This window comes from Sorex araneus, chromosome 1 (genome assembly GCF_027595985.1).
Source record: "Sorex araneus isolate mSorAra2 chromosome 1, mSorAra2.pri, whole genome shotgun sequence".
Classification (NCBI taxonomy): Eukaryota; Metazoa; Chordata; class Mammalia; order Eulipotyphla; family Soricidae; genus Sorex; species Sorex araneus.
In genome coordinates, this window is record NC_073302.1 from 420,347,549 (window position 1) to 420,491,727 (window position 144,179).

A 144,179-nucleotide genomic window follows, 5' to 3' on the forward strand; every position below is an offset into this window, starting at 1 on the left:
AACATCCAGAGACTATAAACCAAGCTCCCGTAAATGATATCTTATAGCCTAGATCTCCCTCTTGGAAAACATGACAAGCTACCAAGAATTTTCCTGCCCACATGGGAGAGACTGGCAATTCCCCATGGCATATTCATATTCCAAATACAGTAACAATGATGGGTCTCATTCTCCTGACCCTGAAGAGCCTCCAATGCGGCACTATTGGGAAGGAAGAGTAAAGAGAGGCTGCTAAAATCTCAGGGCTAAGATGAATGAATGAGATGTTACTGGGATCAACGGGATGATAGTGATAGAACGATAATCATCAAAATTATGTTCTTTATTTCATCCTTTATCTCTTATTATTTTCAATTCTTATCTACACATCACTTTATTGTCTAATCCTCACACTTTTTTGGGGGGTCACATCTGGTGATTCACAGGGGTTACTCCTGGCTCATGCACTCAGGAATTACTACAGTGCTCAGGGGACCATATGGGATGCTGGGAATCAAACCTGGGTCGGCCCCGTACAAGGCGAACACCCTACCTGCTGTGCTATTGCTCCAGCCCCATACACTACTTCTTATTCTCCTTGCTTAGTTGTTAAGCATCTTTATTGCACATAATTTGTAATCCGGTCATTGTGGGAGTAAAGTACTTTTATATCTAGTTGAGTGGTTTTCACCCAGGGACTACATATTTCCCGAAGGTGATCTGGCAATGGTAGGACACTTTCGACTATGGAAAACACTGTGTTATCCATTGACTAAAAGCCTCAAATAGAGCATTTCCCAGTGTGCAGGACAATCCCCTTTACAATCATACTGCTCAAGAAGGCGACAATACCCAGGTGAGGAGACCCAGGTCTTCGAGCATTACCACAAGGTTAGCTTAGCAGGATCGTTGCAAATTTGTCTTATCGCAACACTGCACTCAACATTCCCTTACATTTAAAAGGAAAAAAAAACTTGAACCATACTTAAGATTCTTCCATAACACCAATTCCTCTAAGTGTCGTTTGGGGAGCAAACTAAATGAACATTTTTGAAGTGCGTTAATGCTCTTTGACTTTCCACAAGAATTGTGCAGTTTATTCTCCTACTTGCAAGGTATTAGAGTCCTGTGTCTGCCCTTGGGTTCAGCCTCTTCTCAGGTATGTTCCTCAAAGCAGCATGTCTGAAATGGCATCCCCTTCTCCCCAGAGAGTCGTTCACAGTATTTCTCTGCGATTATCAAAATAGATGTAAGCTGCCTCAGGTACCAGCGGAAAGTCAGCCTCTCTCCCGAGACCCTCATCCCCTAAACATCTTGTCTCCTTATCCACATTTCCTCCATGGCATCTGTCTCTGGATGTCTTATACCTGCTTGTTGTTTTCTCCTCTTTTGGTGCATAAACTTTGTGTGGAGAGGGAATTTGACTCTTGTTAACTTCTGTATTTCCACACCTGAAAATATCTGGCACATTGAAGACATTCAATACCTTTTAGGTGAATAAATGAATGATATAATAATAAATAAATGAATTTTAACTCAGGATAGAAATACTCCTTAGTAGGAACGCTGGCCCTCTAGGTAATGTTCCTCCAAATAAATATTAAGTTTGACAAAATCAGTCTATTCTATTTAAATTTATTCTTTTGCACATTTGTAATTTTTTAAAAAATTTCATTAGCGAATCACTGTGATGTACAGTTACAAACTTATGAATTTTTGTGTTTGCATTTCACCCATACAGTGATCATTTACCCATCCCACCACCAGTGCCCATTCACCTTCACCAATGATCACAGTATCCCTCCCACCCTATCCCCCACCACCCCACCCTGCCTCTTCAGCAGGGCATTTTCTTTTGTTCTCTCTCCTTTTGGGTATTGTAGTTTGCAAAAGAGGTATTGAGTGGCCTTCATGTTTGATCTATAGCACATTTGTAAATTTTGCCCAGTTAAAAGAATGTTCTAGGAAATATTTAGCTCATTATAAGTCATATAAAGATTTTAGAATTTTTTTTGTTTTTTCTGGTTTCATCATTCACAGTGATGCTCAGAGACTATTTGCAGCTCATTTTCCAGAGGTTGCTCCAGGTGGTACTCAGGGAACCATGAAATGCCAGGGATAAAACCTGGGCTTCCTGCAGGCAAATCCTATCGTTCAGCCCTCAGAGCAAGCTATCTGGCTTCAGTTTTACAATTTCAAGAGGATACTGAGGATAAACATAATCCCCTTTTTAGTTAAATTCACCAAAACTAAAAACCTATCATATTTCCAGTTTGATGATCCTTAATTCCCATCAGTTGATGCTTAATATAAAATAACCATAAATTTCCAATGCATGCATTCTATACAAAAACATTTCATTTTCATACCTGTTTGTTGAAGCTGCATTATTTGTCTACATGTAAGCACTTTTCTATTTAAAACTCAGTGGGGGGAGACTTCTTTATAAGCAAATTACTGAAATTTTTGCAATAATTCGACTTAAAAATAAAACAATCAGAAATATTAACATTTAGTGAAGTCAATTTAACATGGAGAAGAGTGAAAAATATATTTCAAAATAAACAAAATGTACTTTCATTATAAGCCATGATTGAGTGTCATCTCTTTACTTGCTAATTGCAAAAAATATTCTAACACATTACAAGTCTCCTCATTAGCACAATATTATATATATATTGGATAGGTGGCATTCAATGCTAAGGCATATAAATAAAACACACTATATCAGTTTAAGAATCTAGATGTCCTTGGCATTAAATTATAGTTAACACCATTTTTGGTAATCATTTAAAGAAAAAATTTGGAAGTGGGAATAAGAGAAAGTGTGGGTGTCAGATTGAAACATCTCATTACATACACAACAATAACCTCCCAATTCCCTATCCACTGTGACACATTCTAAGCAGACCACAAGAGAGACAGCCTGACCTTTGTAAAACTTCCAGAATACGCTAATTTGCAATTCTTTCCCTTACAGCTTTAGATCATTCACCACATGGCTCAGTTGCCTATTATCCCGCTCCATTCTGAATTAGATACACAAAAATGAACTGGAAGTCATTTTTCCTTGCTGCTGACCTGTTTAATGAAGCTATGTATTCAATGTATAGTGTTACAGTTTCTAATAAAAATATTCTTTGGTAACATCTGCATTAAAAATTGCATTTCTTAAACTTTTTCAAAGAGCAAATGAAAAGTATTCCACCTTTTCTTTCTATAATAGATCCAACTCTACAAATAGAGGGATTAAAAAAAATAGGGGCCAGAGTGAGAGTACAGTGGGTAGGGCATTTACCTTGCACATAGCTGACCTAGGTTTGATCCCCAACACCGTGTTTGATGTCCTGAGCACCACCAGGAGTGATCTCAAAACCAAGAGCCAGGAGTAAACCCTGAGCACATCTAGCTGTGACCCAGTTGTTTATTTTTTTAATTCAAAGAACCATCTAGAGAAAGATCTAATGAATGAGATCTAATCAATAAGAGATAATAGCCAGTCATTTCTGTGCATTCACAGACTGCCACCAGTATATTACTCTTTTTCTAGGGTAACTTCCTGGAACAGACACTCTTTTTATTGAAAGAGACAAAAACAACCATTTCATCCTGCATGTGATTGAACTCATTCTATAGTCAAGAGGACTTCTCCAGTGGTTTTCTTCTCTTGGCTTGGCTTGTGTTTGGAACGTCCATAAAATTGATGCCATGTGGATTTTGCTGCTGCTGTTGTTTCAGGACCATAGCCAGCTGTGCTTTTTCTGACTTACTCCTGGCTCTCCTAGAGGAGTTTAGGACCATCTGTGATGGCAAGGATCAAACCTTAGTAGGCCACATGCAAGGAAGTGCCTTATCACTATACTAGTACTCTGGCCCGTACATGTGCCTTTGAGGCTGTCATGAAAGGCAATACAGTGTCTGCCTGACTCTCTTGGGATGTTCACACTGAAAATAGCACCACACCATTGCCATGGGGCGGGGGTGGGGGGTGGGACAAATCAAACATACTTTGAGGCATGGGCGAGTGGCCCCACTGAGCTTCCAGCTGACAGCTAGAACCAACCTGCCAAGCATGGGAAGCAGCCCTCCCGAAGTGGATTCCCTGGCTTGCATACCCTCAGAATACCCCAGGTGACATTGTGTGGAGCAGAAACAAGCTGTTCTCTGGCAGCCATGCCAGGACTACATATGCATGAACAAAATAAACACCTGTTGGCTTAATCCAGAATATTTGGGGATGATTTGCTTTCCAACAACAGAAACAAGAGTTCTTATATTCAAAAGTTTAAAAAATTGCAGGGTCAGGAAGGTAGCTCATGGGGTACATTTTGCATGTGAAATGATATGGGGGTGGGCAGAGCAATAGTATACACACACACACACACACACACACACACTTATGAAATACGCAGGTAGGGTATTTGCCTTGCACTTGGGAGATCTAGGTCCGATCTCCAGCATACCATATAGTCCACTGAGCACTGCTAAGAATAATTCCTGGGTACAGATTCGGAAGTGAGCCCTGAACACTGTCAGGTGTGAACCCAAATCAAAACAACCCCCTCCCCACAAAGAATCTAGGCATTCCAACTTTCATGAAACACTGGCTCAAGAGAGAGGAAGGGAGATCCTTATCTCTGGCACTTGTGAGTGACTGTGATCATGGGAAGAGGAGCATGCTGAGAAACGAGGAGCATGTTGGGCAGGAGGAGAAAAGGAAGGGAGCATGTTGCAAGAGAAAGCACTCAGGCGGGAGGTAGAAAAACAAGGTGAGGCCAGGAGGATGTGAATGGAGCAGGTATGCGACACAGCCCCGGACATCATGGACTGTTCCTCTCAGAGGTTCACTGACTCTTACCAGGTAATCCCTTTCTGGTGACAGCTACAAAGTTCCATACCTTTTCAAAATCCCAGTCAGGGAGCCCACAGAGGGTTTGTATCATGGAGAGAGGGGGGTGCTGGGGGCAGAGTAGAGATTCCTGATTCTTCTAGAAATAAGTAACCCAGATTGGGAATTTCCTGAAGAATTTTTTTTGTTAGCTTCAACCTGAGTGATGGCAAGAGGATAATCAGGTACATGTCCAGGAAGACAAAAGTGTAAGGAAAACAAAAACAGCATCAGAAAAAAAAAGACATTTCTGCAGGGTCCTAGAGTTTCCACTAAGGGGTGTGAGCTTAATCTTGGAAGAAATAGGAAGACTCCAGAAAGATTTTAAGGAGGAAAATAAAGTCACATAATTCTGCAGACAGGTAGGCCAAGTAAATGGATATTGTAGGGCCAGACATATAGTTAATGGATTGCAGTGATTCTCTTGCAGAGGATCAGCTCTGGTTCGATTCCCAGTACTGCATATGGTCTCCCAAGGCCCAAAAGGAATGATCTCTAAGCACAAAGTGAGGAATAAGCCCTCAGTACAAATACCTATTCCCTCTCCCCATACCCCTGTCACTGTCACTCTCATCCCATTGCTCATCGATTGATGAGTGGGCACCAGTAACATCTCTCAATGTGAGACTTGTTATTACTGTTTTTGGCATATCTAATACGCCACGGGTAACTTGCCAGGCTCTATGTGCAGGCGCGATACTTTTGGTAGCTTGCTGGGCTCTCTGAGAGGGGTGGAGGAATCGAACATGGGTTGGCCGCGTGAAAGGTGAACGCCCTACCACTGTGCTATCACTCCAGCCCCCCACGCCCCTAAAAAAGGGAAATTGTAATTGGGCCAGAAAGAGAACAGGATGGGCTGAGTTTGTACTCTGCATGCAGGCAGCAGGATTTGATCCCCACACTACAAGACCCCCTAAGTATTGTGAGGAATCAGCACCACTCCCCATACAGAGATGGGAGCCCCGAACACTCCAGGTGTCCTTGGAAAAAAAGAACAGGATGCTGGAATGATCTATGTAAAAGTTGAGAATAGCCGAAACAAGCTAATTGTAGACCTAGGTTGAGCAATTAGACTGGAGTTAGGGGAATTAGTAGAGAAGCAAAAGAAATCTCGTTGAAATTTGGTTGAAAATGTGAGTGGCAGAAGGGAAGCTCTCAACTGTATCCTGAGTAGCAAGGAAGTAAGTAGGTGCCATTTCCCAAGAAGTACTCTGAGAAGAAATAACTGACTTGGAGTGAAATTCCTAACCTAGCCTCAGAATCACCAGTTAAATAACTCTAAAATCCACTTCATCTACAAATGCTGGGAGATTTTTTAAAAGAGATTAAGTAGATGTGTGCATGCATATTCTGAAGCTCACATGATAAAGTTGGGAATTCCCTAAAGATTGAAAGGTCAACACCATCAAAACCATAAGGCCACGTGTACCCAGAGGAAAAGCATATAGAGAAAGGATACAGAGGCCAGAAAGATCTCTAAAGAACAGTATCATTTAAGCTATGGGCAGAAGACTGAGAAGCTGAAAAGGACCTCTTACCTTTATGAATTATGTCATATACAAAACTACTTACATAGTTCCAACCAATATAAAATTTAAGCTATGAAAAATTGAATATGAATGTTACGTGAATCAAACTGCTTAAAGCATTTTAACAAGTTATCCCTTTGAGAGTTGATATTTCCTCATCTTTTCTCTTGTCCTTTTGTATGTACTATTGCACTGATTCCAGTTTCTCTTCTCTACCAACTATTTGATTTCTACCTCTTTCTAAATATTTCTTTCAACTTAGGGAAAAGTCCTTTTATCAATAGTTTTCTAATAAGGCAAGCATCTTTCTCTTTATTGGAGTCATCAGGTTTGCTGATCAAATACAGGAGCTTGTTTCACCCTGTGCCAACTTCACCAAGAACCTGGCTCAGAAGAAATGAACTCAGATTATTGAAGTCAAGTGCTGGCTACTGCTTTGCTCGTGCCTGGCAAGAGTCCAGAATCATCTTCAATCAAACAAAGATGAGAGCCGTACAATTCAATCTCATCAGGCTTTTGGGTTAGTTGTGGGATTCCCAGGGTTTATGAATTTGTTGTCCAATGATGTGGTATATATGGTCAACAAACACAAAACTGGAAGACACATCAAATCTATTTTATGATATCAATATCTCAAACTAGAGGGATAGAACTTTGATGAACTTACAAAGTAGACTTCAATGCTATAATCCTTGCTAGTGGACCAAAATTAGGAATGAGTTTTAGGACTGAAGCAAAATTGCAAAACAGACGCCATCTGATTAGTTGTGAGTGACTATTGTGGGGGAGTCAGACAGCTTTTCTGGTTGACACTTGGAATGGAGTTCAGGTCAGGTAAACATCGTTCCATGGTGAACATCAACACATATAAGCCATTGTAAAGGAAACTAATTTCTAAAACGTCCACAGAAAAGATTAGCTACTTCACTGACCATGGGATGTGTATACTTCTCTAAAGGGGAGCTACTCACATAGAAACAATGGACTTAAGTTGATTACTTGAAATTTGAACATTTATCTTAAACATTTTTCATCAGGGAGTGGAGTATAATGTTCTAATGAATTATATGCTTTATAGCAACTTTTAGAAAGATAAGTGTGTTAAGTGTGTTACTTCTCCCAGATTCTCAAAAACACATTATATTAGCTAGTGATGGTCATGATAATGTACTTTAAGAGAGGTTTTATAAATCAGAGTTCTTACCAAATCGTATCAAGTATTTCCACACTTCATATATTGAATCTTATAATCTGAAAGTACAAGTCATCTAACTTGTCAGATTCATTTTTTTTCTGTAAAATCAGAACTTACCAAATGATTTATCTGGTCTTTCCCGCAGTTCAATCTCTTCAAAAATCTCATTATGGGATCAAAGGGATAGTATAGTGGTTATGGAGCATGCCATGCATGTGGCCAATGATGATTTAATCTTCAGCCCCTGGGATTTGCCCAGAAACAACTCGGTATGGCCCTAGAGATCCCCAAGCACAGTTGGGATGGCCTGGCTGGTCCCCACAACCACAGGACCTAATGACTTCTCCTTCCTTGGGCCCTAGTATTGAATTGCTGTCCCATTTGGCTAACAATTGCCAAGAATGACCCAGAAACATCACGTGGGTAGTCCAACAAGTAAAATTATCAAAGACAAAATATATTCTAGACTTTTTAAAGCAGTGTAGATCTCTGAGGAGTTTTCCAAAAGTATTCAAAATTTAATCTTTAAAAACTCAAGCTATAGTCTCCTTAACTTTAGTATGAACTTCAGGAGAACTGTTATTGCCAGGGAGAAAAGAATCTTAACTTTTCAAAATGTTTATTAAATGTGAGGCTTTTCTCTTACATTTTCTCATTAACCATGTAGCAGTTCTGTGAATTACTGATACTCTCATTCTGTAGAGAGAAAAAAATTAGCAATGTGCATAATCAAACACTATGTCTCAGAGGAGAAACTTCTAGTGTATAATAAGTCTGACCAAGAAAAAGCTAGACAGCACAAATAATGGCGTTATCTGGAGAAGTCAAGGGATATTGAAAGACCTGGATGACATTGAAGTCTTGTCATACACATGCCACAAAATACTTGCTTATTTCAAGGACAGAATTAGTTTTGTGTGGTAGGCAGCATTCCAAAATCAATTATTTATTCGTTTTATATCTCTAAAGGAAAAAATGCATTTTTCCTATATTTCTCAGGAGCGAAAATAAAACATGTATTTATTTGTAATTTTTCAGTTTTACAAGTTGAAATATAATTCACATCTTATACAATTCATAGATTCAAAGTATTCAATTCAGTGATGTTTAACATGTTCACAGTTGTAATACCATAATCACAACGAATTCCACAGCATTTACACTGCCCCCCCCCAAAGAAATTTAAAATCATTTATAGTTCCTCACAAATACTAGTATACTTTCTATATAGACTTTCCTATTCTGAGTATTTCATATAAATGAAATAACACAATACATGGTCTTTTGTGTCTGGCTTCTTCCATTTAATACAACTTTTTCAAGGCTCATCCACGTTGCAGCATTCATCAGTCCTTTGCTTCCTTTATGTTTTCAAATAATAATCCATTGTGTGAAAGGAAACATTCCACTTATTCAATTATTAGTTGACAAGCATTTTAATTATTCTAACTTTTAGCTATGTGAATGATGCTTGCTATAAACATTCAATGAACAGACTTTTATAGGAACATGTGTTTCATTTCTCTCAGTTAGATGCCTAATAATAAATTGCTGAGTCATGTTTAACCTTTTAAGGAACTGTTCGTCTTCTCAAGCAGCTTGACCATTTTACAGTCCACCCAACTGTTGATGATAAATGCAGTTTCTTCACACTGCCAGCAATTCTTGTCAACATTGGGGGCAGAGGAGAGGATGGATTTGGGGGAGAGGGGCATACCTGGTTTAGTGCCATGCACTGTAGCCATGCACTGCTAGGAATTGAACCCAGGCCTCCTGTATGCAAAGCATACACTCAGTCCTTTAAGTTACCTCTCCTGCCCTTGCGATTAACTTTTTTATTTCAACTATCCTGAAGGGTAGGGAGTAGCATCACATTATGGATTTCATCTGCAATTCCCTGATAATGATGATAAACGTCTTTTTGTGTGCTGATTGACTTTACATATCTTTGAAAAACTGTTAACTCAGTTTCCCTTGATTCGTTTTTAAATTGGGTTTCTCTTTTTCTCTGTTTTGTTCCAATTGTATATGTGCTGCCGAAGTGAGTACTGGATTTATCATTTTATTGAGTTAAACTCATTTTATATCATCTAAATACAAATTCCTCCCTTATCAACACATATTATTTACAAAAATTTGTCTCCACCATCTGTTATCTTTCAACTTATTTTTAAATGCTGTCCTTAGAAGTACAACAATTTTAAATCTTGATGATGCTAATTTATATTTTTCCCTTTGTTTATGTGCTTGATCCAAAATCATAAAATTTCATTTTATTGAATGTTTTTATGTTTTGTACCCCCTCTCTCTTTTTATTAGGCACCATGATTTAAAATACTGTTTCATGCGTGCATCATTCCAATACCAGCAGGCCATAAAATTTTATGCTTACATTTTCTTCTAAAACTTGTACATAGTATGACATTTAGGACTTTGGTCCATTCTTGAGTTAATTAATATGTGGTCTGAGGTAGGGATGCAACTTTGTCCACTTGCATGTGTATATTTAGTTGTTCCATCATTGTTCAGTGGAAGACTATTTTGCCCTGTTGAATCTTCTTAGCACCTTTTCCAAAAATCAGTTGACCTTAAATCTGAAGACGATTTTTGACTGCTCAATTTTATTCCTATTTTATTATTTTTTCATGCTATTGTAAATTTAACTATTTTTTTCAAATCACTGTTTCATTTACTGGTATATATAAATAATACACTTCTATATATTTTTCTGTATTCGATAATTTTTCTGAATTCAACTATTCTAGTATTTTAAAGCATTTCTTTGGATTTTCTACAAATAGATTATACTATTTTTAATGCCCTGAAGAGGGCCTCCCCAATACAATTTGAACAGAACTGAAAAGAGAAGGCATCCTTGCCTTGTTTCTAATCTTGGGGAGAAATATTTCAGTAATTCATCATCACATATGATGCCAGTTATGGGATTTTCATATAGTTCTTTATCATACTGACAAAGTTCCCCATTACTACTACTCTTTTGGGTTTTTATTATGGAAAAAAAAATGGATTTGTTTAGTGCTTTAGCTATGCCTAATGAACTTATCACCTATATTGTGATTTAGTCTTACTTACTCTATACAACCATAGAAATACATTTATCAAACAGATCACAATTTTACCAAAAGAGCTTAAAATGTATCACAGCAAAGGTTTGCAGGCAAATATCTAAAAGCATCTAAAGAAATCAATTTTAAAATTACAAAAATATAGCTGCATGAAGAAAATTTTTGTAAGTAAAAATTTTAAATTTCATCTGATCATAGGAAAATACATTCTTATATGAAAATTTGCATAATAAATTAACAAATAGCAAAATCAGCATGATTTTTATGTATATGAAAATATATGGTAGAATTATTATTATAAAAGTTCTTTGACAATTACGGGCATCTCTGTTTCAAACATTTTTCATATTAAAATAGATACTCAGAACCATCATTGTACTTATTTAATCAAAATGTATCATGATTCATACACTTAAACAGAACTTAATAAGTATGCTATGACACAAGTATTCAGAATTGTTGTTTGGGAAGATAAAAATGAAATGTAAATCTTAATTATTGCTTGATTGTACTGTATGTGTTATATATAATGCCTTCTGCTTTAATTCTCTCCAATATTGGTCCATAGATCTCCTTTGCAAAGGGCCCTATCAGGCCTTTAGCTTGAATTTCACCTAGAAGAAAGTAAATTGGTAATCTATTTTTAAATTACAGTTAAAGTTTAATTTTCTCAGAAAGATTCTATCTAACAATAAACACAGAATAAATGAATTGCTGAGGGTCTAGGTATTTTTCAAATTGCTTAACTACCCCCTACTCTTTCTTAATATAAACTTCAGGGGAAAAAAAGGCTTAAATTTGTTTGGAAACATGACTGGACTTAGGGATTGTGTCAGAATGCATCCTCTTATTTGCATTAACTACTGTCAAAACAATCAGAGGATAATAGGCAGTATGAAAAAGAAAACTAAACCTTGTTGTTCTGTCTTATTTGTTCATCACACTTTTTATTAAAGAGAGAGAGAGAGAGAGAGAGAGAGAGAGAGAGAAAGACCCAACAGAAACAGAATGGTTTAAAATCAGTCCTGCTCAAGAGATATCGGAAAGGGCTAAATACATGTATTTGTATGTGGAAGACCAAGGATCCATCCCTGCTACCATAAGTTCCCTGAAGTTCCACTGGGGTATCTCCCAAGCACAAAACTGGAAGTAGCTCCTAAATTTAGGCCCCTCAATTTAGGCCTCCAAACCAAAAATAAATACATAGAAAAGTAAATTCCGTTATTTGGGCATAGGCAAAATAGGCTTATAATTTGAAATGAAAATTGGAATACTTTCTTAAAAGACCATCATTTTCTCAGAAACTAAAGAGCTGGTATTATTCCCTTTTACTTGGCTTTATGGGTAGATATATTTTGTAGGTTTATTTTCTAACTATTTCACATTTCTATGTTCTTATATTTTATCCTCTGTGGTATTAATACCCCAGGGCCAAACGGAGTATTATATTTAGAGCTTATCCTATCAAAGGTATAGCTCATTTTAAGAAGAAAGTGGTAAAGGGGCTGGAGTGATAGCACAGTGGGTAGGGCATTTGCCTTGCATGCAGCCAACCCAGGTTCAATTCCCAGCATCCCATATCATCCCCTGAGCACTGCCAAAAGTTAATTTTTGAGTGCATGATCCAGGAGTAACCCCTGTGCATCACCGGGTGTGACCCAAAAAGCAAAAAATAATAATAATAATAAAGTGGTAAAAAAAAGATAATAGAGTGTAGCTAATTTAGTTCAAAATATTTATTGAATATGATAATAGCATAAATATGATTCATAAAACATATTCTGTTTTTTAATGTTTGGAAATTAATTTCTCTTCTATTTCACTTTTACCAACACCAGTAGGAACAAAACACTAAAGAAGGAATCTATTCCCTGAGAGTCCTTTTATATGATTGTTTGATTGTTTCGGGACAACACAACACACAGTGGTACTCAGGGATTACTCCTGGCTCTGTGTTAAGGGGTCACCCCTGGTGTTGCTTTGGTGATGGCATGTGGCGCTGGGGAGAAACCAGTGCTGGCCACATGCAAATTAAGTGAAGGTGATTAGCAACCCCTGCTTTACAGGGGAACTGTAAAGGGGAACTATAACTTTTAGGTACTGAGTTAAGCTTCACTCGATCCTGTGGTTCAGTGATCCTGTGACTGAACTGGACAGAGATCGGGTCTAAGTGTAAAGCCCATGGTGATCTCCTTGTCAAGCAGGGCTTGAATCTCCTGATAGATCACTTTTAGTGAATACTCAAGAGTGCTAACTCAATCGAAATCTCTGTTGCCTCCAAACTGACTGATTTAAGAGATAATATAGAGACAAATGTAGAGACAATCCTCCAAGGGAAAACTTACCATCCAGTAGCATCTTGGCTGCCATGGCCGTGGGTAGCCCCACAGTTTTAGCCATGGCTGAGAAGCCTCTGACATCTCCGTAAACCACAAGATCAATAATTTTATTTTCTAAATGCCCGGAAGGATGTCTGATACCAAAGCTGTCTCTCATCACAATCATATCTTTCTCTCCAGGGCCTTGAAGTAAACAGACATTTTCAATGTCAGAAATTATTTCCACTCCAGGACGGTGTCTCAGGTGCCTGGCCCTCTTTGCTGTCCCATTAAAGATGGACATGATAAGCGATTATTTATATCTGCCCTTAGCCCAGGACTACATGAAAAAACTCATGGAAATTATAATACTGATTACATTTCTCCATCTGACATTTTCAGAGGGCATTAAAAATAAAAGTAAAATCAATAATTTTCCTTTTTTTAATACTATTCAACTTCATTCTCATATTTAATAGTTATATTGGTATTTCCTCTGGAAAAATAGCTCAACTGCTTTTTTAATTTTCGTATTTCCCCACCCTCATTCTTGTTTCCAGCCCCCCCCAATACAATTAGCTAGTTGTGCTGACTTTATCTTCTGATTCTTCTCAAGGGATATTTAGTCAATAGCCCGTGACCTACCATAGGAAAGCTTTGTGGCCAAATACTTGGAGAGTGCATCCACAATGGACTCTGCCTGAGGGACTTGTTCATCCCCAAGTAAACCCAATCTGAGAAACACAAGAGATAGATGCATTAGTACAAATCTTATGTCTACTCAGAAAAAGAACACTCTTTAGATTTTAGCTTGGAAGGGTAGAACCATGGGACAACAATTCCACATTATGGGGACCTCATCAGCTTTAAACTAGCAATAATAATAATAATTTTTTAAAACCTTTAGAACTATCCCCATAGTCCTCCAAACAGTGCTGGAGCACAACTGACACGCCAGAGATTATTTTTATGAGATTAATTTACAGGTTATCATTTTTGTAAGTAAGAATATCAACAGATGGGCTGGAGCGATAGCACAGTGGGTAGGGCATTTGCCTTGCACTCGGCCAACCCTGGTTCTATTCCCAGCATCCCATATGGTCCCCTGTGCATCGCCGGGTGTGACCCACAAAGAAAAAAAAAAGAATATCAACAGAACATACAATAACTATGGGAATTAATTATTTTTTAACCATTGAAGGAAAACTGTGAGAATTTCCTATGGGGAAACAAAAACTGAGTCTTCTTAGGAACTGAGTAGTATGTCTCAAAATAAATATTTCCCAAGTTCTTTGTCATTTAATTCCTACTTTATTTACATTTTTGTCGCACCATGGGCATAATACACAGTAAATTCTCCACAGCAAAGCAATACCAGAGCAGCAAATAATGAAAGAGAAAGTCAAATGTGTAGATCTAGCTTGGGCACCTGACTAAAGTCCATTATTGGCTCTGAATTGAATGGGAACTACTTACTGTTCCGTTGCCTCCAGCTGGGTATTATCACCCCCTAACTTCTTCAGGACAGCCTCTTTAAGCACTTCATACTTGGAGGAAGGGGAAATCCCAACTAAGTCGCATAGCAGTTCTTTCTGGTTAGAAAAATAAAGGTAAAAGTCTAAGCTCCCGGTGCAATAGAAAATAAATTGGGAAATCATCCTATTTAGACATGGGGCTCCAAATACATCTCAAATATTAAATTCTAAATTATTATGACACTAAGTTGTAAGACATGCATATACATATTTACAGGAAGTACACAGTATTCCAGAATGATGTTGCAACAATAAAAATGGATCATAACAATAATTCAATATCAAACCAATGATATATTTACTATCACATTTCCTGCCTTTGGGCATCTCCTCCAGTACTTTTTCACCCATTTCCCTCACCCTCCAGCACTCCATTTTGTCAGGATAAAGTGAAAGGGGCTCATTGCCTGGTTGCTAGTAGCAACCGGAGTTCTTTTGTAGGTTTAAGATTGAGAAATACCTTGCGGAAAATAAAGTCTCACAGGCAGAACACTTAAACATCGGTCATAGATTTTTCTACTTTCTAAAGAATTTTTTCCCCCAAGATCCCAGGGGAAAACTTGCAGTCTATATTAGGAAACAACAAGCTGATTACAGGCCAAATTCACCTCATCATCTGGTTTTTAAATTTTTGTTGGAACTCAGCTATGCTTGTTTGTTTATGTATCACTCAGGGCAGAGCCAAGCAGCTCTGATAGAGGCCATGTGGCCCTCATAGCATAATATATTTATAATCCTTACAATATATTTTTATGTTAAAAAAACAAAGAATGGACCAGAGTATTAGCTCAATGGATTGGGCACATTCTTTGCAGGTGAGAGGCCTGAATTTCAATTCCTGGCCATGATCTCTCAAGCATCCCCAAGAGTGTCCCCAATAAATACCACGTCCAAAAATGTCTGCAAGAAATCTTCCGTCCACATGCTCTAACCTTAAAAAATTCTATACGTCTTTATTCGCCCTGAATAAAAATAAAATTGCATGAGGTAAAACGAAACACTCAGATACAAAAGACTGGATGTAAAGTACTTGGCTAGCAAAAATACTAATGAATCTTTGAGAGAGTTATCAGGTTTCACAATATAGATTCCATTCTCCTTGTGACAAATTCCTGGTATTTCTATTGGAATGTGAACACATTAGTTTAAGTTGGATGATCAAGTAGTAACAAGTTAACTCCTGGCTGTGGAAGCATTAATTTCTTTTCAGTTCCAAGCCTCCAAAGTCCCTTCCAATTTGAGACTCTTAGAATTTTAACACAACAGAGGTTTGAGCATAAACTGGACACTCAAATCTGTCAAGATTACAAAAGTCCAAATAAAGGAGCTGATGGGATCTGGAGAAAAGGGATCCAGAAACATGACTGGGTTATCAGTTTCATACAGTCTAAGCTGAACTTCTACTCTTGAGTTAGGCAGGAGGAACTCAAGAGTTCCTTGGAGTGGGGGGACTGGAGTGATAGCACAGTGGGTAGGGTGTTTGCCTTGCACTCGGCCGACCCGGGTACAAATCCCAGCATCCCATATGGTCCCCTGCGCACCGCCAGGGGTGATTCCTGAGTGCATGAGCCAGGAGTGACCCCTGTGCATTGGTGGGTGTGACCCAAAAAGCAAAAAAAAGCAAAAAAAAGAGTTCCTTGGAGCAACACATTCATCTCTGCCCAAGGTTCAAGGAGTGATCTGGTGGTAGAAGTGAAAGCACAAAATAAGCCACGAAATAGATTCTTTAGCTTCCCCAGCCAAAGTTCACACCTGGCTACACTATTTAATAAAAACAGCAGACAGCATAAAGTCACTTACCCAGCTAAGCTGTTTGGCCCCAGGATGGAGGGCAGGAAATGCATCTCTGTTTATAAGACCCAGTTTTATAAGTCCATTCAAAACTTTAGCATATCCCTGCAACAAAAATTATTAAATTCGTAAAATTTTTCTGGACAAAGGGAACATAGTAGATGGTCTTTTGAAGTACTGTCTTCAAAATTTTTTTAGGCTAAAGACTACTTGTACACAAGTATAAAGGGAAGTTAGTCCGAAGATCGTAACTACCTTGGAGTTTAGACCAAAATCAAGTATGTGACAATTCTGCTGGTTTAGGAAATCTGGTAAGATTTGAATATTCTATTTCTCAGTAGCATGAGAGTAGTCTTTTCTGGCAGACCAGGAGAAAATTTCCTCTGTGCCTCCAGCTGAGCAGAATAATATTCTATAGAAAAGATTGTTCTATGTTACAAAATGGAAGGAATTTACAAGAATACTGCTCAACGCAGATAATCCATCTTACTGTTTAAACAGCACTTTTTTGATGTATATCAGGAACAAGAAAAGACAAAGGAATCAAAGAGATTATTTTTAATGTTTCAATTACTAACCTAGTTTCTGAAATGATGGTGATAGAGTTGTGGAATTTTCTTTCTTTTTCTTTTCTTCTTCTTTCTTTCTTTTTTTTTATTGAATCACCGTGAGATACAGTTACAAGCTTTCATGTTTGAGTTACAATCATACAATGTTCAAACAACCATCCCTTCACCAGTGCACATTCCCCACCACCAATCTCCCCAGTATACCCGCCTTTCCCCACACTCCCCCTGCCTCCATGGCAGACAATTTCTCCCATACTCTCTCTACTTTTGGGCATTATGGTTTTGCAGCACAGATATTGAGAGGCCACCTTTATCTACTTTCAGCACACATCTTCTATCCCGACTGATCCCTCCAACCATCATTTCCTTAGTGATCCCTTTCTATATCAGCTGCCTTCTCCCAACCCCCCAGCCTCTCTCACCCCACCTCCACTCATGAGGCAAGCTTCCAACTATGGAGCAATATTTCTGGCCCTTGTGTCTACTGTCCTTGGGTTTCAGTCTCATGTTATGTTATTTTATACTCCACAGATGAGTGCAAGTTGTGGAAGTTTTCACAACGAAATGCTCTTGAATGTGCCATCACCACAAACTAACTCAAAATTAAGTGCATAGTAAATCCAAAGGGTTTTGGGCAACACTCACCTGTATCATGTTTTTGGATGAAAAGAAATTACCCAAGTGAAAAATGTTTAAGAAGGCCTCATATATGAGACAAGTCTGAAGTCCCTAACATATCAAATCCAATCCAATGGAATATGACCTTCAACCTGATCTATTAGTCACCTACCCACCACCCCCATTCCCCAAAGTTCTTCTGAAAACCAGGACCATGTGCATACACTGATCCTGTACCTAGAATATGGTGGCTCCTCTTTATCACCTGTGAAATGTTTACTCTCCCCATAACGCAACTCTGCAAACCTACTGAGTTCCCTTGGTGATTGGGCACTCCCTTCTCGTCTGCATTCTTGCCGAACTCTGCAAAGATATCTATTGTAAATCTTAGCAAAATTTTTAATTGCAATTCAACTACTAGACTATAAATATAAAAGGGTGCGCTGTGTGTGTTCATGTGTGTGTATGTGTGTGTGTGTGTGTATGTGTGTTTTTATCTCCATGCAGTCACTCATTCATTATCAGCATTTCAATAGACTGGAGGAACCATAATGATATTACCTATGAGAACAGGAGAGCAATGAAGCTGGGGGGGGCGGAGGCGGGGATGGAAAGGTTAAAATTGGGGTCTTTGTGATAATTAATAGTAAGGAACTATCTCTAAAATAAACTGCTGCGATTGAAACTCCAAAGAGAGGAATGCAGGAAAAGAGAAGGAAGAAAAGAGGAAGTAAGAGAGGTGAGAAAGAAGAAGAGTAGAAGGAAGAAAAAAGAAGAAATAGGAGGGAGAAATATTACAGGGGTTAGGCACTTGTCTTTCATGCAACTGACCTCAGTTCAATCCCTGGCACCATAGATGATCTCTGCCAGGAGTAATCCCTGAGTACACAATCAGGAGTAGCACCTAAGCACTACCAGGTATGGCCCAAAAATTTAAAAAAGAAAGAAAGAAAAGTAGAAATGTAGGCACATTTTAAGGAAGCAAGAAGCAATAATTATTAAAGATAAAATTAGGCCCAGATAAATTCGGAGCTGCTGAGAGTGAAATGGACCCTCTGCGCCTAAAGATTTTGACTCCAGAAATCTAACACATTCGGCCATCCAGCACAGCTTCTAATAGCAATGCACTGGGACTGCGAACTGGGCTGCAACTCTGTGCTGCCCGGGAGTGGGTCTTTCCTCCCCACCCTGTCTTCCTGTACAGAAAATGGTGGCGGCGGCGGCAGAATCCACATGGCAGGAGCCATCTTCTAAGTCTTCTAACCCAGAGGTATTCGATTTTTACAGTTGGGACTCCTAGGGACTCATGGGAAGTGGGTGTAACCGGCACACCCTTGGCCCAGATAAATTCGGAGCTGCTGAGAGTGAAACGGACCCTCTGCGCCTAAAGATTCCAGAGGCTTCTTACAGCAATTCACTAGGACTGTGAGCTGGGCTATGCAATTTCTGGCAGAATTTTCCCTGGACTTTATACAGAAATCCAAAACCGCGCAGGCGCAGCAGTGTCCGCACAACTTAACATCTTTAATTGTCAGCAATGTGAAACGGTTCCTTTTGAACAGGTCTGACTTGGGGGGGAAACTCTAAATAATAACAATGAGTTTTTGTTGAAATATTGAAGGTTATTAATGTAGCAGCCACTTCTCTGGACTGTGAACTAAGCAACAGCCCCATGCCGGACGAGAAGAGGAAATATCCCTCTTTCCCGGTTGTTTCCCATTTTCAGGGAGAAACTCGGCGTGGCGTACACCATACTATGAGGCGCAGGAAGGGGGGTGAGGGGGAAAAAAAAAGGAGAAGGAAAGAGGAAAAAAAAGAGTTATGTACTTGGAGCAGTGGGGCTACATATCTCTCCATTCTCAGCAATGGAAAACTAATTATCAAATGCTTCCTTGGTAGTAGGGCTGTCTTTCTTGGGTGGAAACTCCAACAACAATAGTGAATTTTGTGTTGACATATGGAACGTAATCAAGGTAAAGAGAAAATGAAGCGAAATTCATCAGTTATACAGTTGGGGGTGGGGGGTGGGGGCGGGGGGGTATACTGGGGTTTTGGGTGGTGGAATATGGGCACTGGTGAAGGGATGAGTGTTTGAATACTGTATAACTGAGACATAAACCTGAGAACTTTGTAACTTTCCACATGGTGATTCAATAAAAATTTAATAAAAAAATAAATAAATAAAGATAAAATTAGTACTTTAGAGTTCCTATGGCTGCTGGATATTTCATCCTTCGATATGTGGTCGGCTAGAAATTTCACATTTCTGAAAGACTTTATTCAGATTGTCCAATGTTTAATAACTACAGAGTTACACTTAATTGCTCTATCCAAATGTAAATATACTTCAAAAAGGATAAATTTTTAAAAATCACCCTTAGCTTAGTCCTAGGATCTGGTCAATGCCAGAGATTTGTTCATCCAATGTTTAAAATACCGAGACATTTCTGAGTGATTTCTTAGTTTATAACTTTATTTTTGCGTTGTTGTCTAGAAATGCACTTACTGTATTATTCATTATTATTTGTTATCCATCAGCATGTAGATAACAGTAGTCATATGTTAGACTCATAACAGGGCCTACGGCCACAGAGATAAAAATGCCATCCTTACCAATGAAGAAACTGCTGCCCTTTTGAAGGGTCAGATAAGCCAAACAAATAAATAGTGCCTAAATAAATAAATAAATGGTGCCTGGAACATAGTGAGCAGAATGACACAATTCCTGATGATTACATAGCAGTGGGGTGTTATATGTAGCATGAAAAAAAACAAACAGAACTGTGGGAGCACAAAAGAAGTGGAATTCACATTGACAGCAGGGAGAGCGGCCAAGGGAAAGAAGTTAGGAAGGATCCCGGGGGAAGCTGAATCTGGAAGGACAAGCAGGTGACAGAGGGTAGCCAAGGCCTCCATATCATCCTTGGATGATGGTCTCGTCTCTAATACTGAATGGAATATTCAGGTTACTAAGGGTATGGGCATTACCCATGATAGAGGCATCAAGGACAGGAGTCGATCCCATCTGATACCTCTGTAATCTGTGAAAACCACTCTCAAAACAACACGAAACATTATTCAACTTCTTAAATCTCTGGAAACCTTTTTTATCTTAAATGTGTTTAGTTGGGAAGAAACTATATTAAAAGCTATTTAAAAATACCCTAATTCCATTTCAAGAACCTGGCCCCCCAAAAAAAGACTTTAGCATTTACATTCTTAGAATAAAGTGAAGAAAACAGGATCAAGAAACATGCCAGGAAGAGCTAGATAATGTTACAGTTCACCGATGCCCAATGTCTGCTTCAAGAAAGAAAGGGGTAGGTAGTGTCCCATTGGAGAGTTGTGATTATAAATAATATATGAAGGAGTTAGTACAGTGGTTAGGGCACCCTGTGAGCCAACTCAGCATCACTGCGATTGGCCTGAAGGTTCCCTACACCATAGTAAGTGACCAGAATCCCCAGTACCAGGGGCAAAGCAGCTTGACATCCTTAGGCCCCTACATTGAACTACTAGCCATGGCTGAGAGTTATCAGTGGCCCCAGGACCTCCTGAGTGCCACCTGGGTGGTTCCCCCTCAAAAAATGTAGTTAATTAATAAATATAAAAATAAATAATATATGCAATGCTTGTTAAGCTCAAAGGCCTGGTGAGGCTAAAAGGACCAAAACATTCTATGATGCAGATCTTATTTTTTTTTCTTAAAAATTGAATCACTGTGGGATACAATTACAAAACTTTCATGTTCGAGTTTCAGACAAACAATGATCGCATATCCATTCCTCCACCGGTACACATTTTCCACCACCAATGTCCCCAGGACTACCCCACCCCTTTCCAACCCAATGCCACTGAGCTTAAGAAGCAATGACATCAAAATGGTATCGTTAGCTCAATGTAAGATGATTTTTATTTCATGTCTGTTAGATTTGAGCCAGAGCCTCAATAGGGCTGCTGCCCCACAGCTTCCCTGAGTAGGACCTGACACTAGAACAAGTGCGTGAAGGAAGAGCTGGAGGGTGAAAAGAAATCAAGTTCCAGTGAGGTCACTTGAAGCCAAAAGTCACTTGACCCCAGATTTTACCACACCTGAAGATGAACTTGCCCCTGCCCCCTACTCTTGGTGAATCAAAAACTCTCTTTCTGGGACTGCACTCATTTGTGGAGTGTAGGGTAGCATCACATGAAGCTGACACCCAAGGACAGTAGATACAAGGGCCAGAGGGATAGCCCCATAGCTGGAAGACTGCTTTACGAGTGGAGGGGAGAAGGCAGAATGAATAGAGAAGGGATCACTAAGAAAATGATGGCTGGAGGAACCAGTTGGGATGGGAGATGTGTGCCAAAAGTAGATAATGGACCAAAAATAATGACGTCTCAGTGTCTGTGTTGCAAGCTATAATGCCCAAAAGTAGAGAGAGTATGGGGAATATTGTCTGCCATGGAGGCAGGGGGAGGGTGGGAAAGGGGGGTGTACCCGGGATATTGGTGGTAGGGAATGTGCACGGGTGGAGGGATGGGTGTTTGATCATTGTGAGATTGTAACCCAAACATGAAAGCTTGTAACTATCTCATGGTGATTCGACAAAATTAAAAAAAAAAACTCTCTTTCTGCTTGGGCCATTTAAAAATTCCTAAAGTATTCCATCAAGAGTATCCTAGCAAACAGATTCCAACCTGGCTTATCATCTGAGTTATTGTGATCTCTGAGAAAGCGGATATGAGCACATCACCTCTCTGAAATGGGCACGTTTTCAACGGCTTACCTGGTATCTCAGTGTCCCGCGCAGCAAAGTGTGAGCAGACTGAATGCCATAAATATCTGCATATTTGGTACTGTCCCTGTTCGGATAGCCTTCCAGATTTAGCCCTGGGAAATAATCCATGGGGGTGACGGAATTCAGAAAGGCAACGCCCCCTTCGGCATTCACAATCTGAGGAACATTGACATAGCACATGAACATTTACAATTTGTTCCCTTTGGGTTTCACTGTATTATGCGCAGAGTTAAGAAACAGGAAAATAATAGAGGAAAATAATAAAGGATTAAATTAACCAAAATTAATTGAGGATAACAACACTCCTATACACAATATCTCATATTTAAGCTATTTTACTCATATCCTAATTCACAGGGCCATTGTTCTGCCCCCACCCCTGCCTTTTTCCTTTTTTGTTTCTTCTTTCTTGTTTTGGCTGTTGAGTCTTGCCTGATAGTGCTCAGGGCACCATCTGTGCTTGGAGGTGGTTCCAGCAGTGCTCAGGAGACCATGCAGTGCTGGGCAGGTGTCAAGCTCGAGTTTTCTACCTGCAAGATGTGTGCTCAGCCCGCTGACCTTTCACCGATCCTCATCTCCGACTTTTAAAATTCAGCTCAAACTATTCACAATAGCTAAAAAACAGAAACAACCCAAGTGCCCTAAAACACATGACTGGCTAAAGAAACTTTTGGTACATCTACACAATGGAATACTATGCAGCTGTTAGAAAAGATGATGTCATGAAATTTGCTTATAAATGGATAGACATGGAGAGTATCATGCTAAGTGAAATGAATCAGAAAGAGAGGGACAGACATAGAGGGACTGCACTCATTTCTGGAGTGTAGGGTAGCATCACATGAGGCTGACACCCAAGGACCGTAGATACAAGGGCCAGGGGGATTGCTCCATAGCTGGAAGACTGCTTCATGAGCAGAGGGGAGAAGGCAGATGGAATAGAGAAGGGATCACTAAGAAAATGATGGCTGGAGGAATCATTTGGGATGGGACATGCGTGCCGAAAGAAGATAATGGACCAAACATGATGACTCTCAGTGTCTGTGTTGCAAACCATAATGACCAAAAGTAGAAAGAGAGTATGGGGAATATTGTCTGCCATGGAGGCAGGGGGAGGGTGGGAAAGGCGGGGTATACCCGGGATATTGGTGGTGGGGAATGTGCACTGGTGGAGGGATGGGTGTTTGATTATTTTGAGATTGTAACCCAAACATGAAACCTTGTAACTATCTCACGGTGATTCAATAAAATTTTAAAAATTAAAAAAAAAATCAGCTCAAACCATTTCATTAGTTTGCTAGTTTTGTTGTTGTTGTTGTTCTTGTTTCTTTTGTTGTTGTTTTTTTTTCAAAGAATCTGACTTGGTTTGTTTTGGTTTGGTTTTTCCTCACTCTTAGATTCTGGCACTGGGTTATGTCCTGCTACAATTCTGTTTGGTTGCTTGTTGTCCTGGTACTGAAGTGGTGGTGAGGAGGGCCACGCCTGCCAGTGCTCAGGTAACAACACGGTGTTGGAGGGCAAACATGGGGCCCCACACGTATGTGGTATGAGCTTTGCAAGTAGAGCTATAACTCTCCCACGACTGTGTTTGGTTTATAAATAAAGAATCTGCATAGCAACAGCTCCTTATTTAAACAGTTTCTAAGCTCTATGGTGATATTCTCACCCTCCTCTGTCCTTACTCCCTTGTTCCTTTTCAAACACCAGATCAGATACCAGTCACGTTTCATTCCTCTGGCAAGCATGTACTGAAGTATAGCATTTGCATGCTATGCATGTTCAAGGTCATAGTCAGTGTGGAGGGAGTATGGAATAAATGATTGCTGTCTCCATTCGATCCTATAAGCACTGAATGGACAACTGTTTAATGTCTACCACGTGCTAGACAGGACTGGTGAGACTATGCCTAAATACGGGAGACAGGAGAGAGAAGGCCCCTCTTGGAACAAAGACAAGCCAATGAACTTACAGTAAGAAGCTAAAAAGGGCTCTCTGCCCTTATTGCTGCCGAGCTGAATCCCTAATTCCCAAGCTCTTTTGATTTCTCATTACTATGCTTATCCACATTGCTCTCATTACACATACTCAAAATGCAGTAAAGCACAAGTTTCTTCTTATCGCAATCAAAGGACTGTTTATTTCCTTTTGGAAGGTATATGGTCATCCTTGAGAGAATGGAAAGCATCCTGGAGTGATAATACCAGACTGAGAATCCTGCTGGGAGACACGGGTGCAACTGGATTTTGTCCTGTTTGCACGACTGCAAACAACTGACAGTGTGTCTGAAGCTGCAAGAAGCAGCACTGTCCAAGGGAACTGCCAGAGCGTCTGAGGGACCTGGAGCAATCTACCCCAAGGAAATTTCAGTCGAGATGAAGGATTTCCAACTAGGATCCATGCGATCCATCCATCAAGAGAGAAAATGGAACTGTATTCATATAGAGCTTGGAGTCCAGCAAGAAATTGACTGTGCTGACTGTATGGTCAGCCCGGACCCAGTCTCCGTGTGAAAGGGCTCACTGTGCAGGGCCACAGAGATAGTTCTAAGGGCTGGAGCGCATGCTTTGCATGCTGGAGGCCAAGGCTCAATCACTGGTACCACATAATCCCTCCCCTGAGCACTGTACCAGGAGCAATCCCTGAGCAATGCTGGTTGTGCCCCTCCCCCACAAAAAGTCTCATGTTGCACAGTACCACAAACCATAAAATTCCAAAAATACTGCCAAGAGTGGGCCTCCTCATCACCCCCACCCCCTGCAATAATAATAATTAATAATAATAATAATAATAAATTCAAAGGTGAAGGAAGTGAGGAAGCTTTTCACTGAATTTTCTTGTAAAACTCTCTGGACTGCACACTAAATGTTTCCATGGGGGCCATTTGTACACTCTGCCCGATCGTTTTCTTACACTTTTATATGTATCACACCCAAAGCACATACCCAGCTTCAAGCATGCTACGCGCATTCTTTGCCTATAGAGCAATCTCCCAGCTAACTCTACAATGGCCCTCATTTTTTAGTGTGTATCTCTGATTTTGTTCTTGGGCCACACTCAGCAGTGCTGACGGGTTATTCCTGGCGCTGTGCTCAGGAACACTAATGGTCGTGCTGAGTGGGCCATAGATCAATCTGCAGTTGGCCATGTGCAAGACAAGTGCCTTACCCAGAGTGCTGCCTCTCCAGGCTCTGTAATAATCCTATAAACACAAACTTCTTCTTTGCCTTTTCCTGAAGTCACCCACATCCTGGGGTTCATGATTTCTCTTCCTTGACTTTATGATTTTCTCTCTCTTATTTCCTTATTTCCTAACTAAAACTACTGCTGGAGGGATATTGACACTGGTGGTGGGATTGGTGTTGGAATATTTATGCCAAAGCTTTATTATGAAAAATCCATGGTGTCTTAATAGAAAATAATTTTTTAAAATCTTCTACATGATTCTGATTTTTAAAAAAATCTTGCTTTGTTTTGAGGCCACATCTCATGGCACTCAGAGATTACTCCCAGCTCTGAGGTCATTTGATTTGCCAACCCCATGGAACGCAGGCTTCCTGAATGCAAAGCATTTTGTCTGGTCCTTGGACGGTCCCTCCTTTTCCCCCTTCTTCAATATAATAAGAAGGCAAATGTTGACCTTTATGCAATTTCTATACATTCTTACTTCTATCCTGACAATTGTAAGTTTTGTTTATTTGCTTGAAAGTCAAGACCTTAATTTTTGTAACAAAAATTATTCAAGATGACTACATTTCAACATTTCATTGATCAGAAAAGTCTATTGGATCATTAGCTTATTGTAAGATTCCTGTGAGAAAAGAGAGAAATGTAAACTGAACAATAATTATTAATCTATGGAAACTGATAGCCATTTTAGCCACCTGACCAAAATTCCTCGGTAATAACTATCATTTGATATCAACTCAGCATTGAAATTCTATTGGCATATCTTAGATTTCATTAACAAGCCCTATTCTGTCTAATATTCTATTAATGAATTGAATGAAGATAGAAAGACATTCCTCTATTTGGCAGAGAAAATTTTTCTGGCTCAATAATGCTCAGAATCAAAGACACATAGAGTAGAAACAGTAGCTTATTACTTACTATTGCAGGCTGTTTTGTGTTCAACTCTAATCTTTAATTCCCTATACACACACACACACACACACACACACACACTCCACCACCACCAACAACAACCACCACCACCAACCACCACCACATCATACCACACCACAACTTCAATGAGAATCACTGATAATAAGCTTTATTTCTAAAAATAAACAACACAGGAACTATGCAACCACTTACACAATGTACACTGTGTACTCGGTGCCTTATATGCATACATTTCCCTTTAGCCCATATAGTTACCTGTTTTCAGAGGAGGAAACTGAGGCTGAAAGAACCATCCAGCAGCAGATTTGAACCCATAATTTTGCTTCTAATATCTATGCTCTTTCTCATTTACCTTATTGCCTTTCTGGAAGGAAGTGTGGGTAGGCAGGGAGTCGGGGAGGGAGTGTTGGACCACACTTGGCTGTGCTCAGGAGTTATTACTGGCCCTGTGCTCAGGGGAGGCTCCTGGCAGTACTCAGGGACTGTATATGCAGTGTTAAGAATTGAACTGGGATCAGCCTCAATCAAGACAAGTGCTTTACCCTTTGTGTTATCTCTCCAGCCCCCACCTCCTGAAGGAGTACTAAGGAGTTGATCAATTTATCAGCAGCTATCAGTTTCTATAAATGAGTAATTATTGTTCAGCTTATATTTCTCTCTTTTCTTCACAAGCATCTCACAACAGGCTAATGATCCAGGGAACTTATTTCTGATCAGTAAAATGCTGGAATGTAATCATCTTGAATAAATTTTCTTACAAAAAATAAGGTCTTGACATTCAAGATCAGTATTTCTCATCAGTATTTTTGAGAGAAATTCTGAAAGACCAGCTACAGCACTGCAGATCCCATCAACAGGAATGTACATAAGTCTTGCATTAAGCAAGGTTGCCAGCAAAAACAGCAGCGCCTGATATCCTATAAAGAAGGGGTTGCCTGGACAAAGCAATCACAACTTTCAGACATACTTAAGAACTAGAAAACCTATCTTCGTGCTGTGTTTTTTAGAGGAACCTAAGCAGGCCCTGGCTCAGAGTATTTGTTTAGCTGGTTCAAAGCTTGGGAGAGAAGCTGGTGACATCTACTCCATGCAAATGACCTCTGACTTTGGGGAGCCCCTCACCCCTTCAGTTTCATCACGGAGCTAATATTTGCTAGTAGGTTGAGACATGCTGCCTGGCAATCGATTGTCAGGCAGAGTACAATCGACATGACCTCACTGAGTGTGACTGCAAGTGCACCCCAGCTCAGAGATGAAATGATGGTTGTAGTGCCGCCAGTCAGAACGGCTGAACCGAATGAAGTACAAAGGTCTGTCCCTCGTGCTTTCTGTACTATGGTGGCTCTACTGACCCTTTCCTTCTAATAATCCTTAGCATTCATATGCCCTTCTGAAAGCAGGCCTACTGTCTTTGGAAGTAAGATTTCTTTCCCTACAATCTTATGTCAGTTTATACCAAACTCGGGCCAGTCTTTTCTCCACAGCTATAGAAGGCGGAAGGGGCTGTTGGAATGCCAGGTAGAAAGAGCGGTGTGGTCCAAACCATGGACCTCCAGTTCTTCTGGAGGATTGTAGACTCCAGTCAGGAAAGTGAGGCCCAAATGACCTTCCCAGCCGCTTAGCCTTTGGGGATACTCTGAGGAAAGTCATCCCTTGGACTAGAAATAACAGAGCCTGTTTCAAATCCAGAAATATTCAAGTTTATCTTTCCAGCACCAAAATCAAGTTTCCCTATGGCTACACAGCATTTAAGCGCATCTCTGGTCCTCTGGCACTAACTCATTCTCCAACTCAGGGACACATTCAAATCACAAAGAAACTCTTAAAAGATTCTTAAACCCATGTGATTTTGAATCTCTGAGGATGAGGCACAGATTTCGGTGCTTTTTTTGTAAATTGACCTGAGAAGTTGGCCTGAGCCCAGGCTGTGAGCCTGGCTCCTTATTATAGATACAAAATACAAAGTCTGACCCTAACATCCACTTTCTTTCTAAAGAAATTATGTTCCCTGACTCCTTTATACAGATGTTATGATTATATTTACAGATATAAATATTTGATCATGTATAGCAATGCTGCAGGAATAATCTTTCTCTATTTGGGGAGGTGAGAGAGATTCATAAATGGTGCTTAGGGGACAGAGAATCAAATGAGATGTGGTTCCATGTGGGAAATTAGGATGTGGTGCAGCTCCACCCCTGTGGTGCTGAGAACAATCCATGCCACCCCAGTGGTGCTGGGGACCTCAAAATCTGCACCTGGCAATGCTCAGCAGGACCACGTGATATCTGGAATTGCGTCAAGGACCACCACATGTAAAGCATGTACCTTACTCCCTGAAATGTCTGTTTGCCCCCTGAGTGATTTTTCTATTTTGTTTTGCTTTGGGGGTTTTACTTGGAGGGAAGGCGCCACTCACAAGTCAATGTCCAAGTCTTACTTCTGATAAGTCAGCCAGGAGTAATGCCAGGTGTAGCCCACAAACAAACAAGGTTTTGTGTGTGTGTGTGTGTGTGTGTGCATGCGTACACTAAAAGGCATCCAAAGCTGATGAACATTTATATATGTAGAAGTGGATACATGAGCTTCCAAACTGCAAAAGCAACACACAAAAGGGCAAAGGAAGAGGAAAACATGAACACAAGCTTCGCTGGGAATGGGAGGAAGCCAAATACTTAGAAAATACAGAAGGAAGAGAGAATGGAAGACAAGCAATGAACCCTCTGGAAGCTCTTGGTATCAGAGAGAGTTTTGAATTACTGCAGCTTACTATCTCTAAAACTCTGCGACATTCTTTTACCTTCCCATTGAGCAAATATGTGGCAGACTGCATTATGTTCATCAAAACTCCCACTGGACTCCAGCTAAACTTGTATCTCAGAGGATTGTCTGAATGTTCAGGGGCTGGAAGTCCACCACAGTAGGAAATATATGATTCAATCTGCAAATTAAAGAAGTGATACATTAAGGAGAAGTAAAAAATTAGAGAAAGCAATGAATCTGTCATCAAGTGCAACAAGGTATGTAAGGTAAGCTGGTTACAGTTTTTTTTTCTAAGTTACTAAAGCTTTTATCAACATTCTTAAAGCTACATGCCCTTTGATTAAGTCAGTTACATTAAATATGTACATAAACAAAAATGTATGCTTAAACTCCTGGGGTATAACATATTTTGCATAGTCAAAAATATAAGCATTAATGCAATTCTGCTTCATTAGTTGTGTCTCACTTTTGCATCAAGTGTATATATTTTATACATATATTGTATACCTATACAAATATAATGTACACACATATATATGTGTACACAGGTATATGTATTTACATATATCTGCATATATATAACAGGCATGTATATATGTTCTGAAACATTTCATCCTACTCATAACACTTTTATACCTAATAGGTCCTATATAAAAGGTAATGCAGTGACAATATTAAAAAATCTTTTCCAAGTTTAAAACATTAAGTCTTGGGGGCTGGAGCAATAGCACAGCAGATAGGGCGCTTGCTTTGCACTCGGCCAACCTGGGTTCGATTCCCAGCATCCCATATGGTCCCCTGAGCAATACCAGGGGTAATTCCTGAATGCATCACCAGGTGTGACCCAAAAAGAAAAAAAAAGTATTATTTACCTCCAGGATATTATAAATTATTTATTTGATGAACTTCAAAATATAATAATAGCATCTGTATACCTAAAAAATCAAGTGCTAAAGACTTGGACTTTTATTTTTTACCATATATTTCTAGTTATGAGTTTTTATTTATTTCTGGTTTGGGAACCACACATGGTAGTGCTTATGAGCTACTCTCAACTCATTGCTAAGGAGTCACTCCTGGTGTTCAGAAGACCAATCCAGAGCCAAGACCGAACTCGAATCTTATATGTAAAGCATATGAACTCTAATCCATTAAGTTGTCATTCCAATCCCTAGAGTTACAAATTTATAATTAAAATTTGTAGTCAACATGGAAATTAGCAGATAGTATCCTTGGGCTGGATTGATAGCACAGCGGGTAGGGCATTTGCCTTGTGCGCAGTCGACCTGGGTTCAATTCCCAGCATCCCATATGGTTCCCTGAGCACGGCCAGGGGTAATTCCTGAGTGCAGAGCCAGGAGTGACCCCTGAGCATTGCTGGGTGTGACCCAAAAAGCAAAAAAAAAAAGATAGTATCCTTAATAGAAATTACAAAAAGTATATATTATTTTTGTACACAAAAATCTGGATCTTTGGAGGTTTTACACATAGATTTTTGGACATGAGATATGCTTACTGTGGCTCCAACTTCTTTAGCTTTATCTATTGTCTCCATTGCCAGCATATGGTCAAGACCAGGATCCAATCCCAATTCACCAATGACTGTGATGCCGGCATCTTGCACGCTACATTGAGTGGGAAAAAATTAAAAAGTTGGGTCTAAAATTTTAAAACTTCTCTGTTGTTAATAATTTTTCACCCTGGGGCTGGAGCGATAGCACAGCGGGTAGGGCGTTTGCCTTGCACGCAGCCAACCCGGGTTCGATTCCCAGCATCCTATATGGTCCCCTGAGCACCGCCAGGAGTAATTTCTGAGTGCAGAGCCAGGAGTAACCCCTGTGCATGGCCGGGTGTGACCCAAAAAGCAAAAAAAAGAAAAAAATTCACGCTTACCTCTTTTCTAATTCTTTGAGTGGTGGTGTGATGTAGCTTGCAGTGACCATGTTCACTTTGTTTGCAATGCAAGCCTTGGCCACAATAGGATGTAGTACATAAGGCAACAAGCTTTAAAAAAAGAGAGAAATTTATCAGATTCTTTCCTTTCAGTTCCACTTCACAGTTTACTGTGATCTGGACTAAAGTTTAATTCCAAAGCATGACTCTCAGAGATGATCTGTTTCCTCCTTCCATTTCCTTCCATTTGTATAGGACAACAAAAAGAGTCACTGCAATTTCTGGCTCACAAGCTTTTATTTATCCAGCTCTGAAACTTAACTCTCAAAGTGCCTTCTATTTGGGGTCTCCCTCCAACCAAACCGCATCGGGATTATATCTCCTTTAAGAAATATCTGAGGTTCTGAAGCTATAGCAAAGCAGGCATTTTCCTTGCAGGAGGCCTAGCCAGGTTCAATTCCTGCATTGCGTGAGTATGGTCCCTCTACTCTCCCACCCCACCCTCGCCCCGGGGTGACTCCCTAGCACAGAGCCAGGACTGAGCCCTAAGCACCACCATGTGTGAGTCTGCCCACCCCCGCAAAAAGAAAAAAAGAACAAGAGAAATGTCTGAAACAGCGTCTCCCCCAAGAAGCTCTCTAAGATTCCCCAAAAGCCAAATCTCCGTCTTCTACCTAAGTCTAGCAATTTCTTTATAACATTTTTAGGAATTTAGTCTATTTATCTCTATACCGCTCTGATTTTCTGTCTCTGGACCCCTACTAAAAGATAAGGCACTACTCTTTATATGAGAGAGACGATAAGCGTCAGTGCCATTGATTGGTAAAAAGTTTATCAAAATGAATAAAGTCTATATGGTAAGGAAAAAGGGAAGCCACACTCAAATCTCAACTTTGGCTTTTCTAAAATCTGAACTTGATGTTTGAATTTGGGGTGGGGTCTGCATAATCATAAAAATGAGTTTTTATTAATGTTATTACAAATTAGAACGTTTATGCTACAGGCAAGGAAAAAAATATTGTTAACTGAATAGCCACACTTAAATTCTATAGACTCATTGCCAATTTGATCATCTATATAGCACCAATGAAAATATATTTTAAACTTATGAACATTATCACATTACCTATTTATTTAACAAATATGTCCTTTATAATTATTTTCATTCTGTTTTACTAGCTTCCAGGAACTTACTATTCCTCAAAATAATTAGCTCATTATCAAGTGAAATGAAACTGTGTACATATCTCACCAATATCAATATTTTATCCTTCTTAACTCAAACATTGAACCATTGACCCAGTTGGCCAAGTATCATTAAGAGGTCTTCTGAGCACCAGCTGGAAACTTCCTCCAATAAAAATAAAACCAGGTTTAATTACAGACTGATCCTCATGTAGTTTTATATCTAGAAGATCCACATTTTTTATTAAATAACAGTAAGTACTATATTTCAAAATCTATTCCTATAATCAAATTGAAAATGATGAGAAAGCTAGAAAAACTATTTAATTTATCAAAGTTTATAAATCCAAAGGAATAAAAATCTAGTAAAGTGCAGTAAGCATGAAACCTCAAACTAGCAATTCTATTTCAATGCGATCAACAGAAATGGGTGTAATTTGATAACCAAGGGACAAAAACTAAAGTGTTCATAGCAGTCAATTCATAATAGGCAAATTCAGGAAACAACCTATACATCCCTCAATAATCAAAAGGAGAAAGATATTATTACATAATGCCACACAACAATGAGAATAAATGAATCTGTTACAGACAACAGCAAAAACAACACTCACAAACCATGTTCATTGAAAAAAGGGAAAACACAATATGAACACACTGAATGGTTTCAATTGTACAAGTTAACATCTGTAAAAATCAATCTGTATGCTAGAAGCCAGGAGAGTTCACACATGGGAATGAGATTAGAAAGTGGAAAGAAGAGGGGCTGGAGCAATAGCACAGTAAGTAGGGCGTTTGCCTTGCATCTGGCTGGCCAAGGTTCAATTCCCAACTTCCCATATAGTCCCCCGAGCACTGCCAGGAATAATTCCTGAGTGCAAGCCAGGAGTTAACCCCTGTGTATCGCCGGGTTTGACCGGAAAAAAAACAGGGAAAGAAGCAAAGAGAGGAAAGAAAGCGCTTATGGGAAATCATTATATTCTGTTTCTGTATGTAATGATGGCTACATAGTGTATTAATTTTGTGAAAATCTATTGACCTCCTATGATAAGCTCATTTCTATATGTACATTTTAGTTAAAACATATATGAGAGGAAAGAAGAGAACAGGGAAATAACGAAAGAGACAACAATAACCAAATGCATGGCTAATGATTTGTCAGATACCTGATGACAAGATCCTGTGATGCCACCAAGGAACCCAATTTCTCTTCTTGTTTGCCAATGTTCATACTAACAGGATTAATTTTGTATTTCTTTCTTAACTGTTCAAGTTGATTTTTCATGTCAGAACCTATTTAAAGAATTCAAACATCAAAAAATGTATATGTTTTTCAAAGAGTAAACCCATTATATCTTCAAAATAATTTTTCAAAATTGTAAATAAAAATAGATTAAAAATAAAAAGCACCCAAAATTTACATAGAAGATAAGCATTGAAATAATGTTTTCATTCTTCAAAAATTAAACCATATTTACCTACTGTTAATTCTATATTTTTATCTCTTGACAGGTATTCCAATACAGGCTCAGAGACATAACCAGTTCCAAGAACCAAGACCTTTTTCTTGGTGCTCATTGAACGTGACTGTGTGCGTTCCCTATAAAAATAAATAAAAGACAGGATACGGGTCTTAACTTACAAAAGTTGCTGAATAGCAGAATCTTGCTGTCTCTGAACCAAATCTTATTGTATAAAACTTAGACTAGGAAGCAATACTTTTATTCTCATTTTCTCATAATAAGAAACTTAACAGGAGTTCTCTATACCAACAGTTTTCTTTCATTACCTTAGATTTTGTACAATGAACAACCTACAATCATCAATTCAATATCTCTGAAATGTTTGGCCAGAGACTCATCAATTCAATATATAGTGAAGTTCTGATGCTGGACTATTGTGTCCAATACCCAGATAGATACCAATATAAAATCATGGAATTGTCTAGTGCTAGGGAGTCTTAAGCAACAGACTCTATTGTTGGAAACTTTTGGGCAGGATGTCTCTCAAGTGTTAATCTTTTCATTATTTATAAGTGAATAAAGATAAATGTATATATAAACTATTTCTGATCCTCTCCATCACCAAAACACTTTATTGATGAGGCAAGGATTTATTTGAATACCATCCCCATTTCAGTCCCACCCACGACCAACCATTCATTCCATTTCCCTCAGGAAGAATTACAATTATTTGGTTTTTATTTATCTTTTCTAGAATACTCTTTAATTTGTATAACTACAGTGCTTTATTTCAATGACAAAAAATTAAATGCTCAAAATAAAATTTTAAAAATTCACTACTAGATCCTCATACCATCCACCCCATCAGCAACCCCAAATGCCACACTCCAGGTTAAATCACTCTTAAATAATGAAGAGAACGTAAGAAAATTATATTTCTTATCTAAATGCAACCTTTGGAGGATCTTAGGCAATTTGGTGGTGTTGAAACTTTGTACATCAAAACCATGAATATTATCACTATTGTTACCATATTACCTAAACTACTATATTTTATAAATGCAATCTTCATTATTAGTTTCTTGGCACAAAATTCAACCTAGAAAGAGAGCAGGAAGTCTTGGCAATTGGAGATGATCAGACCTTGTTGCTACTTGAAATTTGGTGTACAAAAGTGAAAATATTGTCATGAGTGGTCTTGCCAGACAAAAAATTGGGATTAGTAATCTAATCTAAGAGAGTAATACCTGGGTGATAACCAAAGATATAAAGAGCTATGAAAAATAAACACATTTGAAGTCTGCCCTATAAAACCTTTCTCATGAATTTAATATCTAACTAGGTTATTAAAAGCTATACATTTGCAATACCTATGTCCAGATATTTATTCAGTAATACATTACTAGTTATTACATGAAAGGTAATTATGTAAAAATTAACACTTTCTCAAGACAAGACTCTTTTGCTTCTTCTAAGCAGAGCAATTGAAAACTCAAGTGGGTGATTAATTTGTTTTTAACTTTTCTTCAATAATTTCTGAATTCACTATGTGGGTTGTTTTGTTAACTGTGACTCATGAGTTGATATCAACACATATCAAATGTTATCGGCTGAAAGGTGCCAGAATATTCAATGAAATGTCAATGTTTTTAAACATTGAGTAGTAAAAGTAATTTAGGAAACAGGGTTTTAGCTGGGTCGCTTTCTAAGAGAACTACCTAGAATGGATTTGCCACATTGCCTTTGGGAAATTCTTACTCTCCAAATAAGAATCCCCAGCCAAAACTAACCTTTGACCCTTATCTTTCCTCACTGCTTTTTGAAATTTCTAACCCTGAGCTCACCTTCCCACATACTAAATAACAAAGGGAAATCTAAGCCCTCAAATGAAAACCAGAGTGGAAGCACCATAGGAAGGATTAGTGTGCTCATTTTCTCTTCAGAAAATAAGTGAAACATAAAAAATATACAAAATGCTAAAAAATGAGTAAAAAGCCATCGAAAGTACTTCTTGGATTCATAAACCAGTTTAAATAAGACATTAGAGATCCAAAATGATGATGCAATACTGCTCAGGAAATCATAATTCACATTGTTTTCAGCCACTCACTTTGCTTGAATTTTCTATATTTACAGACATTTTCAAAATTTATATATTGTATAAATCTAATATGAACTCACATTGAAGCATTTAAAAATACTCATCAGATCCAAGATAAGAATGATGCTTACCTGCTCTCTCGGAGTTTCTGGATATATTTATACTTATCAGTCAATATACCATTGGATGTAATCACTGCCTAAATGTATATGACACAAGACATTTCTTTAGTATCCACAGTTTAGTCCTACAAACATGGACTCATGACTAATAAAAGAGACAGTGATAGAGATTTATAGGAAAGAGAATAAGAGAAAGAAAGGGGATAAGTGAAAGAGAGAGAGAGAGAGAGAGGGAGGAAGAATGGTGGTGAAAAATATATATTCATGAAAAAAGTGTTTTATAACTTACATCTCTCACCACAGGAGAAAAATTCTGACTTTCAAGAGGTTGTGTCGCATCTGACAGTATCTAAAAGAAAATGAGATTCATAAGAGATGAATGGCACTTCAAAAGAAGCTTCTTGGCCTTTGTATTCTCATTAAAATATTAGTCAAAGTAGGGGCCAGAGAGAGAGAAGAGATGCTAGACCATTTGCCTTGCATACGGCTGACCCCGGTTTGATACCTGAAACACCATATCGCTGAGCCCCCAAAGAGTGGTCCCTGAGTTCATAACCAGGAGTAAGCACTGAGTACTGCCAGGTATAGCCCCCAAACCTAAAACCAAAATATTAGTAAAAATTTAAAAAGTGACTTAGAAAAATATTCTCTGAAAATCACCAAATATAATGATTGCCAATATAAATCAATGAGCAAATAATTCTACACCCAAGGACACATCATTTCAGCACAATACCAAATTTTTTAATTAAAATGTGATTCTACGAGTGCCCTAGAACAGATGACTGGTTAAAGAAACTTTGGTACATCTACACAATGGAATACTATGCTGCTGTTAGAAAAGATGAAGTCATGACCTTTGCATATAAGTGGATCAACATGGAAAGTATCATGCTAAGTGAAATGAACCAGAAAGAGAGGGACAGATATAGATTGCACTTATCTGTGGAATATAAAATAACAGAATAGGAGACTAACACCCAAGAATAGTAGAGATAAGTACCAGGAGGTTGGCTCCAAGGCTTGAAAGTTGGCCTTACACACTGGAGGAAGAGGCAGTTCACATAGAGAAGGGAACACCAGGTAAAATGTGGTTTGAGGACCCGCACAGGATAGGAGATGCGCACTGAAAATAGAATATAGACCAAACACGATGGCCATGCAGTGCCTCTGTTGCAAACCACAGCACCCAAAAGGAGAGAGAGACCAAAAGGGAATGCCCTTCCACAGAGGTGGGGTGGGGAGGGGGAATGGGGTGGGAGGGTGGGAACGATACTGGGAACACTGGTGGAGGGGATTGGGCACTGGTGTAGGGATGTAAACAAAATGCAAACATGAAAGCTCATAAGTTTGTAACTGTAACTCATGGTGATTCACTAATAAATAAATAAATAAATATGTGATTTTATTTCCTCAGTGTCCACAGGGGTCTGGTTCCAGGACACTATGAATACTGAAACCATGGATACTTGGTTTTTAGTATTTTATATAAAAGTCTTTTATATAAAATGCTACTGTATTTGCATATAATTTGCCACAACTTACCAAATATTTTAAATCATCTTTAGATTACTTAGATTACTAATCAACACAATATAAATAGTTTTATATTGCATTATTTAGGAAATGATGACAAGAAAAATAGTCTGTACATATTTAGTATAGAACCATTGGAACCATAACCCCTAGCATGTATTTTCAAACCGTGGTTGGTTAGATCCTTAAATGAGGAGACCACAAATGTGGAGAACAACTATTCAATCATCTTCCTTACAGGAAATACACACACAAAAATTTTTCTCTGTCCATTTAACATGTCTCTGACAAAAATTTCCATTAGCTACATAGTCATAATCCCCATTCTAAGTGCCTCTATCCCATTGCAGCTTGGGGCTCTTTTTCAAGAAGTGGAGAATGGATTTTCCAAGCAGAAGAAGAGCCACCAATTCTACAACAGTGAAAGTGATCTGATCAGTAAAAGCTTTTGTATAGTTACTTCAATATTGAAATGTCAGGAAAAATGATAGTCAGAAAGTTACCTAGAGACTGTTTTATTGGTCCAACATCTATGGAAAACAGTATGGAGAGCACTCAAAAATATTAAATATGGATCTACCATTTACCCTGCAAATCCATTTCTAGATATCTAGCCAAAGAATACAAAAACACTAATGCAACGAAATATAATCATGCCTCTGTTCACTGTTGCACTATGAACACAAATACCCAAAAACACTTGGCTAACAGATAAATGTATACACATAAAACATAATATAATTTACCCAAGAAAACAAATACTCTCCCTCCACCTTCACTACATCTTTCTGATGGCTATTGTATTATCTTTCAGACAGCATTGCATATGTATACCATCCCTTTCTTGAAGCTCATCATAGATCTAAAACTGTGCTTTAATTCTCTTTATTGATAGCTGTCCATTGTTCCAGCAGATACTCAATATTTATTGAATTCAACTGAAAGAAAGCATCTACATTTGTTCAAATGGAGAGATAGATCAATGAGCTGAATGCGTGCTTGACATGCAGGGGGCCCAGGTTTAGTCCCCAGCACTGTATGGTACTCTAAGTACTGCCTGGAGTGTCCCCAGAGAAAAAGACCCAAGCACTACAGAAAGTGCAAAAATTATATATACACACATATGTGTGCATATATATATGTATATATATCCTGAAAGTATTTATATGTGTGTGTGAGTGTGTATACATCCACATCCTATAAGTTCTGTATGGCTATGAAGTCAAAGGAAAATACGGATAGAAATAAAATCACATATACCACAAATATATTTCTCCTACATTTATCAGGGAAAAATACAAACATAATGCTTAACTGCTAAGTAGTAGGCAGATGCACTTAAATCAAGACTGTGGAATACAGAATCACCAGTTTTCACAAGTCTAGCCTTGAGCTATGTATCCTCTCTATAGAAAGCATTACTAAGATGAATGTCCCTAGACAGTTATATTACACTGGAGGATTATGGTAATGTTAAAGTGAAAGATGGCCCAGAGAGACAGTACAGCAGGTAAGGTATTTGTCTGGCACGCAGTCCACCCAGGTTCGATTCCCAAAGCCCCAAATGGTTTCCTAAATCGCACCAGGAGTGATTCCTGAGTGCAGAGCCAGAAATAAGTCCTGTGACCTCAAAACAAAAGAAGAAAGAAATACAAAGATACGAACATTTTTGAGAATTTACTTACATCAAACATTTAACAGTTCTCACAAAAATCTCTAAGATCTCACTGACATTCTTTTTTCCTTTTTTTTTTTTCAAATTTGTGTCAAATGTGCCAAATACATAACATTTAAGAGAGGCATATATCACACAAGCAATGTGAACACCCAGTCATGGTTATGAACCAGAAAACGATCTGTCTGACATTCTTAACCTTGCCACACTCCCTAAAGTCTAACAGCCATGAATTTATAGGTACGTATAAATGTGTCATTTTTTGGCAACCTACATTTTTCAAAACTCAAGAATAACTAATTTGATTTGTTTCAAATCATTCTTCCTACTGAGTAAAACCAATTAAAACCTGTAAAGCTTCAGATTTTAGCCTCAAAATGTGATCATGACATGATACAAAGTTCTGGAGAAGAAAGACCAGAGTTAAGCTTAACATTGGCAGCACTTTTCTTAGGCCTAAGTGTCAATGTCAAGCAGTGTCTGGGACACTGTGAGGCTGAATAGAGAGCAGCAAAGACAGAATCCGAGGAGGGAATTTGAAGCAATAGGGCAATAAAAATTAGAGTTAAGATCGAGGCAGTTGGAGTCAAATAATTGTCAAACTTTTATTTGGAATTCTGAAACATGTTCTAAAATAAATAGTAATCTTTAAATTGTCAGTTATCCAAGACTAAGCCAATTTTGGATCACATTAATTCCTGTCTAAATTGAGGTGGTTTTTTCCTACCCTATATCCCTGCCAGCCAAAGAAAATAGGAAGTCATGGTTAAGAAAATTACACAACATACTGGGCTTCTAAAACTCTAAGTTTATATATATATATAATATTATGTATACAATGTGCAGCATTTAATTCAAAAGTGATATGAAGTGATAACAATTGACTGAAAAAACAATAAAAGAGATAAAACAGAACATGAAAGACCCAGAAAATAATCATTCTTTGGATTATAAGAACTGAGTTTAACTCTGATTAATACATCCAAAAAATTAAAAATATAGCTTAGAGAATTAAAGTAAATATTGGGAATAGATTATAATGATAAACACAATAGAATACTATGAAGAACCAGGAGTAAGCCCTGAGCACCCCTGAAACAAAACTAAAAAAATTGAAAATATAAAAGTTTTACATTGACTTATAAAAATCTATCATTGTAAAATTTACACTTCAAACCAAACAAAAATGCTCCCGGCTCAAAAGTTATGCCAATAAAAGTCTGGGAAGCTAGCTCAAGTGACAGAGCACATGCCTAGTTCAGGCAAGACCCTGAGTTTCATCCCTGAGAACTATGGGTTTGCATGTAACTATATCCTGCTGGGTGTAGCCCTGGGCCCCCAAACCAGCATAAGCGTCACAAATAAAGGAGCATTCCAACCCGTGATCAGTGAACTAAGGCTGAGTACATGCAACCCCTAAGAGCACCAGAACTACAAGCATCACAAGACACGTTGTGCAATCCCTGGTCAAAACATCAGAGAGAAGGGAAGGAATGGGAAAATAACAAGCAAAAAAATATGTCTGCCAGGCCATTTAAGCACATTAATGGCCAAGATCCAGAAACTCACAAAAGAAGACGGCAGCTCGCCACGTGGATGACCCCCACCCTCATCCTGTGCCTCAGATGGAGCAGGTTTCTCTTCTCCGCCTACTCCAGGTGAACCCCAACGGCCACACACCTCCAGAAGAAAAATCCAGGTACGCGGTATACCAGTGACTGAAAACTCCAGGCCACATGAGGTGGGGACCAGAGTCCCTCCCCATCTCCCTGCCCCAACCGGGTGTCCTGCCTGTTATGGATATCCATGGGCACCCTATGCTATTCCTCTACTATTCATAACAAGCAAAACAAAATAAATTACTTAGCATCTGCCTGTGGGGCAGGCTTTAGTGGTGATGAAAAAATCTGAAATAATGGTGGAGGAAAGTGGTAATGGAGGTGAGATTGGTGTTGAAATATTGAATATAATCAACTACTGTGAACAACTTTATGAAAATAAAATTGAGACAATATATTTTATGCCAATATATTCTAAATAATAATAACAACCTCATGAAAAATGTTCCTAAAGCAAAAAAAAAAAAGAAAAGAAAATACTTTCCAGCTTGTCTTATGAAATCAACATGACTTTAATACCCAAGTCTGACAAAGACATTAAAAAAAAGTTAGAGCCAAAATCTGGAAAAAAGACTGGTTAAAGAAACTTTGGTACATCTACACAATGGAATACTATGCAGCTGTTAGAAAAGATGAAGTCATGAAATTTGCATATAAGCAGATCAACATGGAAAGTATCATGCTGAATGAAATGAGTCAGAAAGAAAGAGACAGACATATAAAGATCGCACTTATCTGTGGAATATAAAGTAGTAGAATGGGAGACTAACACCCAAGAGTAGTAGGGATAAGAACCAGGAGGTCTGCCCCACAGCTTGGAAACTGGCCTCACATGCTAGGGGAAAAGGCAGCTGAGATAGAGAAGGAAACACCTAGTAGAGAATGTTGGGAAGACCCACTCGGGTTGAAAGCTGCGTGCCAAAAGTAGACTATAGACTGAACATGATGGCCGCTCAATACCTCTACTGCAAACTACAACATTCAACAGGAGAGAGAACAAAAGGGAATGTCCTGCTGCAGAGGCAGGGTGGGGTGATGGGGGTTGGGGTGGGGGTGGTGGGAGGGATACTGGGAACATTAGTGGAGGAGAATGGGCACTGGTGGAGGGATGTAAATGAAATGCAAACATGAAAGTTCATAAGATTGTAACTGTACCTCACGGTGATTCACTAATAATTCTTTTTTAAAAGTTATAGATTAAGCCTCTCATAAACATATATGTAGTATATATTTTTGTTACATAATTCTAAATAATACACATGTAAGTATAGCTCTCAGATAAAGCAAACATACATGTAGCAAAAGACATTTCACAATGTTTTCAAATAAAATTATTAGCAATAGCTCCAAACAGTAAGCTTTTCACCAATCATAAAGTACATGAATAAATCATGTTATAGTCATTACTGATCTAAATCTAATCCTAAGGAAAAGATTATAACCAGATTGGCTGAATTCTGAGAATTTCAAATTGGTTGTATCTTTGTAGAATAATTTGTATCTTTGTATCTTTCAAGAATAATTGACAAAATTCACATAGTAACAAAACCCAAAATAATCATGATAATCTCAATGAAAACTAAAAGTTAATTTATGAACCACAGTAATAATTCAAAAGTTATCTTAATATAGTAAAGTATATTTATTTAAATTCTACAGTAAACCGCACTGAATAATGAAATATTTAAGTCTCTTAAAGTAAAGAACGAGATAAAGCTACCTTTTGTATTTTTTCACTTTTCCTCACTAAATTTCTAGTGCGAAATGGCAGAGTTTTAAACAAGAAAGAATGGGGGGTTTTGGCACCAGAGCAGATTCTTGCAGCCATGCATTTTGACTGTGAACTGAACTACAACCTCGTGCAGCCCGGGGAGGGATTTTTTTCCCTCTCCACCCCATTTTTCTGAGCGAAAATGGCGGCAGCGGCAGCAGCCACGCGGTGAGAGCCACCCTCTAAGACCCCTCCACCAGGAGGTAGGACTTTCTTTAGTGACGTAGCCTGTAGGTGATCCTGGGAGGGGAGGTGTTCCCGGTGCGCCTTCCGCCCAGAGATGAACCAAGAGCCGAGGCACGAGAAGCAGAGCCTCCCGCCTACTGACTGTGATCCTGAGGTCTCCTAACCCATTTTGGCACCAGAGCAGATTCTTGCAGCCATGCATTTTGACTGTGAACTGAGCTAAAATATTAGAAACCCAAAACCGCGCGGCCGCAATAGCGGCCGCGCGGACTCAAAGTCTTCACTTTTACCAAGGAAGAGAAATTATTAGATGATGCTTATTCAGCAGGCCTGATTGTTGGGGAAAATTTCCAATCAACAATAGTGAGTTCTGTATGGAAATATGAAATGTACTCAATATATAGAGAGAATAATGGGAATATCATCAGTTACTTAGATGGGGGGTGGGGCGGGAGGGGTGTGTATTGGGGTTCTTGGTGGTGGAACGGGTGCACTGGTGAAGGGATGGTGGTTTAATCAGTATTTGACTGTGACTTAAACCTGAAAGCTTTGTATTTTTTTTCTTGTTTTCACGGTGGTTCAATAAAATATTTCTTTAAAAAAAAAAAAGAATGGAGGGAAGAAAAAATAAATAAAAGGAAAGAATATAGTGAAATTAATAAAGAAGTATCAGAAAAGGTACATACTATAAAACTCAGATTGCACAACAAATTCACAAGTCTATGAAAAAAAGGAAATAAGAAAATGGGAGAAAAAATTAAAAGCACTACATAAAAGAGATTATTGAATGATCAATAAATATATTTTTAAGTTGTTCAGTCTTATTAGTTGTCACAGATATGTAAATGACAAAAATAATAAGATTCCACTATATATAGAATTATTTAATTCACTCACTTTTCTCTTCCTTTGTCTGTGAGATCAACTATATTAAATAGCAATTTTGATTAAAGACAAATAAGAATGAAAAGCTAGCTACATTCCAAGTTCCAAAAGAAATAGACTTACAATTTAAAGTCTTAAAAGATTAATATATAACTTTGAAAAAGAGCTGTCAACTTTTTCATATGGAAAATAATGTTAAAGCAGTCAAAAGTATATTTCAAGAAATTACAGTGGACAGGAAGTCTGCCTTGTACAAGGTCAACCTGGGTTTAATCCCTGGCATCCTCTCAGGTCTCTGAGCTCTACCAGGAGTAATTCCTGAGTGTAGAGCTAGGAACAACCCTGAGCATTGCCAGTTGTGGTCCAGAAACAATCAAACAACAACAACAAAAAGTGTGTGTGGCGGGGAGAACTTAACAGTCAAATTCACCCACAAGGAAGAGCATTCAATATTTTCTTGATTGAAAATATTGAAATATTGAAAACCTTGGCCTCATATCCATAAGTTTTATTAAAAGATGGTTTGAGTTTTTAAAGATAAATTAAGGCAAAAGTGACTGATCTGACATAGAAAGACTGCACTCATCTATGGTATATAGAATATCAGAGTGGGAGACTAATACCCAAGAACTGTAGAAATAAGTACCAGGAGGTTGACTCCATGGCTTCGAGGCTGGCCTCACGTTCCGGGGAAAGGGCAACTCAGAGAAGCGATCACCAACTACATTGTAGTCGAAGGCCATGTAGGGGAAGGGAGTTGCGGGCTGAATGAGGGCTAGAGACCCAGCACAGCGGCCACTCAACACCTTTATTGCAAACCACAACAGCTAATTAGAGAGAGAAAACAGAAGGGAATGCCCTGCCACAGTGGCAGGGTGGGGTGGGGGGGAGATGGGAGTGGGGAGGGTGGGAGGGACGCTGGGTTTACGGGTGGTGGAGAATGGGCACTGGTGAAGGAATGGGTTCCCGAACTTTGTATGAGGGAAGTATAAGCACAAAAGTGTATAAATCTGTAACTGTACCCTCACGGTGATTCTCTAATTAAAAATAAATAAATTATAAAAAAAAAAGTGACTGATCTGATACTGATCTGATACTGATACTGCCAAACTCTGTCAAGGCACAAGGGTAGAGAATTCAAGCACAAAATTCTGTCATTGTATTAAAACTAGAAATATTCATCTTGAATACTGATGAATCAGTCCAACACTGATCCTCAAATTCAAGCACTGATCCTCCTACAAATAGTATTAGAGTGAAACTATGGCTAAAAACAGGAGGGACCAGAGAGATTGCTCAATGGGCTAGTGTGAATGCTTTGCATACAATTGACCCATATTCAAGCCCCCATACTGCGTGATCCCCTGTGTACTCCCAGGCACGACCCTTGCACTCTGCCAGGTGTAGCCCAAGCCTCCCCACCTCCAAACCCTCATAAATAAATAAACAAACAAACAAAGAAATAAATACAGTATATGCACTTAAGTAAAAACATTTTCTTTGGCAAAAAAAAGGGAAATCTTAATAACAGTATTTTAACAGTCAATTACTATCACAGTGATAAATAAATGCACCACAAATTGTCACTTAACTAAGTTGTTATTGACTAAGATTCATAACCAGTACCAATTTTAATATTTATTATTTTTCAAATTTATTAATCAGCAGAGTGAAAAAGTCCGAATATTAATTTTTCTATGAAGGAGAAAGAATTGAAAATTTTAAATAGTCAGAAACATTCTGATTGGGATGAGCATGAGAGACAAATATAATGAAGAAGGCAGATACATGATAATATTTCCTGTGGGTCAAGTAAGCGGGAATGTCAAATAAGAGCGACAAGACAACACTTCAGGGAAAGGTTGGCATTTCATTTACAACAGATTTCTTAGATACAGAAGACCAGAACATTTATAACTCTGCATGTCTATTAAAAGCCACTGAATTGTGGCAGATGCTACCAATCTCCTTACCATTTCTTCAACATAAGGGTAAAGCATATCTCCAAAGTATTCTGTAGCTTCAATTGGAAGTTGTGCTGGCAAATTGTCAATGGAGCACATCAGAATTCCAGAGCCTTCAACACTAGGAGAAACAATATACTTTATTCATGTATACAAGATGTTATCTGTAAGCTCTAACTTTTCCAAATGTTTACTCCATTCTATTTGCTTCATAATTATTGTACCAAGTTATTTAAGAAAATAAAGTTTTTCAAAATGAACTTTCACATTCTTCAGTAACTAATATCTATTTTATTACAGTATATATAGAACATATATATCACTGTCACTGTCATCCCATTGCTCATCTATTTGTTTGAGCGGGCACCAGTAACGTCTCTCATTGAGAGACTTATTATTACTGTTTTTGGCATATCCAATATGCACGGGTAGCTTGCCAGGCTCTGCCACGCGGGCTCGATACTCTTGGTAGCTTGCCGGACTCTCCGAGAAGGGCGGAAGAATCGAACACAGGTTGGCCGAGTGAAAGGCGAAAGCCCAACTGCTGTGCTATCGCTCCAGTCCAGAACATATATATACAGTATATATATACATATAGCACATATATATGTATATATATATACACACAGTATATATAGAATACTTCACGAATTAACGTGTTATCCAGGCAAGCTACCAAGAGTATCTCGCCCACACGGCAGAGCCTGGCAAGCTACCCGTGGTGTATTCAATATGTCTGGCAATGGAGATGTTACTGGTGCCTGCTCAAGCAAATCGATGAACAACGAGACGACAGTGCTACAGTATATATGCATTTTAGTGTTGAAACTTTCATAGTTTTTCTATTAAGTATTAATTTGATTTTTCTACTATGTTTGAACACACATGAACTAGAAATCTTCAGAGCTTTCATAAAGTTTCCTTTCTTTTTTTTTTTTTTTTGCTTTTTGGGTCACACCCAGCGATGCACAAGGGTTACTCCTGGCTTTTCACTCAGGAATTACTCCTGGCGGTGCTTGGGGTACCATATGGGATGCCGGGGATCGAACCCGGGTCAGCCACGTGCAAGGCAAACGCCCTACCCGCTGTGCTATCACTCCGGCCCCTAAAGTTTCCTTTCTAAAAGGAAAACTTTTGACCAGTAGATGATAGAAAGCTAATAATGTATCTAATAATAATAATGAAATTTAATGATGTAATAAATAAGTAATGTATTCATATCTTACTATCTAACGTCCATCACAAACTCACCTATCATGAATATGCTGGTCTGCATCATACATGCAAAATGGTTGATCTATAGTTGTGCATTCAGTCATAAACTCTATAGATCCTCCTGAGTCAGCTGAAATATCACATATCGCTACAAGTCTGAAAATTATACAAATACTTAGATGAGAGCATGGAATTCTGAGGTCTACAACAACAGTAAAAGTGAATAAAAATAAAAAGTGCAAGTAGCACATATAAGAGCTTAATGGCTCCAGGATGTAATACAACACACTTTCCTCTTTATTGTGCATTTTTAGCTGATTATTCATAACAAGCAGTACAAAATTAATTTTTCAGTTCTGCATTGGGGGCATGGTTTGGGATTTGGGGTGGAAACATTCAAAATATGGTAGTGCGAAAGTGTAATGGTGGTGGGGTTGGTGTTCAAATATTAAATGTAATGAATTATTATGGACAACTTTATAAAAATAAAATAAAATTTTAAATAAATAAAAGGTGCTTGGAGTAGGTTTTTTTTTACGTGAATGGCAATATTCACTAGGCCTCTAAATTTTTTTTTCCTATAGCTCCACACACTGAAAACATTATGTTCTTCTGAAATACAAAGAATCTTCCCAGGGTAAGATTTAGTTTTTACATGCAAAAATAAAAAAGAAATGGATAAAAAAATATAAAAAGGGAGAGGGAGGAAGAAGGAGAAGAAGAGCAAGTAATGAAGAGTAGGAAGGACAGAGGCAAGAGAAGAAGAAAAGGAAGAAGAGAGAAGAACAAGGAGGAGGAAGAAAATAAAGAGAAGTTGGTGGAGCAGGAGGAAGAGAAAAAGGAGGAAAAGGGAAAAGAAGATGGGGGGGGAATATTCCTTCCCTTGGGAAATCATTGACAACAGCATAGTTAAAATTTAAATTAAAATTAACCTACTTAACCAGCTCAAAATTGCTAATGAAGATTCAATTATATCAATATTTCCTCAGCAGAATCCCAGGATATTCTAAGCAGACCACAAAGTAAAAGTCACATAAATGGGTGCCACAGCCCAAGAGTAGGAGAGGAGGCCAACTGGTGGGACAGAAAGGCCACAGGAAGAAAACAGGGTCATAAGGGGCCACAGTTGGAAAAAAAATTAAGAAACACTGACCAGTTCTGAACACTAACCCTGTTTATTACCTCATATTTTACATGTCATTGCATGGAAATATCTAGAATTATGAGCACATAGCTGAGCCGAAGAGTTTAAATCCTTTAGAAGTAGCACAAATTTCTCCTTCTTAATCATCAGTTACCACATTCCTACATAAACCCTATACAGCTAGACACTCCCATTCACTATATTGCTTTGATAGTGCCATTATTCATCAATTCCAAAACTATGCTTTGGAATTCTCATTTCCTTCATTGTTCCCTTTAAAAATTTTACTGACCTCCTGGCCCCTGTTTTCCCTGGCCTTTGTTTTTCCTAGCCATGGGTCGGGGAAAATGAGCAACTGGGTGGGGTGGGGAGCAAAGGGAAGTGAGGATAGAGAAGGGACAACTACGACAATAATAGTTGGAAATTTCATTTTGCACAGGAACTGAGTGTTGAAACTACATAGATAAAGAGATATATCTGATAATCTTTCAGTATTTGTACTGCAGACCATAAGGCTCAAAAGGAGAGAGAGAGAGAATTATAAGAGAGAAAGAGAGAGAGAGAGAGAGAGAGAGAGAGAGAGAGAGAGAGAGAGAGAGAGAAAAGAAAAGTGCCTGACAAAGAGGCGGGATGGGAGAGGCAAAAACTGGGTACATTGGTGGTGCGAAATGTACACTGGTGAAAGAATGGGTGTTGGAACATTTTATGACTTAATCCCAACCGTGAAAACCTTTTTAACTGTGTATTTCACTGCAGTTCAATAAAACAAAATATTAAAAAATAAAGTTTGGGGCTGGAGCAATAGCATAGCAGGTAGGGCGTTTGCCTTGCATGCAGCTGACCCGGGTTCAAATCCCAGCATTCCATATGGTCCCCTGAGCACTGCCAATGTGACCCAAAGACAAAACAAAAAAGAAATTTTACTGGGTCCAGTGATCATACTTTCTTCTAAACCCCTGTGACATTGATTATTCCTGGTGTTCCCTTGGCATTTACCTTACAATAGCACCAAGCCTGATGTTAGGAACTATATCTTTTACTCTTTCATCCCTCTCTGACCTGAGTTTAGCAGAATTCCAGGGAAATCAGGTATTCCAAGATTATTTATAGGTTAATATTTAATAATAATTCAAATGGATCATACGTCATCAATATGTTGATTACTTTTTAACCAAGGCAATAAGGTTCTTATCCTTAAGAGTGAAGTTTAGCTAGGAGAAAGAAAAATCATAACCACAGAAAACAAATGGTCATGAATTTCACAAAAAAAAAAATGTCAAAGAGAAGCACAGACTAAGAGAGACATGTGTAAACTAGAGACCTGTGGAGGATGTTACCTTTGAAATGTATGTGGAGTCAGAGAAGTTGAGTTTCAAGAAGGACATTAAATGTTAAGATGTCAAAATGTCAAGATAATAAACTAGTTATGAACAGTCACCATGAGATATGAGGATCCTCTATATGATACTCTATGAGTGAACACTACCATTAAAAACAAACAACAACAACAAATTGCCACCAATACAAGCACATGAAGTCCTTACTTGTGTGGTAAAGTTGGGCATCCTTTCTCACCACCACCTGAGGGTTTGCCTGGAGCCAGGAGAGTCTTAAGATCTCCTCTAGTTAGTAGCCGAGGGTTGTTCCGATCCCAGTAGATCCCATTGACTAAACAAGATGTGTAGGGTGCAATCTACAAATAATGTTTCGAGATCAACAAGATAGGAACTAAAACAAGGCAATGTGCTGAAAAAGAGCTATCAGTAAAATACATAAATAATAATAATAATAATAATAATAATAATTGGATTGTTACTTTTACTTGAGTCTATTATTTCCCCATCTGTGGCCACCTTTTTTGCACAAGACAATAAATACCCACCCAAGTTTCAGGGTAAAATTACCCTATGCTAGAGAAGTATGACAATATTTTTGTCCTAGGGTATATTGCATAGCCAAGAAAAAGGAAAGGCAGAGAGTGAAGTGACTTGGAACACTATTATTAGCACCAATAACAAGTAAAGTGTGACCTAAATCATTACACCTCAACTTCTCTGGGCTGTTTTCCTTACCTGCCAGATGGGGATAATACGTACCCCATTCCTCAAAGGAATGCTGTGAAAATTAAATCAGATAACATCTGTAAGCTCCATGGACAAATGTGCTACATACATGCATACATGGCAACTAAGTCACTATGAATTTTAGGATGCATCCAACCACAAAAACTTCCATGATTGGAAAACACAGAAAAGATGGAGGTTTCCTGGATTCAAAATGTTTCATTTGAAACTATTTTACAATATTTTATTTGTTTCTCAAGCACCAAGCAATATCCAGCTCTAAGAAGAGTCTTTCTTTTGAACATTCTCTAACATATAAATCACACCAGATTCTGAAAAAAAGTATGTTGCTTACACATATGTTATTTTTTAAGTTATAAGTCTATTGCTACATTAATGGACCAAAATATGGAATGCTTCACAAATTTTTGTGTAATCCTTGCTCATGGGGCTTTGCTAATATCTATATGATTCCAATTTTAGTATGTGTGCTTTTGAAGCAAGAACTACATTTTAAATTATCTAACATGCTCTTTTTTCACAATAAGTGCATGCATCTAATTATATTAATTTGTTAGTTGGTTTATTTTGAGGAGGACTTTGGCATATCCAATGACTACAGAAAATACTAACATATTTTTCTTCTTATGAAGCCATTGTGACTGTGTCAGAGGGTTTATAATGAGCTTTTCTGTACTGTGTGATGGGCCTATAAATTATAGCCATACTTTGTTACCCTAACCCTATTTAGTAAGTGCCACCTATTCCAAGATTGGGTGAAAATATGAGTAAAATGTATAGGCAAAGAAGGGGTAAAACTATATAGAACCTCACAGATATTGTACCGTGCCAAGAGTGCTAACTCATCTGAGATCATTAACAGGTAAGAGCAATCTATAGGAAATAGTTTATACCTATTGTGTACATGCAGACCTAAAATATTAATAGAAACAGAAAAGCAAAGGGCATACCCATGGAAACTCCCAGAGCCACTAAGAAAAGGACATTACAAACAAACAGAAAACAATTCCCAGAGCCAACTCGTGAACCCCAAAAAACTCACACAGGTCAGTATGGGGAGCTGCAAATAATGTACAAATTCAGAACTTCTTTCCGGTAAAGCAGCCTAACTATAGTGTATCATAAGCAACCAACTCAAAAGCTGGGTACGATACTCACATCAGTACTAAAACGACTTATGTAGCGCTCAGGATATTTGTCATACTCTACAGGATCATATACACCATCTGTTTTCCTGACAAGATGATGATGGCGACTTAACACCGTCCCATACACTTTTCTCAGGTCTTGCAGGGGAGAAAGAAATTAGTAAAGTGGGTGACATATGATAGAGAATCGTGGTGATAAAATATTATAACATGGAAACTGTTTTTAAAGAACAAGTTTAAGATGGCTACAGTCACCCTCCTCTCGTACTTTACCTCCACTTTGAGACACTTCTTTTAATTCATGGGGTTCCACATATTCACAAGGCAGTTCATTGAAGATTGCTCGAGCTCCCTGTAACGAACAAATGTGTTAAAAATCTAAAAAACAGTGGCAAATGAGATTCCTGGAATCATTTTCCCCATTATATAAATCTATGTGTCCTATCCTATAACCAGGACTGCTGAACAGAAATTACAGATGGACTTTTTGCATGTAGTTAAAAGCCATCTTTAATTCCAGTTTCTTTTTGGTTCTGGGACCATATCTGACAGTGCTTAGGGGCTACTTCCAGCTCAGCACTCAGGGGAACCATGTAACACCACGAATCAGACCTGTGGTTTCTACAAGTGAGGTCTGTGTTCCAGTCCTTTAAGCCCTCTACGTGGCCCCTTATTCCACCTTCAATATAACTCACTACAAGGGGCTTTGCTTTTCTCTTTCATTTAAGTTATTCATGATAAAAACAGAAATGTTTAGACATAAAAGAATAATACTTTTACTTCACTGCTAAAAGTATTTCAAGTGGGAAAACTATTTCCAACAGAAAACTAGGTATCTGTTTCACAGTATAATACATCATTAGCATCCTATTTAAAAGTACATTCTTTTAAGAGAGATATTTTCTATAATTGCAAGTTTCTCCGAAAGACTGCTAAGTGCATTCCCTTCTAATCCACTCAGAAAGCAAATAGTATTAATTCCAATTCCAAATTAATCTTTCTATTATATTATAATATATCATATATGGTAAATATTAAAATTTTACATTTCTGCATACATATACATCTGATTATTAACTAAAAACCCAAGCCAACTTGAAACGTTTAATGCCGGGATCATTTCCAAGCTTTTGCAAATCTCAGGAAAACAGATGTCCCTATGACCAGACCTTTACACCAGAGCAATGAGATACTCTTCAAAAAGAAAAGAAAATGCATTTGGAGCTTCTGATAGCTTGAAATCACCTAAAAGCCAATAAAGTTTGGGCCGCAGCTGCTCTTTGCTATGGAAAATAGTGCACAGGTGAAAACAGTGATCATAATTAGAATGCTCGTTCACAGAAACTAAAAGGAGAGAGGGAGCTGCTCCCAAGTGCCCACAAAATGCTCACAGTTTCTGTATTAGTTCCAGAATTTCAGACTGTTTGACAGAAAGAAGACAGGCGGATTTACCTTTGATACATTACCAGACCCTGTGAACACAAAGGTTAAGGGACCTATAGACTTTGGCATCAGACCCAGAGATATCTCATAGCCGGCATCACGGATAGCCTGTACAGCCTGGCTGCTGTTCCTGTAGTTATGAGCCATGCCAATGTGCTGAAAGTAAGCACACGGGGGTTCAAATTAGTCTATCACCTGAAACACCTCTGTGCTGCCAGTGTGAGAGGTATCTTCAAAAACATTAAGAAACCAACCATCTCACCATAAAAGGTGTGTGATGTCCCAGAGCAAGGAGCCTTACACCCATTCCATGTAAAATGTTGATCATCCCTAGGATGGAATCAGACCGACAGAAAGCACATTAGTTAACAAGTTGAATCTGCTTTCTCTGCCTCTCCTCTAGCTTGCTTGATGCCATGAAGAGACATCTCAGATTTGTAACAGTTCGGGGGAGTCAGTTATATGATCTGACTCATTTCTGCCATCCAAAGCACTAATGCAGCTGTATTTCCATCTGTACTTTCGCTTTCGACCCTGGTTAAATAGAAACATATCCCTCTTCTTTTCTAAGGTTGGTCCCAAAACTTTTGCTCCAAGTTCTATCCCTTCCTGCCAATCAAAGGAATTCAATCTTGAATTACTCTTTCTGCCAAATCTCTTTATTTGTGTATTCTTAGCAACATTTAAACAAGCATTCATTCATCCAGTAACAAACCAAATAAACCAATAAAAGTGAGGTCACCATTGATCCTAAGATCCCCACCAGCTATTTTCAGTGGCCTAAATCAGCACTCTTCAACCTTCTTATATCTCTTGATGGCACCTATCCTGTGAGCTGTCCATGGGTCAGCAGTTATAACCAAGGTGGTAGATGGTGGTTTTCAATTTTTCTGCACCTGGACATGTGTCAGACCTTGCTTACTTGTCAAACATCATCAGTGTAGAACTCCAGTTTATTCAACACTTTACTCTCAGTGTCCCTGACTTTAATATTACTCACCTCATTTCCTCAGTCCTCTTTCCAATGCATTCTAGTCCTATGCCCTTCCTTGGACATTAGTCATCCTGGGGATTCTGTTTTGTACTCTCTTTTCTTCAATCTCTACATACCCCTCAAATAATCTCACTCATTTTTAATATCAAGTATTAGTATACTAATATTCCCAAGTGTATAAAACATATATTTTCTTTAGGTCCTAAAGCAAAGGATAGTCTTGCGCATCTTAAATATGAAAGTTCTTAACAGGAAAGCCTTGTCCTCATCTCACAAGTCCTAGGTTTCCTCACCTCTGGATTTCTGTTTTAGTTCTGCAGCTATTTTGTGGAACTTCTTTAATACACAAAGTTAGCTTATTTATGCATTGTCCTCTACCTCACTCATTTACTATCTTTCTCCCAAACTTTCCATTCCTGCAAGTCTAGGTGAGACTAATCATTGGCCAATTTAGTCATCTGGATGCTGTCCTTAGAGTATTTCCCTGTGAAACTAGCTATCAGATCCTCCACTTTCTAAATGTTTCTAAAACCCACATTTCCTCTTAATTTTATAAAGAATGATTTAGTTGGGCACTGTGGGGATCACCCAAGGCCTGCAGGAATGTTATCCAAGAGAGAAAACTGCTCAGAACCAAAACACCCTAAGAGCGTGTGATCTCAAGTGAGGAATAAAAAAAAAGACAAGATTGTTAAATATTGTGCTTCCAGAGTTGTGGAGAATGCTACTTGATACCAGTTCACCTGAGTAGAGAAAATCACTTGGTGCCAGGGCCTTCCTGTCCTCTGGAAAGTAATACAGCAGAAGGAAAATAATTGGAACACCCAACACTCGGAACAAAAGAAAATGGCCAGAAAAAAAACATGCAAAGAGTTATATTTTCTACTCCTTCCTTCCTTCCTTCCTTCCTTCCTTCTTTCCTTCCTTCCTTCCTTCCTTCCTTCCTTCCTTCCTTCCTTCCTTCCTTCCTTCCTTCCTTCCTTCCTTCCTGATATTGCTCAATATTCCACAGTGCTCAGAGGCTACTCTTGGCTCTGTGTTGGGGCAGTGTCAGTCTTGGCAAACCCAAACCTCCCACCTGCAGAACATGCTCTCAGCCCATTGAACTATTTCACGAGGTTTCTTTTCTTAATAAAAATCCATCAGTTTGAGTGGATACTCAAATCCCTGCTTTGAGTATCCCTTGTGAATTCTCTTTGGGGAAGAAAAAAGCCAATTCAACATAACAGGGTCACTTCTCCCTATAATAGCATGCCAATTACTTAGGGTTCTACACACTTTCACTCTCCTTCCTCATGTCATTGAATAGTGTTTTGCAAAAGAAGTGGAAGATGCACATCTGTCTGTGCTCAGGGCTTTCTCATAGTTCTAGCATCAGGAATTACTTCTGGCAGAGTTCAGGCAACCATATGCAATGCTGGGGATAAAACCCAAGTCAACAGCATGCAAGACAAGCATTTTGTTCATTGTACTGTCTCTCCAGCCCATGGATCATTTTTAAACATTCTTCATACTTCATATTACAAGATACTCCTTTTGTTTGAGCACCTATACTGCATGTGGAGGCTCAGGTTCGTTCCCCAGCCTTTCAATGGTTCCCTTCCAACCCCATCCAGGGCACCAGTGGTAGAGGGTTGCAAACACCGAGAGAAGTAGCCCTAATGTACAGGTGCAGAGTCCTTACCAAAAGAATGGCTTATTACTTTACCATTGGTTCACAACGGTTTACGTCAGATGAGTATGTAATTTCAAGAATATGAGCTACACTTATGTTTATAAGCCTTGCTGCACCCACAATCCAAGTTCTGGTGACAAGGCACCTAAGTATTAAAAGATGCTTCCTCAATAGTCAGACCCAGTTAGATGTTCTTTCCACCACAAATAGCACTTATAACAATGATACTATGTGTTTACGTGCCTGAGTATCTCTCTAAGAGTAAGAATCACATCTGATTCATAGATGTCATGCCACTTCTGAAGGTGGTAACTTCAGAATGAATTGAATAATTTCTTATGTATTCATTCTCTCTATTCAAAGCCTTTAACAGGGTCAATTCTATAAGTCTTGGGGAAAAACAGTCAGCAGATTCACTCTGTCACTCATTTCAAGTCAAGCAATTTCTTTGTTATATTGATGGTACAGATTTGTGTGCTGTTGAGAAAGAGTATGAAGTGAAGTTTAGAATAGGAAACAATTATTTAAGGAAGCAGAATTTTGAATTTCAATATTTTTTCTAAAATGTTGTGGTTATTTCCAAGGTTTTTGTCATTAATGTTAAAAATGGGTAAAATTTTGTGACATTTTTAAAATTGTTTATTTTTAAAATTAGATAATTTTTCAATTGTTCCAACAAATTTGAGTGAGAATTTTTAGTAATTGATAAAAACAGAATAAATGCTATTTTTTTAAAGTATTATAGGTTTCCAAATTTATTTTTGCCCCCAAATGATACAAATACTATTGACCATAGTTTTGGAATAATATAACTTAGCAAGGTATTAGTTTTGAAATAATACAACTTAGAAAGTTATTCAAAGGAGTAAAGGCAGGGGATTAAGAAGAGTAATGCAGTGGCCAAAAAAAAAAAAGAATTTTTACTTTCATATAACAAACCAAAAAAATAATGCCAAAGTCAAGGAGATTATTATGCCTATTTTGCCCTGGCAGTAGTCTTAACTGATACAGATAAGAAATCTTATCTTATACTATACAGTGGTGTTTCACAACTAAAAAAAAAAAAAAAAAATTCAAAAAAACCAATCAAATGGAGTTTTCACCCAGCTCCAGCTTCATTCAGTAAAATCTGCCCATCTCTTCTGCCAGCTTCTGTTCCTGGATCTATTTTGTTTCCCTTTCCTGAACTTCCAACGCCTTCTTATCAAACTGCCTTTTCACTTTCATTTAATTTTAATTTTTTTTATTTTGTTATTGATTTAGATTCTATGGTTTACAGTACTGTTAATAATACTTCTCACACATATGATTCCAACACCATACCCGTCACCAGTGTACCTCTCACCTTCTGATATTCCGAACAGAATCATTGAAAGTCAGAACTCATTTATGGCTTTTCTCTTTCTCTCTATTCTTGCTTTAGAGTTCATGGAAGAGATCTAGGTTAACCATTTTTCCTTCTTATTCTCTCCCCTGATATCCATCACCTTTAATCACATGTCCATGTTTCTTTTTATTGGAAGAAATAAACACGCTCCTTTCTCCTCTTACCAAAGAAAGGGGAAAATAGACAATTGCACCCCAATCAACTTAGAAAGTGGGTAATTTAGATGCCAGGAAAACTTACCGGCCACACCTGCCCACTGACCAAATGCCACCACTCGCACTCCTTGGTGATCCACCATTTTCTCATAATCAATAAGACGGATTTCCTGAAAGTATAAAAAATGTCTCTTACCTATATCCATAAAACTTAATTCCAGTGAAGAATGCACATATATTACCAAGTATTTCACATTTTTTCTCATAAACTATACCATAATTCATTAGTGTAAGTTACCATACAAGGAGATATTCAGAAAATTCAGGGTCACGAACTAATTACAAGTTTTGATTAAAGATGAAAGAATGGGCCAATCAAGGTACAAAATTTTTATCATTCTCTTTTTAGAATAATACATCAAGGAATAAAATTGCTTTGATTTGAATTATAACTGTAGACTTGTATCACAGAGGAAGTTTAAAAACAGCAGAACTGGGGAAGGGGGGAGGTATATCATGATTCTTGGTGATGGAATATGTGCACTGGTGAAGGGATGGGTGTTTGAGCATTGTATAACTGAGACTTTAACATGAACTCTTTGTAACTTTCCACATGGTGAATTAATAAAAGAATTTTAAAAAATAAATAAAAAAAAATAAAAGCAGCAGAACTATTTGACTTTCCAGGCCAGGGGAATTACATGAGGCATATTCTACATGCTGAAAAGAAACTAAAACTACATTGAGAGTTAAAAGCCTTTTTTGGGAGAAACTTCTCTGGGTGCTAGACACCACTCCCAGCTCTATGCTCAGGACACCCTCACAGCAGTGCTCGAGAACCATGCAGTGTATCCAGTTCATCCTTGTATGCAAGGTAATGCATGTCGATCACAAGCAAGGCAAGAACCTTAATACAAGATGTCTTAAAATTATTTTTCTAGGACCTAGTGGAATAACATAGGAGTTGAAGACACTTGTTTTAATGCAAGTGGTCCCAAATTGAAATCCTTAGTGCCCCACAAGTACTGAGTATAATCCTGGCAGCCATTCCCGGTGCCACAAGTGATTTCCAGTTGCACCACAACCAGGTGTGTGAGAACATCGCAAAAGGGAACGGAAGCCTCTTGGACTACTAGCAATCAAAAAAATTCTATTAGCACCACAGGCATGAAGTGGAGCCTCTGGCAAGCACAAGTGTGAACACTGTAGGGACCCACGGCAAGTTGAGGAACTCAACTAAGAGTGCTCCACCCTTGCCCCAAAGCACATGTTCAAGTACTGTAACTGAAAATAAAGCATGAAAAGCCCAGAGAACCCATGTGGCAAAGTGTGCAAACACCATGGCCTGATGTACAACCCCAAGAGAGCATCACAACTAAAGAAACGGGCATGCATCACTGCTGGGCCTGGGTGCAGCCCCACTTATTGAACAATCACATCACTAACAATAGCAAAGGTCAGCAGGAAGAGGGAGGGAATTAAAAATATATATCAATCAGCTTTAGTATTGATAACATTGGTCACCAGTTACCTGTCTTAGAATCTCATCCAACAAGCCCATATTGGCCTCCTGAGCCTTTATTGTGTGAGAGAAGAATGCATAAGTCTTCTTGGACAATAACTTTTCCTCAAAGGGTCTTTTAACCCCCACAATTAGACATGCTTCAGAAATATCCTCCTGAATAATGCCTCCAGCTTTGACATATTCCTAGGAAATTCATTTTGATTGAAAATTATTTCCCTGATTTTGTCTATTCATATTTTCTTTAATAAACACATTTGGTATTTAAAGGCAACATTTTTGAAGAAATAAATATGTGTTGATTAGAACATATCAGAGCACAACTACATCAAATATTTATATTTTGCTGACTAACTATAAATCTAACAATCTGACTGTCTTTTTTGCCTCACCCCTCTCCTGAAGCATAGAAAACAAAAGCCAATTATTTTTTCTTATTTATTTTTTCATTGACATAACATTGATTTGTTTTTCTATCCAATAAAAAGGGCAATCGTCACACACTACTATTTAAGTTTATAATTTTCTCATAACCATTAGCACAATAATTTAAATATACTTTTGAAGAAAGACAAAATATCATTAAAAGTCAGGAGCACTGTAAATGAAGCTGAATTGTTTTTATAAAAGAATTTGATTGGCAGAATCCAAGTCATCTATTATTTTAATGAATATTGAGATCATTCTCAAGTGGAATGATGAAAGATTCATGTTAATTTAAATTAATCCAAAATGCTAAATAGGATTAGGCTAAATGAACATGGAAAATATAAACTGGTAATATCAACAAGAAGTATTAAAGAATAAATGCAAATATGGATGACTATATGCAGTTAATTCTCTACATACTAAAAGGAGAAAGATACTTTACAATGATGACAATGGCTTTCAAGCAAATAATAAAACATAGATTCCATGTGTCAGCTTAGCTTCAGTGTGATACAATGGGAACAGCATATCTCACTAAACTAATATTCATATCAAAAGTATTTTGTTGTTTTTCTTATTTTTGTTTTGGGACCATGCCAGTTGTGCTCAAGGCTTACTCCTGGCTCTGTGCTCAGGGTTCATTCCGAGTGGGACTCAGGAAACCATATGAGATGTTCAAGGATCAAACCTGCTCTGAGAGTGCTCGGGCTCCTCCTGTTAAAAGTATTTAGCAAAAATGCTTTGGGAGCAGCCAAAGTCAGAAGTCAAACATTCCCTTTAAGTCAAATGGTCTAAACTTTTCAAAAAGATTTAATATCATGGAAATAAAGAAACATTGAAGGGGAGGTTCTATTTTAGATGATAATAACTAAACTAATAATAAAGGCATCAAATCTTTATTATTTAACTCTTAATTAAAATAAGAGATATGTCGTTCATAGCTGGAGAGATGGTACAGGAGTTAAGGTCAACCTTGCATGCAGCCAACCCAGGTTCAATTCCCTGCACTGCATATGGTCCCACGAGTACTGCGAGGGGTGATCCCTACACATAGAGCCAGGAATAAGCCCTGAGTACCGCTCTGTGTGATCAAAAATAAATGAACAAAAAGAATAAAACTCTGTTCTATGAAGAATTTCCTGAGGAATAAGAATAGTATCTTTTGTTCTTTGCCTCCCTGCCCCAGAGTCAGCGCCACACACAAAGGACAGAATGACCAAAGGGGATCATCATCTAAAATCAATCCCTCCATCCCTATGCTGGAGAAAGCACGGGGTGGAGTAAAACACAATACTTACTGGTGAAATCTGGACTCAAATAAGGATTCTCAAGTTGCCACCTGGAAATCTGGTCATGAAAACTAAAGGTACACTGCTGCAGGTTATTTAAACAAAAACAATCATTGTATTTTCACTCAGCTGCTCTATTTTTTTTTTCTGATGACAAACAGGTCCACTGCATTCATCCCATTGCTCATCGATTTATTCAAGCAGGCACCAGTAACATCTCTCATTGAGAGACTTATTGTTACTATATTTGGCATATCCAATACGCACAGGTAGCTTGCCAGGCTCTGCCTGTCTCAATACTCTCAGTAACTTGCCGGGCTCTCCGAGAGGGGCGGAGGAACGGAACCCCTATTGGCCGCGTGAAAGGCGAACGCCCAACCGCTGTGCTATCGCTCCAGCCCTTACTTCATTCATACATATTTCAAAACTCAGAAAGTTTACCTGGTCATGAATGGCCCGCCGATTGGAAGGCTGTATTAGGACTTTGTATCCCAGGTTGGTGATGCTTTTGATATGCCTGGGAGCCAGAGGTGCCCTTCGCTCCCAGGCATTCACATCCTCTCGCCTCACAGCCATCACAGGTTTATGGTGAAGACCTCTGGAGAGGCAGAGCCCCAGCCTGCCTAGTTTGGTCCTGTGAACCCGCAGCATCTTGGTTTCTAATGACTGTAAAGACAATTCAAGAGAACAGGACAACAAAAGGCAACAGGGCTCACACATCAGTTCTGGTCTGCTGAGAAATCTGTTGTAAAATCCAACCAATTCCGAGAAAGAAAAAGAAAGAAAGAAAAAAAGAAGCAACAAGATAGAAAAGAAGGGAAGGGAAATCTGGATATAAGCAACCTGGATTTCCAAACATTAGGTTATTTACTTCCAAAGTAAATTTTTTTAAAGTACAGAGCAATGCATAGGACACTAACAAAAAAAATTAGATAACATTTTATCAAATATCAATTCATCACTAAGATTTTAGTAAGTTAGCCTACAACGCAACCACAGGAAAACAAGCTATGTCCATTTCCATGGTGTAACCAAGTTTGGAATCCTTTAACTGTGGACAAGAATCTTGACAATTGCGCTTCATGCCTGAACAGTCTAAGCCAGGGCTACTTAAATTCTTTTGTAACCTGTTGTCAGCCAACTCAGTTGTTTCTCCACGAGACATTTTGCCTAAGAGTTTTTCAGTAATTCATTGAATTCTTCTCTATATCACATCCCTTCCATCATAATATTAAGCCCAGAAGGCCAGAGAGCTAGTACAGCAGATTAGATGCTTGCCTTGCAGCCCACTGACCAGGCTTAAATATAGAACCACATATGGTCACCCAAATACTGCCAGAGGCACTTCTCAGCACAGATCCAGGAGTAGCCCCTGAGCATTGCTGGGTGTGACCCCAAGAAACCAAAAGTAAAATAAAGCCAGATCAATTGCACCCAGATTTCTAACTGTTCTTCCAGACTGCATAATTCCACTCATTTACTCAAAAATATTTATAGGAGTCTAACTACGGGAGCACAGAGAGGATATTATATGATTTTTTCAGTATTAACAGTATCTTCTCCTTTTCAAATGGGAATATAACTTGCATACATTTAAAAAGTCAAAAGTCATCTGAGAGACTGTAGGTTATATGCGTGAAGTTCTGAGTTCAGACCCTTGTGCACATGCGCGTACACACACACATAATTTCAGAAAATATTTTGTTTTATCATAGGATGTTAAACCTTTATTTTCTATGTTTAAGATTAGAATCAGTATATTAGGACTGAATAATTTTATAGAATCTAGAAATTTTTTAGCATTTACTGCTAGCATACAGAAAAAAAATCTTTGTTTTGTTTGGTTTTGCTTTATTTTGGTTTTAGGCCATACCCAGAGGTGCTGAGGAATCAATCCCAGCTCTCTGGGGAGGACCGTTTGATGTTGGAATCTAATCTGGGTCTCCTGTGTGCAAAACATGCACTTAGCCCATTGAGCTATCTCTTCAGCCTGAAAAATTTCTATATTTTTGCTACATCAGGCTGCAGTCTCTAAGTCAAATCCAACCCACATACGTGGAACATTTTTCCACACAGTGAAGCATACAAGTACATTCCCTAGGAGCAAACTACTTGCCTTCTAAACAAACTATTTACAGGACAACTCATAGCGCAGCAAGCTGAAGAAACAAAGCAAACAGCAAGAAGTCCAGAAAGAGAGAACTCAGCACTGACATCTGCCGATGAGCTCAGGCTAACTTTTAAAAGGATCCAAATTGTTGGTGATCCCGCTGGGTGTGGCCCAGAAACGAACAAGAAAAACATAAAAACCAACTCAAGTGTAGCCATGCAGCCCAAGATATAGTAAATTGTGGGGAGATGAGGCTCAAAGGGATCACTCTACTCAGGGCTCTGGACATAAGTATTGTCAGGGATTGAACCCTGGCATCATATCCAAAGCAAGTGCTCTATCCTCTATACTATATCTTCGGTCACTATAGTAAATAAATTTTTAAAACATGAGTTTGCAAAGGGGTGGGGTGGGGAGAGAGAGGGAACCTGGGTTGACCAGGGGAGGGCAATGCCACTGGCAGTGGAATTGGAGTTGGAACACTGAACGCTTGGAACTCTGTAATTTGTATAAATCGTGGAGCCAAATTTTTCTAAAAGTTAAAAGAAAAAACTTTAATATATGTATTTCTGAAGTGGGCCATGGTATCCCTGGCGTGGTGGGGAGGAGCAGTGGAATGACCCAGGGTTTGTAATAGGCTAAGGTACTCTTGGGAGGTGCATTTTATGTCTTTGATTTAAAGACATACTTTGGGGAGGTGGGTGTTGTAAGTATTTATCATTAATTTTTCTGAAAATGGTTCATTATGCTAAATGTTTGGAAGCCTATTATCCCAAGCTGGTTTCCATTACCCTATGCTTTCTTTCACTAAAGTCTGAGCAGCTCTTTTTAAAGGGGTCTTTGGCAATGGAACAGTGGGTAGGGCATTTGCCTTGCACGCGGATGACCTGAGTTCAATTCCTCTGCCCCTCTTGGAGAGCCCAACAAGCTACCGAGAGTATCACACCCACACTGCAGAGCCTAGCAAGCTACCCATGGTGTATTCAATATGCCAAAAACCATAACAACAAGTCTCACAATGGAGATGTTACTGGTCCCTGCTCGAGCAAATTGATGAGCAATGGGATGACAGTGATACAGTGATATATATACATATATATGTGTGTGTGTGTGTGTGATCCAAATCTCACTAAGACTGTGAGATAAGGGGCTGTACAATAGGTAGGGTGCTTGCTTTGTACACAGTCAACCCAGGGTTCCCCACCTGCAAAAATAATCCCTGAGTAAGCTCTGGCACCATCAGGTGTAGTCCAACCTCTTTCCTCACTGCCCCCGCCGCCTAAAAATGACTGTGAGATAGCTATATCAAATTTTATACGACTAAGTTTTACTTTGAAAGAAATCACATTAGAGGCCAAAGATAGCTCAACAGGCCAGAGCACAAACTTTGCATGCAGGAGCCTGAGTACAGCCAAGAGCAAGCCCGGAACATCACAGGTGTTCCCACCCTCCTGTTCCCTGTTCCCCACCCCATGCCAAAAAAAGAGAGAAATTACTTTATTTACAAAGCCAAGCCCAAATTCAGAGCATTTTCTCTCCATCAAATCAAAGGGGAAACATGAACAGAAATCCCAAAGCTCTTAAAAGAAACTCCAAAGACAAATGATTCCTTTAACCCAGAAATGATCGCATCCTCACAATAAGGTATTTCACATCTCACAGGTGACCAGACAAGCTTACAAGCTCTCTTCTGAGGAAAAATTCTGAGTGATACCAGGGAGAGATAGATTCAGGTCATCTCATTTCTCTCCTTACTCAACTGTATTTCATAGCCAGAGCCTTTTTTCTCAGCAACAACCTCTCCTTCCTCCTCCCTCCTTTTACAGGGCTGGGGAGAGTGATGTGAGTAGTGAGGCTAGGGGAGAAACAAAGAAGCACATAATACACACATGCACACATCTGTATTGCAAAGGCACACTTTTTTTTTTTTTGCCTTTTGGTTCACACCCGGCGATGCTCAGGGGTTACTCCTGCCTCTGCACTCAGAAATCACCCCTGGCGGTGCTCAGGGGACCATATGGGATGCTGGGAATCAGACCCGGGTAGGCCTCTTGCAAGGCAAACTCCCTACCCACTGTGCTATCGCTCCAGGTCCAGCAAAGGCGCACTTTTTACCGTGACTAGGAAAAAAGGTAGTCAGGACTGATGTTGCTGTCTGGGAACTTCTTTCCACTTTCACATGACAGGAAACACTTAAGGCATAAATTCTGGAACTTGGATGTCAAATATATTACAGTAATCACCATTGTTTTTATATTCTAGGCCAGACTCTATGATGAACTCTTCATAGTCGTTATTTCATTTCCTCCTTTTCATAGTCTTCCTAAGTCGTTACTATTATTTTCCCATTTTACAGATGAAGAAATTGAACTCAAGCCTGGCTCAAGTTATTGATTTGAAGCTGAAGCACGATTCCTAGATTAATATTTAACACTTGAGGTTTTTCTCTCCTTTGCAAAAGCCAACAGACCCACAACATGTGGTAGTGACGCATACATCTGAGATGCTTCAGAAATCAATCAGGTTCATAAGGCATATACTGCAATCAGTGTAATAAATGATCAGTTCTCCCCATGCTGCAGGGTGCCTCTGTCAACTCCTTTCCCATATGCCAGAAAAAAAAAAAAACAGAAAGAAAGAAAATCCTCCATGAGTTCCTGCCAAACTAAATTTTATACTTCTTGGCACTTAGAAAAGGGATTGGATTCTAGGAGGTATTACTGTGTTACTAATGACTTGACCCTTGAAACTTGGCTCCAGCATGGAACTTTCTGAACCTCTCCATTCTATGGCCACCAAGAAGTAAGTAACAGATAGAATTCTAAATTGCCTGGAGGTAGGTGTACAGTAAGTATCATCAAAATGCCCATCTGGGCTATTCTGAATTTCCTTTACCTGGAGTCTGTAGGTTTATTGGACAGTTAAGGTGATGTCTATTTCTGACCATGCCTGTCATCAAGCAAGGACTCCTGATTATCCACTGGTTCTTGTGAAATCAGTTACTTGACTATGCAGATGCTAATAATAGTCTGGGTTGCTTAAACAAGGAGGATATGGACCAGAGAAGGAGGGGAGAAGAAAAACAAATCAAAGAGCTGGTTGACAAAGGAAGAGAAATAAGTTAAAGAAGAGAAGAGTCACATAGTAAGGCATCAGTGAAACAACCCTCTCTCTGATGATTTCTTGTCTTCTCTTCAACCAATGAAGCACCAATATTTAAAATAGCATTAGAGCTAAATTTGAAAAATTCTGTGAAACAAGAATAGCATGAAGGTATGCTTTGGTTTTGTGACCCACCTAGCAGTGCTCACTCCTGGCAGGGGCTCAGGGAACCATATAGGGTGCCAGGGATTGAACCTGGATCAGCAAGGCAAGTGCTCTCCCAGCAGTACTCTCACTCTGGCCCCTAAGGTATGTGCTTTTCTTATCTATAATTGGTCAGAAATCTAAAAACTTTTTTTGAGTATCATTCATGGTAATAACACAGAGATTATCTACATAATCTCTGTATTATCTATATAATATCTGTATTATGTAGAGTTGAGATAGCACCGTGATTAGAGGGGTATACTTAAACATTCTTTGGTAGTTTTCTTAAGAGAAATGGGAAGGAAAATTTTAATTATATATAATTGACAGTTGGAAAGATGGTTAGGTGGGCTGACTGCATGTTTGGCATAATTAAAGAACTAATTTCTTTCCCTGGCACCATATACATGATGCCTTGAGACCTCCAGGTATGACTCAAAGGCCAAATCCAAAACTAAAAGCAAAAGCAAGATAAATATCTGATATGGACAGATAGATAGATGGATAGATAGATAGATAGATAGATAGATAGATAGATAGATAGATAGATAGATAAATTAGATGTCAGAAAAAGAGGCAAGTACCACTTAGGAAATTACATATCCTAGCATTTTCTCTCACTGGTTATGAAATAAAACATCATTATTGAAGACACTGCTGTCCTAAGTCACATGAAGGAACTAAGGAGGGTTTGCTGTGGGGGATTCATAAAGGATTAAATCTGAGGTCAATTCAAGAACAGAGGACAAGATAAGTTAATTGGGAAGTTTCTTTTATTTTGTATAATTACATTGTTTTAATAAGTCTAACTTGCATATTTTCTAGTATTTCAAGAAAAATATAAGAAAACCCAGAAATATTATTCAGAATTATTATTTGATCATAGATTAAGGAAGGAATTTTTTAACTTTCTTTTAGTAAATCAAAAAATATATTTCTGGGGTTATTTATGGTATGAATAGCATTATGCTAGGAACCTAAAAAGCAGCAGCAATTCTTTTTTTTTTTTTTTTGCTTTTTGGGTCACACCCAGCAATGCTCAGGGGTTATTCCTAGCTTTGCACTCAGGAATTACTCCTGGCAGTGCTTGGGGGACCATATGGGATGCCAGGGATCGAACCCGGGTCGGCCGCGTGCAAGGCAAACGCCCTACCCGCTGTGCTATCGCTCCGGCCCCCTCAGCAGCAATTCTGTCCCAACTCATTTTTACAAGTTCTGAGAGAGAATGAATAATTAAATGGACACAATCACAACCTGATGAATTACCAATTATTGATTATAACTTCATAATAGAGACAGAATAGACCCAAAAGAAGAGTTTAGAGGCACTGGTTGATAATAAAAATGAAGGTATAAGGCCCATTTAAGTACAAAATTTTCCATGTTTTATAAAAAAGCATTTTCCAATCCTTTTGGAAGCATTTTTCAATGCTTTATAAAAAAGCATTTTCCAATCCTCTATGAATAGCTCAGTATAGAATAGTCCACTATCTGGCTTATTTGTTTTTATGGAATTTGATTAACTTTTATGTACTTAGATTATTGCATTTGTTTGTTTTTACTCATAAATACTTATGCCAGAAAACAATGTATTGGGAGGATAGTACAGGAATTAAGGCAGTTACCTTGCACACAGTAAAATCCAGGCCCCAACTACCATCAGCACTACCAGGAGCAACCCCCACAGAGTCAAGATGGTCCCTGATGCTTGACACCCCCTAAAAACATGATTCATTTAACTGGTGTGAATCTTCATAAGTAAAAATGGTAGGTGGATGAATAGATACGCAACCATTGTGATCTTTCAATTCTTCCACCGGTTATCAAGCCAACGGCACTGAAATTTATTAACCACCTACATAAATTAGAACAAAGAGCAAACAAACGTAAGGACTTACGTATGAAAAGAGCTAGGACAGCTATGCCTCATTTCTAGAGCTTCTACTGAGACACAAATAAGGGTGAAAATTCATTAATATAGTAATAAAAGCCAAATCTCCAACCTGTAGTTGCCAGCGTTATATGCTCTTTTCTTATATTTTAGACTTAAAAAATTGTTTTTCTACTAGTGTACCAGAGAGACATACGGGAGGTTAAAACGCTTGCTTGCATGCAGCTGACTTCAGCTTGATCCGCAGCATGGCACCTCGTGGTTCCTTGAGCACCGCTGAGAAGAACCACCCCGCCTCCATCACAGAATAGCCCCCATTCCAGCATAGAATCTAGAGTAGCCCCCCAAAATAAAACCCAGAGTAACGCTGGAGCACTGCCAGGTATGACCTAAACATCAAAATAAATAAATAATGAAAGTTAAACTTCTACTAGAACACAATTAAGTAATTCAAATTGAACTAATCAAAGCTCACGAGGGGATTTCTCAATGTCAAGTTACTTATATGTTATTTATATGAATCAGGTGCACATTTGGCTAAATATTGCGAACCCAGGACAGAGTAGTCTTGCATAGGAGAAACTAAGACAATGGATGACAAATGTAAATGATTAAGATTCACCTTCTGATTCATTTTCTAAAAAGCAAATTTTTTTAAAATTATGTTTTCTCCCCTGACACTGTAAATAAAGATAAACAGCTCCATGGCTCTGAGTTTTGGCACATGCTACATAGTTAGTATCCAGGCAAAAATAATCCTGGAAAAATCTGAAACAGTTCCAGATCAATAGAACACATGATGACGATAGCCTAGAAATAATCCAAATATCTCTCCACCTCAAAGATTGTTAGAGCTAAGCTCGGGCACAACACTTACACTATAGTTTCCTCTAGCATAAGAACATGCTTTATTGCTTCCACATTAAGTTTCTTATAAAATAGCTAAAAGTTTTAAATAAATGATAAAATAAAATATTTAAATTTCCTCAAGTCTATCATCTCCTCAAAATTATCAAAGACAGAAGACTACAATTTATAGCCCAGTTTCAGCTTTTTCTTTTCTTTTCTTTTCTTTTCTTTTCTTTTCTTTTCTTTTCTTTTCTTCTCTTTTCTTTTCTTTTCTTTTCTTTTCTTTTTCTTCTCCTTCTTTCTTTTTTTTTAGTACCAGAGATCAAGCCCGGAGTCTCACATGTGCGAGGCAGCTGTTTTCTCCCTGAGTCATCACCCAACTCAAGCCCCTTCTGGCCTCTGCTCCACAAATCTCACTTCACTTACTTCTGAATACAAAGTTCAGCAGTAAAAGAATACAATCCTTGCATGTTTATTTGTCTTTCTTTTTTATACACTATGAGTACTTTGAGGGAATACACTGTGTTTTATTCATCACTGTGTCAGCTACTGGCACATAGTTAAGTCTTCCATGAAATGTGAGCTCTCGAATTCTTTCAAGATGATAGAATAAACAAATAGGCAAATTTCAATTGACATCATCAAAACTAGTCATGCAGGAGCAGAACTTATATCTCCCCTTCACATCTCTGCTCACACTACCTCACAAAAGTTTTCTTCTCAACCAATATCTAAGAGATCAGTGAGTGTTATGATATGCACCACTACTGGTTGGAAAATCCAAAAAGCTGCAAAATAGAGATAAGCATAGGGCTCCTTCTCTTGGCTTCAGTTTCCTCACCTAGACTGAATATGGACTCACGTGCCTCTCATCTTGAATATTCTCGTTCTGTTCAAGGTAGGAAGGACTGTCCACTGGATTACAAAAGTAGTAGAATTTTAGAACTCAAATAGGCACTGTGCCTTCTGATATCCCGCTAGAGTACACTGAACAAAGAAATCAAAAACAGTATGGCGAAAGACAGGACATTCACCTTAAATTACCTGCACTTGCTGCCCAGTAGTTCAGGACTTATAACAAAAAAGGGATACTTCAAAAAACTATGCCTAATTTCTCTAACATCAGACAACAAGAACTCATCCTCTTCCCATTAGTCTGCAACCCCCGCTTTTAACTTGGCCAGTCTGTTCTCTCTTCATCAGTAATGCCAATTCTTAACCTGTTATTGGAGCTTTATCAGAAATGCTAAATTGGTCATCTGCCTCTCTGGACTGCTGTGAAGTTTATCTGAGCTAATGTGGATAAAGCATTAAGCATTCCTTTGCATACCACGAAAACTGAGTAAATATTAAAGACACAAAGAGCCTCTGGGTAGGAAGACAGGCAAAGAGCTAGTATGCCTGGTCAGGACGATGGGGTTTGATTCCTGCCCATCTTCTCCCCTGAGCACTACCAGGAGTGATCTGTATGCATGAAGGGAAGAGTAAGCACTTAAGAGAGAGAGACAGAGACAGTGACAGAGACAGAGAGAGACAGAGAGAGGCTCAAAGCTACTTACTCCTCAAAGGTGAGGTCAGCCACCTCACTAACAGAAGAGAGTATACAGCAATTTGTTTGCACAGCATTGCAAGGCTTTTACAATGCTCTGTGTTAAATATGACCCCCACTGATACTTTTTCAAGAAAATATGGCTTTCTTCAACTTCACCTTTTAGGCATAGAGATGGAGGATAAGTAACTTACTATTTTAATACCGTACTTCTTCAAATTTAAAAACTTTATCACACTTTAGTAACTATAGAATAGGAGTGTCTTAACTCACAACTGATGATATCGTAGACTCAGTGAATATGGTGATAATGCTGTTGGTTACTTTCCATTACAAATATACAGGGTTTCTGTGAGTCTATGAATTCTACAGAATTGTTGTGACTTTGCCAAGGAAACATGTCAGTTCTTATGTTATTTCTACAAAAAATGTTAACAAAAGAACATTTGGACAAATGAATGCATTTTTGGTGAATGAGCACTACTCATATGCCAAAGATCATTTCCAAAATCCTGATATAAAGTCTCCTAGGAAACTTTTTTTGAATTTCTGTTATCAATTACAAGTGAGATTGATTACAACCATGATTTGCTGGAGAACAGAAAACTCTCTTCAGAAAGTTGACTTAGACCTTTGTTGTAACTCGCATTGCAGGATGACCACCAGGATACATTTGCTACATTGCTAATAGATCTTAAGTTCCTACAACACTGGCTCACTCAGCTTCATGTCTGTTCATGGCTGCCTGTGGGGGGTGGGGCGGGGGGAATAGAGATTGCAAGGGACAAAATTTAGCAGAAAGACAGAAGTCCACACAAAGTGCCCAGGATGGGTTGTTGGTTTTGTTTTCGGTGTTTTTTTTTTTTTATAATCACGTATGCAAAGCCACTTTCTGAGTCAGTGATCACACAGTTCTAAGTAAAGGTACATAATCCCGACTCTTTCTCCACATTAAAATAGAGATAATCCTTGGCGTCACCAGCAAAAATAAAGGTTCAATTTTGTCCAGATTACTGGACAGCACTGCCTCTGTGGTTCTCTCGCTCTCACTTCACACCCACCCCCTTAAAATCGGCGTCTGAGAAACCCATGCCTTCTGGAAGCTGTCAAGACCTGGAGCTGTGGCCAGCCAGGATCTGGTAACTTAACTCTCCAATTGCCCCCTCCCCCCACCCCCTCCCCCCGCGCCCTCCCATCTCTGCTACATGGGAAAGAGCAGCACCTGGTCCTCCGACGTACGCAGGGTGGGAAGCGGGGTGAGAAGAACAGAGCTGGGCCACGCGGAACGGAATTGGAAAGATTCGAGAAGAGGCGCGGTGGAAGGGGAGGAGGGGGGAGTCTAGGAGAAGGAGGGATCCCTCCCCTCCGCCCCGCGCCCTGCACACTCCCGCCCAATCTCCATCCACCACGAGTCCCCCACACGCAGTCCTTATACGCCCAGCCCCCGAGAGCGGGGCGTCGGTTCTTGCAGCTTCCACACCAAAAGTTTTTAACTCCCCAGCACTCGCCCCTCCCTCCCCCAACAAACAGAAAAAAAAAGAAAAAAGAAAGAAAGAACAGAAAAAGGAAAAACCCAATTACCATGCTTTCCCCCCTTCCCTATTCAGAAATGCTGAGTCTGAGCCAACTGCCCTCCCGGGTTCCCTGGGAAACATGCTCCAAGCTGGCCGCCCACTGGCGCTGCAGGAACCCGGCTCCAGCCTGCCGCCCCCCGCCCCCGAATGCAGCCCCGGGGGTCGCCCGCGGCGCCCCGGAGGAGGCCGTGCATCGCCGGGATGGTTCGTTCTAGTCCGTCGAGCTCCAGGAGCTTTCGCTGTAGGAGCCCAGTGTCCATCCGTCCAGCCCTGCCCGGCTGCCTTCCCCCGCATCCCCCCCCCCCCCAACACACACACATACACACACACACCCGCCCCGCCTCACCTCCTCCGCTCTCGGCGCCGGCGGGTCCCCTGCAGCCTGCGAGGTTCCAGGTCCAGAGGGAGGCTGAGATTGGGATGGGGGGGAGGAGTTTGCTCAACTTCACCAGGAGCCACGCCTCTTTCTCGCGCAGCCAATCCCTGGCAGCGGTGAGGGCACAACCTTCTTCTCGGCCAATCGGCGGCGCTGCCAGGTGCCAGGTCATGCCCTGCCCCTGCCCCTCCCCGAAAATCCTTCTGCCTCTTAGGTCTCTGACCTGCGGCCTTCACTTGGGTCCATCACGTACTCTCAGTTATTGACCAGGTTTGGAACTGCCGCCCATAGGAGGAGAGGAGGACGGGAGGCGACGGCAAATCGTTCTTGCATTGCCCCTTCGATGGACTTATTTTCTAGAAAAAAATACTTGGTGCGCTCTCCTGTCGTCTTCATTTTGCGGAATAAAAGATTCAGAGCATCTTCCCCAGCTTAGCAGCAAGCCTTTGACCCCAGAGGATAGCTCTTGGCACGACCTTAGAAGCCAGCAGGCCAAGTCTCTGAGAAATCAAGCATAGGGGAGCCACATCCAACAACTAGTTAGAGATCACGTGTATAAGACAAAGTCCAACGTTCTATTTTTTCAGCGTTTAGTCCCGACCAAGAAGCTCTAGAGGGACAAGGAAAAATGTATTGCCTGAAGGGTGGTCTCAGCACTGAGGATGAAAAACGGTCTTAAGTCCATCACTCATCCCTGTAGGAAGTCAGTGGCAGACATAATCAATCTTCTCTTCTGTTTTTACAGCACTAGCCTTGGATGTGTTTAACTGCTGAACTCTCAACAACAATCTAGAATTTCACTCATCTCCAACGGTGGAGGAAATGAAAATTTTCTCTGCAACTTGGGATCTTCTTTGCAGATGTTTTTTTTTTTTTTCTTGCTGTATCTTTGCTCTTTTCTTTGGGTGAGGGAGGGTGGGGCGAACATAACTCACAGGCTCTGAACACGAGGCAGTGCCTGAGGTAGGTTCCGAGCATTCATAGTTTGTGCTACAGATCTTTGAATGCTCTCTTCAGCACCCCCTACTGCTTAGTTTGTTTGTTTTCAGTTTTGGTTGGGGGAAGTTCCTCGACAGTATTCAGGGACTTGCTGTATTCTGGGGGTCTTGCTGGCACTGCTGGAGGGATCAGAACCAACCTCCTACATTCCCTCCCTTTTTATAATGCATCACTTCTCATTATTTTCACAATTTTTCTTAAATTCTCCTTCATCATTTCTTTCACTGTTATTGATATTGCAACGACCAGGGCTTCTTTCTCTCCCTCTCTCTTTCTCTAAGTCAATCTCTCTATGTGTCTCTATCACTTTCTCTCTCTCTCAAACAGGTCGTGTATGAGAATGGTTCAAATGAGGCTACACACAAGACATGCTTAGAGGTCACTATTCAGGCTGCGGTGCTCACACACCAGGCCCCAATGTTCACTGAGGTCTGTGCTCCAATGTGCAATTCTTGCCAGGGGATACCTTTTAGTTAGTACACACATGCTCGAACATATCAAAATCCCTGACCCTAGATAACAATTTTCTTTTAGCTACACTATTGCTTACAGGAGGGACGGCAAAAAGATTTCACTCCCCAGTCATGGTGCTCACACACACACACACACACACACACACACACACACCTGTCTGAACTGTAGAAGCACAAGGGAATCCCATAAAGCAGAAATACTGGGTTTTAGGCACATGAGAGAGCACATGGGATTGAACTCAAAACCTCAGCTTGACAGGTTGAACTCTACAAGAAGAAAACATCCAACCCCATCAGAAAATGGGGTGAAGAAATGAACAGAAACTTTTCGAAGAAAGAGATACAAATGACTAAAAGGTACATGAAAAAAATGCTCTGCATCACTAATCATCAGGGAGATGCAGATAAAAACAACCATGAGATACCACCTCACACCACAGAGAATGGCACACATCCAAAAGAACAAAAACAACCGCTGTTGGAGAGGATGTGGGGAGAAAGGGACCCTTCTACACTGCTGGTGGGAATGCCAACTGGTCCAGCTCCTTTGGAAAACAATATGGACACTTCTCAAAAAATTAGAAATTGAGCTTCCATTTGATCCAACAATACCACTTCTGGGAATATATCTCAGAGAAGCAAAAAAGTATAGTCAAAATGACATCTGCACTTATATGTTCATCGCAGCATTGTTTACAATAGCCAGAATCTGGAAAAAACCCAAGGGCCCGAGAACAGATGACTGGTTAAAGAAACTTTGGTACATCTATACAATGGAATACTATGCAGCTGTTAGAAAAGATGAATTCATGAACTTTGCATATAAGTGGATCAACATGGAAAGTATCATGCTAAGTGAAATGAACCAGAAAGACAGGGACAGACATAGATTGCACTTATCTGTGGAATATAAGATAACAGAGTAGGAGACTAATACCCAAGAATAGTAGTATATAATACCAGTAAGTTGGCTCCATAGCTTGGGGGCTGGCCTCACACGCTGGGGGAAAGTCATCCCAGATAGAGAAGGGAACACCAAATAAAATGTGATTGGAAATTCCTCGCGGGAGGGAGATGTGTGCTGAAAGTAGACTATAGATTGAACATGATGGCCACTCAATACCCCTACTGCAAACCACAACACCCAAAAGGAGAGAGAAAGAACAAACTGGAATGCCCTGCCACAGAGGCGGGGTGGGGTGGGGGGATGGGATTGGGGGGTGGGAGGGATACTGGGTTCATTGGTGATGGAGAATGGACACTGGTAGAGGAATGGGCTCTCAAACATTGCATGAGGAAAAAACAAGCACGAACATGTGTGAATCTGTAACTGTACCCTCACTGTGACTCACTAATTAAAAAAAAACTCAGCTTGCAAAGCACAACACTGAGCAGTACCCCTGGAGTTTTCTAACTGTTCCTGATTAAAAAAACACACACACCTTTGTAACATCGGTTCAAGACCTAAAGAATCCACTAGCTTCATTTCATCCTTCATTCCACCAATTTTATCTGTGCTGTTGACTTGGGTAAAGTAATATTACTGAGCGGGAGATAGAGTACAATGGTTAAGGTGCTTGCCTGGCTTGCAGCCAAACCTGGTTTAATACTAATACTGCATGGTCTCCCTACCACTGCTGGGAGTGACCCCTAAACACCTCTTGTGTGTACCCCATTTGAATCATTCTTATAAACAACCCGGACCAGGTTTCTTTAAACTCACAACTCTGATCATCTCGTTGGTCTGAGCAAAGCCGCAGGAGCTAAGCATTACCCACATTAGACAAACAAATTCTTCATAAAATGTGTGACTTGCTTCTGGTTTTACCCAAATAAATCATCTCAGTTTTGTTTCTGTAGCAGAACCAGCCAGAAACCATGATTGAAATACAATCTGTGCATTGGTCTCTGCTTGAGGATTAAGAGTCTAAATCAGAAAATTTTTCCTTCCAGAAACTAATCACGGGTAAATGACTTGCTCTCAAAAAGACGACAAAAAAACAACCTGATGTACCCCACCCTTATCTATTGCAGGGTATAACAACTATGCTGAGGATTCTTTACGAAAATAAATTGAGATGAAGTTCAAAGTGTTCGATCACGTCCCCACTCCCACCCCCCACCCCTTCCTCTATGTTCTGGGAACTCCGTAGGTGCTTCTTTGGGACAAGTTGCAGACTGTCCCACCAAGCCCTAGTGTGTAATTTTCCACCCTGTTCCTCTAATCTTGGGTGCTTCTGCAGCCTAGTTGTTACCTGGGGACTGTGGCTTGCAGCATTCCCTAGGGAACTGGAGCAGATATTGGAAGGTGAGACACAGCTTGCAGAAAATCTCTGAGTACAGTTTCGATAACAACAGTGAGAGGAGAATGAAGTGCGGATCTAAGTGCAAATAAAATCACCACAACAGAGCATGTATCTTTCATCATTACCAACATGCACCTACCTGGATCAGACAGTTGTGAGTGTCTGAGCCCAGGGCTTGACTGTGCTTACAAAGGCGAGATCACCTAACCCCACTGAATGCAGTTTCAGAACATAAGACACTGTTTGAAGATCAGAATTGACATTGGGAAGAACAAAAACACGGTGAGGGATTCTACTATAGACTGGCATGATCCAAAAGCAGCTTTATTTGTTTGTCATGGCTTTCCCCAATTTTTTAAAGTATAAGAAACCTCAGGGCAATAGGACTCATATCCAGAGTTGCAGAAGAAAACGTATTTCCTGGGGGCTGGAGTGATAGCACAGCGGGTAGGGCATTTGCCTTGCACGTGGCCAACCCGGGTTCGAATGCCAGCATCCCATATGGTCCCCTGAGCATCACCAGGAATAATTCCTGAGTGTAGAACCAGGAGTAACCCCTGTGCATTGCCGGATGTGACCCAAAAAGAAAAAAAAAAGAAAAAAAACATATCTCCCTTAATCACCACACTTATTTAAAGAATGTATTTTGTACAATTTTCTCTGAGATTGTCTTTCACTTTGTTTTTAAAATGACCTCCAAGAGAGAGAGTAAAAAGGGAGTTCTCCTGCCACAGAGGCAGGTGAGGGGAGGTAGGGGAGAGGGGGGAGGGATACTGGGAACATCGGTGGTGGAGAATGGGCACTGGTGGAGGGATGTGTACTTGATAATGATTGAAACATGAGCACAAATGTTTGTAAGTCTGTAACTGTATCTCACAGTGATTCATTAAAAACAAAAATATTTTAAAAAATAAGATACATGAACCACTTATAAAATTTAACTACAACAATAAAAACAAGTGCATCAAATAAATAAATAAATTCTGTAGCATTATAGCACTGTTGTCCCGTTGTTCATCGATTTGCTCAAGTGGGCACCAGTAATGTCTCCATTGTGAGACTTGTTACTGTTTTGGGCATATCCAATAGCTTGCCAGGCTCTGCCATGTGGGCAGGATACTATCGGTAGCTTGCTGGGCTCTCCGAGAGGGTTGGAGGAATCGAACCCAGGTCAGCTGATGCAATGTCCTTCCTGCTGTCCTATCGCTCCAGGAAATAAATACATAAATAAAAAATAAAGTGACCTCCAAAATAAATAACACATCAAAAATAAAAACAAGAGGCTCTGCCAAGTGTGTTTAACTTGAGAAATTGGAAATTATTATTTATTTTTAAATATATTTTATTGTCTACCTATCTGTATTCTCATCTACATATGAAGTATAACCCTCTCTAAAATGAACTTCTATTTGATGGTCCAGCTCCTGTCACTTCTTCAGTTAAACACTTCTTGAAATGTTTCAGCAGATGTGACTTCTACATTCTCTCTCCTACTTATGTATCTGCTTCTTTTATTGGTCTGCCTCTCTTACTGTTCTCACCACTAACATAACCTTATGTTAGTCATCTGAAATTATTTTGCTTTAACCCTCACTTTTCATTGCCATCAAACCTTAAAAACTTAAAGAAAAGCAGCTCTATCTACACTAGCTTAGTCTTTTACTTTCGAAGAAAGTGTGTTGATGGTAGGTGTCTGTATTTGTCCATGGTTTCCAGGTACTTCAGTGAAATTACTGAGTAATAAAGATGCCCAGATTTAAAAACAGAAAAGTAATAATTATGGAAAATGAGTAAAAAGTGTCTTATAATTAATTACCACACCATATTTGATGGGGTTCAGACAGTAGGCAACAAATCATAGAGGGAAATATATATACATGTGCCTATATACATAATTTAAGATACATATACATATACAGGTTCCCAGTATCCCTCCTGCTGCCTGCCCCTCCCCCACCGCTGTGAGAGGACATTCCTTCTTTCTCTCTCCCTTTGGGTGTTATGGTTTGCAATACAGGTACTAAGCAGCCATCATGTTTGAATAGTTTTAAGACCTTGAGTTGTGTTTGCGGGAAGAAAGTGTAAGAGTAATGTTTATTCTCCTGCAAGTCACACCCACAAACTGACCAGGATGTTATGTAATCCCACCAATGGCCAAGATTCAGATACTATATAAAACAAAGCTCCTAGAAGCGCACGGCCACAAGACCTCTTATAGTCTAGCCCACTGATATACCTAAAGCAGCACACATGCGTTTGGTTTGAACATACTTGCTTGTATTTTCTTATATACATTCTCTGTCCCTCTTGGAGAGCCCAGCAAGCTACCGAGAGTATCCCGCCCACACAGCGGAGCCTGGCAAGCTCCCCATGGCATATTTGATATGTCAAATACGTAACAATAATGGGTTTCATCCCCCTGACTCTGAAAGAGCCTCCAATATGGCACCATTTGGAAGGACGAGTAAGGAGTAAGGAGAGGTTGCTAAAATCTTAGTGTTAGGACGAATGGAGATGTTACTGGTGCCCGCTCAAGCAAATCAATGAACAATGGGATGATAGTAATACAGTGATACATATACAAGAGCTCATATCACCCAAACCTTAACAACATGCTAGTGATATCCTACAGAATATCTTAATGGCTCCTGCCAAAATAGAACAATGTTCACACTGTTTTCTATGTGAACACTCTTGTAAGCATGTTCAGCAGTTCTTCATAACAGACAATACAAAATATATTCCTTCATTTGTGTTTTGGGACAGAGCTTGGGACTTGGGATGAAAACATCCCAAATTTGGTGGTGGGAAGGTGTAATAGTGGTGGGATTGGTGTTTGAATATGAAATGTAATCAAATATTGTGAAAAAAATTATTTCTTTTTATTTTTTTAAAAAAGCAGAAAAGTATATTTGAACGTATAAAAGAAAGGGAAAAAACTTCCCATGAGGGGAGGAATTTGGTACAGGACCAAGTTAAATATGGATCATTTTGTGGAGTTAAGAACTCCACAAAAGATATCTTAGGAAGAATTTCCTTAGGAAGTAATAATCCTACCAAGAGAGAAGCTTTCTGAGGTAGGTCAACAAACTCAGTTTTTCCATAAAGTTAAAAACTCCACAAAATAGGGAAAGTGGGTCTTTATGTTACTTCTCAGGTGACAAGAGTGTTACAGAGAATGTAGGCATTGTACAGAGAGCTCTGGCTGACTTAGGTCCTTGGGGTTAGCTATTTGACCATTTGCCTTAGGTATTATTGCTCATTATCTCTTAGCTCTGGAGCAGAATCTATGGTCTTGAGAAATTGCTAACTTCCCTTCCTTGTGGAGAGCCCAAATTGTTGCAGGAATGTTTGAAGTGTGCAATAGAGACAGCTAAAATGAAAGTGCTCACAGCAGCTGGCAAGGAGACACAGAGGCTTCTTCTTTCACTTCCATGACTTCAGCACCACCGATTGATCTGGGTCTCAGAGAGAAAGAGATGATGGTACAAGCACACTAGGTAAATTAGGGGATGTGAAGGGACTGTGTGCAGGGACCAAGAAAGGCAGCAAAATCTGATAATGACTCCTGGCACGAGCAAAATTGAGAGCTGGGTGTATTTGTTTAAAGCAGGCAGAGACTATGTAAGAACTCAAGTGTGGTGTAGCACTGTAGCACTGTCGTCCTGTGGTTCATTGATTTGCTCGAGCGGGCACCAGTAACGTCTCCATTGTGAGACTTCTTGTTACTGTTTTTGGCAGATTGAATATGCCATGGGTTGCTTGCCAGTCTCTGTCATGTAGGAAGCTGTGCTGTACTAAAACTATACTTGTGCCACATGACAGTGGTGGATTTTAGCTGAAAGAGATGTCTTAGGAAGAGTTGCCTTAGGAAGCAATAACCCTGCCAAGAGAGAAGCTTTCTGAGGTAGGTCAACAAACTGGGTTTTTCCATCAAGTACCAGAAAAATAAGCATTTTAAGCTTTGCAGGTCAAAAGACCTTTGCCACAGGTATCCAGTTCTGCTAATCAGAGCATCACAGCAGTCATTTTAGAAATATCTAAATGAAGGGGCCTGGCTTTGTGTCAATGAAACATTCTTTATAACCAGGAATGTGACTCAGTGGTAAGGACCTCGCCCTGATGTTGGATATTATAGGTTTGGACCCCAGCACTGGAAGAGAAAAAAAAATGTCATTGGGGCCAAAGAGCTCATGAGGCTGGATTATATTCTTTTCAAACAGAAGGTCCAGTTTTAAGCCTCCGCACACAGCAGGGTCTCCCAGCACTGCCAGGAACGACCTCTGAATACCGAACCAGAAACAGCCCCTCAATACTGCTGGGCATGCTCCCAAACCCAAAAACATAAACAAAGCAAATAAAAATACTTTCTTTATAAAAACAAACCACAATCCACTGTGGGATGGGGGTCAGAATTTGGAGACTCTTTGCATGGGGAGGAGGAATTCTACCTTATTACTTCTCTCCACTGACTGCTGGCACCTTCGACTCACTGATCACAAAGACAGTTCTGGGTTGGTGTCATACATAAAGGTCAGATTCCCACCCCCAGGATAGAGCAGACAGAGAAGGGGCAAAAGTTATAGATAGTTCAAATGTAAGGGTCTAGCACAAATTCACTCTGCAAGAGCTGATTGAAATGAGTGAATCATATGATCTGTGACAGGGAATCACTCTCCTGTGGTTGAACATTATCAGGGAAATGATCACAATTGCAGGCCTGACTGGGCAAAGCTGGCCACAGGCTCGGTGACTCCCCTAAGAGTCCACGTGGTTCCCGCAGCTTCTCCGATGCTTTATTTAGGAACCCCACTCATCTCTGAGCTGCCACCACAATCGAATGGAATCCTAATCTCTATCCTTTGGGAATTCCAGGCGACTGATCAAAATGCTTGCCCTGGGAAAGGATTTTGCATATGAAGTGAATGAGAAAAAAAACAATTCTTTTAAAAAGTCTTAACCAACTTTTTTATCACGATATTTGTTATGATAACAAGGATAGGACTCAGAAATTTCTTCACAATTAAAAGGAACAGCAGATGAAATTTTTTTAGAAAGCCAGGTTTGAGTAGGTCCCAAATCCAGCTCTCACAGTGAATGTCTCAGACTCCTTCTGACAGGAAAACCCCCTCCACTCAAACAGCATGGTAGGTCAACAGCCCTGACACTGGAAAGCTGATTGCTATTCCACTCAAGCAGCCTTTCTCCTGCCACCATCTTTGGCTTCCTCTCTTCTCTGGTCTCTCCTTGCTTTAGTTTCATTCTTCCTGAGATACCAATGAGGTTAGAAGTTAAGGCATGCGAAGCAGTTGGGAGCTGCACTCAGATTCCATCTTGATTTTTGTCTGTATCAGTAAGTCAATCTGTCTCATTATGTTTCATTTTTTCTTTCAGGATGGGGAGAGGACATAGTGCTGCCTGTTCTCAAAATAGATGAGCTATTATTCATTCTTACTATTTTATTTGATCTCATAAAAAAGAAAAGACTTCCCTTGTCTTTTCTTTGTATTAAGAATCCACTCTCCTATACTTTACTGGGGTGGAGAGAGATTAGTTGGGTCATACCTACAATATTCAGAAGCTATTCCTGGCTCTGTGATGTTCCTGGTTTATTGCAGGCAGTGCTCAGGGGACCATGCAGTACTGGGGATCAAACTTGGGATTCCTGAAAGCTCAGGTTGGATCAAGCATGTGCTTTGTCTATTGTACTATTTCTCCAGCCTTGTTTACACCTTTGAAAAAGCAATTTCTGTAATTTTTTTCTTCCTATTCTTATATGAGCTGGTTTCCATAAAATATTGGTTTCAGATCCTTTTGCTTTTCATAAGCATGATGATCAAGTGTTTACAAGTCTAATAACATGTGACTCCCTAAAATCCTATTCCAACATTGACATAGCACCCATCAGTCTTTTTTGTGCCCATCTGATATCAAAATTCTTTTGAAAATTAATTTCTTTTAGTAATGACTCAAATCAGGACCAGAAATACAAAGGATTGATGGCAGAAGAATTTGTTTGGTTGGGTGTTTGGTTGGACTGGAGCAATAGCACAGCGGGTGGGGCGTTTGCCTTGCATGTGTCTGACCCAGATTCAATTCCTCCGTCTTTCTCGGAGAGCCCAGCAGGCTACCAAGAGTCTCATCCCCATGGCAGAGCCTGGCAAGCTATCCGTGGCTTGCTCATGGGTAGGGAGAATCAACATTATCAAAATGGCAATTACTCCCCAAAGCATTATACATATTCATCACAATCCCTATAAGGATACCCATTACATTCTTCAAAAAAATGGAACAAGCAATCCTGAAATTCATATGGAGCAACAAAGGTCCATGGATAGCTAAAGAAATTCTTGGGAAAAAGACAATGGGAGGCATCAACCTCCCCAACCTTAAACTCTACTACGAAGCGGTGATAATTAAAACAGCATGGGACTGGAACAAAGGCAGAGCTGCAGACCAATGGAACAGGGTGGAATAACCCTGCACAGAACCCCAAATGTATGATTATTTAGTCTTTAATAAGGGATCAAGAATGTGAAGAGGCAAGGAAAGCCTCTTTAACACACGTTGCTGGCATAACTGGACAAATACATGCAAAAAGAATGGGCTTAGGCTTCAACCTAACACCATGCGTAAAAGTCAGATCAAAATGGCTTAAAGGCCTAAACATCAGACCACAATCCATATGGTACATCAAAGACAAGGTCGAAAAATCCCTCCATGATATTGAAGCTAAATTATCTTCAAAGATGACACGCAACTGATCAACCAAGTGGAAACAGAGATAAAGAAATGTGACTATATTAAACTAAGAAGCTTCTGCACCACAAAAGATACAGTGACCAGAATACAAAGACAATCTACAGAATGGGAAAGGATATTCACCCAATACCCATCTGATAAGGGGTTGATATCAAGAGTATATAAGGCACTGGTTGTACTCTACAAGAAGAAAACATCCAACCCCATCAGAAAATGGAGCGAAGAAATGAACAGAAACTTTTCCAAGAAAGAGATATGAATAGCTAAAAGGTACATGAAAAAATGCTCTGCATCACTAATCATCAGGGAGATGCAGATAAAAACAACCATGAGATACCACCTCACACCACAGAGAATGGCACACATCCAAAAGAACAAAAGCAACTGCTGTTGGAGAGGATGTGGGGAGAAAGGGACCCTACTACACTGCTGGTAGGAATGCCAACTGGCCCAGCCCCTTTGGAAAACAATATGGACACTTCTCAAAAAATTAGAAATTGAGCTTCCATTTGACCCAGCAATACCACTCCTGGGAATATATCCCGAAGAGGCAAAAAAGTATAGTCAAAATGATATCTGCACTTATATGTTCATCACAGCACTGTTTACAATAGCCAGAATCTGGAAAAAACCTGAGTGCCCAAGAACAGATGACTGGTTAAAGAAACTTTGGTACATCTACACAATGGAATACTATGTAGCTGTTAGAAAAGATGAATTCATGAACTTTGCATATAAGTGGATCAACATGGAAAGTATCATGCTAAGTGAAATGAGTCAGAAAGAGAGAGCGAGGCATAGAAAGATTGCATTCATCTGTGTAATATAAAATAACAGAATAGGAGACGAACACCCAAGACCAGTAGAAATAAGTACCAGGTGGTTTTCTCCATAGCTTGGAAGCCAGCCTCACATGCTGGGGGGAAAGGCAGCTCAGATAGATAAGGGAACACCAAGTAAAGTGTGGTTGGAGGACCTGCTCGGGATGGGAGATGTGTGCTGAAAGTAGACTATAGATTGAACACGATGGCCACTCAATACCTCTATTGCAAACCACAACACCCAAAAGGAGAGAAAGAACAAAAGAGAATGCCCTGCCACAGAGGTGGGGTGGGGTGGGGGAGACTGGATTGGGGGGTGGGAGGGATCCTGGGATTGTATACTGGAGGGATACCATCCCTCCAGTATACCATGGTGGAGAATGGGCACTGGTGGAGGGATGGGTTCTCGAGCATTGTATGACTGAAACACAAGCACGAAAATATCTAAATCTGTAATTGTATCCTCATGGTGATTCACTAATAAAAAAATAATAAATTTTTAAAAATCACTTCTCCAACAAAACCTGTTTGTAATAATTGCCATCAATCTATGAGTAATTCCTGTTATTTCCTCATATAATGAGATTATTTTAATTCCTCGAAGAACAAATGGCTTATTATGTTCCACATTAACTTGGGAGTTGAACAACAAAATCTATTGTATTTTTATTTATGTGAGGGACCACACTTGGTGGAATAGCCATGAAGTGCCAGAGACCAGGGATTTAGACCCTTCCTCTCTATGCAGCTGACCTTGGTTCCATTTATGGCACCACTTATGGTCCCCAAATACCACCTGAAGTGATTTCTGAGCATAAAAGTCAGGATTGGGGTCCCGAGCACTGCCAGGTGAGGCCCAAACCCTCCCCAGCTACCCTCCAAAATAAATTATTAGAGGCTTAAAAAAATCAAGTCCCAACCTTCTGAATCTTTGGAGTCAATTTACAAAAAATAAATCACCAGAATGTTTGCAATTAAAAAGGGGGGAAAATCCTTTGGTTACAATTCTGTCATCTCTGTCTTCCCCATAGTTTCCATCCTTTCACAAGTCTCATGTAAGAGTGGGGTCAAAACTGACATTTTAATTTTGTGTCCTACCTCTGTAGAGAAGTTTGAATGCAGCTCTAACAGGCTTCTCTGCACAGGAGAGAATGCACTATATTTTTTCCATCTCGTTCGCTCAGTAACCTGTTCAGTCATAAGACCTACCTAAGTAGATAACAATAGCTTCCTTCTTTTATCACTCATTCATTATCCTATACCAGTATCTTGACTGAATGGAATTTTTTCCTTCCTGGTGTTATCCAAAGTCTTCTGGCCAGTGGAAATCTAAGTCTTCAGCATTTCTGAATTTTTATGCTATTTCAGTTTTCCAGTGACTACTGTTGTGAACTGGAAGTTCTAGGTTTTAAGTTTATTCTTCATGTATACTCTCCAAGGAAGCCGGAAGCATCAAGTATACTCCATAATACGTATTAAGGTTGCCATGGCAACTAAATGGCACATCTAACCCTGTCCTCTCCATCACGTGCCACCTTTTACACTAATGTGAGTGAGACTGTTATTACAAGATTTACTGCATTCCATTTTCTCCCAACAAAGAGGCTTTTCAGGCACTCACCTATGTGAAGGTTGCAATCCCGGAATCCCACTTTCAAAATCTGTCTCCTAGGACTATCTTGGAACAAATCAGTTGTAATCTCAGAGAAGAAACTAGCTCTCTCCAAGAGAGCCTCAATGCATGTCTTACCTTCAATGCAAGAGCCTCAATGCATGTCTTACCTTCAATGCAAGAGCCTCAATGCATGTCTTACCATCTCTGCTACAAACTCTGGTCAGGGTGCCTCATTGACCCAAGTTAACAAGAAAGAGCAAAGACTGCAAAAGCAATCTAGAAAGGGCAGCATGGAATAGCAAAACTTAGAGAGTAGACATGATGGGAAAAATCAAAAGCACACTTGAACATCTTGATGTTTAAAAAAATTGCTTGTTAAATTTATAATCCTTAAATTACAAAATATAAAATTCCTAAGACTTTAAAAATCTTTACACTAAAAATAGCACTAGAGCACTGTCATCCCATTGTTCATCGATTTGCTCGAGGGGGCACCAGTAACGCCTCCATTGTGAGACTTGTTGTTATTGTTTTTGGCTTATCGAATACTCCACGGGTAGCTTGCCAGGCTCTGCCTTGCGGGCAGGATACTCTCGGTAGCTTGCCGGGCTCTCCGAGAGGGATGGAGAAATTGAACCCAGGTCAGCTGCATGTAAGGCAAATGCCTTACTCACTGTGCTATCACTCCAGTACAAAAGAAATATTTATCCCACCCAATCTATTAATATATTAAAAAAACTAGATGAGCAACTGTATGTAAAACATTCTTGTAGACCTGAGTCCTTACTTCTAAACTAACTTATTCTGAGGGTAGGAGGGAGGGGCTTGGTGCATACACAGTAAGGATTGGGGATTACTCAGGACTTTGTGCTGGGGGTTGTTCCCAGTGGTCCTAAGGGGATTATGCATTGCCAGTGACCCAATCAGGATCTGCCACATGCAAGGCATGGGACTTAATCCCTGTACTCTCTCTGCAGTTCTAAATCCATTTCTAAATGGCAAGATTGCCCAGCAATTTACAGTATACCTTACTGTACTTTGATTTTATTTTCTTTTTGAGGTTTATTGAGTTTGAATATTTTGCTGATAAGATTTTTAAATGAAATCTATTGATTTTAGAATATAAATTATTATATATAATTAAAACTAGAAATACTCCTGAGTAATATGGCACAGGTTTGTTAATATCATTTAGAACGAACAAAATTACCCACCATATGTAGTCATTTAAAACTGCCCATAGTTGGGGCTGGAGTGATAGCACAGCAGGTAGGGCGTTTGCCTTGCACGCGGCCAACCCAGGTTCGGTTCCCAGCATCCCATATGGTCCCCTGATCACGGCCAGGGGTAATTCCTTAGTGCAGAGCCAGGAGTGACCCATGAGCATCACTGGGTGTGACCCAAAAAGCAAAAAAACCCCAAGCTGTCCATAGTTGTAGAAGTTCTTACTCTTACAATGGTATAGAAGTGATACTTTTCTTTTTGTTGACTTTGTTTATTTTGTCTTCAGACCACACCCAGTGGTACTTGGAGCTACTGCTAGCAATGCTCGATGACCAGGTAGTATGAGGAGTTGAGCCTGTGAGTGTTACATTTAATGCACATGTTTTGCCCATTGAACTATCTTTCTGTTCTCTTTCCATTGAATTTTGGTGACCTACCACAACTGGAATTCAAGACTGTAAATTACAATGTGGTTATGAATATAAAAATCACTCTATCACTGTCATCCCATTTGTCACTGATTTGCTCGGGCAGGCACCAGTAACGTTTCCCTTTGTCCTAGCCCTGAGATTTTAGCAACCTCTCTTTATTTGTTCTTCCCAGTGGTGCTGCATTGTAGGCTTTTTCAGGATAAGGGGAATGAGATCCATCATTCTTACTGTATTTGGCATTTCAAATATGCCACGGAGAGCTTTCCAGGCTCTGCCGTATAGACAAGATGCTCTTGGTACCTTGCCAGGTTCCCCAAGAGGGATAACTAGACTATAAGAGGTTACGTGGCTTGATCTTTTCTAACAGCTGCATAGTATTCCATTGTGTAGATGTACCAAAGTTTCTTTAACTAATCATCTGTTTTTGGGCACTCCGGTTTTTGCATATAAGTAGATCAACATGGAAAATATCATGTTAAGTGAAACGAGTCAGAAAGAGAGAGACAGACATAGAAAGATCACACTCATCTGTGGAATTTAAAGTAACAGAATGGGAGACTAACACCCAAGAGTAGTAGAGATAAGAACCAGGAGGTCTGCCCACAGCTTGGAAACTGGTCTCACATGCTAGGGAAAAAGGCAGCTGAGATAGAGAAGGGAACACCAAGTAGAGGATGTTGGGAGGACCCACTCGGGTTGAAAGATGCATGCCAAAAGTAGACTATAAACCTAACATGATGGCCACTCAAAACCTCTATTGCAAACTACAACACCCAAAAGGAAAGAGAACAAAAGGGAATAAACTGCCACAGACGCAGGCTGGGGTGGGGGTGGTGAAGGGGTACTGGGAACATTAGTGAAGAATGGGCACTGGTGGAGGGATGCAAACGATCACTGTATGACTGAAATGCAAACATGAAAGTTCATAAGTTTGTAACTGTACCTCACGGTGATTCCCTGGATCACTGTTATCACTGTCATCCCACTGTGCGTCGATTTACTCAAGCAGGCAACAGCAATGTCTCTATTACACTCAGCCCTGAGATTTTAGCAGCTTCTCCTTGCATTTCCCAGCGATTGGAGGCTCTTTCAAGGTCAGAAGAATGAGAACTATTGTTACTGTTTTTGGCATATTGTAGACACCATGGGTAGCTTGCCAGGCTCTGCTGTGCGGGCAGGATACTCTCGGTAGCTTGCTGGGCTCTCCGAGAGGTATGTATATATCTGTTACCGTATTTGGGATATGAATACGCCAAGAGGAGCTTGCCAAGCTCTCCCGAGTGAGCAATAGACTCTCGGTAGCTTATCAGGATTTTCAGGAGGGAGAACTAGGCTGTTAGATGACATGTGACCGCATGGTGGCCTCGAGTTTCCATGAGCTTGGTTTTATAGTCTCTGGATGTTGGCCATAGGTGGGAATACACAGCATGCTGGGGACAGTTTCTGGGTGTGACTGCCTAGCTACTAGAAAATAGAGGATCTGGGTGGATGAGGCCCAGTCCCGATCTGAGCAGCCTTGGAAATCTCAGCCCCAGGTCCTGCACACCTGGGTTCCTCTGCCAGCTCCCCCATGGCTGAGGCTCATCCAAACATGTAGAGAGTGGCCATGAGCATGGCCATGGCTAGGTTCTGGAGGTCCTCAACTGTCGATGCTCTGCTCCAGGCAGAGAGGGAAACATAACCCATCCCCTCCGAGGGGCCCTGGTGAAGACAGCCAGGTGCGGGACGAGAGACTCTGAATCGCTCTCTTCTAGGAGCTTGGTTTTATAATCTCTGGATGTTGGTCATTGATGGGATTACATAGTGCTGGGGGCAGTTTCTGGGTGTGACTGCCTAGCTACAGGAAAATGGAGGATCTGGGTGGAAGAGGCCCAATCCCGATCCCAGCAGCCTTGGAGATCTCGGCCCTGGGTCCCACACACCTGGGTTGGGTTCCTCTGTCAGTTCCTTTATGCATGAAGCTCCTCTGGACATGTGAAAAGTGACCTTGAGCATGGCTGTGGCTGGGTTCCGGAGGTCTTCAGCTGCCAGATCTCTGCTCGGGGTGGGTTTGGAAACTCAATCCACTCCCCTCTGAGGGCCCCCAGTGAAGACAGCCAGGCGCGGGGTCAAGAGACTCTGCATCGCTCTCTTCCAGGAGCTTTGTTTTATAGTTTCTGGATCTTGGCCATATATATAAATAACATTGCAATACCATGATGGGGCTGAGGAAATAGTTCAGCAGCTGGACACATTCAGGAAACCCAAATTCAGTCCCCAGGACAGTATACAGTCCCAAGCACAGCTGGAGAAACTGAGCAAATCCAGGAGAGACTCCAGAGCAACAGCAAGTAATGAACAACAACCAAACTCTTTTGTTTTATTGTTTTGGTGCCACACGTGCAAATGTCTAGGGGTTACTTCTGCCGCTGCAATTAGGGATTATTCCTGGAAGTGATTGATAAGAAATATGGGACGTCAGGGATCAAATCCAGGTCAGATGTGCTCTGTGCTCTCCCACCTCAAATTATTTTAAACAAATAAAATTCAGTTCAATATAAACATTAAGAGCAGCTTTTAGATAGTAATACATTTTAGTTAGATAAGGATTTTTCAACTGACAGATGATAATTAAATTTAACAGCAATGTTACCTCAATTGAAAATCATTGAAGAAAAGCATCAAAAAACTTAATAGCACTGATTAAATTTTGCATTGAAGTGGACTGAAAGAATGAGGAAGTGGAGAGTTTGGCACTGGGAGGAGATGATACTGTGACTGGAGGGGCTAAGGGGTAACCAAGATCAGGGTTTAGGAGCTTAGCATTCTAGTTGAAGGGTCACTGTTTCCAAGCTTTATCTCAATAATAACAAGTGGGTTTTGATTAATCCCAACAGCTGCTCCTCTCTTCTCAGATATGATAGACAACATAACATTACAGATGAACTGGACAATTTCTAGAACTAACCTAACATAAATTCTTTGTCATGTAAGACATTTATTTTAATTCTGGGCTATAGTATTCACAACCATATTTTAATGGTTGGGTTATGTTACTTTCATTCCATGGAGTGTGGGAAAAGCACGCAAAACACAAATTGGCATCTGCTAGGAAATTGACGCATTTCTAAGTTTTCTGTAGAACCCATGGAAAAACACAACTGTTTCAGGGCCTGGGGTGGCTCAGGGGTAGAGGACCCCTGCTTGCAGGCATGAGGTCAAAAGTTCACCGTCCCAGATCCGCCCTCCGTGCTGAGGGCAAGCCAGCCAGTAATGCTATTTATGGTCCAAGACACTACAACAAAAGTGTGCAATCTCCAGTGTGCCACAACCCAGTGAGCTCAGGCGCCACAACTAAAAGCATGTACCCCTGGTGGGCACTGCAGCTAAGAGAGAAAGCATGAAAAAACAAACATCTGCAACGCCTAGTTATCTCTACAGCCTGTAGAAATGTTTTATATCTTGATATTAGTTGTAGTTACACAACTGAATAGATTTGCAAAGACTTATTGAGGTGCATACCTTTTTATAGTCAACCCTCAGACAATGACTTTAATGATCCCATTCATTGTAAGATACAACAATTTTCTCAAATTTTTGTTTTTTTTTTATTGAATCACCATGAAATAAGAGTTACAAAGCTGATCATGTGATCATGATTGGGTTTCAGTCATACAGAGTTCCAACACCCATCCCTCCACCAGTGTACATTTCCCATCACCAGTGTCCCCAGTATCCCTCCCACCAGCTTCCTCACAGCCTGTTTCTATGGCAGACATTTTCCTTCTCTCTCTCTCTTTCTTTCTATGTATGTATAGTTTTAGTTAGCAAGTTTGCATCTATAAATTCAACTCCAATGAACAAAAAATATTAAGCAGAAGCTGTCAGAAAATTATGGTCCAAAGAATACTTATGTCAGAGACTGAAAATTTGCATTGCCCCCAAATTCATATATGGAAGCCACAGACCCCATTTTGATGGTATTTGGCTCTGGGGAGATAATTGGGTTTAGAACCAATTACGAATACAAGATTCCCTAATAGGATTGATATCCTTGTAAGAGGAAAACAAAAGAGAGATAACAATCTCTTCTCCAGGCGCACAGGGCTAGGACTACACACAGAGAAAAGGCAGTCACGCTAAAGGAGAAGAGATTTGATCAGAAACAGGATCTTTGATCTTATACTTCCCAGCCTGCAGCACTATGAGGGCTACATTTTTTTGTTGGTGAAGTCATCCAAACTATGGTATTTTACTTTAGTAGGGCTAGCTGACTAAGAAAACTGATACCTCAGGGAGATAATAAAAACATAAGGAGCAATAGATCTTCTAGCTATAGAATTTTGGGAAATGTATCATGAATTAATCTCTCAGGACTTCATAACAAAAATGATATATCAGAGAATATAGAAAGTACCTTGTTAGAACCAAAGAAGTAAAGAAACCTGTTTGACTGAGTTGGGAAAGCTTTTTTTCCTCATAAAAACTATTAATTCTTGTTTGAACTGTGTCCCAGAGTAAACCAGTTTGGGAAGTTTTGGTGCACAACAAATATTCGTTTGTGAAGTTTTCAGTGATTTCTGAAATCAATGGTCTTTTACATGATTCAAGGAAAAAAATCAAAATAAAACCTTTTTCAATCATTACTTAGGTCTAAGGGTTTTAACATGTGTGCAGATTTATATAACTACAAGAATCAAAATACAGAAGCACTTTATCACATCCCCTACTAAAAGTTCATGCCAAAAACCCCTTTATAGTAAGTATACTGTAATTTGATTCCTGGCAATCAATGATTTCCCTTACATATAATCTTGCCTTTTCAAGAAATGAAATCTAAAAACAACCTTTTTCCACTCACCATATCCTTAAGATTCTTAAAGATCCACCCTGTCTTTAAGTTATTTGATAATGTATCAATCATTTATTTCTTCTTTCTGTTGAGTCTTACTATTCATCATTAGTGCGCAACACTTACTACGGGATATTTGTGTCGTCCTGATTCTGGACACTTATAAGTAAAACTACTATGACTTGTTGCATTTTTATATTACTACCTGGGGGAGGAAAAAGTTTCTTGTACAATAGTTGGATGGCAAATGTTTTCTTTATTTTTTTTTGAAGTTTCTGCACATTCTTTTATTTATTTATTTATTTTCAATTAATAAATTTTATTTTTTTTAATTTTTTTATTGAGTCACCATGTGGAAAGTTACAAAGTTTTCAGGTTTAAATCTCAGTTATACAATGCTCGAATACCCATCCCTTCACCAGTGCACATATTCCACCACCAAGAATCCCAGTATAGCTCCACCCCGAACCCCCACGCCCCTAGCCCCCCACCCTTAGCCCCCCACCTGTGTAACTAATAAATTTCACTTTACTTTCACTTTGATTGCATACAATATTTCAACAAAACTATTATTGTTTGGAGAGTCTCTCCCCTAAAGTCAGACCTGCTGAAAAGGAAGCATTAGATAATTTGTTTTCCATTGCTGAGGATGAAGAGGTATGAGGTCGAGTGACCACACTTAGCGGCCTCTCGGTTTTGGGGTTTCTGTATTTTAGTATTTTAGTAACAAATTAGTCCAGAGAGATATCTGCCAGAAGTTGCATCGTTGCCAACTTGTACTTCTCAGTTACATTATATTCCACATATGAGTGCAATCTTTCTATGTCTGTCTCTTTCTTTCTGACTCATTTCACTCAACATGATACTTTCCATGTTGATCCACTTGTATGCAAATTTCATGACTTCATGTTTCCTGACAGCTACATAGTATTCCATTGTGTAAATATACCAGAGTTTCTTTAGCCAATCATCTGTTTTCGGGCACTCTGGTTTTTTCCATATTGTGGCTATTGTGAACAGAGCGGCAATGAACATGGAAATGCAGATGTCATCTCTACTATACCTTTTTGCCTCTCCGGGATATATTCCCAGGAGTGGTATTGCTGGGTCAAATGGGAGCTCAATTTCTAACTTTTTGAGAATCGTCCATGTTGTTTTCCAAAAGGGCTGAACCAATCGGCATTCCCACCAGCAGTGAAGGAGAGTCCCTTTCTCCCCACATCCACGCTAACACCGGTTGCTTTTGTTTTTGGGGATGTGGGCCAGTCTCTGTGGTGTGAGATGATATCTCATTGTTGTTTTGATCTGCATTTCCCTGATGATTAGTGATGTTGAACATTTTCTCATGTGCCTCTTAGCCATTCAGATTTCTTCTTTGGAAAAGTTTCTGTTCATTTCATCAGCCCATTTTTTGATCGGGTTGGCAGTTTTCTTCTTGTGGAGTTCAACCAGTGCATTGTATATCCTTGTTATCAACCCTTTATCGGATGGGTACTGCATAAATATCCTTTCCCATTCTGTAGACTGTCTTTGTATTTTGGTCACTGTTTCTTTTGAGTTGCAGAAGCTTCTTAGTTTGAGATAGTCCCATTTATTTATCTTTGTTTTCACTAGCTTAGCCAGTGGCGTGTCAGCTTTGAAGATACCTTTGGCTTCAATGTCGTGGAGGGTTTTGTCGACCTTATCTTCAATGTACCTTAGGGATTCTGGTCTGATGTTGAGGTCTTTAATCCAGTTTGATCTGATTTTTGTACATGGTGATAGATGGAGGTCTAAGCCCATTTTTTTGCATGTAGCCGTCCAGTTTTGCCAGCACAATTGGTTAAACATGCTTTCCTTGCTCCACTTCACATTTCTTGCTCCCTTATCAAAGATTAGATGATCATATATTTGGGGGTGTATGTCAGAGTATTCAACCCTGTTCCATTGGTCTGCCGCTCTGCCTTTGTTCCAGTACCATGCTGTTTTAATGACTACCGCTTTGTAGTAGAGTTGGAAGTTGGGGAGGTTGATTCCTCCCATTTTCTTTTTCCCAAGGATTGCTTTAGCTATTCGTGGGGGCTTATTGTTCCATATGAATTTCAGGAGCGCTTGTCCATTTCTTTGAAGAATGTCAAGGGTATCCCTATAGGGATCGCATTGAATTTGTAGAATGTTTTGGGGAGAATTGCCATTTTGACAATATTAATTCTTCCAATCCATGAGCAGGGGATGTCTTTCCATTTCCTCGTGTCCTCTTTTATTTCCTGAAGTAGTGTTTTATAGTTTTCATTATACAAGTCCTTTACCTCCTTTGTTAAGCTGATTCCGAGGTATTTGATTTTTTGAGGTGCAATTGTGAATGGGATTGCTTTTCTCAGGTCACTTTCTTCTCTCTCATTATTTGCATATAGGAAAGCCATGGACTTTTGGGTATTGATTCTATAGCCTGCAACTTTACTGTACGAGTCTATTGTTTCTAGGAGTTTCTTGGTAGAGGTTTTAGGGTTCTCTAAGTATAGTATCATATCATCTGCGAATAGTGAGAGCTTGATTTCTTCCTTTCCTACCTGAATGCCCTTAATGTCCTTTCCTACCTGAATGCCCTTGCCTAATCGCTATTGCAAGTACTTCCAGTACTATATTGAACAGAAGTGGAGAGAGTGGGCATCCTTGTCTCGTCCCTGTTCTCAGAGGGAAGGCTCTTAGTTTTTCCCCATTGAGGACAATGCTTGCCATAGGCTTGTGATAAATGGCTTTGACTATATTGAGGAAGGTCCCTTCTATACCTATTTTGGCTAGTGTTTTCATCATAAACGGATGCTGGATCTTGTAAAATGCTTTCTCTGCATCTATTGATATGATTATATGATTTTTATCTTTTCTTTTGTTGATATGGTGGATTATGTTGATTGATTTCCGGATGTTAAACCATCCTTGCATCCCCGGGATGAATCCCACTTGGTCGTGGTGTATGATCTTTTTGATGAGTTGTTGAATTCTATTTGCTAATATTTTGTTGAGAATTTTTGCATCTGTGTTCATCAGGGATATTGGCCTGTAGTTTTCTTTTTTTGTGGTGTCTTTGTTTGCTTTTGGTATTAGGGAGATATGAGCCTCATAGAAACTGTTAGGGAGGGTTTCTGTTTCTTCAATTTCCTGGAAGAGCTTGAGAAGGACTGGCAAAAGGTCCTCTTTAAATGTTTGGAAGAACTCACTAGTGAATCCGTCTGGACCTGGGCTTTTGTTTTTGGGGAGACTTTTGATTACCATTTCAATTTCCTTGATGTTAATTGGACTATTCAGGTACTCCAGGTCTTCTTGGTTCAGCCTTGGGAGATTATAGGAGTCGAGGAATTTATCCATTTCTTCTAGGTTCTCTTGTTTCGTGGCATAGAGATTTTCAAAGTAGTCTCTGATGATCTTTTGAATTTCATTGGTTTCTGTTGTGATGTCCCCTTTTCATTTCTGATTCGGCTTATAAGGGTTCTCTCTCTCTCTTTCTTTGTGAGTCTTGCTAGTGGTTTATCAATCTTGTTTATTTTCTCGAAGAACCAGCTCTTGGTTTCATTGATCTTCCGGATTGTCTTTTGGGTTTCCATGTCATTAATTTCTGCTCTAAGTTTTATTATCTCTTTCCTTCTGCCTGGTTTTGGCTCCTTTTGTTGGTCCTTTTCTAAGGTCTTGAGCTGTGAAGTCAAGTTATTTATGTGGGCCCTTTCTTCCTTCCTGAGATATGCTTGCAGAGCTATAAATTTTCCCCTTAAAACGGCTTTAGCTGCGTCCCACAGGTTCTGGTAGCTCGTGTCTTCATTCTCATTTGTTTCTAGGTACCTTTTGATTTCTTCCTTGATTTCCTTCCTGACCCACTCATTGTTCAATATCGAGCTATTTAATTTCCAGGTGTTTGATTTGGTTTTCTGCATCTGTCCACAGTTAAGTTTTATCTTCAGTGCATCATGGTCTGAAAAGATAGCTGGTACAATGTCTATCTTGTTGATTCTGTTGAGGTATGTTGTGTGGCCCAACGCATGGTCTATTCTGGAAAATGTTCCATGTGCACTGGAAAAGAATGTGTATTCCTTTTTTTGGGGATATAAAGCCCTGTATAGATCTATTAGCCCTCTCTCTTCTATTTCTTCCTTCAAAGCCAGTATTTCATTGGTGAGTTTTAATCTTCTAGATCTGTCCAGAGGAGACAGTGCGGTGTTGAAGTCTCCAACTACTATTGTGTTGCTCGAGACGTCCTTCTCGAGGTCTCTTAGCAGCTGTTGTAGGTATTTAGCTGGTCCCTCATTGGGTGCGTAGACATTTAGGAGTGTGATTTCTTCCTGATGTACACATCCCTTGATTAATAAAAAGTGGCCTTCACTATCCCTTCTAATCTTTTTCAACCTGACGTCTATGTTGTCCGATACTAGTAAAGCCACTCCGGCTTTCTTGAGGGAGTTGTTTGCTTGCAGGATTGTTTTCCATCCTTTGACTTTGAGTCTGTGTTTGTTCTGGCTATTCAGATGTATTTCTTGCAGGCAACAGAAGGTTGGGTTGAGTCTCTGAATCCATTTTGCCAGTCTGTGTCTCTTAATTGGTGAATTCAGACCATTGACATTAAGGGAGATTATTGTTATGGGATTTTGTGCCATCTTTGTGCAAGGGTTTGTTGTGCTTGTAGAGGTTGTTCTTGTCTTACAATAGCCCCTTTAGTGCTTCTTTTAGGTTTGGTTTTGAGTCTATGAAGTTCCTGAGCTGTTGTTTATCCCCAAAGTAGTGTATGATTCCTTCTAGTTTGAATGAGAGTTTAGCCGGATAAAGTATTCTTGGTGAAGCATTGATTTCATTGAGTTTTTTCACTATATCCCACCATTGCCTTCGAGCTTGGAGGGTTTCCTCTGATAGATCTGCTGTGAGCCTAAGGGGTGCTCCTTTGTATGCGATTTCCTTCTTGGACCTTGCTGCTTGGAGTATTGTGTCTCTCTGGAAGATGTCCATCATTGTAACTATGATATGTCTTGGGGTTTTTCTGTTAGGATCTCTTTTAGCTGGCACTCTTCGGGCGCCTTGAATCTGGATGTCTGCATTGTCCAGCTGTGGGAAGTTTTCCGCAATGATTTGTTTGACTGTGTCTTTTTCGTTGGGGTTGGTTCCCTGTGGTTCTGGTAGTCCAATGATTCTAATGTTGTTCCTCTTGAATTCATCCCCTAGGACTCTGATTCTGGCTAGAGCTATTTTGAGGTCTCTTGCCATGGTTTGATGTTGCCTGTAGGCCTCTTGCAGCTCATCTTCAAGCATACTGATTCTGTCTTCAGCTCTAGTCATCCTATTGTTGAGGGCAGTCAGAGAGTTTTTGATTTCATGTACGGAATCCTTCATTTCTTTTTGAAGGTTTTTTATTTCTGCTCTCATTTCTTCCCATATTTTGTCGGCTGTCTGTTGTATTGTTTCCACCAGGTCTTCCTTGAAGTTGTCCATCTTTGCATTGAGTTGATTGAACATGTTGAGGATTTCAAGTCTGAATTCTTTCTCAGAGAGGTCAAGTTTGTAGGAGGTGCCCATTGAGGTTTCCAGACTCCTTTGATCGTCCTCTGGTTGCAATGGGGATTTTCGCTGTTTCTTCATGTTGTTTGTGGTGATATGAAAGAGGGCCCTTGATGATGAGTGTCCCTGTTTCCTTTTATTGCGAAAAAGGATTGTGGATAGGCTCAGTTAATAGTGGTTGGCTTTTTACTTGCCAGTTGTAGAACCTGGTCTCCTACTGAGATGTTCTTATGTGAAGTCTTGTGTTTTATTGTCCTACTGCTTGTGAATAGCTAGGATGTTAGTCTTGGATAGGATGTTGAGAAAACTACTTGCCGCCGCGTGAGCTTTGGCCGCTGGCAATCTGTTTTCTTTAAATCTCAACCTATGTATTTCTTTATTTTGGCTTTTGGAGCCACATCCCCTGGTACTCAGTGGCTCCTCCTAGCTTGACACACAGAAATAACTTCTGGTGGTACTCAGGAGACCACTTGCGGTGTCAGGAATTGCACCACGGTCAGCTCCATGCAAGACAAGTGTCTAACAATCTGTACTGTCTATTCATCCCCTCCATTTTTATCTTTTAATTGTCTGGAATAAAATTCATGGCCTCAGATTTGCAAGAGATGATACTCTCTCCCATTCAACCATATCCCAACCCACAGCTTCTCCCATTCAACCATATCCCAACCCACAGCTTCTCTTTTTAATTCCTTGAACTCTTTCTCAAGGAACAAGTGTTCCTCATTTTGGTTAAGTCTAATTTATTTATACTTTTATTTTATAGACTGTGTATCTGACACGTTGTCCGTGAAATTTGTTTAATTTAAGTTCATAAAGATTTTTCTCAGGTTTGCTTCTAAAATATTTTTATGGTTTAAAATGTATTTCTATGTCTGTTCTCTTTGTGTGTGTGGACTACGCAGTGCAGGGATCCAACCTCGGGGCTCTCACAAGCAAAACATGTACTCTAGCCCTTTGAGCTATCTCCTTGATTCCTTCTGTTCATTTCCATAATCTCTCCATAAAATGGAAAGTTAGATCCAGGGGTATAGTTCAGTGGTAGAGCACTTGTCTTGCATAAATGACTTAGAGAAATAACTCAAAGAGCTAGTCCTCATGCATAATAGAGATTCAATTCAATTCAATCAGTTCAATTCAATTCAATTAAAAAAAAATTCAATCCCTGACACCACATGCTCTTCACACAGGATCAGGAATGATCGTCAAGTACAGATATGGAAGGCCCTGAACACAGTGGGGGGTGGCCCCGAAATATTTTAAGTTCTGAAGTTGGGCAAGAGAAAGAGGTACAACATTCACCTTGCACAGCTAACCTAGGTTCAATCCCTGATACTCCATAGGATCCCCCAAGCCTACCCTGAATGATCCCTGAACACAGAGCCAAAAGAAAAGCCTGAGCACAGCTCAGTGTGGCCCCAAAGCAAACTTTTTAAAATACCCACTGAAGTTCTGTCAAGATTCAGTCTGACACTTCTACTTAGCCACTACTACAACTTAACTTGATTTGTTGAAAACATTAACTGTTTCCCCCTGAATTATTTCTATGTCTTAACCAAAAATAAGTTGACCTCAGTGTTTACTATATTTCTGAAATACATTTTCTGCTTCAATAATTTTAATACCTATCTCTTTGCCTAGGTCACACCATCTTGATTGTTATTGGTTTAAAGTCTTAGAGTAAATTATTAAATTCCTATTATTTTATTGTCCCTTTTCAAAATTATTTTATCACTCCTAGTTTTTTGGTCTTTGCATACACATTTTTCGCTTGTTTTGAGAGGAGCATACCAGGTAATGCTCACAGGTTACTCCTGGCTCTGCACTCAGGAATTACTCTCGGTGTTGCTCGGGGTGGGGGAGGAAAAATCATACAGGATGCTGGGAACCAAACCTAGATCGGACGCATGGAATGCTATGTAGTATGCATTACTGTTCTATATAGCTCTGAGAATTGAATACCTACCGTTAAGTCCATGTTAGATCCATATTTGAGATCTCTTAGATTTCCTTAAATATTATAATTTATTATTGCTCTCATATGTGTGTATCTTATTAGCTTCTGTTCCAAATATTTCAAGCTTGCAGATACTGAAATTTTTCTCTTTTGAAATTTGGGCCATATAAGTCAGTGGTCAGAGCTTATTCCTGCTTCAGTGTCCAGGGGTCATTCACAGCAGAAACTAGGGGATCATACCTGGTACCACTAATTAATCACATGCCTCCTGCATGTAAAACATATTTCCTTTCTCTCCAGCCAACAAAAAAAATTAATATATATTAATGACATTTTATATTAACTTTATATTGTTTCAACCATCAATGCATTTTATAGAATTCAGGGACTGGACATTTTGTCATGCTAATTCAATGTTTTTCAAATCCTATTGCTCTTCTTTCATGCCTGATATGTTTCTTTCTAATATTGTTGACCTTTTGTCTACAAAACATTTTGTCTGGAATAACTTAGAAATTATTTTAGAGTAGTTCTTTCAGCAACAAAATATTTTTGTGTTTTTTTATCTGAAAATATTACACTATCCTGGACACCTGAAGTAAAATCATAAAAGTAAAAACCAAATTTAAGAAATCAAGCAAACTCTCATCTATATAAATTCTATCTCGACCTTCATGACTGGTATATTCCATCCAACATGTCAACCTATATATGATGTCATATCAATATAAGCATTATGACATAGAGACATATCAGTGTTTTTTTTTTTTTTTTTTTTTTTTTTGCTTTTTGGGTCACACCCGGCGATGCACAGGGGTCACTCCTGGCTCATGCACTCAGGAATCACCCCTGGCGGTGCTCAGGGAACCATATGGGATGCTGGGATTCGAACCCGGGTCGGCCGCGTGCAAGGCAAACGCCCTACCCGCTGTGCTATCGCTCCAGCCCCCATATCAGTGTTTTTTGATGAGAAATGAGACTAGTTTTATCACTTCAGTGGGAACTCCTAAGACGACTATTTGGAAGTCTTCATTAGGGAGTTTAGAAAATTCTGATGTGCTCGGGTTCCTGGACTTTTGTTTCATCCTTAGAAGTAGTTTCCTCCATTTCTTCATGATGCATGGCACGACATAAGGGCTGGGATCAGGATCCAAGTTCAGACAAGTCTGAGGTGTGATCAGGGACTCATTATCACATATTCCAGACAGTCTGACTGAGTTTGTTTGCACCTGGATGGTCATCTGGAATTTATGTTCATGAGTGCTTTCTAAGCAACTTCTGCACTGAGCTCTAGTAATCTGGCCTGTGATCCAGTGTTCACAGTTGCTGGTGCCTGGCAATGTTCCAGTAGGCCTGGGGACCACAGTCATAATTACTCTAAGCCACTGTAGCAGTGAGCTATAGTTCATAGCTACTGGAGAATTTGTCTCTGCTCTACCTGGCAGCAACTATAGTACCACCGCGTGGTATGATGTTGTATTTGGCAACATCTGTGATATTAAACTTGAATAGGGCTATGCTGTCACCAAATGCTAAAATTTTTGAGTGCCCCAATGTATCTGTGCATCACATTTGAGCAAACGTGGATGACAACCAGTAGTGCACCCCATGATTGTCCAGTGTTATGTATGTGACAAGATACAAAAGGTCTATTGGCCTCTGAGGTACACAATTTCGAGTATCCAGAGGCATCTCTGCACCAGGTTTTAAGGACCTGGCCCATGCTGACCAAGAATTTTGGCTTCTGAGTGCCTGAGAATAGCTGTGTGCCAAATTAAATTCATTTAGCTCTGAGGGGCTAGAATTTGAGAGTTCAAGTTCCCTGTGTTGTGTGAGCATTAGTGTTGGGATGGCTCAAGTGGTAACAAGGGGTTCAGGGTCACCAGAGCTTTGGCAGATCCTAGGGTTTCCTATCGTGGTCACACAGCTCCAAGTGCGACTGGATAACCGGTATGTGTTGGTGAGGTATAGAAGGTGAAGGATGATCTTAAGAGGCAGCTGAAGGTTGAGTCACAGAATCTGCCATCTGGAGCTCAATGGCATCTTGTAAGTAACAGGCCCTCATGCTAGTTGGCTATGCTATGGGAGATGTGGCCTTCTTCCTAGCTGTGAGCTATAAACTGGAAGGAACTGAGTTATTTGTCTAAGGGCATGCTATCCAGCTCTCCTAATGACTGGGAATGGGCAGAACTCTCCTCCATAATGATATCTCCAAGCAAGATTGCAAAAGACTCAGCAATGATGCCTGTAGTTGGTTTTTCCCGACTGTATATCAATTATAATCACTTGCCTCTGGTTCCAGTGTCATGAAAATGTTGGTGTAGAAGCTGGAGTGACAGTGCAGGAGGTAAGTCACTTATTTTTGCAGTCAGCTAACCCTGATCCAGCTCCTGACACCACATATGGTCCTCCAAACTCTGCTGAGAGTATTCCCTTAGAACAGAACCAGGAGTAAGCCTGAGCACTAGCAGGTGTGACCCAACTTTCCATCTGCCAAAAAAAGGTAGTAAAGAGCTGGGGTCCTGGGAACACAGTGTAATATCTGTCTCCCAGGACAGTGCTGAATACCTCAGAAGCCTCTTTTCAACTGTTATTTTCCCCCATATGTGAATTCTACACCGTTCCATATCCTCTGTACAGAAGCTGCATCCTCTACTGGAGTTTTTCCTCCTAGAGAGAAACTCCAACTGCATCTGTTCCACCTGCATCCCAGGAACCTCAGATGTCCTGAATGAGGGGATCTCAAGCCAGACTCTGCGATGATTCTCAGCCTAAGGTGTCAGTTTCTCATGGCCATAGGATCGTGTTGACAAGAGAATTATCTGTTCAACCATCTTTTATTTATTTCCTTTTGGATAGGTTATTCCTGGATTTTTGTCTAGGGATTATTCCTAGCATGTTTGGGGAGACATTAAATGTTGCCTGAAATCAAAGTCAGGTAGGACACATGAAAAACAAGTGCTCCTACTATCTCTCCAGCCCCAGTTCAGCTATTTAGGTCCCAGCTCCAAAGTCACCCTTATCATATATGTGGCTTGAAAATATTCTCTCCCGTTCTGTAAGTTTGATTTCACTTTATTAATAATTTCCATTTTGTATGGATACTTGTTAATTTGATGTAGTCCTATTTGTCCATATTTTTCTTTTTGTTGCCTTTGATTTGGGTGTCAAAGAGTGCCAAATCTAATGGTAAAATGCTTTTCCTCTATGTTTTATTTTAGAAGTTTTATAGTTCCAAACCTGATGTTCAATTCTTCAATCCTTTGTTGTTCACTTTTATGGATCACATAACATTGGAACCCAACTTCTTTTTGTCATATGGGTGCCCAATTTTTCCAACACCATTTGTTAAAGTGATTAACAATGTCCTATCATTAGTTCACATCCCTGTTAAGGAACATTTGTCCATATAGGTGGGTGTTTATTTCTGTTCTTTACTATTTTTGTCAGTATACAGGTAGGCTTTTATTCCAGTGACATGCCTTCTAATTATTATAGCTGTGTAATATTCCTGAAAATTATGAAGTATGAGCCCTCTAGTCTTATTCTTCTCCCCCAAGATTATTTTGACTTTGTAGTTGTTCTTTAAGGCTACATTTGAAGTTTAGTGGTAATTTTTCCTACTTATGCCAAAAAACACCTCTGATATTTTGATATTAATTGCATTGAGTTATAAATTGGTTATGGTGTTAAAGACATTTGAGCAATGTTTAGTCTGGGAACAATTTCAAGCCCCATTTTTGAGACCAGCATTACCTTGATACAATTTGTGTGTGTGTTGGGGGGTGGATGACTGTACGTGTTGGGGCTTGGGGAGACTTCTAAGCACATAGCCAGGAGTAGTCCCCAAATCTCAGGAATCATGTAGTGCAAGAATCAAAACTCTGGACTCCTGCATGTAAAGCACATGCTCAGTGGGTCAGGCTATCTCTGCAGCACCAAGGATAATGCAAGCTAGTGTTGTAAACTTTCTTTTAGCAGGGGTAGAGTGGTGGGGACTTGGAGCAGTCACAGTGCTTGGGGGCTCTGCCTAACTCTGCTCAGGGGTCACTTCCACTGCCTTGTTATGAAAGCCAGACAAGACACTACAAGTAAAGTAAACTACAGGTCAATAACTTTTGTGAGTTTTGTTGCAATACTTAACAAAAGACTAATAACTGAACTGAATACAATAACATACAAATGGAATCCTACACATTGATTAAGAGTTTTCCCTGAGATGTAATGATGTTTGTACGTGCAAAATTCCAGCACTGTGATATGTTGCATTAGCATAAAAAAGTGATTTAAAAAATCACTAGTATGAGCCAAGGAAATAGCATGTGTAGGTCTCTTATTCAATCCCCAGCACTACACAACCCTCAAGAAGTGCCAGGTGTAGTCAGGAAGCCCCCCAGACACCACTAAGTCAGCCCTGGTGATCCTCTGCATAATGTGGCCCAAGGAGTGTCACATTATTGAGCCCTAGCATTAAATTCTTCAATCCAAAAGCAGTATGGAGCCTGCAGACCCGAGCAGTCAAGACATGAGATTTCACCGAAGACCAGACCACAGAGTTCAAAGAGGCCTTCCAGCTGTTTGATCCAACTGGGGATAGCAAGATCCTGTACACACAGTTTGGAAATGTGATGTGCAACCTGGGTCAGAACCCCAACAATGCTGAGGTGCTCAAGGTTCTGGGGAACCCTAGGAGTTATGAGATGAAATCAAAGGGCTGAACTTTCAACACTTCCTGCCTATGCTGCAGACAGTGGCCAAGAACAAGGACCAGAATACCTATGAGGACTATGTCAAAGGCCTCTGGGGATTTGATAAGGAAAGAAATGGCACCATCATGTGTGTTGAAATCTGACATGTCTTGTTACTCTTGGTGAGAAGACGGTCGAGTGAGAGGTTGAGAGACTGGTGTGCAGGCAAGAGGATAAAAATGATTGTATCAACTATGAAGAGCTCATCTGCATGGCATTGAATGCCGAAGACAGTCTAAATTCCCCAGATTCAGGCTTTCCCCAAGACTCTTGGTGCCCTGAAGCTTCATACATATTTATCATAGCACCTTCCCCACCCTGACTCTACTGGATGATGTTGGCCACCAGCACTAACAAATATACTTTTTTATATGCCTTTAGTATATAAATACACTTTTCAATACACCTTGAAAACACACACACATTACATTATGGAGATTTATCAAAAATGCAAAAATAGAGCTGCCATACAATAGAATAACTCTACTTCTTTGCAGCAACACTCAAGTACAAAAGTGCTCATTTGATAAGATATATTTTCACCATTATTTATTGCATCGCTCAGTACAATAGCTAAGATATAGAATCTACCTAGGTGTCCAACAACAGATGAAAGGACAATGAAGCTGCTATATGTATACACAGTGGAATACTATGCAGCTGTAAGAAATGATAAAAGCATGCAATTTGCTGCAACTGAGATGTAACTGGATGATATCATGTTAAATAAAGTCAGAATAAGAAGACCAAATATTGATGGTCTCATATAGGCATAGTACATAGACTATGACAAGGGAATGTTATAGGGAAAACCCTTATATCTAGGGCAAACCCTTAGCCTTAGACTATAGAAATTAAAAGGTGAGATGAAATAAATGGAGCAATGTAAATAAGAAGAGATGGATTCTCCGTTCAGAGGATCCAGGCTCCAGTTTTGGCCACCACATAAAGTTTTAATAAATGACAAATAAAGTAACTTTTGCCAGTTGACAAAAGACAGAAAGGAAGAAATTATGGATGTGAAGTAACAGAAATAAGGAAGTAGGAGGAGCCTGTGATATCAGGGGAGGAGAGATAATGCTGGTGTTGAGATTGCTGTTGAACTTTTTTATGCCTGAAATTATATTATTGACCTGCTTGTGAATCATGGTCCCAAACACTTTTAAAATAGTTTCATTTGAAAAAAATCAAAATAAGCACTCTAACCCAGTTGGCTACTTATCACCAAAGTGGCCCTGGGTCTTTTAAGTATTGCCTGCAAGTTAACCCCCCAATAAAACACCCCACAAGAAAATGTCAATGTGTAAAAAATTGCATAATTCAATACTCTTCCATGCTAAAAATGCTCAATAAACTTGGGATAAAAGGAAATTTACTCAGCATAATAAAAGTTCATATAGAAAAGTTCATAGCCATAAACATCTGTATTGTTTGTTTGTTTGTTTTTTGCTTTTGGGGTCACACCTGGCAATGCACAGGGGTTATTCCTGGCTCTGCACTCAGGAATTACTACTGGCGGTGCTTAGGGGACCATATGGGATGCTGGGAATCGAACCCGGGTCAGCTGCGTGCAAGGCAAACGCCCTACTCGTACTGGCTGTGCTATCACTCCAGCCCAACATCCTTATTGTTAAAGAAGTGAAAGACTTTTCTCTGAGATAAACAGAGAGAAAGGGTGCCCACTCATGACATTTCTATGCAATATATAGTGTCATAACCAGAGAAACCAGGCAAGAAAAAGACAACCAAAACAAAAAGGAAAAAATTAATTTTTCCTGCCCACAAATGACATTTGTAGTAAACCCTAAATATGTTATTTGGGGGCAGGAGGGCAAGGTTATATTTTTGTTTTTTGCACCATACCCAGTGGTGCTCAGGGATTACTTCTTGATCTGTGCTCAAGAACCACTCCCAGCGGTGCTCAGGGGACAATATGTGGTGCTGTGGATTAAGGATGGGAAGGCTGCATATAAGGCAAACACCCTAATCCCATACTATTTCTCTGTCCCAAGATTCCATTTTAAAATATGCTTGAACTCATAAATAAATTCGGATCAGTTGCTGGATCTCAATTTACATGTAAAATCAGTTTTGTTTACATAGATTATTAAACAAATAATTTTGTAGAATACATCTAGATAACAATTTCATCTACAAAATCATCGAAGACAAAACATACTTATAACTAAAAGTAATTTATTTCCAGTAAATAAAGATAATTCAGCCTATATTGAAAACATGCATTACATGAAGGAAATTCAGGTTTGAGCCCCAGTATCCATGATCCTCTGACAACAGTGGGAGACCCCACAAGTACAAAGCTGAGAAATGTCCTAAGCACCCCCAATGTGCCATTCCTTCCCCTCAAGAAAAAAATTGAATGTAGTCGGAGAGGTAAAATATGAATACACTGAACACTACAAAGTTTGCTGAAAGAAAAAATTAAAGATAAAAATAAAAGAAACAACATACTGTGCTTGAACCAGTCTATTTAAATGTAGGAAAGTTTATTTAAAGAGTCCTTTTTCCTGCAATACCACTTGCTAACATCTATTCCCAAAACACAAAAACATTAATTTGAAAGGATATAGCCTTATCTATGTTCATCGTTGCACTTAGTACAATAACTAAGATTTGAACACAACTCAGATGCCCAAAAATAGATGACTGGATCAAGAAATGTGGTTATATATCCACAAAGGAATACTTAGCAGCTCTAAATAAGAACAAAATCATGCAATTTGTCTCAATGTGGATAGGACTAGATGATACCATGCTAAGTCAAGTCAGTCAGAAAGAAAGTGATAGATATAGGTTGATTTGTCTCATATGTGGGGCTTGAAGATACAGTGAGGTGCAACAAAAGACCAAAAGCAACTTAATGGGAGAACTGATCCGCACAGTTGAGTTGGGGGGAGGGAATAAAGGGGAGAGGTGTTGGAGTCCTTGGGGGAAGGAGGTGGCTACACTGATGATGGGTATGGTTTTGGAATTATTACACAAGAAACCATCATTAGTAGAACTGCAAATCAGAATTTCAATCAATAAAAAAATAATAAAATTAGAAAATATACCTATGTTCTTATTTTCTCCCAATTTAGCATACTATTCAAGAATAAGATCTTTTAGCCTATTTATCATACCCATAATTTTCTGTTCTCCTTCTCCCCCAGTATTGGAAACTATTAACAATTAGAATTGCTGTTTAAGATTGAACAACTACAAGGCTAGAGCGATAGTACATGAAGAAGGGCATTTTCCTTTCATATAATCAACCTAGGTTCAATCTTAAGCATCCCATATGGTCCCTTTTGTACCAGCAGGAGTAATCCCTAAATGTAGAGCCAGAAGTCTACTCTGAGCACCGCTGGCTATGCCCCCCCAAAACAGAAAAACAAAACAAAAAGAATGAAGAGCTGCAAACTGCTACCAAAGATCTTTAAGAGGAGTAACAAAAGTAATGTACTACATGTATTCTCATCCTGTCATATAAAGGGCTAAAGTACTCTCCACTGAGGATATTGTAAAATACAAATGTGTTTTCATCAGAGTTAAAGCAAGGTGTTGTTGAGATGAAAGATAAAGGGGCAGTTCAGAGTATTTTGGTGCTTATTGACAATAAAATATCAGGTGAAAGAACAAAGAGAAATGATGTCAAAGAAGTTTCAAGGAGATACAGGACTGGGCAGAATATGCCAGAAAAAATGATTGTGAAATGGATAAAGACATAAAGAAGTAGTGGGATTATAAACTACAGAATCGCAATCAATAAAAAGGTTTTAATTATTGTGAATTAAATAGGGATTTTTAGAAAGCGGTGGAAGTTAAACTAGATGTTTTTGGTGACATTTTAGCTCCTAAAACCTAGAACTTCCTTCTTTCTGAGACCACCTGATGGAAAAAATATTCTGTAAAAATCAATAAATTGGAGGCTATAGAGAGCGCAAATAGGCTGGAGCCGGTGCTTTGCATGCAGGAGTTCTAGGTTTGATTCTAGGCATCACATGGTCCGCAGAGAAACCTCCCTCTGCAGAGCACAGAACAGGGAGGTGCCCCCAAACCAAAAGAAAACAATAATTAGGGTGGATTATTGCCAAATGTATTAGTATTTGGGTACATACTCTGTATCTCGATGAGAAGTGAAGTATCGGAAAATAAAATTTATGTTCAATGGTTTGTTGGTTTTAACTCTTTTGGCTTGGAGAACACATCCAGAGTATTAAAATGAGTTTCTCTTCCCTCCAAGAAGTAAAAGAAAGGAAGTAAAGTTTTTTTTTTAATTTTTATTAGTGAATCACCGTGAGGTACAGATACAAACTTATGAATTTCATGTTTGCATTTCGTTTACATCCCTCCACCAGTGCCCATTCTCTTCCACCAATGTTTTCAGTATCCCTCTCACCACCCCCACCCCAACACCCACCACCCCACCCTGGCTCTGCAGCAGGGCATTCCCTTTTGTTCTCTCTCCTGTTGGGTGTTGTAGTTTGCAATAGAGATATTGAGTGGCCATCATGCTCGGTCTATAGTCTACTTTCGGCATGCAGCTTTCAACCTGAGTGGGTCCTCCCAACATTCTCTACTAGGTGTTCCCTTCTCTATACATTGTCTGCCAGAGAGGCAAGGGGTGGGATAGGGTAGGGGTAGAGGTAAAGATGCTGGGGACATGGGCGGTGGAAAATGTACTCTGGTGGAGGGATGGGTGTTTGATCATTTTATGACTGAAACTTAATCTTGAAAGCTTTGTAACTATCTCATGGTGATTCAATTTAAAAAATGTAAAATTAGGGGCTGGAGCGATAGCATAGCGGGTAGGGCATTTGCCTTGCACGCGGCCAACCCGGGTTCGAATCCCAGCATCCCATATGGTCCCCTGAGCACCGCCAGGAGTAATTCCTGAGTGCAAAACCAGGAGTAACCCCTGTGCATCGCCGGGTGTGATAAAAAAAGCAAAAAAAAACCAAAAAAATGTAAAATAAATAGATAAATGCAAGTTCATTTGCAAGCTACCATCTTTTCTGACTCTTGCATTACAATTGCAAAGTATTCTCTTTTTTTATTCTTTAATTAGTGAATCACCATGAGGGTACATATACAGATTCATACATTTTAGAACTTGTTTTTCCCTCATACAATGTTCACAAACACATCCCTCAACTAGTGCCCATTCTCCACCACCAATAAACCTAGTATCCCTCCCCCCATCCCATCTCCCCCCCACCCCACCCTGCCTCTGTGGCAGGGTATTCCCTTTTTTTTTCTCAACAATTTTTCACTTTATTCCCATTTGATAATTTATCTATTCCCTCTTTTCTCTCTTTGCCAAATGGCTTTGGGTCAGCATTACCTCCATTGTATTCCTTTTTTTTTCTTTTATTGAATCACCATGTGGAAAGTTACAAAGGTTTCAAGTATAAGTCTCAGTTATACAATGTTCGAACACAGGTTATTCCCTTTTGATCTCTCTCTCTCTCTCCAATTGGGTGTTGTGGTTTAATTGCAAAGTATTCTGAAAGCAGAAACGATATGTATAATTGAAAAAAAGGACAAAGTATTTCAGAAATTATTAATACAGGCTTAATTCAAGGCATTGATATTGCTGTACATAAATATATATGTGTGTGTGCACAAACATGCCAATCCCATTTCTTTTATGCACAGCATAGTTTAGGAATAATATTCTTTATAATGTATGAAAACACTTTATAAATTTAAATTAAATTAAGTTAAATTAAAGAATTAAAATTAAGAATAAATTAAAGAAGTACTATACATATTGGAGACAAAGAAGTTGAGTTCTGGTAACTAGAACTTAAATTAGAATTGCTCTGGCAATTTTAAGGGCTCAAAACCCCCAAGCTCACCTATATCTCCATAAGGGTCTAAATGGACCCCTGTGCATATCACAGGACCCTGTAGGAGGAGCTTTGAAAAGTCAGAACTGCAGTGTGCTTCAGCATCAGTCCTGAAAGGACAGCTCCCGAAAAATTTTGAGGTGTCTACACCGGCTTGATTGAATATTGGTTTTACAATAAAATTATTAGGTGCTGGAGAGACAGTACAGCGGGTACAATGTTTGCTTTGCATACAGCCAACCCGGGTTCAATCTTCAGCACCCCATAAGTTTCCTTTAGCCCACCAGGAGTGGTGGTGAGCACAGAGTGGTCCTGAGCACTGAGCCAGCATGCCATGAGCACCTCTGAGTGTGCCCTCAAAATGAAATAAACACCCCCAAAATGTCTGTACTTAATTCTTTTTTCTCTAATTATTAATGTTACTTAGTGAACCAATAAATAGGGTCTTTTTTCGTATCCTAATAGATGTAGTCATCTGACAGTGACCAGAACATAAATTTTTTTAATATGTTTGGGGGAGGATAGGGTTTAAATATCTAGCATCAGTAGACTTCATAACACAGTTACTGTATTAAATTTATCCGCACACCAAAAACATGACATACAGTCCAAAGAAAATACATCCAGAGAAAAAATACTCATAGTAAACCCTGGTTTGTTTGATTTTTTTTTTTGGACGACTGTGTTTCTGTAAGTGGTACAGTAAGTGGTATCTTGCATGCCGGGACCATGTCTTCCAGAAGTGTTGCCCTAAATTCACATTTATATGGTATTCTTTCTATTGCAGGAGAATAGGTTCAAGAATCAAACAGGGTAAATGGTACTGTCTCATATGACTCTTGCCCCTCATAACCCATCAACAATTTTTTTTTACTTCCCTTTATGACTTTGGAGTATGTTGGTTTATAGGTCTTAGTTCTAAAAGAGGTAGGACCTCTACTACAATAAGAAATCAATGGTAAATGGAGTTGCTATAAGCCTTTATTAACACCTGGCTACTTTCAACTTCTTATGGCACTAAACCAGCAGACTAAAGAGGGGATTAATACATTACTGGGGGTTGATTGATCTTGAGCTAAAGAAGAGAAATTCAGATTGCTAGTAAGTATAGAATGAGAATAATAGGTATTTATTTGGAAAATAGGAGCTCCTCAACAATACCTTTCAGTACTATATGTACTAAAAGTACATGGAAAATACCAACAATCCAGTTTTACCAGAACTATAAATGGTTCATGTTACTTGGGAATAAAAATGATAATCACTTCATCCAGCAAAGACATGATCAGTTGATGCCAGATTCTTATGGCAGTGGAAGAAAATAATTAAAAATATCAGATACGTCCATGTGACATATTTCAGACATAGATTAATAAAAGTTTATTTTATGTAAATATTTTCATTACTTTTTCATCTCTTGTTTTCAAACAAAAGATGTGTACTTTTATAGGATATCAAGAGCAGAATGTGAATTAGCTAGAAGTAAAAATGAAATACCAAAGCCAGAGAGACCAGAGCATGGACCTCTTCTGGTGGAGAGAACTAGCATGCTTTCAGCATAGGCAATATAGCTGGAGGAAGCTCGGTGGAAGAGTGACTTATTGTCATCGTTTGTTATTAAGTATGGTTTAAAGGGATATAGGTAAATGCGACATTAGTAGGAATTGGATTGTGGTTTGTCATTTTGACTAGGTTGAAGCAGAGTTTCAGAATTTTCTTTCATGTAAGCTTTTGTTTAAAGTGAATTACAATAGATTCTTGACCTAGCAACAGGATGACAGAGTGTAGATTGATAGATTGATAGATTCAAAAATACTTGTATGAGTATTTATAAATATATGTACATATAGGTAAATCTAAACCTATCATCCTTTAACTTCCTGGGCTGTATTTTAAGATATTATCAGATGTGAAGATACTCTTTTAGGACCTACTTTCTTTGTTGCTTTTGTTTGGATTATCGGTCACATCCAGGGTACTCTAGGGTTACCCCCGGCAGAGATTGAGGGACTGTGCGATGCCTGGGATTGAGCCTGGTGCTTCCACACGCAAAGCTCGCGCTCTTCAGCCTTTGGAACCATCTCCAGGTGCAGAGCCTAGTTCCACAAGGAGAGAGTCAAGATCCCAATCAGTGTCACATAATTGAACATAAAATTGCAGAAAAAAATTAATATGTATTAAAATAAATTTCATTATGATTTATTGTCCATAAATATTTTATTTTAATAGCACAGTGGGTAGGGCATTTGCCTTGCACACGGCCAACCCAGGTTTGATTCCTCCGTCCCTCTTGGAGAGCCCGGCAAGCTACTAGCTCCCCTTGGTGTGTTTGATTTGACAAAAACAGTAACAACAAGTCTCACAATGGAGACGTTACTGGTGTCTGCTCGAGAAAAATCCATGAACAACGGGATGAAAGTGCTACAGTGCTACTAATTTTATATACCTCTTTATACAGGGTCATATAAAAATCTCTCAGATAAAAGGAAAAATTTCAGAGACCTATTTTTGAGAACGCTTATTGATTCCCACAATTGACTGTAAGGACAAATCCCTACAAGAATAAATTTGGTGGTAGAATTACATATAATGGTGTTGGGACCTACTCTGGCACCGTGCTCAGAGATCTTTCCTTGTGGTACATGAGGGGCCATGCTGTTTGGGGAACCAAACAGAGAGGTCCCACACTCAAAGCATGCCTTCCTGCACTCTGATCCATCTCCCCAGCTCACAAGCACTTTTAGGTGGACAGATCTCATAGAAGTCGCTTCCTAATTAAATCCTGATATAGTATAGTTCAAAGAAAGTGCCAACAGAGCATGCCAACATACTTAATGGACAATGCAAGAGAACATAGGAGAGATGTGAGATTTTAACGTGGTACACATGGAGGGAAGGCCCTAACATTCCCACATAGTTGTCGTTCCCGCGAACAGAAACTGCCGATTTACAGGATGCTTACATGAATTCAAACAGAAAAATCCGTATATAGAATAACAAAAATATAAAATAAGTGATTTCCTATTTTCACTCTATTTCCATAAATGTTTCCTTCGATAGCTAAGATTTTCATCCTTGGCTACAGCTGGAATTATTTGAAGAATTTTAAGCAGTACAGATAACAGAGTTTCCATCCAGATTAGTGGCAGTGTATTAAAATAAGAGGTGGGGAGTGAGGAGGAATGGGTGGGTTTCTAGAAGCTCTTTGGGTGGTCTTGATGCACAGTCAGTGTCTCGGACAAAGGTTCTCACTGATCACCTGAGAGATCTTGAAACTTATTGCTGCCCAAACCATATCTTAGGCAAATTAAATCAGAACCTTGGGCAGTAGGATCCATATATTACTCTTTAATTTAAGTTTTCCCAAATGATTACAAGGAAAGAAACACTGTCAAAATTATTGGCCTAATGAAACCAATTGTTTTGGATTATTTTCCTTAATATTAGCATAAACAAAAAAATGGGTTTTTTTTTTTGGCTTTTGAGTCATACCTGACAATGCACAGGCGGTTACTCCTGGCTCATACACTCAGGAATTACTCCTGGTCATGCTCAGGGGACCATATGGGATCCTGGGAATTGAACCTGGGTTGGCCGCGTGCAAGGCAAATGCCCTACCCGCTGTGCTATCACTCCAGCCTCAGGGTATTATTTTAAAGATTAATTGAAAATCATATTTATCTAATGGATCCAATGCCAAAGTGTGATATATACTTGAATGTCAGCTATTACAAACATTGTTTTGTTTTTGAGCAATGCTTAAGGGCTACTCTTAGCTCTATTCATTTTCAGCAATGCTTAGAGGCTACTCTTGGCTCTGATGCTTGAGATCAAACTGGGATCAGCTACATGCAAGACAAGCATCTCAACCCTGTAATATCTCTAGCCCTGGATTTCATATATTTAAAAATATAACTTTTTCAAGTCTGAGTAATTATTTGGTAAGCATATTCCTACTTTCTAAAGCAAAAACCTTAGTCTTTTAATGAAACAATTCCAAAATAAATCTCCAATCTCTAAATTCCATTTTTCTTGTATAGTCTTAATATTTCAGTTAAACATATCTTCACATTTACACTATCTTTCTTTTATAATTATTATTTTTAAATTTTTTATTGAATAACCATGAGATAGAGCATTACAAAATTGTTCGTGATTGTGTTTCAGTCATACAATGTTCCAGCACCCATTTTATAATTATTATTATCTCTGAAAATTGCAGGATAAAGAACCAGTTAAAAATTTGAAATTCCTCTCCTCATAAACTGAATTTATGCTACAATTCTCAATTTTGCCACTAGATGGCACCAAATTTTACCTTTTAAAGTTAATTTTGGTTTGAAATTGAAACTGGTGCACCTCAGTAAGGTAAATATTTAAGTTACAGGAGTTAATCAAGAACTAAATACTTCAATTGGGTAAAAATCACACCCTAATCCTCAAGTCAATGCTGAAAGCCAACATTCTTGCACCACACATTTGTAACTGAAGAAAGAAAATCCATGTATAAGGGAACAAAACAATTCAAAAGTGCTGACTCAAAGTAAGCGCTATGTAACCACACCAATGAATGTTTAGATTTGAAATCAGAGTAACACAAAGGAAAACTGTTCAAATACATCAGTCACAATAAACTCTAAGAAATTCACAGTAAGACCCAGAAAATAATACAAACATGCTCCAGCTATGACTATTCTGATGAGACAATATCTAAAACAAATGAAATCATGTATCACTGTATCACTGTCATCCTGTTGTTCATCTATTTGCTCAAGCGGGCACCAGTAATGTCTCCATTTGTCCCTGTCGTGTGCTAGTGTAGCCCGATGGCATATTGGGGGCTCTTTCAGGATCAGGGGAATGAGGACTGTCATTGTTACTATGTTTGGCATATCGAGTATGCCACGGGTAGCTTACCAGGCTCTGCCATGTGGGAGGGATACTCTTGGTAGCTTGCCAGGCTCTCCGAGAGGGACGTAGGCTTTCAGGGAGGCCCCTAATCAACCTTACAGGTGTTCCCAGTCTACCGAACGTAAGCTTTTGGTCGACTGGCACATTGTAATGATCTGCACAGTGACAAACACGCACCTGCCTGCATCTCTGGGCAGCACCGGGGACATCTGCAGCCTTAGGTTGATCTTTTTGAGGTTGATGAAGTGCGCCCGGAGGTTGCTGAGCAGCTAGCAGAACAGGACCCTATGGCAGAGGGTCTGTGCCCGTCTATTGCTGGCTGTTTTGCAAGATTCAAACAAAATGACATTGTCAGGGCATGGAGAAACCGCAGCGGCGGCCACAGGGTCACTGTCTTCCCTAGCCGGGCTGAGTCGCAGCACCGTCGAACATAGAGCCATAGCGGCAGTGTACGCAGTGGCTCATCCACTGTGGGGTGCGGTCAGCCAACCACCGGGTGACCTAGGCCTTGGCACAGGTGTTCGACCTGGAACAGAAATCATGTATTTTTTTTTTCAAAAATCCGCACCAGTGTTTTGTGTCCTTGTCAGGTTTTCTTTGTCTTTTGTGGCCTTTGAAGCGATCAATTCACTGTCTTAACAAAATGGCATTTCATAAAGGGAAAAAACCTTCAAGGTATTCTTGGCACCTGCTTCCTCCTTCCTGAGGGTGAAGTGAAGTAACCAAGGCAAGTTATATTTGAATCATTTCACAATATATGTGTGAATCAAAGCCTTGTACTGTGCACTGTAAACTTACATAATGTCATATGGAGTCTACAACTCAAGAGAGCTAAGGTAGGGGGATGTTGTACTTTATATTCTGCCCAGATGAACATTAGACCAGCCTTCTCATCCACTAGGAGGAAAACCATGTGGAGAAAGAGGAAACCACCCAGATGCCATTATTATAGAGAAAATAGGGTTGGTGAGACAAGGCCACTTCCCATTTTCATGCTGCGTTTTGAAGTAAATATAAATAATTCTGTTATCAGCCTCTGGGTATGTACCTGGACACCTGGACTTTGGAAACAATCCATGGCCTGATTTGATTTTGAGTTGGAGTAGAAGTACCCCAGGCAGCGCTCACAGAGTCTAGGAGCTGTGCCCATTTGAAATCAACCAACTAGGCTAGTGGTTCATGATGAGAACTTAAGGATGTGGTGCTTTTCAGGCCCTAGGCTGTGAGAATTACCCAGATCACCCGGTGGTGCTCAGTGGTCTTCAGCGCTGCACCCGAAGATGCTTAGGGACCCTGTGACACTGATTGTGTGTGATAGATAGTCTTTGGACTATCTATCTGGCCCATATTTTAGACTTTTACACAATGATTCTTTCATTATTTTTAAAATAAATATGTCTATCCTGTGTTTAAAAACTTGAAATGTTCATTCACTATTGGTACAGAATTTGGTAAACTAGTTATTCATTTCAATTTATCTCATTATGTATGCATTATCAGAATGTTTGAAATGAAAACATGTAATGAAATACTCAACAGATGCATTTGCAATTTTGCTTAAAATGCCATTTTATAAAAAATTCCGGTATGTGTTAACACGAGACCAGTAAAATGTGATTGAATGCAATCAATATTCAAGGTGAGATGCTATTTTGATTGCTACACTTGTAACCCCAGAAGAAAGAAAACTGCTAGCAAGAGAAACATACATTTATTTGGACCAGAGAGTTATCTCAGATCCTTCAATAGTCATCATCTACGAGGTGCTTATAGTGATAAGATGAAAAGAGAGGCTACTAACTCCCATATGTAATATACAATATTCTTCAGTAGCAGAGACTTGTTGGGAAAAGAGAGAGCTCAGTAGACTGGAGCGCATGTTTTATATGCAGGAGACCTGAGTTCAATGACCAGCACTATATGGTCCCTGTGTACCTCTGGGAACTACCACCAAGCACAGAGCTGGGAGTAGACCTGAGTGTATCACCAAAATGAAATTTAATCTATGTGATAAGAGACACATAGGAAAGAATTAACTATTAATAAATAGTTCATATTCAATTGATTATTCATTTGGGGTAAATCTAATTTTGATTTTGTTCACACCGTATTCAAAAGTAAATTCTAGAACCAGAGTGATAGTACAGCGAGTAAGGCATTTGCCTTGCATGCAGCCAACACGGGTTCAATCCCTGGCATCCCATATGGTTCCCGATATCCCCAGAAGTAACTCCTGAGTGCAGAGCCAGGAGTAACCCCTAGGAGTATCACTGGATGTGACACAAAAAGAAAAAAAATTCTAAAATAAAATTCCAAAGAAAACATTTAAAATATTTTTCATAAATTTCATTGGGGAAAATCTACACAAACAAACCATGAAAGAACCTGAGAGACATACAGGAAGTAAAGTACTGCCCTGCATAAAACCAACCCTGGTTTCATCTTCAGCTTCACCAATGGTCCCCCAAGAATCACCAGGGTCACTCCAGAGTACAGGGTCAAGAATAGCCCCTGAAAACCACTGGTCATGGACCACCCTCTGCAAAAATTGTCATGAAAATCTTAGCCAGGACAGCAAGAAGACTTGAAATATCAGGAATTTTTATTTGATGGGTGGACCACATTACAAACCTTTAACCAAACAAGATGAAATATTAATGCTCATAAAATTGATGAGAAGATGTCATTGGATTGCACCAATATCAACTTACTGATTTTGACAGCTATATTTGCTTTTTTTTCTTTTTTTTAATCATACTTTTTCTTAAATTGTATCACCCTGAGATACAGTTATAAAGCTTTTGTGTTTGAGTTTCAGTTATACAATGATCGAACACCCATCCCCTCCACCTGCATTTTCCATCCCCTCCACCAGTGCACATTTTCCACCACCAATGTCCCAAGTGTCCACCCCCATCCCACCTCTCCTCCTTCCTCTACAGCAGACAATTTCCCCCATACTTTCTACTTTGGGGCATTATGGTTTGCAATACAGATTCTGAGAGGCTATCATGTTTGTTCCTTTATCTACTTTCAGCACACATCTCCCATCCCAAACTATCCCTCCGATCATCATTCACTTTGTGATCCCTTCTCTATTCCAGCTGTTTTCTCCCCCAGCTCATGAATAAGAAACTATCTTAAGTTATTTGCAGTGAATTTTGGGGGGAGGAGGTTATAAAAATAAAACAACCCAGTCATGCTCAGGGTTTAGTGCTAGCTCTGTGCCCAAGGGTCACTCCTGGTGGTTATTGGGAGGTGACATGCAGTGACAGCACTATATTTGTATGTTACCATTGGTGGAGATGCTGGAAATAATCTCTCTGCATCTCTCTTGCACATTCCCCAGAAGGTTGTGGAAACTTTCTGGGTATCTCTATTTGATGGTTTCATTTTATGTGTCAATTTGACTGAGAGACCCGGTACCCAGATTGATCTTTTTTTTCTCCTGGGAGCTGATGAGGGGATAAATATTTGAAACAGTAGACTCAGTTACTCATTAGATTGTTCTCCTGAATAGGGTTGGTGGCATCATCCAATCCACTGAAGATCTAGACAGAACTAAAGAGCAGTGGGAAAAAACTCTTCTCTCTGCCTTTGTTTAAACTGGGACATCTATAATCTCCTGCCCTCCAACTGGTACTTATTCCATTGCTCCTTGCAGTGCTCAGCCCCTATCACCGGCCTTTCTGGGTCTCCAATATGCAGATGCTATGCTGTGGGGCTTCCCAGCCTTCATAGTCACAAATCAATCCCTTAGTTCATGCTTAATGCAACTAATTTATATGTTATATATAATATCAGCATATACAATAATGCTCTTAGTTTCATTTCCTAGCAAAACCATAATGCACTCTCATTAATACAAAATAAAATGTTTAAAATATATATAAAAGTAAGCGTGCACTAACATGATAATAGTCCATTGTGTGTGTGTATTTGAAGCTTCTGTTTCATTGTGGAAAGTGATAAGCAAGAGTATATGTGTAGAGGAAAAACAAACAAATACATAAATGTATCTTTTTCTTTTCTTTTTTGTTTTAGTTCAGGGGTCACACCCAGTGGTGGTTCTCAGGGCTTACTCCTCGCTATATGCTCAAGGATCACTCCAGGCAGGGCTTGGGGAACCCTATGGGGTGCCAAGGATTAAAGCCAGGATGGCCACATGCAAAGCAAGTGCCCTTTTTATTATACTATCTCTCTGACCCATCATTTATATAGAACCCCATTGCCCAGAAAAACTCTGCCTGTAAAGTCAACAAAACAGCTTTAGGCCTGGATCCTACACATGATCAGGGCACTGGATCGGGACAGTTCTTTGACTTCTCTAAAAATGATTTTTAATCTGATAAATGAGTCTTTTCATATTCATAATATTCAGGTTATTGTGAGAATTAAACAAACTAGCTTTCATAAAGAACTCAGCCTAGTGCCTGGCAAATAGTGTGTATTCAATACATATTAGTTATTATTAAAATTGTATTCCTCTATGTTTAGATATCTTGTGACAGGGTTAATTCCTCATTCTTCCATGAAAGTGCTAAAGCCATAGTAAAGTGGAAAGTGTGAAGTCAAAAAGAATTGTGAGAGCTATTTTCAACTTCATTTTTTGAACCAGAAAATAATTTATGAAGCCTTTCTTAGGAAACCATTGGGGTTTTAATTTTCTTCACTCTCTATTTCTCAGCATGTTGGAAAGTGCATTAGGCTATTGGCTATTTAGTCTTGGAATTTCACTCACACTGTTCTCAGGAAGTGTTGCCATGGAGCACAGATGAAAAATCAGAATTGTGAATCTTTTTTATCCAAATCTCACTGCTAACTCTATCTCTGAAGGATAGTCACATTATAGATTAAAGTGAGTTGTTATAGTGTGACCTTTAAATTACACAATCTTTTTATTACAAAAAGCATTATTCACTCAAATGGCGGCTGGGAGTCCAGAGTCCAGAGTTACTTACAGGATTTTCAGATACAGGCAATTTTCTGTCCTAAAGACAAAACATGAATAGAGCAGATATTGGAATGGCCATTGAGGAGGGTGAGGCTGAAACAGAAAGAGAGTCAAAGGGCAAGGACACACGCTGAATGTTACTGACTCATCTTATTAGCATCAAGACTTGAGTTTTGCTGAAAGCATTGTTCTCACTTCCAAGTACCAACAACTGATGGGATGAAGATGATCACCACTGGGTGAAAGGGTACTTTAGGAAAACTGAGGGTGATTAAAATTCTTACCTAAAACTAAATCCAGTCCAAACTATCTTTACCTAAACTCTTTTTTTAAAAATAAATATGAAACATTGGTGGTGGAGAATGGGCACTGGTGGAGGAATGGGTGGGTATTCGATTATTGTATGAATGAAATGTAAGCATGAAAGATTGTAAGTCTGTAACTGTACCTCACGGTGATTCATTAAAAAAAATCCTAAATTTAAAGAATTTTAAAAAACATTAAAAAAAACTTTCTGTCAAAATGTACATTAAGAGGCTGGAGTGGATAGCACAGCGGGTAGGGAGTTTGCCTTGCACGTGGCCGACCTGGGTTCGATTCCCAGCATCGCATATGGTCCCCTGAGCAGCGCCAGGGGTAATTCCTTAGTGAAGAGTCAGGAGTGACCCCTGTGCATCGCCGGGTGTGACCCAAAAAGCAAAAAAAAAAAATGTACATTAAAAAAGCAAGTAAAAGTAAAAATATATGTATGTATATATATGCATATATACATACATACATATATATATATATATATATGCGACCCGGGTTTGATTCTTCATTCCTTCCTTCGTTCCTCTCAGAGACTCCGGCAAGCTACCAAGAGTATCTGGCCCGCACAGCAGAGCCTGGCAAGCTACCTATAGTGTATTCGATATGCCAAAAACAGCAACAAGTCTCACAAGGGAGACATTACTGGGGCCCACTGGAGCAAATCGATGAGCAATGGGATGACAGTGACAGTGACAATGATATATGAGATCACTGGGGATGTGTGTCAGTGGTAGAGTGCATGCTCCACAGGTGTGAGGCCCTGAATTCCATTCCCGGCACACCACACAAGAATACACACTCACCTATACGTGTATGGTAGAAAAACTTGTTATACTTAGCTTTGTATGCCAATACATTCAAGTTAATTGTGAAGCAGAATTTTCAAAGCTTATCAGAACTTCAGATTACTCTAAAGCCATGAATTCTTTGATGTAACAAAAAGAGCACTCTTTGAGATCCGCAGCCTGCAGCATGATCTGGGGTGTTTGGAAAGCAGCTCTGGCTAGAACCTCTTGCTTCTGCTATAAATTAACTTAGCACCCAGGCATGTGTGAGATTTTCTGAATCTGATTTGTGAAAGTTGTTAAAACCCCAAAGGAAATCTGAACTGCTGGGACTGACCAGCATGTTACGATTTTGGTTAGGATCCAAATCTGGCCTTAGTTTGATTTCACACAGCGGTTATGGTTAAGCTGCACCGGGCACTGCTCCCAGATTCCAGCTCGCACAGCCTCTGGGCGTAAACAATTCCTGTTATTTCTTAATATTGATGAAAACTCCTGATTCTAAGGGACAGAACTCTTTACTCAAATCAGATTAAGGACTAAAACAAAAGGAAACGTAGACGTTCATATAACCACATTTCCATTTGAACTAATATTCATTTAATACTCCAGCCAACCTTCAAAATCTTTTCCCCTTAATATGTCAAGTGTGGTGTTTCACCATTATTTTTTTCAGAATTTTCTGTAAAAGTATGACTGTTCTTATCATTATGGCAATATGCCATAACATATTTATGTATATGTGTGTGTGCACGCGCATGCATGCACAGGCTTTGGGGTTATGTCTAGCAGTACTCATGGAATACTCACATCTCTGTGCTCAGGAGTCGCTGTTGATGGTATCAGGAACTAATCCAGGTTAGCCACATGTAAGGCAAATGTATGGTATCTTCTGAACCCCATTACTGAATATTTTAAGAAAGCTTAATAATAATAAAAGTTGCATTCAGCAACCATATTGGTTAAAGAGAATTTTAGAAAGTATCTAGAGCAGTTGAACCAGCTCAGACACTTGTTCAACCTCAACTAGTCACATTGGCAGGGATGAGACATTCTGATTAGCTCTGCCAAAATCATTTTTAAATGTTTAATAATTAATATTTGGGCATTTAAAAATATGACAGGCATATTATGATGATGATGAATATAATCTCTAAAATTTTACATATAATCATATTAACTGTCATTATTAATAAAAATATGTAAAATTAATCAATAAACTTAATGTATCAACTATTAAGTATAATGTATAAAATTTTGTTATTTTCCTTTACTATATTATGCATTGTGCTTATATAATAAAATTAACATGGATTTAAATGTATATATTATTAAAGTAATATAACTGGAATTATAAACTATCATCATAATTATAGGATTATTTCTCACTTGGAGCGATAGCACAGCGGTTGGGCATTCGCCTTTCTTGAGGCCGACCTGAGTTCGATTCCTCCACCCCTCTCGGAGAGCCCAGCAAACTATCGAAAGTATCTAGCCCACGTGGCAGAGCCTGGCAAGCTACCTGTGTGTATTGGATATGCCAAAAACAGTAACAATAAGTCTCTCAATGAGAGACGTTACTGGTGCCTGCTCGAACAAATTGATGAGCAACAGGATGGCAGGCAGTTTATATGACCCCAAGTATCAGTAGCTAGGGGCTGGAGCGATAGCACAGCGGGTAGGGCATTTGTCTTGTATATGGCCTACCCGGGTTCGATTCCCAGCATCCCATATGGTCCCCTGAGCACCACCAGGAGCAATTCCTGAGTGTAAAGCCAGGAGTAACCCCTGTGCATCGCCAGGTGTGACACAAAAAGCCAAAAAAAAATCAGTAGCTATTCTTACTTTAGCAGGTAATTCTGAGGACTCAAAAAGTTAAGTAATTTCCCCCAAAATCTCGCTAGTGATTGGAGTATGAGACTTGAACCAAGCAGTCAAATACTCTCTTGATGTTGCACTGTGCTGTTGGTGGTGGTCTAGCCCAGGACTTCACACATGTACATGTACGGCATCAACTCTACCACTGAGCCACGTCTCCACCTACAATGATAATTTTCATTTGCTAAAGAAAACTCTTGACTAAAAGAAATTTCAATTTTGTGTAATTCTTTGCAGAGCTTTTCTCCTTGCTAAATAAAATGCTTCCAGCTTCCATATGAATGGTCCTATAAAGCTAATTCTCTCTATAGAACTAACTCAGCTGGGTTGTTGCTATTTAGCAGTAAATACTGGATTCTTCTGACCTGTAGTCAGAGAACAACATGGAGTTGATTGCGCACAAGGATGTGGAAAGGCAAGACAGAAAGAATTTCCTTAGAAAGTAAAACCACCAAGGGCAAGGTGGCAGATTGATTTTCTTTTCTTGCATAATTATTTGCCCAGATAATCCATTCTTGGGCTAAGGTATAAGTACTTGTGCTCTAGTTCATGTTGTTTTTACTGGTAATAATACTCAGGGTCTACAGAGCAAATCAAAAATTGTTTGCATGTTCTTTTGTTAAATATTTGGTGATTTACTTATTGATCCATTGATTGATCCATTATCTCCATTATCTCAAGGTCTCTTCCCCAATCCCACCCCACCATCTGCCCTAGCAGACTCGATCACATGTACCCTTCTTTCTAAGTTATCTGAGTCACCCACATTCTTGACTACTGAAAATGAAGTCAGTATGCTAATAGCAGCTTGAATTTTGTGAATCAGAGAAGAGAAGTTCAGGAACATAAACAATATCAAAGAAGCATAAATATAACTAGATATTCCTTGCTCTCAGTCTTTAATCATAAATGATGAAACAATCCTAGAATTATATATGAAGGGATTGTATTAAATTCATGCCAAAAATTTCATTCAATTGCCTCTTTTATTAAATGGTTCTGATTCGGTATTCCAGAAGTAGTATAGTTTATTAAAAGCTTACATAGAAGCATGCATATTATCCAAGATATATGTAAAGCAAGGTGGTAAATGATTTATCCACAAGTACATGCAAATTAAATTAACATTGTGAGTGAAGTTCTTCTTTTTCAAAAGACTTCCACATAATCTATTGCTTTCTGCCTGCTGAGAGCGTTAGTTTTTTTTTTTAACTATAAAACCATGAGAAGATCTTTCTTAAGGCTTGCTTTTCAATTTGTTAATTTTTTTCATTGACTCTATAGTACTTTAACAACAACCGTGTATCAACAGTTACAGTATTTTCAAGCTATTTTATGCAATGTCAGACAATATGTTTCATGTTAGAAGAGAATCCCTTTGGAGGGTCAAGGAGTTTGTCTCTGTGTGTAAAGTTTCTCTATAAAATAACTAGCTGTTATCTTTTTAGAGAAGACATAGAAACTTAGGACATAGAAATAGCTAGATAAACTTCCTAAAGATATTTTTCAATCAGCAAAACATGTCCAGAATCAGTTTGAATGCAAAAAAGAACTAAGGCTAAATATGTACATATGCATACATAAATACAATTTGTTTTAATTTATTTTATTCTTTAATTAGTGAATCACCATGAGGGTACAGATATAGATTCACACATTTTCGAGCTTGGTTTTCCCTCATACAATGTTTGCAAACACATCCCTCCACCAGTGCCCATTCTCCACCACCAATAAACCCAGTATCCCTCCCACCCCCCAATTCCATCTCCCCTCCACCCCACCCTGCCTCTGTGGCAGGGTATTCCCTTTTGATCTCTCTATCTCCAATTGGGTGTTGTGTCTTGCAATAGGGGTATTGAATGGCCATTGTGTTCAGTCTCTAGTCTACTTTCAGCACACATCTCCCTTCCCAGGCGGGATCTCCAACCACATTTTACTTGGTCTTCCCTTCTCTATCTGAGCTGCCTTTTCCCCAGCATGTGAGACCAGCTTCCAGGCCATGGAGCCAACCTACTGGCACTTATTTCTACTATTCTTGGATATTAGTCTCCTACTCTTATATTTTATATTCCACACATGAGTGCAAACTTTCTATGTCTGTCTCTCTCTTTCTGACTCACTTCACTTAGCATGATACTTTCCATGTTGATCCACTTATATGCAAAGTTCATGACTTCATTTTTTCTAACAGTTATATAGTATTCCATTGTATAGATGTACCAAAGTTTCTTCAGCCAGTCATCTGTTCTCGAGCACTTGGTTTTTTTCCACATTCTGGCTATTGTAAACAGTGCTGTGATGAACATAGAAATGCAGATGTCATTTTGATTATACTTTTTTGCTTCTCCGGGGTATATTCCCAGAAGTGGTATTGCTGGGTCAAATGGGAGCTCAATTTCTAATTTTTTAAGAATCGTCCATATTGTTTTCCAGAAGGGCTGAACCAGTCGGCAATCCCACCAGCAGTGTAGAAGGGTCCCTTTCTCCCCACATCCTCTCCAACAGCGGTTGCTTTTGTTCTTTTGGATGTGTGCCATTCTCTGTGGTGTGAGGTGGTATCTCATGGTTGTTTTGATCTGCTTCTCCCTGATGATTAGTGATGTAGAGCACTTTTTCATGTGCCTTTTGGCCATTCATATCTCTTCCTTGGAAAAGTTTCTGTTCATTTCTTCGCTCCATTTTCTGATGGGGTTGGATGTTTTCTTCTTGTAGAGTTCAACCAGTGCCGTATATACCCTTGATATCAACCCCTAATCTGATGGATATTGGGTGAATATCCTTTCCCATTCTGTAGACTGTCTTTAATACAAATTATTTTTGTTATTTTGTTTTTGGACCACACCTGGTAGTACTCAGGGATTATAGCTTACTCTGTGCTCAGGGATCACTCCTGGTGGGGCTCAGGGAACCATATGTGGTAGCGCTATTGAACTCAGGCTGAACATGAGCAAGGTAAATGCCCTACCAGCTGTACTATTGTTTGGGCCTGACCAAAAAAAAAGTATGGAAATTAAATTTAAATTTAATTTAAAACATAAATAATTGTACATAAACCTAAAGAAGCATTTTTAGAACTAAGATGTGCAGAAATTATTTTCTGGGACAGGTTAAGAGTTAATTTTGGAATTTATTGACTATAATTGATATTTTTAAAAAATAGAAAGAATATATATATAATGTCCAAACTCATAGAAAAATAAAAGACAATGACCAGAGGCAAACACAAAAGCAAAAAACAAAAAATTTCAAAAATTGATATGTAAGCAAAATAGATAAAAAAAAAATAGAGGAATATAGAAACTTGTAATATTTTAGTACTATACCAAGAAAAAGGATTTTTAGAAAAGGAAAAAAGAAGAGCAGCTGGGATCATGATTTTATGTCAAATAGCTTTTAAGAGAATTATTAAAAGACAATTTTTTCTTGAAATTTTGGGGTCATTATTAGCAGTGCTCAGGCTCTATTCATAGATATCTGCTCAGAAGTAGCCTCTGGTCAGGGGATCATATGTGATGCCAGGGATTTGAACAGGGTCAACAGGATACAAGACAAGAGCCTTAACCCATGTATTATATCTCCCAGAATAGATTTTATTTTTTTTTCTTTTTTATTTTTTTTAATTAATTTATTTATTTTTAATTCGTGAATCACCATGAGGGCACATTTACAGATTTATACACTTTTGTGCTTATGCTTCCCTCATACAAAGTTCGGGAACCCATCCCTTCACCACTGCCCATTCTCCACCACCAGTAAACCCAGCATCCCTCCCACCCTCCCCGATCCCATCTCCCCCCCACCCCTTCTGTTCTTTCCCTCTAATTAGCTGTTGTGGTTTGCAATAAAGGTGTTGAGTGGCCACTGTGCTCAGTCTCTAGCCCTCATTCAGCCCGCAACTCACTTCCCCCACATGGCCTTCGACTACATTATAGATGGTGATCCCTTCTCTGAGTTGCCCTTTCCCCAGAATGTGAGGCCAGCCTCCAAGCCATGGAGTCAACCAGAATAGATTTTAAAACAATGACTTAATTTGCTATTACATAAAGATGAAAAGTTTATCTAGTTGTAGTGGTTTAAAATATAACTTTGCATATACCTGGTATATTATTATTTTATAAATGAGTATAAATTATCTTCAAAATAAGCAAGAGAAAGGTAATCAAATATATAATAGGAAATAAAGAAATCACCGTCAGACAGGAGATAACAACATATTTCTCTTACCGAAAATCAGCAGAGAGAAAATATTTAAACATGTGTTATGCTACATATCTATATTTAGAAACTTCTAAAGAATAGATAATACACATTCTTTTATCAAAGCATATCAGAATAAACGTCTACCATAAACCAAAACACAAGGCTTCAGAAACCTAAAGAATCAGTATCACTCAATTTTGAACTACAATTTTGGACCCCAGTGTAAATACATTTGAAAGTAATAATATAAAGAAACTACAAAGCATATACAAAGTTCAGGTGTCGAAAGTTCAAGTGTCAGAACATACACCTAACATGTAAGGGCCCTGAGTCTGACCCTTTACATGGCTCCACAAGAACTTCTTGGCGTACTCTCATTTCTTAGAAAAGCATATTTAATACCATAATTCTAAATAACTTTTAACGTCAAATATTTTTTATGAGCGCAAAACTTGCCCCAATTAGAATTAAATATATATGTGGAATAATTATAGAGAAAAATGCAAAAAAAATGAAAACCAAATTTTGGAGCAAAACTTAGAAGGAAAGTGAATGTAAATAATAAACTTCTAGTATCTTTCATATTGAATAAAATCAACTGCAAATTCTGGGACTCAGCACTGGTCTATCCATTCTTGGGGATAGATAACTGAAACAGTAAGCTTGTTACCACAAATTCCAAATTGGCTCTGCTATACAAACTCAGAGTTAGTGGAATTAGCAAACAAGATTGCTTTTCAGGCTGCAAAATAAACAATTTTTCTCACTCCTACAGATTAGAAGAAAATATGTGTGTACCACTCATCAGACAAAAGATTAATACCAAGCAGAGGCAGAACTTTACAAGAAAAAATGAACAACTCCATTTCAAAAAGGAGGCATTCAGGGAAGACAAACAAATGAGAAATACAGATGATCAAAAGGCATATGAAAAATATTATGCATCATTTATCACCAGGGATTTGCAAATAAAAAATGAGATATTTCACAAAGGAGATCGACATATACCACAAAGGGGAGGGATAAAGCAGAATTGACCTAAATGTGGGGGAAAGAGGATCTTCTTTTATTGCTGGTGGGAATATTGATTGGCTCAGCCATTTTGGAAAATAATATGGACACAGAAAAATTAGAATTTAGTTTAGAATTTAGTTTCCATATGACCCAACAGTTCCACTTCTTGCCCTTTACCTCTAGGGCCCAAAGACTCTATTCTAAAAAGATTTTTGCTAGCAGTGTGAAGAAGAGGCGAGAACGACCCCTGGACCGACCAAAGCCCGCGCGCCGCTGCACCCCGCGTCCAGCGCCCACGTCCCGCCGCTGTCGCCACCATGCCCAAGAGAAAGGCTGAAGGGGATGCTAAAGGAGATAAAGCCAAGCCACAGAGAAGATCCGCAAGGTTATCAGCTAAACCAGCTCCTCCAAAGCCAGAGCCCAAGCCTAAAAAGGCCCCTGCAAAGAAGGGAGAGAAGGTACCCAAAGGGAAAAAGGGGAAGGCTGATGCTGGCAAGGATGGAAATAACCCTGCAGAAAACGGAGATGCCAAAACAGACCAGGCACAGAAAGCTGAAGGTGCTGGAGATGCCAAGTGAAGTGTGTGCATTTTTGAGAACTGTGTACTTCTGGTGACTGTACAGTTTGAGATACTATTTTTTATCAAGTTTTATAAAAATGCAGAATTTTGTTTTTTTTTTTTAAAGCTATGTTGTTAGCACACAGAACACTTCATTGTTGTTTTGGGGGAAGGGCATAAGTCACTAATAGATGGTCTCCAAAACTGGATTGCCCTGGGGAAAAACAACTTTTCCTCACTAGTTTTGAGAGACTCCCTCTTGATTTCCAAGAGGAGGGATTCCTTGACTTGACACGGTAGCCACCCTGGCACCCAATGCCTTGTGGTGGGGAAAAACTAAATGTGTTTCTGTGTCCTGTCTCCCTCTCCGCCTTCAGCATAGACTTGACTCCCTTAACCCCAGAGAGACCTGTTGAGCCTGGACTCCCAAAAAGTGGTTATCAGGATGTCAGGCCATCAGGATTTTGCAGTGCCACAACTGAGATGGCAGCCCTCAAAAGAACGGTTCCTTTTTTAGATTGTGGATCTTCTTACAGTGACCAGAATACAAAGACTATCTACAGAATGGGAAAGGATATTTACACAATACCCATCAGATAAGGGGTTGATATCAAGGGTATATAAAGCACTGGTTGAACTCTACAAGAAGAAAACATCCAACCCCATCAAAAAATGGGGCGAAGAAATGAACAGAAACTTTACCAAGGAAGAAATACGAATGGCCAAAAGGCACATGAAAAAGTGCTCTACATCACTAGTCGTCAGAGAGATGCAGATCAAAACAACCATGAGATACCACCTCACACCACAGAGATTAGCACACATCCAAAAGAACAAAAGCAACCGCTGTTGGAGAGGATGTGGGGAGAAAGGGACCCTTCTACACTGCTGGTGGGAATGCCGGCTAGTTCAGCCCTTTTGGAAAACAGTATGGACGATTCTCAAAAAACTAGAGGTTGAGCTCCCATTTGACCCAGCAATACCACTGCTGGGAATATATCCCAGAAAAGCCAAAAAGTATAGTCGAAGTGACATATGCACTTATATGTTCACCGCAGCACTGTTTACAATAGCCAGAATCTGGAAAAAACCCGAGTGCCCTAGAACAGATGACTGGTTGAAGAAACTCTGGTACATCTATACAAGGAATACTACTATGCAGCTGTTAGAAAAAATGAGGTCATGACATTTGCATATAAGTGGATCAACATGGAAAGTATCATGCTAAGTGAAATGAGTCAGAAAGAGAGAGACAGACATAGAAAGATTGCACTCATCTGTGGAATATAGAATAATAGACTATAAGACTAACGCCCAAGAATAGTAGAAATAAGTACCAGGAGATAGTTTCCATGGCTTGGAGGTTGGTCTCTCATTCTGGGTAACTCAGGGAAGGGACCACCAAGTAAAATGTGGTTGGAGGTCATGTGGGGGAAGGGTGAGGCGGGTGGAATACAGACCAGAGACTGAACACAATGGCCACTCAACATCTTTATTGCAAACCACAACACCTAATCAGAGAGAGAGAACAAAAGGGAATTCCCTGCCATAGTGGCAGGGTGGGGTGGGGGGAGACGGGACTGGGGAGGGGGGGAGGGATGTTGGGTTTACGGGTGGTGGAGAATGGGCACTGGTGAAGGGATGGGTTATCGAACTTTGTATGGAGGAAGCATGAGCACAAAGATGTATGGATCTGTAACTGTACCCTCACGATGACTCTCTAATTAAAAATAAACTAAAAAAAAAAAGATTGTGGATCTTCAGATTGATCATTCTGCCATTTTTCTTTCATTTCTTGAAAGTCAGGGTCGGCTTGTGAAAAGTTGTTAAACAACATACTAAATGTGAAATGTCAACCCTCACTCTAAACTTTCGCTGTTCAGAGCATCAAATGAAGATGTCATTGGGTTTTATAGTGGCTTTCTGATTTTGGTAGTCCATTGAAGAAGGGAGTTTGAAAGTTATTGTATACTGTTAATGATTGTCTGCCCATGTCCTGCCTGAAATACCATGATTGTTTATGAAAAGTATCTTTAATAAAGCTGGATACAGTTTGGCTTGGACAAAAAAAATAAAATTAAATTAAATTTAAAAAAAGATTTTTGCACCTTTTTGTTCATTGCAGCACTATTCACTGTCACTGTCATCCCATTGTTCATCAATTTGTTGGAGCGGGCACCAGTAACGTGTCTCATTGAGAGACTTATTGTTACTGTTTTTGGCATATCCAATATGCACGGGTAGCTTGCCAGGCTCTGCCACGAGGGCAGGATACTCTCCGTAGCTTGCTGGGCTCTCCGAGAGGTATGCATATATCTTTTACTGTATTTTGGGATATGAATACACCATGGGAAACTTGAAAAGCTCTCCCATAAAGGCAATAAACTCTTGGTAGCTTGTCAGGTTCTCCAAGAGGGAGAACAAAACTATTACATAGTCTCTGGATGTTGGCCATTGGTGGGATTACACAGCGCCAGGGGCAATTTGTGGGTGTGGTTTCCAGGCTACTGGAAAATGGGGGATCTGGCTGGAGAAGGCCCAGTCCCAATCCAAGCAGTCTTGGAGATCTCAGCTCCGGGTCCCACACACCTGGGTTCCTCTACTGGTCCCTTCATGCTTGAGGCTCATCCAAGTGTGTGGAGAGTGGCCTTGAGCATGGCTGTGGCTGGGTTCCAGAGGTCTTCAACTGTCAAGGCTCTGCTTGGGACAGGGAGGGAAAGGCAACCTATCCCTTCCTAGGGGCCTAGGTGAAGACAGCCAGGAACAGGAGGCAAGAGACTCTGCATCGCTCTTAATAGAATCACCTCATTCTAGTAAGAATAATCTACACCAAAACGACTGAAAACTACCAGTGTCGGTGACCCAACCACTACAGAAAATAATATGGAGACTTTTCCAAGATATTGAAACAAGAACTACCATATGATTCAGTCATTCTATTCTTTGGCTTTTATCCTAAGAGCACTAATCTGTAAAGATACATGCACACCTATGTTTATTGCAGCAGTGTTTTAACATCACTGTCCCCAAAGAGAAAAATTCAGTGCCAAGAGTAAGTGAGTGAATCAAGAAATTGTGGCATATAGATACACAGATGGACTTCTACTTAGTTATAAGAGAAAATGTTTTAGTTCACTATAATGCGGATAGAACTAGAAAGGTCATGTTAAGTTAAATAAATAAGAAGGCACAAGACAAGGATCTAGAAATCTCACTCATATTTGCACTATAAATAAACTAAGCATAATAGACAATGCCTAGTGGGAAGCACTGTAGCACTGTCATCCCGTTGTTCATCCATTTGCTCGAGCGGACACCAGTATCGTCTCCATTGTGAGACTTGTTGTTACTGTTTTTGGCATATCGAATACGCCACGGGTAGCTTGCCAGGCTCTGCTGTGCGAGCAGGGTAGTCTCAATAGCTTGTCAGGCTCTCCAAGAAGGACGGAGGAATCAAACCCGGATCGGCCTTGTGCAAGGCAAACGTCCTACCTGCTGTGCTACTGTTCTAGTCCCCTAGTGGGAAATAAGCACTAAAGTTATGCCAACAGAGTTTATTTAACCATGTGGGGAGTGGGGGTGCAGGCAAGAAAGTTAGGATAAGGGGCCTAGGGAAGGCGATAGTTGAATATTGGCACCTTAGAGGTGGTGTGATAGAGTAACATTTTGTGCCTAAAACATAAATATTCATATTGGTGTAACTCAATAATATGTATGTAATAGGTACTCATATCATTCAAAAGCATACAAATAATGTAAAACAAAACATGCTAAGGACCTGAAGAAAGAATTATGTGCATGTGAAATCATCACTAATGGTATTGCAAATCACAAAATATCAATGAAAACTGAATTAAAATTAAAAACAAAAACAACACAAAATTTCCTTAAGACCTAAAGAAACGCTTATCTGAATACATATAAATGGCAACATTGGACCTTGAGCAACATTACCACAGGTAGGACATTTACCTCACTTGCATCCAACCCAGACTTGCTATCCAACACCCTATGTGTTTCCCTGAGCCCCTCAGGAACGATCCCTGATCTCAGGGCTAAGAGTAAGCCTGAGCACAGCTAGATGTGGCCCAACTGCTCCCCCATAAATAAATAAATGACTAATGTATACATGAAAACATGTTTTACCTTGTTAATAGTCGGGGAAATACAAATCAAAATTGTAATGAGAAACCTAGGCTGGAGCGATAGCACAGCAGTTGGGCGTTCACCTTTCACGCAGCCGACTCGTGTCCGATTCCTCAGCTCCTCTCAGAAAGTCCAGCAAGCTACGGAGAGTATCCCGCCCGAACAGCAGAGCCTGTGTCGTATTGGATATGCCCAAAACAGTAACAATAAGTCTCACAATGAGAGATGTTACTGGTTCCCGCTTGAACAAATCGATGAGCAAAGGGATGACATTGACAGTGACAAAATGAGAAACCACTTCATATCAATCAGAGTGACTTCTTTTTTTTTTATAACATAGATAACATGCTGGCAGAGATCGGGGGTGGGGGGGAGTGAGACCATATCCACTGTGGGAATGTAAAATAATATAGCCATTATGGGAATTGTGAGGAAGTTTTTCTCTAAAAATTGAAACTAGGGCTATCATGAGATCCAGAAATCCCACTTCTGGACATACCTCAAAAGGAAACAAAAACATTTTCTAGAAAATATATCTGTACTTCACTATACAATATACAGTAGACAATATAGGAAAACAATGTTAGTGTTGAAAAAATGTGGTCTACATATACACACACACACAGAGGAGTATTTTTCAGACTTAAAAGAAAGGGAAAAAATTATGGCAGCATTGGGCTGCTGGAGATACATTGTGTCAAGTGAAATAAGACAGACAAAGGTTGGATGATATGTGAAGTCTTTTTAAAACATGTTTAACTCATAAAACAGTATAAAGTGTTTTTCTAGGTCTGGGGGTAGGGGAAATAGGCTAGGCAAATCAAAGGGTATAAACTTTCTATAAATCTTTTCATCTACAAGATCAATAAACTCTGAGAATCTAAGTTATATCTTGGTTGCCAAAGAAATTTAAGTGATCATGAGAAGAGATGGGATTTCAACTTGGGTTATCTCAGAGACTGCTTGCCCAGCAATTTTATGCTGTCTTTACAGTCCAAAAAGGCAACTGTTTGTTGTTTGTTTGTTTCTATTTTCAGTCCACCTGGAAGAGCTCTGGACATACTCCTGGCTCTGTAACCAGGGATCACTTCTGGCAGGGCTCAGGGGACCATAAGGGGTTCTGGGAATCATATCCCAGTCCTCGGAGAGTCAGGCAAATGCCCTGCCTGCTATGCTATCTGTCTAGCTCCCCAGCTGCTTTTTTAATATGCTTAAAACTATTTTTTTCCTTTTGGGGTCACATTGGGTAATGCTCAGGGATTACTCCTGACTCTGCACTCAGCAATTACTCCTGGCAGTGGTAGGGGGGACCATATTGGATGCTGGGAATTGAACCTGGGTAAACCGCATGCAAAGCAAACATCCTACCTGCTGTGCTATGGCTCCAACCCCTAGAACTACTTTTTTTAATTATCAAAATACCTTTTAGGAGAGAATCTGGGAATGTGAGTGACTTTTACTTTTTTATTTCAATTTCAGTTATTTACTTGGGGTAGAACAAAGATTTTCATTCATAAATACAGAAGAATATTTGTAACAACTGTCCATGTTTTGAAAGATCACAGTAAAATGGATCCATGTGAATTGCCCAACTTAAGTACATAAATATTCCCATTAATACTATGTCTAGAGCCCACTCTAAGTTCCTTCTTTTGGATGCAAGGGATGACACCTAGTGATACTGGGGGTGTGGGGGCATTCCTGCCACTAGGGGGCATAACGTTTCCCATAACGTTCTGGGAGACAAAGTGTTGCCAAATATAGAACCAGGCTCCTGCCAGCAAAGTTGATTTTTATTCCAGCTCTCTCTGAAGATCCTGTGGTAACATTCTATCCCGCTTCGCATGCAGGAGTTCTGGGGTCAGTCCCCAGCACAGCATGGTCCCGCTAAGACAGCGGGAGTGGCACCAAGCACAGAGGAGCGCCTGAGCACCGCGGGATATGGTACAAAAACAGAAGCAAAAGAGTTGAACTGAAGAGGCTGGAGCGATAGCACAGCGGGTAGGGCGTTTGCCTTGCACGCGGCTGAACCAAGGTTCAATTCCCAGCATCCCATATGGCCCCCCCAGCACCGCCAGGAATAATTCCTGAGTGCAGAGCCAGGAATAATTCCTGTGCATTGCTGGGTGTGACCCCTGCAAAAATAAAAAATAAAAAGAATTGAACTGAAGCTATTTTAATGGACCAGCTAAATCCTCCCTGCCCTTCTTTATACATTTCTAAGTATTTTAAGGTCCAAAAAATTAAGTGGGAAGATGGACAGAAAAATGTAATCTCACAAATATAATGACTGTCACACGCAGACAAATGACAGCACACTAAACCTAAACAGCACTAAACAGTAGACACACTGAACAGCACACTAAAAAGGTGCCAATTATTTCTCACTTGAGGCAATGTGAGACACTATTGAAATATCCATTGCAAGGATGTATGAAACAAGTGAATTTGCACAGAGGAAAGCACCTTTATACAAATACTTATTAAAAATAATAAGTGTATGGAAAATGTTAACCTATCTAGACACTCTCATCACTGCTATCAATAATATGAGAACTTACTTCTTTGACTAGAATTAGCTTTTGTCACACTATACTTTGTCATTACCAACCTGAGTTTTGTTTACAAGGAAAAAGAAAAGAAAAAAATGGCACCTGAAACCTTGAAACTTAATGCTATTTTCTGTCTGGTTCGGGGATGAGCAAACAAGTATTGTTCAACTGTTTCATAACAAAGTTAAGAACCTTTAATAATGAAGTCAGCACACTGAGTATATTGTCAAAAGCTTTATTCTAATTCTAAACATAGAGGCAGAATAAGCTGTGTCATTGGCACTCTCAGAGATTCTTTCAAAAACCTTTAAAAGCTGGTACATAGGCAGCCTTTAGTACCTAATGGAGAAGTTTCAGTTCTTGAGAAATCTACTTGCATGAAATATTATTTTGCTTTAGCAAATTGAGCACCAGCAAAAATTGTAAAATAAATGGAAGTTTCTTAGCGAAGCATTTTATATAATACATCCAAGTGATATTTTACTCCTTTCACTGCAAATTGTTGAAATGACAATTTAAGAAATTGGATGTGAAGATGCTATTTGAAACCCTATTTGCAAAAGCAAACTATCCTTGGGCACATAGTTTCACGGCTGGCATAGAGAGGACTTCAGCAAAAGGGTCTTAAAAATATGAACCAGGCTGGAGCAATAACAGGGTGGGTAGAGCATTTGCCTCTCACAGGGCCAACCTAGGTTCAATTCCCAGCATCCCATATGGTCCCCTGAGCACCGCCAGGAGTAATTCCTGAGTGCGTGAGCCTGGAGTAACCCCTGTGCATCTAGGGTGTGACCCAAAAAGAAAAATAAAAGGTAACATATATATATGTATATATATAAACCCACACAAATCATGTTTCTTAGAGAGTCTATACATTGCTGAATTCATATTTTAGAATAACTAAAAATTTTTAATAATCTTCGGTGGTACAGACTTTAGTCTAATTTAAATTTTTTTCACATTTGTGGTGATACCTTCTACTTTATCTGATGCTCCCTGCCTTTTAACAAATAGGAACAGAGAGTTATCTCAGCACTGAGAATATCTCAGAATAAGGACTGCTTTCTGAGGTTCTTTCTCTTGCCTCTGATGCTTCACTCTCACATATGTACAGATTAATTCTCAACCAGGCATAGCCTCATTAGGTAACCCAAATACCTTTTTCTTTTGTATTGTGCTTTATCTCTGACCATCAATTCTACCTGCCCAGGTATTCTACGCTTCTTCCTTTCATCACTGGAAGTCTGTTTGTAGCTCTGTGCCTGGAAACTGATGTAAAGCAATAGAAAAAAAAGTTGGGAAAGTCACTTTCTCTTCCCTTGGGTGTCCAGTTGTATGTATTTAATGTTTAAAAGCTATTATTTTTCACCTAGTTTTCTAGTTGTTAAAGGTGGAGGTTATAGCTCATCTCTGTTAATTCCTTATGGCTGGGTGTGGAGATCCTCTCTTTAAGCTTGTACTTTCTTGACTTTGACAAATTTTAATATTTGAGGGTACATGGTAGCATGACTTTGAAGCTGGATTGGTTGTATGTTTCTCAAGATTAGATGAAAGCAATGCAATTTTAGCTTAAGTATTTCATAAGTGATACTGGTTCCTTCTTAGTATATCTACCAAGAAGCATATAATTTTTGTTTGGTAGGGCGTTTGCCTTGCATGCGGCCGACCTGGGTTCAGTTCCTCCACCCCTCTTGGAGAGCCCGACAAGCTACCAAGAGTATCCCGCACGCATGGCAGAGCCTGACAAGCTACCCATGGCATATTCCATATTCCAAAAACACTAACAACAAGTCTCACAATGGGGATGTTACCGGTGCCCGCTCTAGCAATTCAATGAACAACAGGATGACAATGATACAGTGACAGTGAAAAAAGTAGTAATTATTTTGATTATTTGTATTATTGCAATTTGAATGCAAATTATAACAGGTCTAGCAAGCAGGACACAAGAATCGTTAGGTACCTTACATATATTCTCTTTCATTCAAAAATCTCTGAAGATGACTGAAAGAGTGAGACCTTGCTTAATCTGGCCCAGGCCCTGGTAACTGAAAAATGATAGCACTGACCTCTAAATCTGAGTCTGAACCAGGGCAGGGGTGATAGCACACCAGGTAGGGTGTTTGCCTTACACACAGCCAACCCAGGTTCCATCAGCAACATCCTATATGGTCCTCCAAGGCTGCCAGGGGTGATCCCTAGCTCAGAGCCAGGAGTATACACTGAGTAGCACCAAGTGTAACCCCAAAGGCAAAAACAATAAACCAATCTGAGCCTGAGCACCTTACAAGGTCTCTGTCTGTTTCTCTGTCTCTTTCAATTTTTAGGTCATACCCAGTGGCAGTGATGCTTAGGCAGCCATAGGAAATGACAGGGACTGAACTGGTTGTATTCAAGGCAATTTCCTAGCCCCTCTACTATCTCTCAGGCTCAAAGTCTATATTGTGTCATTTTCTCTGTTCTGTTTGTTTATTCTGTTCTGTTTTATTTTTCTGTTTTGTTTGTTTTTTCTATTTTGTTTGTTTGCCAAGGAATCACACTTGGCTGGACTCAGGGTACCATATGGGATGCTGTGGATCAAACCCAGGTTGGCTGAAAGCTAGGCAGGCACACTACCCACTTAACTATTGTTCCAGCCCTTCAAATGTCTCTTTTTTTATGATCTAGGTAACATCCCAAGTTTTTTATATGTAAACCTTAGTCATTCATATGGTTTTTAAATAAACCTAAGATGTAATTTTGATGACCACTTGAGGAAGAAACTGTGGTATCAATTTCAACAATTGGCATTTGTTAGAAATGAGGAAGCTGGTCAGTTTGTAACACACTGTGCTTTTTATTCTTTACTACTATTCTCTCCAGTGACTTAATTTCCATCGCACATATAATACTAATATTTTAATTAGTGAATCACAGTGAGGGTACAGTTACAGATTTACATATTTTCATTCTTGTGTTCCAGTCATACAATGCTCAAGAACCCACCCCTCCACCAGTGCCCAATCTCCACCACCGATGATCCCAGTATCCCTCCCCCCACAACATTAATATTTTCAAATCCACTATCTGGGACCTGCTTGTTAGTACTGTGGTTAAGATTGCATGTGGCAGACCCTGATTCAATCCCTGGCACCTCCTTATATAGTCCTGCAAGCACTGCCAGTAGTTTTCCTTGAGCACAAGCCAAGAATATCCCCCCAGCACCCTGGGTATAACCCCCCGAAAAAACAAAAATGGAATCTATTTCTGCACCTCTATGATAAAAACAAAAGCTACAGAGTGCAATAGGAATGATCCTGTAATCATGAGTGACACGTTCAGCAATTTTTTAAGGTGATTTGAAATTTTTGAAAAATTACAAGTGACTCAGGCCAGGTTTAACCAGCCTTGGATCATGAATCACAAGTAAGATATTTTGAATTGTTAGGCACTTTTGATGCTGTCATGCGTCATAGATTGGAGCAGAGACTGGTCTGAGTCAGTGATCAGTTTGCAGGAGGCTTACAAAAATGCCCTTGGCGTCACCATCTGTGGGGAAAAGGGGATAAATGCAAGATGGCACAAATAAAGTTGGTCGTGACGGTTACAATGAAGGTCTCATCTCATTTTAAAAGGAAGGAGTTAAGTGTTGCTCAGAGTTATGAGAGTTGAGGTAATGACGATAGGAATAACCAACTTTCAGTCAGCAGTCTTGTAGGAGGAAGCTCTGAGAGCAGCCAGATCTTAGGAGAAGTCATTTTCTTCAGGGAATGACAAGAAATTTGGCAACTGTAGATCAATCCTCTTCTATTGTATTTCTTAAATACAATAGAAGAGGAGCTTAAACAAGGTCTGAGCAGCACATCACACATTTATCACATGTTGTTTATCAAATTGTGTCTCCCAAAACTCAAACAGTATAGCCCCTAGTACCTCAAAAAATGAGGTTATTAGACAGTTACTCATTACTTTGGGCATTAATTTGGTTGTCTTCTCCCAAATGATTCAGGGATTCTACATGATCTTCACTATCACCACTGTCATTAAACTCGTTACTTTCCAGTTCATACCATATTCTCTGATGACACAAATAAACTCATTGTTATGACTTACTAGTACAACACAAGCTTATTCTCATCAGCTTCCGTCTTGGTGATGAGGTTTCCTTCTACTTCTTCAGTAAAGAGAGTGACTCAAGGGAAAAAGCCAAAAGAATCTTCTATTTCAATTTATCTCGGTTCATTAAGACAAGTATGGGAGTAATGAACTGACCAAATTACCTCCAAATTCTAAGCCTGTGGAGAACGAAAATAAAAGAATTCTTTGGATAGTGTCTGATTCTAAGAAATACAGACAAGATTTTTATTTAGGAGATCTCTGACATGAATGCAGTTAAAAGCAGATTTTGCTGAAAACTTTTTTAGATCATATTGAAATATTTTAATAAATTTTCAATAAAAACCCAATCAATTAAAGTTGGTTGCATCTAATCTTAATTGGTTCCTATTTACATCTAAAATATTTCAATATTAGTGAATTAATTCAAGCTCTAAAAGGCATTTACTTAATAACATTTTAATAGAATAATGTTATACTTCATAAATGTCCCATAACTGAGAAACATCTGCTGTAGGAAAATTATTTATAAATAGCACTGTAGCACTGTCATCCCATTGTTCATTGATTTGCTCGAGCGGGCACCAGTAACGCCTCCACTGTGAGACTTGTTACTGTTTTTGGCATATCAAATACGTCACGTGTAGCTTGCCAGGCTCTACTGTGTAGGCAGGATACTCTTGGTAGCTTGCCAGGCTCTCCAAGAGGGACGGGGGAATTGAACCCACGCCGGCCACATGCAAGGCAAATGCCCTACCCGCTGTGCTATTGCTCCAGTCCCATTTATAAATATTATATATAATACCCATGATCATTCTATGGGTTCATTTCATTATAATTTTAAAAGTTAACACAGAACAGGGATGGAAATTAACATTACCTTTCAAATACTGGGTTTTCCTCACCTTCATCACTAAATTTTCCATAACCAACAGGAGCCACCACTCATTTTTTCAATCATTCTTTTTGAAAAGGAAACAGTGGAGAGGAAAATATTTCAATATTCAATAAAAATTTAGTTGGTTGTAAATAATGCTCCTTTTTTTTTCCTGTAAAACTGAGGATAAGAGCTAGAGTGATAGGACAGTGGTTACAGTGTTTGCCTTGCAATGCGGCTGATCTAGGTTCAGTCCCTGGCACCCCACATGGCCCCAGAGCCCAGGTGGGAGTAAGCTCTGATACTGGCATGATGGGGTTGAGGTCTGAAGACAGGAAAACTGTGTACATGGAATTTTCTCATGGCTGATTGTAAAGTTGGGTGTTATGAATAACTTAGTAAATTGCAGTGCATCAATAAAAAAAAGTCTTAATAAAAAATAAACCTGAGGATAAAGGGGCCAGAAAGACAGCACAGGAATTAAGGCTCTTGCCTTGCAAGCAGTAGACAGACCCCATTTCAATCCCCTGAGTACAGCCAGGAGAGACTCCAGAGCAAAGAATTGGGATCAGCCCATAAGCACTATAGTGTATGGGCCAAACACAAAAACAAACAAACAAAATAACTCAAAATCTGAGAAGGAAAACTGAAGCCAAAACAATATTGCTTTTTCATTTGAAACTGTCAAGATACCAGAGAAAAACACCAGAACAACCTACAAAAACAACAACAATACAAAACAAATAGCTAGTTTGGGAGAGTGTTCCTCTAATAGCTTTGATTAATCAAATAAACAGTTGCAAAGTAGATACATCATAGGTTTTTCTCTATTGTTCTTATTTTTATTAGAACTATTTTTTAATTTCTCTTAACTTACTTGTTTGTTACTTCTGAAACCATGATACTCAGCCCATTGAAGCAAAGGGAAGTCCTGGTTTCTGGTCACGATTTTTCAAGCACTATAAAAACTAGCACATAACACAAAGCACTTGGTCTTCTAAATAGAATGAGTTTTACTTCTACAATCCAATTATATCTATCTTGGTGCCTGAGACAAATTCTCCTTCTGCTAGATCTAATTGGTAACAATTAAATTTCACCAGTAGGTCTATTCCATATTATTTTTCAAATGTACCATCCAACTGAACCACAGGTACGGACGCTGCTCCGTAAAGGACTCTCAATTGTAGGGCTACTGTGCAATTACAGGGCAGCAGGAAACTTCCATCTGTCTGCCCATCAGTATTCAATAACCACAGTCCTTGGGTTTCAGCCAGCTCACAAAAGACAATATATAGCCATTCTTTTTATTAGATTATACTCTTGACAGTATGATAATCCATGTATGTGAGCAAGACTGGGGGAGAAAACGTGAGTGAGCAGAACTTTCTTTCTTCACAGCAAGCCCGGGAAGAATATCATTTGGATTTTGGCAAAGGTACTTCCCTAAGAGCACCCCTGGCTGTAGTTCTGCATGTACACTATGGATTGTATCCACAAAACATCTGCTAGATGTGTCTGTGCTTTTGCCCTCTACCCTCACCCCATGTTGTCAGCTTCTCGGAGGCAGGAAATCTGATGTGTATTCCTCTGAGATTCCTAGGGGACCGGTGATCCTCTCCGAACAGTAGGTAATCAATAAGAACTTGTTAGGGTAATTTATTTACTACTCCTGTTTGCCAACAGTTCACAGCCAAGTCTTGTTGCTTGGTAAGAGTACTTCTGGGAATCCCTTAAGAGTCCTGAGAACATTTTCAAATAAAAGAAAAAGCAAGTGAAGAAGAATCTGAGGCCTGAACTTTTGGTCTCAATGTCCCAATATGCTGTAAACATAAGCCTATGGAAAATACTAAAAAAAAAATTCCCTTCATGGAGTCTTCCGATTCGTTGGTAATCTCCCACAGAGAATCCTTAATGTCATCTTTTTACTGAGGTCCCTCTAATTTTCCTAGTGAAAATTACCACCATGGAATACAATGCAGCTCTTAAGAAAGATGAAGTCATGAAATTTGCTTATAAATGGATGGTCATGGAGAGTATCATGCTAAGTGAAATAAGTCAGAAAGAGGGGGATATAAATAGAATGACTGTACTCATTTGTGGAATATAAAATAACATAACATAAGACTGACACCCAAGGACAAGTAGACACAAGGGTCAGTAATATTGCTCCATAGTTGAAAGCCTGCTTCATTAGCTGGGGAAGAAGGCAGCTGGAATAGAGAAGGGATCACTAAGTCAATGATGGTTGGAGAGATCATTCAGAATAAGAGATGTGTGCTGAAAGTAGATAAAGGAACAAACATAATGACCTCTCAGTATCTATATTGCAAACCATAATTCCCCCAAATAGAGAGAGAGTACGGGGGAAATCATCTGCCATAGAGACAGAGGGAGGGTTGGGATGGGGAGGGTACTGGGGACATTGGTGGTGGAAAATATGCACTGGTGGATGGATAGGTGTTCTATCATTGTATGACTGAAACTCAAACATGAAGTCTTTGTAACTGTACTCACCGTGATTCAATAAAAACAAAGAAAGAAAACTACCACCACTCTAAGCACTAATCTAAGAGCCATGTCACTGTACTTGCTTTATTTTTTTCCACAGCTTTTATCACAGTCTTCATTTTAGTTTATTGGACTGATGGCTTCTTTAGCCAGAATTTTATTTCTATGATAGCAGGAAGATGTTCTTCGACACTTTTCAAACAATTCATGGCTGATTGCAGAATTTCAATGAATATACATTAATAAGACTATCTTCTACCTATCATGGTCTTATCATGAGGATCAGATAAACCTAATAGATTTGGTCTTGACTACAAGTGTCTATTGTCCTAATATTTATGGAATCTGAGGCCAGTGATAGTATAGCAGTTAGGGTGCTTGTCTTGCCCACAGCTGACTAGGGTTCAATCCTGGCACCCTAAATGTTCCCCTGATCCCTGCCAGGAGTGATCGCTGAGTACAGAGACAGGAGTAAGCTGTTGCCCCAAAAGCAAAATAATAATAAAACAATAATATTAGTAATATTCTTTCCCAGAAGATGAATTACCTATCTCAAAAAGGAAGAGAACACATAGTCGCAAACTTCCTATTATAATTCCCTTGTTGACCCATGCATTATACCATCCTATTGTTTGAGATTTTTAGGAGAATAAGAAAATTTTCCTCTCGTGTCCTGTTTTATAGAATTTATCAAGAGAAATGTGTGATGATGAGAGTCCAGGTAACATAAAATTTTATTGAGAGATTCTAAAATAAAGCTCCTAGAAGAGAGTGACATAGAATATCCTGACCCCACCTAGGCTGTCTTCACTCAGAAGGGAGTGGGTTGAGTTTCCCTTCCCACCCCAGCAGAATTCTGGCAGCTGAAAATCTCCAGTACTCAACTGTAGCCATGCTCAAGGATACTCCTCACAGATTCGGATAAGCCTCACCCATGAGAGAACCTGCAGAAAAATTCAGGTATGCAGGATTCATGACTGACGTCTCCAAGCTTGCTCGGAGTGAAACTGGGCCTCCTCCCCACCAGATCCCCAGTTTTTTCCAGTGGCCTGGCAGGCACACCCACAAAATGCCCTGGTGCCATATAATTTCATCACTGACCAAGATCCAGAGACTCTGAAATAAAGCTCCTGGAAGAGAACAACATAGACCTTACCCATGAGTGAATCTTCTCTATAATCACATCTTAAATTTCAGAATTGTTGGAGTGCCACATTTGCAGCCAAGTGACTTCTCACACTCTAGCCCACTGATGTACCAAAAGTAGCACACACTCGTTTGGATTTAACATACATACTATAATCTCTCTCTCTCTTTTTTTTTTTTTTTTGCTTTTTGGGTATCACCTGGCGATACACACGGGTTACTCCTGGCTTTGCACTCAGGAGTTACTCCTGGCTTTGCACTCAGGAGTTACTCCTGGCGGTGCTCAGGGGACCATATGGGATGCTGGGGATTGAACTTTGGTCAGCTGCGCGCAAGGCAAACGCCCTACTCTCTGTGCTATTGCTCCAGCCCTTCATGCTATAATCTCTTACACAAGGGCTTGAATGGCCAGGATGAAATACACCAATCTTTACTCACTTTCCTCTTATGGTGGTGGCATTGGTGTTTGGATATTAAATGCAATGAATTATTGTGGACAACTTTATAAAAATAAAATAAAATTTTTTAAAAATTCCTGTAAATTTGTCATTCTAAAGACTATTACAAAAAGGGAACATAAGTCTCCTTTGGAATATAGCATTTCAATATGTCAGAGACTTGGTGGAAGATCCAAGAATCTCTGTTTGTAGTGAACCTTTTTCTGAGAAGGTTATGTTGTCCCGCAGTCCAGAAAGTGTTCACAATGAAAACATCCTAAGTTAAGGCAAAAGGTTTAAGCAGCCATGAATTATCTAATTATTTTAACATAGTATTTGACTAGGAATTAGCAATAAAAAACTGGCATCTTCTGTTTTTTGGTGTTAAGTGCAATTTTCCACTTTATTGTACCTTTCAAATAAAATAGCCTAGAGGGTGAATGCTGTGAAAAAGAACTGTGCAATCTTGACAAATATACATAGGAATAATTCTTCCTTTTCTTCCGCTAAAGGATCCTTGAGGCAGATTACACGGTTACAACTCACTGG

The 144,179-nt window shown here is 39.4% G+C and overlaps 2 protein-coding genes, 2 non-coding genes and 2 pseudogenes across 4 annotated transcripts; 3 read left to right on the plus strand and 3 right to left on the minus strand.

Annotated features, from left to right (window-relative positions):
* Positions 1–8,667: 8,667 nt before the first annotated feature.
* AASS (aminoadipate-semialdehyde synthase) lies at positions 8,668–60,722 on the minus strand. The gene is made up of 23 exons (XM_004602060.3): positions 60,501–60,722; positions 58,351–58,527; positions 56,905–56,989; positions 52,871–52,938; positions 52,618–52,764; positions 51,439–51,517; positions 51,176–51,303; positions 49,478–49,626; positions 46,826–46,945; positions 45,584–45,695; positions 36,228–36,287; positions 35,948–36,015; positions 33,731–33,852; positions 33,419–33,545; positions 31,068–31,178; positions 30,691–30,799; positions 29,212–29,352; positions 22,278–22,445; positions 16,331–16,426; positions 14,472–14,587; positions 13,641–13,729; positions 13,023–13,199; positions 8,668–11,291 (listed from the first exon to the last, which is right to left on the minus strand). Exons 1-23 carry the CDS (start codon positions 60,708–60,710, stop codon positions 11,173–11,175), a joined length of 2,778 nt encoding a protein of 925 aa, XP_004602117.3. The 5' UTR covers positions 60,711–60,722; the 3' UTR covers positions 8,668–11,172.
* LOC129401054 (small nucleolar RNA U13) lies at positions 39,239–39,330 on the minus strand (annotated as a pseudogene).
* Positions 50,399–50,503, minus strand: LOC129401449 (U6 spliceosomal RNA). The gene has a single exon (XR_008628353.1). It is a non-coding gene; the product is annotated as a U6 spliceosomal RNA (small nuclear RNA).
* Positions 60,723–81,303: 20,581 nt separating the features above from the next.
* LOC129401055 (small nucleolar RNA U13) lies at positions 81,304–81,406 on the plus strand. Its single transcript, XR_008628077.1, has one exon. It is a non-coding gene; the product is annotated as a small nucleolar RNA U13 (small nucleolar RNA).
* Positions 81,407–100,801: 19,395 nt separating this feature from the next.
* LOC101554101 (myosin light polypeptide 6-like) lies at positions 100,802–103,720 on the plus strand (annotated as a pseudogene).
* A 23,810-nt stretch (positions 103,721–127,530) lies between these two features.
* Positions 127,531–127,902, plus strand: LOC129399703 (non-histone chromosomal protein HMG-17-like). The gene has a single exon (XM_055120864.1). The coding sequence runs from the start codon at positions 127,625–127,627 to the stop codon at positions 127,883–127,885; it is 261 nt and encodes an 86-aa protein (XP_054976839.1). The 5' UTR covers positions 127,531–127,624; the 3' UTR covers positions 127,886–127,902.
* The last annotated feature ends 16,277 nt before the right edge of the window (positions 127,903–144,179 follow it).

Coding starts and splice junctions, on each gene's coding strand:
- LOC129399703 (XM_055120864.1), top strand. CDS start 127,625: ATGCCCAAGAGAAAGGCTGAAGGGGATGCTAAAGGAGATAAAGCCAAG.
- AASS (XM_004602060.3), bottom strand. CDS start 60,710: ATGCTGCGGGTTCACAGGACCAAACTAGGCAGGCTGGGGCTCTGCCTC. Junction 33,853..35,947: donor CAGAAACTCCGAGAGAGCAG/GTAAGCATCATT, acceptor TTATTTTTATAG/GGAACGCACACAGTCACGTT. Junction 16,427..22,277: donor GCGGGACACTGAGATACCAG/GTAAGCCGTTGA, acceptor TTTTTGTTGCAG/GGATATGCTAAAGTTTTGAA.